The 144,179-nt window shown below is 38.9% G+C and overlaps 1 protein-coding gene, 1 long non-coding RNA gene and 1 pseudogene across 41 annotated transcripts; all 3 read left to right on the top strand.

Moving 5' to 3' along the window:
* Positions 1-15,507: 15,507 nt before the first annotated feature.
* Positions 15,508-79,203, top strand: LOC114265942 (uncharacterized). Of its 40 annotated transcripts, none has more exons than XR_014363574.1 (17): positions 15,508-15,763; positions 16,489-16,575; positions 19,009-19,071; positions 63,285-63,306; positions 69,507-69,579; positions 69,803-69,961; positions 70,433-70,630; positions 70,766-70,865; positions 70,972-71,081; positions 71,256-71,342; positions 72,232-72,277; positions 72,372-72,428; positions 72,704-72,908; positions 73,040-73,197; positions 75,921-76,036; positions 77,634-77,688; positions 78,841-79,203. XR_014363574.1 is itself a non-coding variant. In XM_082919303.1 (14 exons), exons 2-13 carry the CDS (start codon positions 16,554-16,556, stop codon positions 76,011-76,013), a joined length of 1,026 nt encoding a protein of 341 aa, XP_082775429.1. In that variant the 5' UTR covers positions 15,508-15,763; positions 16,489-16,553; the 3' UTR covers positions 76,014-76,036; positions 78,841-79,203. The 40 variants fall into 40 exon arrangements, 18 of the variants coding, with proteins under 18 accessions (XP_082775429.1, XP_082775431.1, XP_082775428.1 ...); XR_014363577.1 differs by having other exon boundaries at positions 72,704-72,874; XR_014363564.1 differs by having other exon boundaries at positions 72,372-72,424.
* Positions 58,455-60,028, top strand: LOC145822396 (uncharacterized). Its single transcript, XR_014363584.1, has 2 exons — positions 58,455-59,143; positions 59,222-60,028. It is a non-coding gene; the product is annotated as an uncharacterized LOC145822396 (long non-coding RNA).
* A 3,125-nt stretch (positions 79,204-82,328) lies between the features above and the next one.
* Positions 82,329-116,646, top strand: LOC114284133 (uncharacterized; annotated as a pseudogene).
* The last annotated feature ends 27,533 nt before the right edge of the window (positions 116,647-144,179 follow it).

A 144,179-nucleotide genomic window follows, 5' to 3' on the forward strand; every position in this document is an offset into this window, starting at 1 on the left:
GCAGCCACCCCCATACCCTTTTTGTGGAGGGTTATAAACTTTATATTTGGAAATATCAATTGAATCCCGAAGATCAACAGATGGGTTGATTTGATTGTTGCTTTATAATCTTACATTCACTACTAGAAAATGAACCCTCGGTTATTAAAAAATTAATCATTAAAACCTTTTTTTTGGTCATCGAAAGTCAATGGTGACTAAAATCTTTACTCGCCCAAGTAATCACCGAAGGCTTCTCGGTGATAATATTGGTGACAAGATTTATGTTGGTCGCTAATTCTCTCCTATTTGACTACTAAAACTAACTTAGTCCTTAATTGACACTTTTTGGGGACTAAAATCGTCGTTGCCGTGGAGGGTTATAAACTTTCTTCACATTTGGAAATATCAATTGAATCCTGAAGATCAACAGATGGGTTGATTTGATTGTTGCTTTATAATCTATCATTCACTATTAGAAAATGAACATTCGGTTATTAAAAAATTGGCTATTAAAACTTTTTTTTAGTCATCGAAAGTCAATGGTGACTAAAATCTTTAGTCGCCCAGGTAGTCACCGAAGGCTTCTCGGTGATAATATTGGTGACTAAATTTATGTTGGTCGCTAATTCTCTCATCTTTGACTATTAAAACTAACTTAGTCCTTAATTGACACTTTTGGGGGACTAAAATTGTAGTTGCCGAAAGTTCTCAAATAAAAATAACTAAAATGTTTAGTCGCTAATACATTTTTGTCATAAATACTCCTACATTTAGCGACCAAATATTTTAGTTGTCGTTTTATGTCACATTTAGCCATCAAATATTTTACTTCCCAAATAATAAATATTTTAGTAGAATTGTATTTTACAACAGAACATTTTAGTCGTTGAAGAATGCCATTTTTTTTCGTGACTAAAATATTTGGTCGGGAAAAGTTTTTTTCCTCATCTTGATTTGTTTTGGCTACTAACTATTTGGTCGGCAAAAGTCTTTTTTTCCCTACTAAATATATAGTCACGAAAAATCTTTGCTTGCTTTTTTGGTTGCCAAATATTTAGTCGCCAAAAACTTCTTTTTTTTTTGCTACTAAACGTTTAGTCGCCAAAAGCTTTATTTAGTGTTGTTTTAATTAATTTCTTAACAACCTATATTTATTCCATTATTAGTGCAACTTGTACGCAGTACATAAAAAAAAAATACATATACCGATTATATCATCAACCATTTCACAATGTGCACACATTTAACATTCAACCATCCAAAAAATTTATATTTGATGTTAAATTCCAAATGTAATAGAAATTTCATACAAACCAATTATGTTCTATATGAGAAATTATTTGGTGGTCTTTGTGTGTAGTGAGATGATACTAAGAACATTACGATTAGTGGAGGAAGTGAGACTTACCGAGAAGTTATTCTTTGGATTTAGATGAAAGCAGTGTGTTCCAGTCAATGGGAACAATACATAGAGGAAAAAAGCCACAACATATGTAATAATTTTAGGAATTTTGTTTATAATTATCACATTTTTTAAAATTTCATTGGTTAGGCACACCATATCAACATGATGAAGTAGTGTATCTAACCTATTAAATAATTTCTCAAGACTTACGATTTGGTAAGTATAATATTTAATAAGAGTATTGTCATATGATACTCTAAATTTTTCCTATTCTCTAGTTGTGTATGCATTTTTTTTTAAATATATGTGAATGGATGTATCAGTTGAAGCCCAAATATTTTTGGTTATCGAAAATTATTATTTTATTTATTGAGTGGTGTTAGGGCTATAAGCCTTCGTTTGGCAAAGTTGGTTGGAATTAAAAAATATATAAAAAGAAAAAATTAGATTAAATAAGTCAACAAGATAAAATATTACATCCAAATCATAATCATTTTATTTTTTCTCTCACAAAAGTCAAAAATGTTTTGTCAAACAAACTTTTTAGTCCCAAAGTCCCAACTTAAAAATGAAATAATTATAATTTAAATATAAAATTTTATCTTATTAATTTTTTAATTTATTTTATTTTTTAATGACTATTTTAACACCAACTGACTTGGCCAAACAATAGTGTGTTTGGTTTCAGTTTTTTAAATTCAGTTTTCTGAAAATTGAGTTTTTTGTTTTTCGTGTTTTTTTGTTTTTAATGAATATTTTTTAAATTTTAAGTAATTTTTTTACTTTTTTAGATGCAACTTACGTAGACGTATCTAAATAGTAAAATATTTGTGAAAAAATATTTTAAAAATTTAATAAATACTCAAAAATATTTTTTAAAAAAATACTGAATTTTTATATTTTTGGTATTTAGTGAATTTTTTAAAGATTTTTTTCACAAATATTATACTTTTTAAGTGTATTTATGTCAAGTGTGTTTAAAAATTAAAAAAATTACTTAAAATATTAAAAAAATTCAGTGAAAACATAAAAATATGAAAAATGAAGAAGTAAAATTTTTTAAGAAGTAAATTCTAAAAACTAAAACCAAACAAATGAATAATGTTTGTTTGGAAGAAACTCACAATGTGATGAAATCACCTAAAAGAGTAGTGATGGTCAGACGAATTTATAGTAGTGATGGTCAGATGGCTAGCCATGTGATAGGAGTAATTTAGGTTTTTTATAATAAATAAATAAATAAATAAAAAGTAAAACTAATCATGATTTGAAAATTAATTTTTTTAACTTTTTATAATAAAATTTATAAAAATATAAAGAGATTGATTTCACAAATTGTAAAAACTTTTTACCTAAAAATTATTATTTCCAAACAACACTTTAGAATTTGAAATAAATGTTTGAGATTTAATCAATACTTACCTCTACAATACAAAATTTACATCATTGATAAAAAACAATCATGGTAATTTTCTTGTTCCATAAACTTTTACGTTCTATAATGTATATTATCTTGGAGTGTGACTAATAAACACTATTTGACATAAATTAAATAAATACATTTATTTAGATAAGTGTACTTATTTAGGTCACATCGCCTTTATGTCAAATAGTACATTTTGACTTATTAACTTATTTGAGTATTATTTTTTTTAGTTTTTGCACGTTGTTTTGTAATAAATAAAAAAATTAATTTTTTTTCGCACTTCCCAAAACAACTCTTATTAAATTTTAATCTACAGACCAATTGATGTGTCAAATTCTATCATTCAACAGTCAACGCGAATCTTTCTACCTGTGTGTGGGTTTCATTCCTTGTGTATTAATTGTAATTTTCTCTCTCACTTTGAGAATTTTTTTCTAAAAAAATTATATTATATTTGATTTTTATTAATATAATTGTAATATATTAAATTTTATTATAATATCTTTTATAAATCAAATTTTAAACAAAAAAAATCCATCATTCAACCCGCTCACCTTTTTAGACCTTACTAATTGAATTGGGTCGGTTTTGGTTGATGAAACTGATAGTTTTTTTAATTTTTTTTTTCACACCTCTATACATAAGTTTATCAAGTATCAATTTGTTCAAATTTTATTTGGAAATTTAACAAGCTTTTAACCATGTTTAAATTTGACTTGCGAATAAATTTTTAATGAGACATGTTTAAGCAATTTGATTCATTTTACATTACGATATTTAAAAACAATGAGACCCATTATTATGACTGCAACCGATCTTGAATTTTTAAAGATCCTAAGCAAAATCTTAACATGGGGCCATTTATATACACAAAAATAAATACTAATATTATATAGAAAATCATAGCATGGGTTCATATGACAAGTAAATATTGAGATTTTTTTGACAATAGATTCAAATAGTTACAAATTAAAAATTTGTTATAAAAAATAATTATTTATTCTATTTTTATACACGTCTTTTTATAAAAAATAAAAAAATAACTAAAAAAGCTAATTTTTAAAATAATCCTGAATATAACAGTGATATCACATAGAGATATCAGTATTCAATGAGCAATAATTTTGATTTGCGATAAGAATCACAACATTAGAGATAAAAATCGTTTACTTAATCTCTTTTATAACTTGTTTTTAACCGATAACACTCTGGTTTTATTACATATTTTTTACTGTGAAAAAAAAAACCATAAAAAATTAGACAAATAGAATAAGCATTCGTTTGGGAAGTGGGTTGGCTTTTTTGGCTATTTTAGCCTGGGGCTAAAAAGCCTCGTTTGAGAAGGGCTTTTGACTTTTTTTGGTTTTTTTGGCTTTTTGTGAGAAAAAGAATGTAATGATTATGAATTGGATGTGATGTTTTGTCTTATTGGGCTAAAAAGCCTATTTTATTTTTTGTGACTAAAACAACAAAAAAAGTCTACCTTTTGGCTTCCCAAACGAAGCCAAATGGTTGAGAATTCAGTGGAGGATAATTTAGAGGGAATCCACCGACCATGTAAGCATTAGCATTAAGGTCTCGTTTGAGAACATGTTTTGACAACATTACTTTTAAATTTAAAAGTTAAAAAGTCATTAAAAAAATTAAAAAATCAACAACTTATATAAAAAAGTCAAAGATTTTTTTTCTCTACTTTTACACATCTTTTCGTAAAAAATCAAAAAGTTATCACAAACATACTAATTTTTTTTACACCATATTTTAACCAAAAAACTAAAAAATTACTAAAAAAACTTATTTTCAAATGAGGCCTAAGTACTAAATAATCATCTTGGAACCTATTTATTACCCACAAAGCTCCTACTGAATTTCTCCATGAAAATGGTAGAAATCTCAAAATTCTACCAAAATTTATCAAAGGCCTCATATGGGTGTAGAACCCACACAATATAAGTCTCATACTCATATAAGATAATTAATTAAAAATTTAGGATCTCTATCATTAGTCTTCCCCTATTCCTCATTCCTTCAAATCCCCCCCTTCTCTGCTTTTTTTTCCTTTTCACTACAACTTAATTTTATTTCATCTCTCACGTCTCTCTCTCTCTCTCTCAATTTGTGAATTATAGAGGAAATGGGTATCTTCTCATTGATGATAGGAATAGCATGGCCGAGCCAGTTTGGATCAACCTCAACTGCTGAACAAGTTACCTAAGGGATTAATGCTACCATTCTCCCCGCCATTGTTACTGGTTAGACTTTCTCAGAACATATGCATATCTATAAAAATATATATGTCTATATCATTTGCATTATAATGTTTCTTTCATACCTTATTTAGGGTTATTTAGTTTTTGAGTTGAGCTAAAAAATCACAAAAGGACAAAAAAAAGTAAAAAAATCACAAAAAGTCCAAAATCACAAAAGGACAAAAAAAAAAATCCACCATTCTAAAGCTAAAAAGCCAATCAAGAATACCAAAAGAACAAAAAAGTCTTAGGCTAAAAAAGTCAACAAAGTCAATTAAAAAAGTCATTGCCAAACGAATGCTTTGTTTGGTGAGTTTTGGTTTTTGTTTTTCGTGGTAATTATCAAAAATAAAAAATTAAAAGTTAAAAACCTATCATTTTTATGTCTTTTAAGTTGCGCTTGTTTCAAAATGAAATGTTTTATACAGAAAAATTATTTTTGTTTTTATTTTTGACGTTTGGTTGGCACTTAAAACAAAAATATTTTATTGTTTAAAAGAGAAATTTTGATTCAATAAAGTGTCATTTAAGACTTTTTAGTGAGTTAAGATATTTTATTTGAAAATGTAGTGAGTGAAAATTAATTTTATAAAAATTAATGGTAAATCATTTTTTAAAAAATTATATAAAAATATTTTCCATGAAAAAGTTTTACTTATTTTTTGTTCAATCAAACAATCAAAAATAAATAAAATATTTTTAATAAAAATATTTTATTTCAAAACAAACAAAACCTTAATGAAAATAGTTTTCAAAAATTCAATAAACAATTTAAAAATATCTCCTAAACGGAAAAATAATTTGTCAAATAAGTTTTTTTAGAATCAAGTGATTTTTTTTTATCTTTGTTTTTTTTTTTTTTTTTTTTGGTCAAATATTCTAGTTACATATCTGACAGACGGTTAGCCGGTCAAATTGTCCTTAGGCAATTGACTAGATATGAAGAAAAAAAATTAGGATTAAAAATATATATATATATATATATATATATATATTCTAGTTACATATCTAACAGACATTTGGCCGGCCAAACTGTCGTTAGGCAATTGATTGGACATGAAGAAAAAAAAAATTAGGGATCATTACACTGACAATCAGTGAAACTTATTTACCAAAAGATGAGAAATATTAATAATAAATAATATTTTTTTTATTAATTTATAAATAAATTACACTGACACCAATGTAGGTAATTGTTCCAAAAAATTATTTTTTTTATCTGATGATCAATCTCTCCACATAATCACGTGGTGAAGAGAGACTTGGAAGAAAGAAAGATTTGAAGCCCGTTTGATTGTCATGATTAGATATAAAGATTTGAGAAGAATATGTAGTACTTAAGGATAAAAATGAAATATAATATGTTGGAGGATATGAGATGAATTATATATACTGTGGGGTCACTTATATTATATTTGGTTAAGATAAGATATAAGATGAGATAAGAGGAAAGTAATTATTTTTGATCTTTGGATGAAAGATTTCCTATATTCGATGGTAAGGGATATACAATACCATGGGGGTTGATATTGCATATCCCTTTTTGAGGGATATACTATCCGGACTCCCTATATCCGGAGTAACCAAACATAGGATATAGGAAAACAAGAAAACATGTAAACCCACCTCATATTATATTGGGTCCCCTCATATCCGGCCCATATATATACCCAAACAAACAGGGGAAATCTCTTACCTAGTTGATGTTATTGTTAGTCGATCACATTGTGAATAAATTAATAGTAATTTTAGAATGGCCATTTTTTATTTTTTTAATATTAAATTCAGATTTAATTATTTAAAATTATCATTTATGTTCAGATTTATTTTACATATAGACCATAGATCATATAAATTAATCTCCATTACATGACGACTTACCCAAATTTTTTTTGGATGAATAGGTCTTCGTTTCCAGATTTATTCTTTATTTTTATTATTACATGTGTCATTCAATATAATCATAACACATGAAATTGTAAACAAAATAAGTGAATAATATTTACACATGAATTATATTAATAATTTAATATCAAAATGACGTGTCTATAACATTATTGTAATTATAAGTCATATTAAAAGTATGCATTTTAACTTTTAATAAATAGATAGATATAAATGAGACGCATTATTTTGCATTACTTGACGCCATAGATTTGTGGCTATACATTACTCGATGCCATAGTTTGGATAGAAGATTTTCCTAGGGTTCGTTTGGGAAGTGAGTTGGTTTTTTGGCTTTTTGGCTATTTTAGCCCAGGGCTAAAAACCTCGTTTGAAAGGACTTTTTAACTTTTTTGGCTTTTGTGAGAGAAAAAATATAATGATTATGGGTTGAATGTGATATTTTATCTTATTGGGCTAAAAAGCTTATTTTATCTTTTTGTGATTAAAATAACCCTAAAGCCAATCCAACCATTCTTCCCAAATGAAGCCTATCTCTCTTCGCCCGTTGGTGCTGCAAGATGATGCTAGTATATTGTAATCTTACCTTTTGGGCTTTCCCCATCTAAAAATAAAATAAAATTACCCTATAAAATTTGATAAATAAATGTGATAATTCTATTATTCACTAGGTTTGGTTTTTAATTTTCAAAAATAATTTTTTATTTTTCATGTTTTGTTATCTTTAGTGAGTTTTTTTTTTTCATATTTTAGTTATTTTTAAAATATACATAATCTAAATATACTTAACAAAGTAAATATTTGTAAAAATAATTTTCTTATTTTTTGTATTTGACAAGTTTTATAAATTTTTTTCACAATATTTTTACATTTTAAGTGCATTAATAAACCAAACCAAACGAAGCCTTAAGTCCCATCAAATGGGGTCGGCTACATGAATCCTTCTTCTCCACGCGGCCCTATCAAAGGCCATTTCATTAGTCAAATTAAGTAGATTCATATCTCTATTTATAACGCTAGTCAACGTTAATCTAGGCCTACCCCGTCCCCTAACACTTCCATCTACCGTTACAGCATCGCATCTCTTCACTACTGCCTCTGTTGGTCTCCGTTGAATAAAAAATTAAAATATTAAAAAATTAAAAATAATAATTAAAAATTCAAAAACTATTCTTGAAAATTATAAAATCGAAGAGAGGAATTGTAAAAATGAGAAGAGAACTTAATGATGGGAGAGAGTGGTTGCAGGAGGAGCAAGTGGGATTGGGTTAGAGACAGCAAGAGTGTTAGCTCTGAGGAATGTCCATGTCATCATTGCAGCGAGGAACAGGGAAGCTGCTAATGAAGCCAAACACCTCATCCTTAAAGACTATGAAACCGCTCGTGTGGATGTCCTAAAACTTGACGTCTCCTCAATCAACTCAATTAAAGCCTTTGTTAATCACTTCAACTCTCTCAATCTTCCCCTCAACATCTTAATGTACTCTCTCTCTCTCTCTCTCTCTCTTTGAAAATAAACAAAAAAATTGCAAGTTTTGAATAATCTATATTTGTTTCAAAAACAATGCTGGTGTTATGTTTTGCCCATACCAGCTATCTGAAGATGGAATTGAGATGCAATTTGCAACAAATCATCTTGGTATGTACTACTCTCACTATGCATATATGCCTTAATTATTGTGGTGTGTTACAAACTTGTCTTATATTATTTCGCTAAGCCCCAAAACTTTTCGTTTATGTCTCGTTTGCCAACTATATATTTTAGTCAAAATGTCACTATAAGTTGTCACATCGCTCTCTCTACTTTTTTGCACATCCTTTCGTAAAAAGTCAAAAAGTTACTAAAATATATTTTAGGAAATTACACGTTTGGTGACCAAATTTTTTAGTTGCCAAAGGTTATTTTTTTGTCACCGAAAGTCAATGGCGACTAAAGTTCTTCGTCACCCCATTAGTCACCAAAGCCTTGCCGGCAATAGTCAATCACGACTAAATTGGCGTTGGTCACTAATTATCTCAGCTACTAAAATTTAGTCACCAAACATAACTTTTTGGCGACGAAATATTTAGTCACCAAAAGTAGTCAAAACAAAATGAAATTCTCTTCTAGCGACTAAAATATTTAGTCGCTACAACATTTTAGTCGCTAATAATAATACATTTACCGACTAAAAATTTTAGTCGTTAATAATAATACATTTAGCAACTAAATAGTTTAGTTATTGTTAGTTTTCACTACTAAACAGTTTAGTCACCAAAAGAGTGGATATTTTCATTTCCTTCTATTTTACGACGAAATAGTTTAGTCGCCGAAGGATGCCGTGGTCTTGGGTGACTAAAATATTTAGTTGGCAATAGTTTCTTCCCTCATTCTGATTTGTTTTGGCTACTAACTATTTGGTCTCCAAAAGTCTTTTGTTTTTTTTTTTACTACTAAATATATAGACACCAAAAACTTTTGCTTGCATTTTTGGCTACCAAAATATTTAGTCGCTAAAAACGTTATAATTTGTTTTTTTTTTTTTAAATTAATTTCTCAACCACCTGTATTTATTCTATTATTAGTGCAACATGTACCCTGTATATAAACAAAATAATCCTAGAATACTAATTATATTAACAACTATTTCACAACGTGCACACATTTCACTTTCAACCATCCAAAAATTTCATATTTACCGTCAAACTCTAAACGTAATACAAACGAAGACAAGTTAAAACAGTTCTTGCCAAACAAAGGCAAAGAATTAGGTCCTCAAGCTATGCATCCTCTATCCCCAAACCCGATAAAGTGCATGAATGGATGCTCTGAATCCATGGGGGCACAAATGAAAGCAGTAGGCAATTCATGTACATGTGAGATCCAGCCCTTAACATGAATACAATATTACAAACATCCAGCAGCATCATTAACCATGTAGACATGTAAAAAATCTACATTGCCACATCAGGGTCACAAAAAAACTTTTACACGCTGCAGTAGCCAGAGCAATAATAATTTGGGCTCATTGATCTTGAGACACAAGCACTTTTGTTCAGAGCTCACCGACGCTCATACAAACAAGGCTTCAACTCAGGCCATTCAATTTCCCTCTTGGAATTTTGCTTCTCTTGTATAGCAAAGAATGAAGTTATTTTAATGGGCACTTGAACAGGTATTGTCAACAAAGCAAATGGGCATATATACTCTTGTAAGAAAAATGGGGATAAAGCTACTAACCTTTTTCTTGAAGTATAATAATATAAACATTTTGTTGGAAAAATCTTGCACATAATACTTATAAATTAGAGAGAATAAATGGGAAAATTAGATTGTTATGAACAATGAGAGAACATGAATAATCTCAATATACATTTGCCGAACATGAATAATCTTGCACATATTGCTATGAGAGAACATGAATACTTAACCCACCCATATATATATATATTGTAGATAATCTCAATACCTATATTTTCATTACTCTCCCCTCTCTTATTATAATTTTCTTCCCTAGACCACATGTGCATTGAGATACTAAATAGAAAAATCCAAGTACAATGAATCATTAATCGAGGAAGCCAATTACCAAAGTAATTTTACCTTGGGTAACTTGAAGATTTTCGGTGTAGACTTTAATAGGATGAAGTATCAATAAATCTTAAAATGTGATCTTGTAAATTGTTTAATCTTTCATTTTTTCTTATGAACCCAAATATCTCATTAAAGTGAAAATTACATAAGAGAGTAATCACTTATATGTTTGGGTTTAATTTTTTAGGGATAAAAGTGGGTTTCTCTAAATGTAAAATTACATATTTAGGCAATCCGTGCTATAGAGATTTTGATTTTTTCCTCATTTTGGAACAAATCTCACATTACGCACAATAATGTAACACTCTAATATAACACTTCAATAACGTAATAATTCAATGTAATACACTAAAAAATTTCTTTGTGTACTTTTCTCAAACGTAATAACATAACACTCCAAAAAAACCCCATAGTGTATTTTTCTCAAACGTAACACTCCAATGTAACACACCGAAATGTAACACTCCAATCAATGTAATCTCAAACGTAATACTCCAATGTAACACACACAAAAAAAAAACTAAAAAACTAAAAAACTCTTAATGTACTTTTTTCAATTGTAACACTCACAGTTTGAAATTATACATTTGCCCAAAGGTTACTACAGAATTTTTGTACTCCTTTTGGAATGGTTTAAAGAGTCCCACATCATTATTTTTGGAATGTTACATTTGAGAAAAGTATACTAAGAAATTTTGTTATGTATTACATTGGAGTGTTACACTAACGTTGTGTTTGGTTGGGGGATTTGGGAAACGATTTGAAAAGGAAAATGGAAAAGGTGTGTGAAACTAAAATGAATGCATATTTTATTCACATTTCACCTAACTTTTCCTTTTTCATTTTCAAATCTCTTCCTAAATCCCCCAACCGAACATAATGAGTTTTTTGTAGTATTATATCGGAGTGTTACGTTTGAGAAAAGTGCACTAAGAATTTTTTTCTGGAGTGTTACGTTTGAGTGTTACATTGGAGTGTTTCAGTTTGAAATTATACATTTGCCCAAAACTTACTAAGGAGTTTTTATACTCTTTTTAAAATGTTTGAAGAATCGCACATTGTTTTGGAATGTTTAAAAATTTTCATATTTCAAGTCATTTTTGTACTCCTTTTGAAATGTTTTCCAAATAAAAAAAAAATCACATATAAAAATCATCCCAAATTTGATTCTCATATATTATGTACCTTACCTTTCTATCACAAAAGAAAAAGAAAGAAAGAAAGAAACATAATAGAAATAAGGGTATAACCATAAATCTAATTTTTAAATAATATATTAAATCTACCTTTCCAAAATCAATGGGACTAATTGATCTATAAAAAAATCTTTAGGGTTAAATAAATCACCATTACTCAAGATGAAATTTATAAGTAAATTTTTCATTTTAATATTTATTTATAACCAAACCAAATCAAATGGAATTAAACTTTGCATATCAATCAATTGGGTCAACTAATTCGTATATGTTTTTTAATATTTATTTATATTCTAAAAAAAAACAAGAAGATAAAATGAAAAATTTAGTCAGAATTTGTTAACAAAAAATAAAATCTAAAAACATCCCACTTTATTAAATAATATAATTAAAAAAATAAAAAAATCTCACCATTTCCTAGGACATACTTTTTAAGTTTATTATAATGAGATTCACATATTCCTTCTCTATAATTCTTGTCATCCAAACATAATCAAATAGAAAGAATTGGTCCATGAAAGAGATATCAGATCAATTCTTGAACTTATTTTTATCCATTCAATGCTATACAATTCAATTTAAGAAAATTCCTAAAATTCAAGTCTCTTCATCTCTTTAACCACTGAAAAAAAAAAACCTTAATTTCTACTTCTATCTCTTCATCTCCTCTCATTTGTGTCATACTAAAGAGAAAAAAAATAAAGAAAATATAAAAAAGAAAAGAGAGCAAAAGTTATATATAATTATGTGAAAGAATTTATCATTCACTGGGAGTCAAAATTGTTAGTCTCAGCTAATTCCAGACTCTATTTGGGAAAGTCTCATGGACCTTGACTTCAATTCCACACTAGTGGTTCATCATCGTCTACTGCACACTTTGCACAAAAACAAACCAACCATTTAATATACTATTTATAAGATTCATACATAATATTTCATTTTCATTGTATTTAGATTATAAATTTAAATACTGATTTAAATTTTTTTTTTTAAAAAAAAACTTATATTTCATTCATATTATTTAAGGAAAATTGGTTTAACATCCTTCTCAAACTTTTAGTAATAGGAGAGGTACACAATAAATTTTTTTGTAGTCTAAGTTCCCTCACCCATACCCATGTATAACACCCACTCTTTCATTCTCTCTCCTCTCTCTTCTTGCACCAAACAACTCCTCTTTCTCTCTCCTCTTTGTCCACATCATTGTTTAAAGCTTCATTGGCATTGACAACGACGGAGGAATTCGCACTAGCAAGATTTATAAAGCTTTGCCAATAGAGATCGTCGATTTATATAAAGATTCCTGATAGTGCTTTATTCAACAAGACTTATATGAAGCAAAGCACTAGTCCTCATTGTTGTTCCTCCGATCACTAGTCATCTGATGAAGATTCCTCCGTCAACAAATATCACTACCCTCAAAGGACAAATATCAAGAAGCAAAGCATTAGTAAGATTTATAAAGCATTATAGCAGATATGAAAGCAGAAACAAAATGCATCAGTTACATATCCACAAGCACAACTTGAAAATATTCATCATTGTTTCTCTTACTTTTTTCTTGTTTCTTCTTCATTGTCTTTATTGTTGATCTCAATAAACTAAATCTTAAAATCTTCATACAACATTTAATGAGGAAATCTACATAAAAAGATGTATTCAAGAGCTAGGGACATGGATTCAGCAAAGAAGGTATTTGATGAAATGCCAATGAGGGAATGTCTAAGGTCTCTCAAATCAATCCAGAGAAATTTCAATCCAAACCAGAGAATTTCTCTGGACCAACCCAAAGAAAATTCAGTTCAAACCAAAGAATTTCTCTAGTCCAAACCAGAGAAATTCAATCTAATACACGAAGCAGAAGCAGCAATCGTTATGCACAAAAGTGAAAGACAATCCCACCAAGAAAACACAACATCTACCTAGTCAAGATGTGCATCTATAGGTATGAACAAAGCCAAAAAAAATTGTGAACAAAGTTGGGACCATGAATTCGTTTAGTAACTTGCTACTATGGATCTTGGGCGGGGCTTCATCTACAGGGTTCAACTCATTTCTTTCGATGTTTAGAGACGTGCGAGATCAAGGTGGCCAAGTTAATCCAGATCTAGCTAGGTAGGAAAATCATACAATACAAAATGCTCACTAAGGATTGGAATATTGGTTGGTCCTTGTATTTTTTGAATGTTTAATTCTAATGTCATTGTAAAGGGTTTTGTAGAAATATTAGTTTATACATAAATGGTTACATAAACTGGATATGGAGTAATGGTCAACAACAACAGTATTATTAATAAACAGAAGTTGAAATAAGAAAAGGAAAGGAAAAAAATTTCTCTAGAAATTTCTCTAGTTTGAACTCGGAGAAATTTCAATTTTCTCTGGTTTGAAACCAGAGAAATTTGGTATTGGTGATGTATAAAATTTTCTCTGTGATGTGTCTAGAGAAATTTGGTATTGGAGATGTGTAAAATTTTTCTGTGATGTGTCCAGAGAAATTTCGTGTGAGTGATGTGTAAAATTTGTTCTGTGATGTGTCTAGAGAAATTTGGTGTCGGTGATGTATAAAATTTTCTTTTTGATGTGTCCAGAGAAATTTGGAATTGGAATTGGAATTTTCTCTGTGATATGCCCAGAGAACTTTGGAATTTTCTTAGTGATTTGTTCAGAGAAATTCTCTAAATCGAATTTTCTCTAGATCGATGTTGAGGGACCTTAGGTATTATGAAAATATTGAGTGTCCTTTATGCTATAAAATCTTAATATCCTCATGATATTTTTTTTCATACATGATCTATAGTGAAGTATGAATTGAATTCAATCTACACCACATATATCCATTTGTGGATAAATTTGGGGTGCCAAATTATGAGACCTAGTTTTTTTTTGTAAAAAGAACAGTCTATTTGGTTTGTCTCCAAAAACATGTTTGGTTGAAAATTTTTAATTTTTTTTTTCAACTACACATTAATAATCACTTTTTCATTCTCTTCTCTTTTTCTCAATCACTTTTTCTCTTACACCCATTTAATCAACTACAAAAAAAAAAATATTAAATCATCCCAACCTCCAACATTTGAAAATTATTTTCGAAATATAAAATTAAACAAATTTTCAAAATTTTAAATTCTCTTCAAAAATTTATTTTTAAAATAATATGTCAAAACACAAACCCTATATTTGCTTCCTTTTCCTCCCTTCTCTCTCTCTCCTGGTACACCAAAGACGGACTTGGTTCTCCGGCATTGACTGGATTCCCAGGTAGACCACTTCGGCCACATGGCATAGTCGGAGATCGGTGAGCCCAGCTGCACCTGATAAATTTTCCTAATTTTCTTTATTTGGCATTTTTACTCAATTCATGCTTTTATATAGGTAGGTGATTGATTACATTTCTTGCAAAATCGCATGAGATTCTCTACAGATTTCGTGGGTTTAATTTTTCTGTTCGTTTCTATCTAAACCTGTTTATGATAAACATTAAAACCCATCAAATTTATTCAGATTTACCAATTTAACTTTCCTGATTTCTTTCTATTTGTTTCTATCTAAACTTGTTTATGATAAATATTTTTAAATTTTTTTAATAAAAAATGAGTTTTTTAAATAAAAATAATTTATTTTATGAATTTTAGGTTTAATTTATGAATTTTAGGTTTAATAAAAATAAAAATAAGGATGAAAAAAGAAAAAAGGAAAAAAAAAAGACGGGAAAAAAATAAAGGAGGAGAGAGAAATAGAAGAAAGAGAGAGGGGAGAGAAAGAGAGACGGGTGAATCAGCAAAAGGGGGAAAAAAAATAAAAAAAGAGAAACAAAAGAGGGGAAAGTGAAATGAGAGAGAGAGAGAGAGAGAGAGGGGGAGGGAGACGGTATCAAAAAAAAAAAAGAAAAAAAAAAAGGGGAAGACGAAGAAAAGGGAGGAGAAGGAGAAGGAGAAGAAGATGGAGACAGAAGACGAAGACGAGGAGGAGAAGAAGAAGAGAGCAGACGAAGAATACCTCAGCTTTTTCAATTGATCTGAACAGGTTAGGGCTCCTCTCCTCTCCTCCCTTCTCTTTCTCTCTTTGTCTCTTTCTCTCCAACCGTTAGGGCTTCGATCCACCTCGTGCGTGTCATTTGCCTTCGATTCGTAGATGTTGGGTTTGAGATCAAACTACTTTTATTCGAAATGCTACAATCTAGAGTTTCCGGTTCTCTTGGATTTAGGGCTTTGATTTGGTATTGACCTAGAGTTCTCTGTACTAATTTTTTCCTTTTCTTTCTTTCTTTCTTTTTCATTTTTTTAAAAAAAAATAGCTAAAGATTTGAAAACTGATGTTAAATTTTTTCGTATAATTCCAAAAACAGAGGATGGTTACGTAATTACCATCATGCCGTAGTTTTATACGCAAATGTTTTTGGGTTGATTTGTTAGCCTGCTTTTTATGAATCCATATTAAGAAATTAGACCAAGTTATGAGCTTTCTCTCTACATTGAATTGGCTTTTCCTTGAGCTTCTTATGGGCTCATGAATTTGGCAACGAAGTGATTATGATGGGTCAAACAGATTATTGTAATGATATAATATTGTTAGTTTAAACAGATTTATCTCATCTCATGCTTATGTTTCCTGTAGAGCCGATCTTATATTTGTCTTGTTTACTCTATTCTGGGGTGGTATGACCTCACTTTTCTTATAAAAATACAATGACATTCACCATATGTTGTTGGTCCTTATCGAACATCTCTTTAATATTGGATTCATTGCAGGGTAGAAATGTCGATGCCTTGATTTTGTATTGACAAGCTGTGCCCTCTGTGTCTCAGATCCAATTATGATTATCCTTTGCCCTGTAGGTATGTGTATGTATTGTTTCTATCGATTTTGCTGTCAATGCTACTTTCTGAATGTGTTTTGTTTGAGTGGAAGTGTTTTAGCTTTTCATTGAAGTGGATAGGTGAGGTTGTTCAACCATAATTTGATTCAATTTACACTTCTTCTATGCGTCTGCAACATAGTAAGACTTGATTCTTTTACTCTCTTTTTTGATTCAGATAGAAAACTTGAAGATCTAATGATAAATTTTTTGTGAAAATCCAATAAAATTTTAGCACATTTTGCAATAGAGTTTGAAGGCATTGATTTATTGTGCTCCCGTGGAACAACTTCAAGAAATTTGACTTATTTTGAATTGTTTCAAGTGTCTCTTCGACTAAAAAACTTATAGAAAACAGTAGGTTAAAATAGAATTCAGCATAACAGTAAAACAGAACACAACCTAGTTTGAGATTTATTTAAAATTCATTTATTGGAATTTTCTTCTATTACACAATATACTAGAATCATGGAGGGATTGTCTGTTAAAATTTCATGAAATTACGAGGAAGAGAACTATTTTTAAAAATTCATCAAAGTCAGGCCTCTGCACAATTTCAATTCTGCGCAATCTTGAAAACTCACCCCAAAAATAGCTATGCTTTTGCTTTACTAAATCCTCTTTTCATTCCATCTTGTAAACATGATTTAAACTACATAAAAGATCAACTATGAAGCACGGGTACTCCAAAAATAGTGCCGTACAAGTACCGGGTATTTACCGGGTGCGGGTACGCGAACCGGTACGGCGGTATGCGTACCGGGTACGGCAAAAGAGGGTCCGCTACGTTTGGCTCATTTGGGTATGCCATGGGTACGCTAGGACCAATTTTATTTTATTTTTCTGCCCTTGCAGATCAGCAATTATTGTTATTGTTTTTTTAATTTTTTTTTGTGCCGTTGTAAATCAGTAATTTTGATGTTTCTCTGCTGTCCTGTCTTCTGTCTGTATGAATTGTATAAGCATATCATCAAATCATTTTGATGTTTTTTAAAAGCAATTTGAACCAAAAAAAATAACAAGGCCTATAAAGGGTAGTTCTGTGTATGACTATGCATTATGCTTTTGCTTCAGATCCTCCTAGAATTTCTTTATAAAATCTTTAATCGTAACAAACTTTTAAAGTTTATGCACAAAACATTAAAAATTGGTACTGTATTAGTTGATTAGTAGTAGTTGGGAATGATGCAATTTTATGTATTATGCAAATTGCAATTGACAACCTGCCCCAATTGAGAGTTTTTTTTCCTTTACTGTTGGCAATTAACTTTAAATTTTTCTATGGTCTCCTGTTATTTCTTTGGTCTTACCCTATAAAAATAGCAAATTGATGAGCAAAAAGAAAGATTTTAAAAATAAATTATGATCACAAATTCACAGTGCATAACATGTCAAAGTGAGAGATTTCACAAATATTATTTTTAACGCTTAATGGTTTTAAATTATAGGAAAATGAGTAGTATTTTTTTTAGTTTTGATATTTAATTTTAATTTGTAGGTTGGATCCTTTAACCATAATTATATTAAAAAAAAAATAAAAATATCGGCGTACCGTAGCCATACCCCTATCGTACTTTTTTTGAGTTTTGCCGAATCGGCGTACCCGCACTCGTACCCGTACCATACTCGTACCCGCACCCATGCTTCCTTGAAGATCAATAAATTCGTGCTTGAAACAATTTAACAACAAATTAAAAATTGAATTGGAAAATTTACAGACCAAGAACTTTTTGTCAAGCTCTCTAGAAATTGAGTGAAGTTCTGCTTAAGGACTTGTACCTCACACCTCATCGTGTTTCGAATTTTTTTGTAGGGAATGTGGTATTGAGAAACAACCTTTTTATTTATTTATTTATTTTTTGGGGAGGGGGATTGCACTAATTGAGACTAGGTGAGGCACAATTTTTAAGGTCACAATTTTCTGGATAAGGAAAATTGCTTCTACGAATCATCTTCTTCCTTTTCTTGGTGCTTTTGCTCTTTCCAAATATCTAGTTAATCATGAATAGTAGAGTCGAGTCCAATTATATCCTTTGTTCTTGTATAGTATTTTGGTTCTTAACTCTCAAATCTTTGAAGCCCTTTTAACTGTCTCTTTGTGATGCTAGCTGTTTAGACATAATTGATAGTTACCTAAATCATTTTGAACCGAAATGATGCGGAAGTGGCTTCGGCAGAGTTAGTACTAGTTGTGGAGAAACATGTGTTAGAATCTGCTTCTCTTGATTTTGTTGTTAAAGCCATATTTTTCTTGTTACCAGATACATTCTTGGTGTTATATGGAAAATTCCATTTTGTGGGGTGTCCAATAATTATCCACTTTATTTTATTTATTTATGCATTTATATATTTTTTGGGGGACTTTTAACCTCTTTTCCCTTTTCCTACTTAACAAAAATTCCTCTGTTCCAAGGTATTCTGGAGCCGCATCCTGGAGCTATCGACAGCAGCCCAAGCAAGTCACACCTAGAAATGGGTATGTTGGTATTGGTGAACAATACCTTATAGTATATAGTCTGTAATATTATACCACAATGTATTTTCCAAATAGATGATTTGTGCTGCTAATCTCATATAATTTAGTCAAGACGTTCCAAATTTTTTTCACGATACACGAGGCAGTGATGAACACTGAAGACACAATGTGATTGAAAAAATCCTTCAATCTGCTTTAAAATTGTAGTATAGGATCCACCAGCCCTTTTTGATGAATCGATAGTGAAAGCAATGGAAGCTTCAACACGAGCTAACCTTGTGTGCAAATTGATGATTAGTAGAGCTTACCTTGATTCCATATTTAATAATATTTTAGTGTTAAACTAAGCATGATTAGAGTTAAACTTGGTCATTTAAGATAATGAAACAATTAGTGGCCTAAGCTAATTATTTCATACAACAAAAGAGAGAAGGATGGAGAAAGTTAGAGAAACTTTTTTCTTGAGAGGTAGAAGAGAAAAGAAAGAGAAATAAGAAGAAAATTAAAGTGTATTAAAATTCATCCATTTGGACTTGAGAATTGAATACTTAGGTGATTTAAAAAACTTTAAGTGCAGTGTTTAAGTTAAACTAAGATCATTAAGTTATAATTAGTCAGTAAATTCTCTATCTTAGAGAATAAGCATGATTAGTTTGAGTTAAACTTGGTCACTTAAGAAAATGAAGTTGATTATATATAAATTTTGGTTTAAATTCACTTAAATGAGTAGCAAAAGCAACCCTACCAATGAAAATCTTTCCCCACATACAAACAGACTACCTGATGAAATACATGTTATAGGAAACTCTCTTATCAACGGTTCATTAGATGTTTCACCGTTATACAAAATGGTAAGGTTTATGCATGATTACAAGTCTCTGGTTCGAGATGACTTACTTTGCCTTGTCTGGAGGAACATCTCTCAACCACTCAAGGTCAATGCTTCCATGTTTTCTAACCATTCGGTTTTAGGAAATCCTGCGTAATTATGTAATCATTATTAAATTTTTTTTTTTTTAATTCGTTTATGCATTTAGCTTGTTATTACACACGGCTAGGGCCATTTGAAGGTGATTTTGACAAATTTGAAACTTTTAAAATATGATTTGTACTTGTACCTTGATTTACTCTGCTAGCAAGTTGTTCATTCCTAGTTCTCTAATAGAATTAGAAAAATCTCATTGACATCTGCACATTGTATAGCTTCATAGTCCAGGGAGTCCATAGTAATAACTGATGTACCTTTTTGTGACCAAACTTACCTTTTGCATATAGAGGGCATTAGCACCTTCCAAACTAGGGCAGGATGCCCTTCTTTCGAGGATTGTGTTATTGCCTCTTTGAATGATTTAGTGAATCCTAGATCTCATTTCTAAATTGGGACAGGGCAACGCTACCCCCAAATAGGCATGAATGCAAATTATCTGCGTATGTGATATTTTGGAAATGATTTGAATTGATTCAAGGGATCAACAATGAGAAACACAGTGATTTCATTTCCAAAATCTGGGGAGTCTGATATGGCAATGATTTGATTCAAAGATTTGGGGGTTCAATTTATGCAGTGATTCATATTTTGATAATGATTTGAGTAATCAGTAGTAAATTAAGGGGGTGGTTTTCCAATTATAAAGAATTTGAGTTTGAATTTGGGTTTTTACCAGTGTTACAAATAAAAAAAAAAAAAAAAGGAAGAAGAAATTTTGCCTTTTTAAAATTTAAATCTCCAAAAAAACATGTGATTAAAGAATAAGTTGTAAGAAAAAGAAACTTTCCAACTTAAGTAGAGGCTTGGAGGTTATGGAAGGTGTTTGATTGAATAAGAATCTTTAAATCATTGACATTAGGGGGAATTTCAACTTTTATGAAAAATGGTAGATAAGGAAGTGGTGACCAAATCTTCAATTTTGAATAAAATTCCAAATCCCCCAAAAGATAATTGACTAAGGAGACAATTGTTTGATTAGATACTTGGAATAAAATCTGGAGCTCCTTGGGAGGAAACAATTTTGAAAGAAAATCCGAGTAAAATTTTAGAAATTATGAAAAGCTTTTGATCAGACAGAAATCTTTAGGTTTTTTAAACTATAGAGGGAATTTGATTTTATAGGAAAGTGTTAGATGAGGAGGTAATGACCGAGTCTTTCACTTTGAAATGAAATTTTGAATTTTCTTAGAAGACATTGTTGATTTCTTCGAATAAGATCTTAAATTTCTTGGAAATTTTTTGAAAATAAAATTTTAATAGAGTTTGGAAATTATGGAAAGTTCTTTTCATCGAGTAAAAATCCTTGGGCCACTGACTTTGAGGGAACCATAATTTTATGGAGAAATATTAGACAAGGGAGTGATGACCAAGTCCTTCATTTTGAATAAAATTTTGGTTTTTGTATAAGATATTTGGCTAAAGGATGATTGTTTGATTGATTCCTTGGAATAAAATCCGAACTCCTCAAAACATTTGAAAAAAAAGAGGAAAGAAAACTTCTAAAATTTAAATAAAAAAAGGCACTTTATTTTGAAAAAAATCTGCAGTTGAAATTTGATTGCGCACTTTTGAAGGTAAATTGGGGCACATTTTGGGAAACAATAAATAATGGAAAGACAATTGATTGGATTGATCGCTCTGGTAGGAATCATTAAAGTTCCTCAAAATTGCCTTGGTTGGGCAACTATCACCCAATGGGTGATGATGATGACTTCGAGATGTGACGGTAAGTGTTAAACAAAATTGACTGGGTCCACTCACCTATCCTCAGGTGTGGTGCATAATATCCAAGACACTGTTTGTGGCTTATGTTATGCCAACAAGGCAAGCATCAGATTGTGCTGCTAGTACTGTTTGATCATTCCCTTGTGGAAGGAGTGGTATATTGATAGTAATAGTTGATGTACCTTTTTGTGACCAAGCTTACCTTATGCATGTAGAGAGCATTAGCGCCTTCCAAACTAGGGCATGATACCCTCCTTTCTAGGATCGTATTATTGCCTCTTTGAATGATTTAGTGAATCGTAGATCGCATTTCTAAATTGGGCAACCCTACCCCCGATAGGCATGAATGCAAATTGTGTGCTTATGTGATATTTTGAATCTGATCTGATTTAATTCTAGAGATTAACATTCAGAAAGACTGTGATTTATTTCCCAAAATCTGGGGAGTCTGATATGGAAGTGATTTGATTTTGTTGCAGTTCGAGTTATTTGGGGCAATGATCCAATTACAAAGATTTGAGGATTCAACTTAGGCTGTGATTTGTATTTTGATAATGATTTGAGTAATCAGTAGTAATCTTTTTTTTTTTTTTTTGGGGCGGGGGGGGGGTTGTTTCCCAATTTTAAAGAATGTGAGTTTGAATTTGGGTTCTTTCCTTAGTGATCAAAAAAAGATGATTTTTTGCCTTTTTAAAAATGAAATCCCCAATAAAACATGTGATTAAGGAATAACTTCTAAGAAAAAGAAGCTTTCCGACTTAAGTAGAGCCTTAGAGGTTATGGAAGGTGTTGGATTGAATAAGAATCTTCAGGTCATTAACTTTAGGGGGAATTTCAACTTTTATGAAAAATGCTAGATAAGGAAGTGGTGATCAAATCTTCCATTTTGAATAAAACTCCAAATCCCCGAAAAGACAATTGACTAAGGAGACAATTGTTTGATTTGATACTTGCAATAAAATCCAAAGCTCCTTGGGAGGAAAGAATTTTGAAAGAAAACTCGAGTAGAATTTTAGAAATTACAAAAAATTTTTGATCAGACAGAAATCTTTAGGTTTTTTGACATTAGAGGGAATTTGATTTTATGGAAAAGTGTTAGATGAGGAGGTAATGACCAAGTCTTTCAATTTGAAATGAAATTTTGAATTTCCTTAGAAGACATTTGACTATAAGGTAATTGTTTGATTGATTTCTTGGAATAAGATCTTAAATTCCTTTGAAATTTTTTGAAAATAAAATTTGAGCAGAGTTCGGAAATTATGGAAAGTTCTTTTCATATAGCAAAAATGCCTGGGCCACTGACTTTGAGGGAACCTTAATTTTATGGAGAAATGTTAGACAAGGAAGTGATGACCAAGTCCCTCATTTTGAATAAAATTGTGGTTCTTGTATAAGATATTTGGCTAAAGGATGATTGTTTGATTGATTCCTTGGAATAAAATCCGAACTCCTCAAAATATTTGAAAAAAAAGAGGAAAGGAAAACTTTGAAAATTTAAATTAAAAAAGGCACTTTTTTTTGAAAAAGGATTTTGAAAAAATATTGAAGTTGAAATTTGATCACGCACTTTTGAAAGTAATTTGGGGCACATTTCAGGAAACAGTAAATAATGGAAAGACAATTGTTTGGATTGATCACTCTGGTAGGAATCATTAAAATTCTTCAAAATTGCCTTGGTTGGGCAACTATCACCCAATGGGTGATGATGATGACTTCGAGATCTGACGGTAATTGTTAAACCAAATTGACTGGGTCCACTGTCCTCAGGCTTGCTGCATAATATCCAGGACACTATTCGTGGGTTATGTTATGCAAACAAGGCAAGCATCGGATTGTGCTGCTAGTACTGTTTGATCATTCCCTTGTGGAAGGAGTGGTATATTGATAGTAATAGCTGATGTACCTTTTTGTGACTAAACTTACCTTTTGCATGTAGAGAGCATTAGCACTTTCCAAACTGGGGCGAGATACCCTCCTTCCTAGAATCGTATCATTGCCTCTTTGAATGATTTAGTGAATCGTAAATCTCATTTCTAAATTAGGACAGGGCAACCCTATCCCTCGATAGGCATGAATGCAAATTATGTGCTTATGTGATATTTTGAAACTGATCTGATTTGTTTCCAGAGATCAACAATCATAAAGACAGTGATTTCTTTACCAAATTTGGGGAGTCTGATGTGGCAGTGATTTGATTCTGTTGCAGTTTGAGTTATTTGGGGCACTGATCCTATAACATAGAATTGGGGGTTCAAGTTAGGCTGTGATTCATATTTTGATAATGATTTGAGTAATCAGTAGTAAATTAGGCGCCCCCGGGGGGGGGGGGGGGTGTTGTTTTCCAATTTTAAAGAATGTGAGTTTGAATTTGGGTTCTTACCTTTGTGATCAAAAAAGAAGAATTTTTGCCTTTTTAAAATTGAAATCCCTAATAAAACATGTGATTAAGGAATAACTTCTAAGAAAAAGAAGCTTTCCCACTTAAGTAGAGCCTTGGAGGTTATGAAAGGTGTTTGATTGAATAAGAATCTTCAGGTCATTAACTTTAGGGGGAATTTCAACTTTTATAAAAAATGGTAGATAAGGAAGTGGTGACCAAATCTTCCATTTTGAATAAAACTCCAAATCCCCGAAAAGACAATTGGCTAAGGAGACAATTGTTTGATTAGATACTTGGAATAAAATCCGAATCTTCTTGGGAGGAAAGAATTTTTAAAGAAAACCAGAGTAGAATTTTAGAAATTATGAAAAGTTTTTGATCAGACAGACGTCTTTAGGTTTTTTGACTTTAAAGGGAATTTGATTTTATGGAAAAGTGTTAGATTATGAGGTAATGACCGAGTCTTTCACTTTGAAATGAAATTTTGAATTTCCTTAGAAGACATTTGACTATAAGATAACTGTTTGATTGATTTCTTGGACTAAGATCTTAAATTCCTTTGAAATTTTTTAAAAATAAATATTGAGTTGAGTTCGAAAATTATGGAAAGTTCTTTTCATCGAGCAAAAATGCTTGGGCCACTGACTTTGAGGGAATCTTAATTTTATGGAGAAATGTTAGGCAAGGAAGTGATGACCAAGTCCCTCATTTTGAATAAAATTGTGGTTCTTGTATAAGATATTTGGCTAAAGGATGATTGTTTGGTTCATTCCTTGGAATAAAATCCGAACTCAAAACATTTGAAAAAAAAGAGGAAAGGAAAACTTTGAAAATTTAAATTAAATAAGGCACTTTTTTTTGAAAAAGGATTTTGAAAAAAAATTGAAGTTGAAATTTGATCATCCACTTTTGAAAGTAATTTGGGGCACATTTCAGGAAACAGTAAATAATGGAAAGACAATTGTTTGGATTGATCACTCTGGTAGGAATCATTAAAATTCCTCAAAATTGCCTTGGTTGGGCAACTATCACCCAATGGGTGATGACGATGACTTCGAGATCCGACGGTAATTGTTAAACCAAATTGACTGGGTCCACTGTCCTCAGGCTTGCTGCATAATGTCCAGGACACTGTTCGTGGGTTATGTTATGCCAACAAGGCAAGCATCGGATTGTGCTGCTAGTACTGTTTGATCATTCCCTTGTGGAAGGAGTGGTATATTGATAGTAATAGCTGATGTACCTTTTTGTGACTAAACTTACCTTTGCATGTAGAGAGCATTAGCACTTTCCAAACTGGGGCGAGATACCCTCCTTTCTAGAATCGTATCATTGTGTCTTTGAATGATCTAGTGAATCGTAAATCTCATTTCTAAATTAGGACACGGCAACCCTATCCCCCGATAAGCATGCATCCAAATTATGTGCTTATGTGATATTTTGAAACTGATCTGATTTGTTTCCAGGGATCAACTATCTGAAAGACAGTGATTTCTTTACCAAATCTGGGGAGTCTGATGTGGCAGTGATTTGATTCTGTTGCAGTCTGAGTTATTTGGGGCACTGATCCAATAACATAGATTTGGGGGTTCAAGTTAGGCTGTGATTCGTATTTTGATAATGATTTGAGTAATCAGTAGTAAATTAGACGCTCGGGGGGAGGGGGGGTTGTTTCCCAATTTTAAAGAATTTGAGTTTGAATTTGGGTCCTTACCTTAGTGATCAAAAAAGATGAATTTTCGCCTTTTTAAAATTGAAATCCCCAATAAAACATGTGATTACGGAATAACTTCTAAGAAAAAGAAACTTTCCGACTAAAGTAGAGCCGTGGAAGTTATGGAAGGTGTTTAATTGACTAAGAATCTTTTGGTCATTGACTTTAGGGGGAATTTCAACTTTTAGGAAAAATGGTAGATAAGGAAGTGGTGACCAAATCTTCTATTTTGAATAAAACTACAAATCCCCAAAAAGACAATTGACTAAGGAGACAATTGTATGATTAGATACTAGGAATAAAATCCGCAGCTCCTTGGGAGGAAACAATTTTGAAAGAAAACCTGAGTAGAATTTTAGAAATTACGAAATTTTTTTGATAAGACAGAAATCTTTATGTTTTTTGACTTTAGAGGGAATTTGATTTTATGGAAAACTGTTAGATGAGGAGGTAATGACCGAGTCTTTCACTTTGAAATGAAATTTTGAATTTTCTTAGATGACATTTGACTATAAGGTAACTGTTTGATTGATTTCTTCATATAAGATCTTAAATTGCTATGAAATTTTTTGAAAATAAAATTTGAGTAAAGTTCGGAAATTATGGAAAGTTCTTTTCATCGAGCAAAAATACTTGGGCCACTGACTTTGAGGGAACTTTAATTTTATGGAGAAATGTTAGACACGGAAGTGATGACCAAGTTACTCATTTTGAATAAAATTGTGGTTCCTGTATAAGATGTTTGGCGAAAGGATGATTGTTTGGTTGATTCCTTGGAATAAAATCCGAACTACTCAAAACATTTGAAAAAAAAAGAGGAATGGAAAACTTTGAAAATTCAAATAAAAAAAGGCACTTTTTTTTGAAAAAGGATTTTGAAAAAAAATTGAAGTTGAAATTTGATAGCTCACTTTTGAAAGTAAATTGGGGCACATTTCGTGAAACAGTAAATAATGGAAAGACAATTGTTTGGATTGATCACTCTGATAGGAATCATTAAAATTACTCAAAATTGCCTTGGTTGGGCAACTATCACCCAATGGGTGATGACGATGACTTCGAGATCCGACAGTAATTGTTAAACAAAATTGACGGGGTCCACTGTCCTCAGGCTTGCTGCATAATATCCCGGACACTGTTCGTGGGTTATGTTATGCCAACAAGGTAAGCATTAGATTGTGTTGCTAGTACTGTTTGATCATTCCCTTGTTGAAGGAGTGGTATGTTGATAGTAATAGCCGATGTACCTTTCTGTGACCAAACTTACCTTTTGCATGTAGAGAGCATTAGCACCTTCCAAACTAGGGCAGGATACCCTCCTTTCTAGGATCACATTATTGTCTCTTTCAATGATTTGGTGAATCGTAGATCGCATTTCTAAATTAGGACCGGGCAACCCTACCCCCCGATAGGCATGAATGCAAATAATGTGCTTATGTGATATTTTGAAACTGATCTGATTTGATTCTAGGGATCAACATTCAGAAAGACAGTGATTTCTTTCCCAAAATCTGGGAGTCTGAGATGGCAGTGATTTGATTCTGTTGCAGTCCGAGTTATTTGCGGCAATGATGCAATTTGAAAGATTTTGGGGTTCAATTTAGGCAGTGATTCGTATTTTGATAATGATTTGGGTAATCAGTAGTAAATTTGGGGGGGGGGGGGTTGTTTCCCAATTTTAAAGAATTTGAGTTTGAATTTGGGTTCTTACCTTTGTGATCGAAAAAGAAGAATTTTTGCCTTTTTAAAATTGAAATCCCCTATAAAACATGTGATTAATGAGCAACTTCTAAGAATTTTTTTTTTCTGACTTTAGTAGAGCCTTGGAGGCTATGGAAGGTGTTGGATTGAATAAGAATCTTCAGGTCATTGACTTTAGGGGGAATTTCAACTTTTATGAAAAATGGTAGATAAGGAAGTGGTGACCAAATCTTCCATTTTGAATAAAACTCCAAATCCCCGAAAAAACAATTGACTTAGGAGACAATTTTTTGATTAGATACTTGCAATAAAATCCGAAGCTCCTTGGAGGGAAGAATATTGAAAGAAAACACAAGTAGAATTTTAGAAATTATGAACAACTTTTGATCAGACAGAAATCTTTTGGTTTTTTGACTTTAGAGGGAATTTGATTTTATGGAAAAGTGTTAGATGCGGAGGTAATGACCGAGTCTTTCACTTTGAAATGAAATTTTGAATTTCCTTAGAAGACATTTGACTATAAGGTAACTGTTTGATTGTTTTCTTCGAATAAGATCTTAAATTCCTTGCAAATTTTTTGAAAATAAAATTTGTGTTGAGTTTGGAAATTATGGAATGTTCTTTTCATCGGGCAAAAATCCTTGGGCCACTGATTTTGAGGGAACCTTAATTTTATGGAGAAATGTTAGACACGGAAGTGATGACCAAGTCCCTATTTTGAATAAAATTGTGGTTCTTGTATAAGATATTTGGCTAAAGGATTATTGTATGATTGATTCCTTGGAATAAAATCCGTACTCCTCAAAACATTTTAAAAAAAAGAGGAAAGGAAAACTTTGAATATTTAAATAAAAAATGGCACTTTATTTTGAATAAAATCTAAAGTTCAAATTTGATCGCGCACTTTTGAAACTAAATTGGGGCACATTTTGGGAAATAATAAATAATGTAAAGACAATTGTTTGGATTGATCACGCTGGTAGGAATCATTAAAATTCCTCAAAATTGCCTTGGTTGGGTGGCTATTGCCCAATGGGTGATGATGATGACTTCGAGATGTGACGGAAGTGTTAAGCAAAATTGACTGGGTCCACTCACCTATTCTCAGATGTGCTGCATAATATCCGGGACATTATTTGTGGGCTATGTTATGCCGACAATGCAAGCATCTGATTGTGCTGTTGGTATTGTTTGATGATTCCCTTGTGGAAGGAGTGCTATATTGATAGTAATAGCTGATGTACCTTTTTGTGACCAAACTTACCTTTTGCATGTAGAGTGCATTAGCACCATCCAAACTAGGGCCGGATACCCTCCTTTCTGGGATCGTATTATTGCCTCTTTGAATGATTTAGTGAATCGTAGATCGCATTTCTAAATTAGAACAGGGCAACCCTACCCCCTGATCGGAGTGAATGCAAATTATATGTTTATGTGATATTTTTAAACTGATATGATTTGATTCCAGGGATCAACAATCAGAACGACAGTGATGTCGTTTCGAAAATCTGGGGAGTATGATATTGCAGTGATTTGATTCTGTTGCAGTCCGAGTTATGTTGGGCAATCATCGAATTACAGAGATTTGGGTGTTCAATTTAGGCAGTGATTCATATTTTGATAATGATTTGAGTAATCAGTAGTAAATTAGGGGGGTTGTTTCCCAATTTTAAAAAATTTGAGTTTGAATTTGGGTTTTTACCTTAGTGATCAGAAAAGAAGAATTTTTGCCTTTTTAAATTTGAAATTCCCAATTAAATATGTGATTAAGGAATAACTTCTAAGAAAAAGTAACTTTCCGACTAAAGTAGTGCCTTGGAAGTTATGGAAGGTGTTTGATTGACTAAGGATCTTCAGGTTATTGACTTTAGGGAGAATTTCAACTTTTATGAAAAATGGTAGATAAGGAAGTGGTAACCAAATCTTCAATTTTTAATAGAACTCCAAATCCCCGAAAAGACAATTGACTAAGGAGACAATTGTCTGATTAGATACTTGGAATAAAATCCGAATCTCCTTGGGAGGAAAGAATTTTGAAAGAAAACCCGTGTAGAATTTTCGAAATTACGGGAAATTTTTTATCAAACAAAAATCTTTAGGTTTTTTTACTTTAGGGGGAATTTGATTTTATTGAAAAGTTTTAGATGAGGAGGTAATGACCAAGTCTTTCACTTTGAAATGAAATTTTGAATTTGCTTAGAGGGCATTTGACTATATGGTAACTCTTTGATTGATTTCTTCGAATAAGATCTTAAATTCCTTGGAAATTTTCTAAAAATATAATTTGAGCAGAGTTCTAAAATTATGGAAAGTTCTTTTCATCGAGCAAAAATACTTGGGCCACTGACTTTGAGAGAACCTTAATTTTATGGAGAAATGTTAGACAAGGAAGTAATGACCAAATTCCTCATTTTGAATAAAATTTTGGTTCCTGTATAAGATATTTGGCTAAAGGATGATTGTTTGATTGATTTCTTGGAATAAAATCCAAAGTCCTCAAAACATTTGAAAAAAAAGAGGAAAGGAAAACTTAGAAAATTTAAATAAAAAAAGGTACTTTATTTTTAAAAAAAATCTGAAGTTGAAATTTGATCGCGCACTTTTGAAAGTAAATTGGGGCACATTTCGGGAAACAATAAATAATGGAAAGACAATTGTTTGGATTGATCACTCTGGTTGAAATCTTTGAAATTCCTCAAAATTGCCTTGGTTGGGCAACTATCACCCAATGGGTGACGATGATGACTTCGAGATGTGACGGTAAGTGTGAAACAAAATTGACTGGGTCCACTCACCTATCCTCAGGTGTGCTGCATAATATGCCGGACACTGTTCGTGGGCTATGTTATGCCAGCAAGGCAAGCATTAGATATTGCTGCTGGTACTTTTTGATCATTCCCTTGTGGAAGGAGTGGTATATTGATAGCAACAACTGATGTACCTTTTTGTGGCCAAGCTTACCTTTTGCATGTAGATAGCATTAGCACCTTCCAAACAAGGGCAGGATACCCTCCTTTCTAGGATCGTATTATTGCCTCTTTGAATGATCTAGTGAATGGTAGATCGCATTTTTAAATTATGCAGGGCAACCCTACCCCCTGATAGGCATGAATGCAAATTATCTGCTTATGTGATATTTTGAAACTGATCTGATTTAATTCCAAAGATCAACAATCTGAAAAATAGTTATTTCCTTCCCAAAATTTGGGGAGTCTGATATGGCAGTGATTTGAATCTGTTGTAGTCCGCTTTATTTGGGACAATGATCCAATTACAATGATTTGGGGGTTCAATTTATGCAGTGGTTCGTCTATTGATAATGATTTGAGTAATCCGTAGTAAATTATGGGGTCTTTTCTCAATTTTAAAGAATTTGAGTTCTTACCTTAGTGATCAAAAAAGAAGAATTTTTGCCTTTTTAAAGTTGAAATCCCCAATAAAACATGTGATTAAGGAATAACTTCTAAGAAAGAGTAACTTTCCGACTAAAGTAGTGCCTTGGAAGTTATGGAAGGTGTTTGATTAACTAACAATCTTCGGGCCATTGACTTCAGGGGGAATTTCAACTTTTATGAAAAATGGTACATAAGGAATTGGTGACCAAATCTTCCATTTTGAATAGAGCTCCAAATCCCTGATAAAACAATTGACTAAGGAGACAATTGTTTGACTAGATACTTGGAAAAAAATCCGAAGCTCCTTGGGAGGAAATAATTTTAAAAGAAAACCCAAGTAGAATTTTAGAAATTACCAAAAGTTTTTGATCAGACAGAAATCTTTAGGTTTTTTGACTTTAGAGGGAATTTGATTTTATGGAAAAGTGCTAGATGTGGAGGTAATGATCGAGTCTTTCACTTTGAAATGAAATTTTGAATTTCCTTAGAAGACATTTGACTATAAGGTAACTGTTTGATTGCTTTCTTGGAATAAGATATTAAATTCGTTTGAAATTTTTTGAAAATAAAATTTGAGTTGAGTTCGGAAATTATGGAAAGTTCTTTTCATCGAGGAAAAATCCTTGGGCCACTGATTTTTGGGGAACCTTTATTTTATGGACAAATGTTAGACAAGGAAGTGATGACCAAGTCCTTCATTTTGAATAAAATTTTGGTTCTTGTATAACATATTTGGCGAAATTATGATTGTTTGATTGATTTCTTGGAATAAAATCCGAACTCCTCAAAACATTTGAAAAAACAAGGGAAAGGAAAACTTTGAAAATTTAAATAAGAAAAGGCACTTGATTTTGAAAAAAATCTGAAGTCGAAATTTGATCGCGCACTTTTGAAAGTAAATTGGGGCACAATTCGGGAAACAATAAATAATGAAAAAACAATTGCTTGGATTGATCACTCTGGTCGGAATCTTTAAAATTGCTCAAAATTGCCTTGGTTGGGCAAGTATTACCCAATGGGTGATGAAGATGACTTCGAGATGCGACGGTAATTGTTAAACAAATTTGACTGGGTCGACTCACCTATCCTCAAGTGTGCGGCATAATATCCCGGACACTGTTCGTGGCTTATGTTATGCCAACAAGGCAAGCATCAGATTGTGCTGCTAGTACTGTTTGATCATTCCCTTGTGGTAGGAGTGTTATATTGATAGTAATAGTTGATGTACCTTTTTGTGACCAAACTTACCTGTTGCATGTAGAGAGCATTAGCACCTTCCAAACTAGGTCAGGATATCCTCCTTTCTAGGATTGTATTATTGCCTCTTTGAATGATTGAGTGAATCGTAGATCGCATTTCTAAATTAGGCCAGGGCAACCCTACCCCCCGGTAGGCATGAATGCATATTATGTACTTATTTGATATTTTGAAACTGATCTTATTTGATTCCAGAGATCAACAATCAGAAAGATAGTGAATTCCTTCCCAAAATCTGGGGATTCTAATATGGCAGTGATTTGATTCTGTTGCAGTCCGAGTTATTTGGGGCAATGAACCAATTACAAAGATTTGGGGGTTCAATTTAGGCAGTGATTCGTATTGCGATAATGATTTGAGAAATCAGTAGTAAATTAGGGTGGTTGTTTCCCAATTTTAAAGAATTTGAGTTTGAATTTGGGTTCTTACCTTAGTGAACAAAAAAGAAGAATTTTTGCCCTTTTAAAATTGAAATTCCCAATAAAACATGTGATTAAGGAATAACTTCTAAGAAAACGAAACTTTCCGACTAAAGTAGTGCCGTGGAGGTTATGGAAGGTGTCTGATTGACTAAGAATCTTCAGGTCATTGACTTTAGGGGGAATTTCAACTTTTATGAAAAATGGTAGATAAGGAAGTGGTGACCAAATCTTCCATTTTGAATAAAACTCCTAATCCCCAAAAAGACAATTGACTAAGGAGACAATTGTCTGATTAGATACTTGGAATAAAATCCGAAGCTCCTTAGAGGGAAAGAATTTTGAAAGAAAACCGAAGTAGAATTTTTGAAATTACGGAAATTTTTTGATAAGACAGAAATCTTTAGGTTTTTTGACTTTAGAGGGAATTTGATTTTATGGAAAAGTGTTAGATGAAGAGGTAATGACCGAGTCTTTCACTTTGAAATGAAATTTTGAATTTCCTTAGAAGACATTTGACTATAAGGTAACTGTTTGATTGTTTTCTTCGAATAAGATCTTAAATTCCTTGCAAATTTTTTGAAAATAAAATTTGTGTTGAGTTTGGAAATTATGGAATGTTCTTTTCATCGGGCAAAAATCCTTGGGCCACTGATTTTGATGGAACCTTAATTTTATGGAGAAATGTTAGACGAGGAAGTGATGACCAAGTCCCTCGTTTTGAATAAAATTGCGGTTCTTGTATGAGATATTAGTCTAAAGGATGATTGTTTGATTGATTCCTTGGAATAAAATCCGAACTCCTCAAAACATTTGAAAAAAAAGAGGAAAGGAAAACTTTGAAAATTTAAATATAGGAAGGAACTTTATTTTGAAAAAGGATTTTCAAAAAAAATTGAAGTTGAAATTTTATCGCGCACTTTGGAAAGTAAATTGGGGCACATTTCGGGAAACAATAAATAATGCAAAGACCATTGTTTGGATTGATCACTCTGGTAGGAATCATTAAAATTCGTCAAAATTGCCTTTGTTGGGCAACTATCACCCAATGGGTGATGACGATGACTTCGAGATCCGACAGTAAGTGTTAACCAAAATTGACTGGGTCCACTCACCTATCCTCAGGCTTCATGCATAATATCCCGGACACTGTTCGTGGGTTATGTTGTGCGAACATGGCAAGCATCAGATTGTACTGCTAGTACTGTTTGATCATTCCCTTGTGGAAGGTGTGGTATATTGATAGTAATAGCTGTTGTACCTTTTTCATGCAGAGAGCATCAGCACCTTCCAAATTAGGGCAGGATACCCTCATTTCTAGGATCGCGTTATTGCCTCTTTGAATAATTTATTGAATCGTAGATCGCATTTCTAAATTAGGACATGGCGATCCTATCCCCCGATAGGCAAGAATGCAAATTCTGTGCGTATGTGATATTTTGAAACTGATCTAATTTGATTCAAGAGATCAACAATCAGAAAGATAGTGATTTTCTTCCCAAATTTTGGGGAGTCTGATATGGCAGTGATTTGATTCTGTTGCAGTCCGAGTTATTTGGGGCAATGTTCCAATTACATATATTTGGGGGTTCAATTTAGGCAGTGATTCGTATTTCCATAATAATTTGAGTAATCAGTTGTAAATTAAGGGGGTTGTTTCCCAATTTTAAAGAATTTGAGTTTGAATTTTGGTCCTTACCTTAGTGAACAAAAAAGAAGATTTTTTGCCTTTTTAAAATTGAAATTCCCAATAAAACATGTGATTAAGAAATAACTTCTAAGAAAAAGAAACTTTCCGACTAAAGTATAGCCGTGGAAGTTATGGAAGGTTTTTAATTGACTAAGAATCTTCAGGTCATTGACTTTAGGGGTAATTTCAACTTTTATGAAAAATGGTAGATAAGGATGTGGTGACCAAATCATCCATTTTGAATAAAACTCCTAATCCCCAAAAAGACAATTGACTAAGGAGGCAACTGTCTGATTCGATACTTGGAATAAAATCTAAAGCTCCTTGGGGGGAAAGAATTTTGAAAGAAAACCCGAGTAGAATGTTAGAAATTTCGAAAACTTTTTGATAAGGTTTTTTGACTTTAGAGGGATTTGATTTTATGGAAAAGTGTTAGATGAGGAGGTAATGACCGAGTCTTTCACTCTGAAATGAAAGTTTGAAGTTCCTTAGAAGTCATATTACTATAAGGTAACTGTTTGATTGATTTCTTCGAATAAGATTTTAAATTCCTTTGAAATTTTTTGAAAATAAAATTTGAGTAGAGTTCGGAAATTATGGAAAGTTCTTTTCATCGAGCAAAAATACTTGGGCCACTGACTTTGGGGGAACCTTAATTTTATGGAGAAATGTTAGACAAGGAAGTGATGACCAAGTCCCTCATTTTGAATAAAATTGTGGTTCCTGTATAAGATATTTGTCTACAAGATGATTGTTTGATTGATTCCGTGGAATAAAATCTGAACTCTTCAAAACATTTGGCAAAAAAGAAAAAAGAGGAAAGGAAAACTTTGAAAATTTAAATAAATAATGGAATTTTATTTTGAAAAAGGATTTTGAAAAAAAATTGAAGTTGAAATTTGGTCGCGCACTTTTGAAAGTAAATTGGAGCATATTTCGGGAAAAAGTAAATTTTGGAAAGACAATTGTATGGATTGATCCCTCTTGTAGTAATCATTAAATTTCGTCAAAATTTCCTTGGTTGGGCAACTATCATCCAATTGGTGATGACGATGACGTTGAGATCCGACGGTATGTGTTCAACAAAATTGATTGGGTCCCCTCACCTATCCTCAGGCTTGCTGCATAATATCCCGGACACTATTCGTGGGCTATGTTGTGCAAACAAGGGAAGCATCAGATTGTGCTCCTAGTACTGTTTGATCATTCCCGTGTGTAAGGAGTGGTATATTGATAGTAAGAGCTGATGTACCTTTTTGTGGCCAAACTTGCCTTTCGCATGTAGAGATCATCAACACCTTCCAAACTAGGGTAGGATACCCTCCTTTCTAGGATCGCATTGTGGCGTCTTTTAATGATTTAGTGAATCGTAGATTGCATTTCTAAATTAGGACAGGGCATCCGTTCTCCCCGATAGGCATGAATGCAAATTATGTGCTTATGTGATATTTTAAAACTGATTTGATTTGATTCCAGAGATCAACAATCTGAAAGATAGTTGTTTGCTTCCCAAAATCTGGGTTGTCTGATATGACAGTGATTTGATTCTTTTTCAGTACGAGTTAGTTGGGGCAATGATCCAATTAGAAAGATTTGAATGTTCAATTTAGACAGTGATTCGTATTTTGATAATGATTTGAGTAATTAGTAGTAAATTTTTTTTTGGCGGGGTGGGGGGGGGCGGTGGTTGTTTCCCAATTTTAAGGAATTTGAGTTTTAATTTGGGTTCTTACCTTGGTGATCAAAAAACAAGAATTTTTGCCTTTTTAAAATTGAAATCCCCAATAAACATGTGATTAAGGAATAACTTCTAAGAAAAAGAAACTTTCCGACTAAAGTAGAGCCGTGGAAGTTATGGAAGGTGTTTGATTGACTAAGAATCTTCAGGTCATTGACTTTAAGGGGTATTTCAACTTTTATGAAAAATGGTAGATAAGGAAGTGGTGACCAAATCTTCCATTTTGAATAAAATTCCAAATCTCCAAAAAGACAATTGACTAAGGGGACAAATTTTTGATTAGTTACTAGGAATAATATCCGAAGCTCCTTGAGGCTAACGAATTTTGAAAGAGAACCCGAGTAGAATTTTAGAAATTACGAATAGTTTTTGATAAAACAGAAATCTTTAGGTTTTTTGACCTTAGAGGGAATTTGATTTTATGAAAAAGTGTTAGATGAGGAGGTAATGACCGAGTCTTTCACTTTGAAATGAAATTTTGAATTTCCTTAGAAGGCATTTGACTATAAGGTAACTGTTTGATTGATTTCTTCGAATAAGATTTTAAATTCCTTTGAAACTTTTGAATATAAAATTTGAGTAGAGTTCGGAAATTATAGAAAGTTCTTTTTATCGAGCAAAAATACTTGGGCGATTGACTTTGAGGGAGCCTTAATTTTATGGAGAAATGTTATATACGGAAGTGATGACCAAGTCCCTCATTTTGAATAAAATTTGTTCCTGTATAAAATATTTGGCTAAAGGATGATTGTTTTATTGATTCCTTGGAATAAACTCCAAACTCCTCAAAACACTTGAAAAAAAAGAGGAAGGGACAACTTTGAAAATTTAAATAAAAAAAGGAACTTCATTTTGAAAAAAGATTTTGAAAAAAAATTGTAGTTTAAATTTGATCGCTCACTTTTGAAAGTAAATTGGGGCTCATTTCGGGAAATATTAAATAATGGAAAAACAATTGTTTGGATTGATGACTCCGGTAGGAATTATTAAAATTCATCAAAATTGCCTAGGTTTGGCAGCTTTGACCCAATGGGTGATGTCGATGACCTCGAGATCTGTCGGTAAGTGTTAAAAAAATTGACTGGGTCCACTCACCTATTCTCAGGCTTGTTGCATTATATCCCGGACACTGTTCGTGGGTTATGTTGTGCGAACAAGGCAAGCATCAGATTGTGTTACTTGTACTGTTTGATCATTCCCTTGTAGGAGTGGTATAGTGATAGTAATAGCTGATGTACCTTTATCTGACAAAACTTACCTTTTGCATGCCGAGAGCATTAGCACTTTCAAATCTAGGGCAGGATACCCTCCTTTCTAGGATCGCATTGTTGCCTCTTTGAATGATTTAGTGAATCGTAGATCGCATTTCTAAATTCGGACAGGGCAAACCTACCCCCGGATAGGCATGAATGCAAATTATGTGCGTATGTGATATTTTGAAACTGATTTGATTTGATTAAGGAGATCAACAATCAGAAAGATAGTGATTTTCTTCCCAAAATCTGGGTAGTCTGATATGGCAGTTAATTGATTCTGTTGCAGTTCGAGTTATTTGGGGCAGTGATCCAATTACAAAGTTTGGGTGTTCAATTTAGGTAGTGATTCGTATTTTGATAATGATTTGAGTAATTAGTAGTAAATTAGGGGGTTTGGTTCGCAATTTTAAAGAATTCGAGTTTGAATTTGGGTTCTTACCTTGGTGATCAAAAAAGAAGAATTTTTGCCTTTTTAAAATTGAAATCCCCAATAAAACTTGTGATTAAGGAATAACTTCTAAGAAAAAGACACTTTCCGACTAAAGTATAGCCGTGCAAGTTATGGAAGGTTTTTGATTGACTAAGAATCTTCAGGTCATTGACTTTAGGGGGAATTTCAACTTTTATGAAAAATGGTAGATGAGGAAGTGTTGGCCGAATCTTCCATTTTGAATAAAACTCCGAATCTTCCCAAAGACAATGGACTAAAGAGACAATTGTTTCATTAGATATTTGGAATAAAATCTAAAGCTTCTTGGGTGGAAACAATTTTGAAAGAAACCCGAGTCAAATTTTAGAAATTACGAAAAGTTTTTGATAAGACAGAAATCTTTAGGTTTTATTGACTTTAGAGGGAATTTGATTTAATGGAAAAGTGTTAGATGCGGAGGTAATGACCGAGTCTTTCACTTTGAAATGAAATTTTGAATTTCCTTAGAAGACATTTGACTGTAAGGTAACTGTTTGATTGATTTCTTCGAATAATATCTTAAATTCCTTTGAAGTTTTTTGAAAATAAAATTTGAGTAGAGTTCTGAAATTATGGAATGTTCTTTTCATCGAGCAAAAATACTTGGGCCACTGACTTTGAAGGAACCTTAATTTTATGGAGAAATGTTTGACAAGGATGTGATGACCAAGTCCCTCATTTTGAATAAAATTTTTGTTCCTGTTTACGATATTTGGCTAACGGATGATTGTTTGATTTATTCTTTGGAATAAAATCCGAACTCCTCAAAACATTTGAAAAGAAAAGTGGAAAGGAGAACTTTGAAAATTTAAATAAAAAAAGGTACTTTATTTTGAAAAAGGATTTTTAAAAAAAGTTGATGTTGTAATTTGATTGCTCCCTTTTGAAAGTAAATTGGGGCACATTTCAGGAAACAGTAAATAATGGAAAGACAATTGTTTGGATTGATCAATCTGCTACGAATCATTAAAATTCGTCAAAATTGCCTTGGTTGAGCAACTATCATCCAATGTGTGATGACGATGACTTCGAGATCTGACGGTAAGTGTTAAACAAAATTGACTGGGTCCACTCACCTACGCTCTGGCTTGCTACATAATATCCCGGACAATGTTCTTGGGTTATGTTTTGCAAACAAGGCAAGCATCAGATTGTGCTGCTAGTACTGTTTGATCATTTCCTTGTTGAAGGAGTGGTATATTGATAGTAATAGCGGATGTACCTTTTTGTGACCAAACTTACCTTTTGAATGTAGAGAGTATCAATACCTTCCAAACTAGGGCAGGATACCCTCCTTTCTAGGATCGCATTATTGCCTCTTTGAATGATTTAGTGAATCGTATATCGCATTTCCAGATAAGGACAGGGCAACCCTACCCTTAGAAAGGGATGAATGCAAATTATGGGCTTATGTGATCTTTTGAAAGTGATATGATTTGATTCCCGATGTCAACAATCAGAAAGATAGTGATTTCCTTCCCAAAATATAGGGAGTTTGATATGGAAGTGATTTGATTCTGTTGCAGTCCGAGTTATTTGGGGCAATGATGCAATTACAAAGATTTTGGGGTTCAATTTAGGCAGTGATTCGTATTTTGATAATGATTTTGGTAATCAGTAGTAAATTAGGGGGGTTGTTTCTCAATTTTAAAGAATTTGAGTTTGAATTTGGGTTCATACCTTGGTGATCAAAAAAGAAGAATGTTTGCCTTTTTAAAATTGAAATCCCCAATAAAACATGTGATTAAGGAATAACTTCTAAGAAAAAGAAACTTTCCGACTAATGGAGAGCCTTGGAAGTTATGGAAGGTGTTTGATCGAATAAGAATCTTCTGGTCATGGACTTTAGGGGAATTTCAACTTTTATGAAAAATGGTAGATAAGGAAGTGGTGACCAAATCTTCGATTTTGAATAAAACTCCAAATCCCCCAAAAGACAATTGACTAAGGAGACAATTGTTTGATTAGATACTTGGAATAAAATCCGAAGGTCCTCGGGAGGAAATAATTTTGAAAGAGAACTCGAGTAGAATTTTAGAAATTACGAAAAGCTTTTGATCAGACGAAGTCTTTAGGTTTTGACTTTAGAGGGAATTTGATTTTGTGGAAAAGTGTTAGATGCAGAGGTGATGACCGAGTCTGTCACTTTGAAATGAAATTTTGAATTTCCTTAGAAGATAATTGGCTATAAGTTAACTGTTTGATTTCTTCGAATAAGATCTTAAATTCGTTTGAAATTTTTTGAAAATTAAATTTGAGTAGAGTTCGGAAATTATGGAAAGTTCTTTTCATCAAGCCAAAATGCTTGGGCCATTGACTTTGAGGGAACCATAATTTTATAGAGAAATGTTAGTTAAGGAAGTGACGACCAAGTCCCTCATTTTGAATTTAATTTTGGTTCCTGTATAAGATATTTGGCTCCTGTATAAGATATTTGGCTAAAGGATGATTGTTTGATTGATTCCTTGGAATAAATTCCGAACTACTCAAAACATTTGAAAAAAAAGAGGATTTGATTGATTCCTTGGAATAAATTCCGAACTACTCAAAACATTTGAAAAAAAAGAGGAAAGGGAAAATTAGAAAATATAAATAGAAAAAGGCACTTTATTTTTAAAAAGGATATTGAAAAAATTGAAGTTGAAATTTTATCCCGCAATGGGTGATGACGATGACTTCGAGATCCGACGGTTTGTGTGAAAGAAAATTGACTGGGTCCACTCACCTATTCTCAGGCTTGCTGCATAATATCCCGGGCACTGTTCGTGGGTTATGTTATGCCAACAAGGCAAACATCAGATTGTGCTGTTGGTACGGTTTGGTCATTCTCCTGTGGATGGAGTGGTATATTGATAGTAAGAGCTGATGTACCTTTTTGTGACCAAACTTGCCTTTTGCATGCAGAGAGCATTAGCACCTTCCAAACTAGGGCAGGATACCCTCCTTTCTAGGATCGCATTATAGCCTCTTTTAATGATTTAGTGAATCGTAGATCGCATTTCTAAATTAGGGCAGGGCAACTCTATCCCCCGATAGGCATGAATGCAAATTTTGTGCTTATGTGATATTTTGAAACTGATCTGATTTGATTCCAGAGATCAACAATCAGAAAGAGAGTGATTTCCTTCCCAAAATCTAGGGAGTTTGATATGACAGTGATTTGATTCTGTTGCAGTCCGAGTTATTTGGGACAATGATCCAATTACAAAGATTTGGGGGTTCAATTTACTCTGTGATTCGTATTTGTATAATGATTTGAGTAATCAATAGTAAATTAGGGGGGTATTTCCCAATTTTAAAGAATTTGAGTTTGAATTTGGGTTCTTACCTTGGTGATTAAAAAAGAAGAATTTTTGCCTTTTTAAAATTGAAATGCCCAATGAAACGTGTGATTAAGGAATAACTTCTAAGAAAAAGGAACTTTCCGACTAAAGTAGAGCCTTGGAGGTTATGGAAGCTGTTGGGTTGAATTTGAATATTTAGGTCATTGACCTTAGGGGGAATTTCTACTTTTATGAAAAATGGTAGATAAGGAAGTGGTGACCAAATCTTTCATTTTGAATAAAACTCCAATCCCCAAAAAAACGATTGACTAAGGAGACAATTGTTTGATTAGATACTTGGAGTAAAATCTGAAGCTCCTTGGGCGGAAATAATTTTGAAAGAGAACCCGAGTTGAATTTTAGAAATTACAAAAAGTCTTTGATTTGACTGAAATCTTTAGGTTTTTTGACTTTAGAGGGAATTTCATTTTATGGAAAAGTGTTAGAAGAGGAGGTAATGACCGAGTCTTTCACTTTGAAATGAAATTTTGAATTTTTTTAGAAGACATTTCACTATAAGTTAACTGTGTGATTGATTTCTTCGAATAAGATCTTAAAATCCTTTCAAATTTTTTTAAAATAAAATTTGATTAGAGTTTGGAACTTATGGAAAGTTCTTTTCATCGAGCAAAAATACTTGGGCCACTGACTTTGGGGGAACCTTAATTTTATGGAGAAATGTTAGACAAGGAAGTGTTGAACAAGTCCCTCATTTTGAATAAAATTTTGGTTCTTGTATATGATATTTGGCTAAAGGATGATTGTTTGATAGATTACTTGGAATAAAATCCGAACCCCTCAAAACATTTGAAAAAAAAGAGGAAAGGAAAATTTTAGAAATTTAAATAAAAATGGCACTTTATTTTGGAACAGGATTTTGAAAAAAAATAGAAGTTGAAATTTGATCGCACACTTTTGAAAATAAATTGGGGCACATTTCGGGAAATAGTAACGGAAAGACAATTGTCTGGATTGATCACTCTGGTAGGAATTATTAAAATTCGTCAAAAATACCTTGGTTGGCAACTATTACCCAATGATGACTTCGAGATCCGACAGTAAGTGTTAAACAAAACTGACTGGGTCCACTCACCTATCCTCAGGCTTGCTGAATAATATTCGGGACACTGTTCGTGGGTTATGTTATGCCAACAGGGCGAGCATCAGATTGTGCTGCTAGTATTGTTTGATCATTCCCTTGTAGAAGGAGTGGTATGTTGGTAGTAATAGCTGATGTACCTTTTTGTGACCACACTTACCTTTTGTATGCAGAGAGCATTAGCACCTCCTAAACTACTGCAGGATAACTTCCTTTCTAGTATCGCGTTATTGCCTCTTTGAATGATTTAGTGAATCGTAAATTGCATTTCTAAATTAGGACAGAGCAACCCTACCCGCCGATAGGCATGAATGCAAATTATGTGCTTATGTGATATTTTGAAACTGATCTGATTTGATTCCAGAGATCAACAATCAGAATGATAGTGAATTCCTTCCCAAAATCTGGGAGTCTGAAATGACAGTGATTTGATTCTTTTGCCGTCCGAGTTATTTGAGGCAATGATCCAATTACAAAGATTTGGAGGTTGAATTTAGGCATTGATTCGTATTTTGATAATGATTTGAGTAATCAGCAATAAATATGGGGGGTAGTTTCCCAATTATAAAGAATTTGAGTTTGAATTTGGGTTCTTACCTTGGTGATCGAAAAAGGGGAATTTTTGCCTTCCTAAAATTCAAATCCCCAATAAAACATGTGATTAAGAAATAACTTCTAAGAAAAAGAAACTTTCCGACTAAAGTAGAGCCTTAGAGGTGATGGAAGGTGTTCGGTTAAATAAGAATCTTCACGTCATTGACTTTAGGGGAAGTTCAACTTTTATGAAAAATGGTAGGTAAGGAAGTGGTCATGAAATCTTCCATTTTGAATAAATCTCCAATTCCCCCAAAAGACAATTGACTAAGGAGGAAAGTGTTTGATTTGATACTTGGAATAAAATCCAAAGCTACTTGGGAGGAAAGAATTTTGAAGGAGAACCCGATTAGAATTTTAGAAATTACGAAAAGTTTTTGATCAGACAAAAATCATTACGTTTTTTGACTATGGAGGGAATTTGATTTTATGGAAAAGTGTTAGATGAGAATGTAATGACCGAGTCTTTCACTTTGAAATGAAATTTTGAATTTCCTTAGAAGGCTTTTGACTATAACGTAACTATTTGATTGATTTCTTCGAATAAGATCTTAAATTCCTTTGAAATTTTTTGAAAATAAAATTTGAGTAGAGTTGGGAAATTATAGAAAGTTTTTCTTAATCGAGCTAAAATCCTGGGGCCATTGACTTTGAGGGAACCTTAATTTTATGGAGAAATGTTAGACAAGGAAGTGATGACAGATTTTGATTAAAATTTTGGTTCTTGTATAAGATATTTGGCTAAAGGATGACTGTTTGATTGATTCGTTGGAATATAATGTGAACTCTTCAAAACATTTGAAAAAAAAGAGGAAAGGAAAACTTTGAAAATTTAAATAAAAAAAGGCACTTTATTTTGAAAAAGGATTTTGAAAAAAATTTAAAGTTGAAATTTGATTCCGCACTTTTGAAAGTAAATTAGGGCACATTTCGGAAAACAATAAATAATGAAAAGACAATTGTTTAGATTGATCACTTTGGTAGGAATCATTAAAATTCGTTGTGTTAAACAAAATTGACTGGGTCCACTCACCTATCCTCAGGCTTGCTGCATAATATCCCGGACACTGTTCGTGGGTTATGTTATGCCAACAAGGCAAGCATCAGATTGTGCTGCTAGTACTGTTTGATCATTTCCTTGTGGATGGAGTGGTATATTGATAGTAATAGCTGATATACCTTTTTATGACCGAACTTACCTTTCGACCGTACAGAGCATTAGCACCTTCCAAACTAGGGCAGGATACCCTCCTTTCTAGGATCGTATTATTGCATCTTTGATTGATTTAGTGAATCGCAGATCTCATTTCTAAATTAGGGTAGTGCAACCCTACCCCCCGATAGGCATGGATGCAAATTATGTGCTTATGTGATATTTTGAAACTGATCTGATTTGATTCCAGAGATCAAAAATCAAAAAGGCAGTGATTTCTTTCCCAAAATCTGGGAGTCTGATATGGCAGTGATTTGATTTTGTTGCAGTCCGAGTTATTTGGGGAAATGATCCGATTACAAAGATTTGGGGGTTCAATTTAGGCAGTGATTCGTATTTTGGTAATGATTTTAGAAATCAACAGTAAATTAGGGAGGTTGTTTCCCAATTTTAAAAATTTGAGTTTGAATTTGGATTCCTACCTTAGGGATCAAAAAAGAAGAATTTTTGCATTTTCAAAATTGAAATCCCCAATAAAACATGTGATTATGGAATAACTTCTAAGAAAAAGAAACTTTCCGACTTAAGTAAAGCCTTGGAGGTTATGGAAGGTGTTGGATTGAATAAGAATTTTCATGTCATTGACTTTAGGGGAAATTTCAACTTTTAGGAAAAATTGTAGATAAGGACGTGGCGATCAAATCTTCCATTTTGAATAGATCTCCAAATCCCGCAAATGACAATTGACTAAGGAGACAAGTGTTTGATTAGATAGTTGGAATAAAATCCGATGCTCCTTGGGAGGAAACAATTTTGAAAGAGTGCCCGAGTAGAATTTTTGAAATTACGAAAAGTTTTTGATTAGATAGAAATCTTTAGGTTTTTTTACTTCAGAGGGAATTTGATTTTATGGAAAAGTGTTAGATGAGGAGGTAATGACCGAGTCTTTTACTTTGAAATGAAATTTTGAATTTCCTTAGAAGACATTTGACTATAAGATAACTGTTTGATTGATTTTTTCGAATAAGATCTTAAATTCCTTTGAAATGTTTTGAAAATAAAATTTGAGTAGAGTTCGGAAATTATGGATACTTCTTTTCATCGAGCAAAATTCCTTGGGCCACTGCCTTTTAGGGAACCTTAATTTTATAGAGAAATGTGAGACAAGGAAGTGATGACCAAGTCCCTCGTTTTGAATAAAATTGTGGTTCTTGTATGCGATATTAGTCTAAAGGATGATTGTTTGATTGATTCGTTGGAATAAAATCCAAACTGCTCAAAACATTTGAAAAAAAAAAGACTAAAGGAAAACTTTGAAAATTTAAATAAAAAAAGGCACTTTATTTTGAAAAAGGATTTTGGAAAAAAATTCAAGTTGAAATTTGATCGCGCAGTTTTGAAAATAAATTGGGGCACATTTCGGGAAACAATAAGTAATGTAAAGACAATTGTTTGGATTGATCACTCTGGTAAGAATCATTAAAATTCGTCAAAATTGCCTTGGTTGGGCAACTATAACCCAATGGGTGATGATGATGACTTTGAGATCCGACGGTAATTGTTAAACAAAACTGACTTGGTCCACTCGCCTATCCTCCCACTAGCTGCATAATATCCCAGACACTGTTCGTGGGTTATGTTATGCCAACATGACTAGCATCAGATTGTGCTGCTAGTACTGTTTGATCATTCCCTTGTGGAAGGAGTGGTATATCGATAGTAATAGCTGATGTACCTTGTTGTTACCAAACTTAACTTTTGCATGTAGAGAGCATTAGCACATTCCAAACTAAGGCAGGATACCCTCCTTTCTAGGATCGTATTATTGCCTCTTTGAATGATTTAGTGAATCATAGATCTCATTTCTAAGTTAGGGCAGGGCAACCCTACCCCCTGATAGGCATTGATTTAAATTATGTGTTTATGTGATATTTTGAAACTGATCTGATTTGATTCCAGAGATCAACAATCAGAAAGGCAGTGATTTCTTTCCCAAAATCTGGGGAGTCTGATATGGCAGTGATTTGATTCTGTTGCTGTCCGAGTTATTTGAGGCAATGATCCAATTACAAAGATTTGGGGGTTCAATTTAGGCAGTGATTTGTATTTTGATAATGATTTGAGTAATCAGCAGTAAATTAGGGGGGTTGTTTCCTAATTTAAAAAATTTGAGTTTGAATTTGGATTCTTTCCTAAGTGATCAAAAAAGAAGTATTTTTGCCTTTTTAAAATTGAAATCCCCAATAAAACATGTGATTAAGGAATAACTTCTAAGAAAAAGAAACTTTCCGACTTAAGTAGAGCCTTGGAGGTTATGGAAGGTGTTTGATTGAATAAGAATCTTTAAGGTATTGACTTTAGGGGGAATTTCAACTTTTATGAAAAATGGTAGAGAAGGAAGTGGTGTCCAAATCTTCAATTTTGAATAAAATTCCAATTCCCCCAAAAGATAATTGACTAAGTAGACAATTGTTTGATTAGAGACATGGAATAAATTCCGGAGCTCCTTGGGAGGAAAGAATTTTGAAAGAAAACCCAAGTAGAATTTTTTAAATTAAGAAAAGTTTTTGATTACGCCAAGGAAGTAATGACCGAATCTTTCGCTTTGAATTGAAATTTTGAATTTCCTTAGAAGACATTTGACTCTATGGTACCTTTTTGGTTGGTTTCTTCGAATAAGATTTTAAATTCCTTTGGGAATTTTTTGAAAATAAAATTTGAGTAGAGTTCGGAAATTATGGAAAAGCTCTTTTCATCAAGTAAAAATCACTGGATAATGACTTTGGGGGAACCTTAATTTTATGGACAAATGTTAGACAAGGAAGTGATGACCAAGTCTCTCATTTTTGAATAAAATTTTGGTTCCTCTATAAGATATTTGGCTAAAGGATGATTGTTTGCTTGATTCCTTAGAATAAAATCCTTACTCCTCTAAACTTCAAAAAAAATAAAATAAAAAAGAAAGGAATACTTTGAAAATTTAAATAAAAAAAAGGGAGTTTATTTTGAAAAAAATACCAGTTGAAATTTGCCCTATGGTCATGTTTGTTGCATAATATCCCGGATACTATTCGCAGGCTATGTTATGTCATTAAGGCAAGCATCAGATTATTGTTTTAGTACTGTTTGATCATTCCCTTGTGGAATGAGAGGTATATTGATTGTAATAACTGATATACCCTTTTGTGGCCAAACTTACTTTTTGCATATAGAGAGCATTAGCACCTTCCAAACTAGGGCAGGATACTCTCCTTTCTTGGATTGTATTATTGCCTCTTTGAATGATTTAGTGAAACTTTGATCCCATTTCTAAATTAGGACAGGGCAACCCTACCTTCCAATAGGCATGAATGCAAATTATGTGCTTATGTGATATTGTGAAAATGGTTTGATTTAATTTCTGGGATCAACAATCAGAAAAACAGTGATTTCATTCCCAAAATTTGGGTAGTCTGATATAGCAGTGATTTGATTTTGTGGATTCCGAGTTATTTGGGGCAGTGATCCAATTACAAAGATTTGGGGGTTCAATTTAGGCCGCGATTCATATTTTGATCATAATTTGGGTAATCAGTAGTAAATTAGGGGTGTGGTTCCCAATTTTAAAGAATTTGAGTTGAATTTGGGTTCTTACCTTAGTGATCAAAAAAAAAAAAAAAAAAAAAAAAGAAGAAGAATGATTGCCTTTCTAAAATTTAAATCCCCAAGAAAACATGTGATTAAAGAATCACTTCTAAAAAAAAGAAACTTTCCAACTTAAGTAGAGCCTTGGAGGTTATGGAAGGTGTTTGATTGAATGAAAATCTTTTAAGTCATTAACTTTAGGGGGAATTTTAACTTTTATGAAAAATGCTAGATGGGAAATTGGTGACCAAATCTTCAATTTTGAATAAAATTCCAAATCCACTAAAAGATATTTGGCTAAGTGGACAATTGTTTGATTAGATACTTGGAATAAAATCCAAAGCTCCTTGGTGGGGAAGAATTTTGAAAGAAAACCCGTGTAGAATTTTAGAAATTATGAAAAGTTTTTGATTAGATAGTAATCTTTAGGATTTTGACTTTCGTGGGAATTTGATTTAATGGAAAAATGTTAGATAAGGAGATAATGACCGAGTCTTTCACTTTGAAATTAAATTTTGAATTTCCTTAGAGGACATTTGACTATAAGGTAACTTTTTGTTTGATTTCTTGGAATATGATCTGAAATTCCAAAATCATTGCTTCAACTCAGGATGAAGTTTGAAACAACGAGCCTTAAGATGCCAAGATGCACCACAATGATGACAAGTCATAGAACCAGTTGAACCTCGAGAGCCAAAACTGTGAGAATATAATCGTATATGTTAGGCAAGGTTGCGATGACATTGTTGTATTTCCTTTTTTGGTCCCATTCTTGTATGTCCTTTTTGGTTAGTCGTTAGGGTTATATAAACTAGTCTTAATGTAATTGAGACACAAGTTGAATATACAGAACTTTCAGAATTACTTATATGGTATCAGCGCTTGGTGTGAAACCTTAGCTCAAAGTCCGATTCGCAATCGGCTCTCTTCGTTGCGATCCATCTGCTGCGAGTTGACCCAGAGCTCTCTTCGTCTGGTTCGTAGACTGCTCAAAGTCGACTATGAGCTCTCTGCCTCTCGCGCGTCGACCTAGAGCTCTCTTCGTCTAGTTCACAGACTGCTCAAAGTCGACCTCAAGCTCTCTGCCTCTCGGTTCAAGGGCGACTCCTTGTCGTGACCCATCTGCTGATAGTTGCGATCGATCATCGTGTCTTTCTTGGCTCTTGTCGTCTTCATCAGCATCGTCTGCCTAGTTCTTTCTCTTTCTGTCTCTCTTTATTCGTAACTATGACCCTCTGTGCCCTCACTACTTTTGTTTCGATCAAAAACTCTTATTTACAATTTGGCCCACTCAGTTGTTGTTCTTTATTATATTTCAACCTGTAAATCTTTGGTTTATTACAATGACGGACACCAAAACACAAGCCATTAGAAGGGGCCACTAGCCTCTGATGAGTGTACTTTTTGCCATTAGAAGGGCCATTGGAAGTACAACTTTCCCAAGAAGGGACGTCAGTCTCCTTTGCCGCCTCAGACACAGTTTCGCCCTCCTACTGCTTATACTGCATCTGCTACCCTTTTATGATCCTGACTTGGCTTCCTTGCATGCCCAGATGGCTCAACTTTAGCATCTTCTGTCCACCTCCGAACCATCCTCATCTGTCTCTGCTGTCACCTCTTCATTCAGGTTTGTTTGGGTCCTCTCTATTTATCTCCTCTTCTGTCTGGCTTTTGGACTCTCGTACCTCTCATCATATGACTCCTCACCTTTCCTTACTTCAAAATTGTATCCCCCCTCCCTCCACTATTATTGTTAATATTGCTAATGGGTCTGGTATGCCTGTTCTATCTGTTGGGTCTATCTTACCCTCTGCCATGTCTGTTGTTACTATTCCTTCTATTCTGTATGTTCCTCGACTATCTGTCAGTTTATTATCTATCAGTCAACTTGATACTTCTGGTTTTGATATTATCTTTTCCTTTTCTGTCTGTTGTGTGCAGGATCGGGTGTCCAAGAAGCAGATTGGGACCTACCGTAGAGTTAGAGATCTCTATGTGGTAGAAAGCTTGCATCTCCCCCTATCCACCTCTCTAGTTGCTTTTTCCTCATTTCAGTTAGATTCCCAGTCGAGTCAGTTTTACTTATGGCATTCTCACTTAGGTCATTTGTCTGTTGACTGCTTACAGGCTTTAGCTCAGTCAGGATTATTGGGTAAACTTTCTCTTAGTCAAATTGATGAATGTCGGGTTGTAAACTTCCCAAAATGTCAGTTTTACCTTTTAATAAAATTACTTCAGTTTCTATTTCTCCATTTTCTCTTGTGCATACTGATGTCTGGGGACCCTCTCCTGCTCTCACTAAAGGGGGTTGCGCATACTATGTGTCTTTTGTTGATGATTGCACCCGTTATATATGGATTTATCTTATGACTCATAAATCTGATTTCTACCAAATGTATTGTACATTTCAATTTATGATCACTACATAGTTTGGGGCGACCATTAAATTGTTACGATCTGACTTGGGTGGGGAATAGTTTAAAACTGAGTTCTGTGAGTATTTGGCCAATTTGGGAACCATTCACCAAACTTCTTGTACTGATACACTTGCCCAAAATGGTTGAGCCGTGCGTAAATACCGCCATCTCCTTGAGACAGCTAGGTCTCTTCTTCTCTTTGCCTCACTTCCAGCTTCGTTTTGGGGCGAGACAATTCTTACTGCTGTTTTGCTTCTTAACCGCATGTCTACTCCCTTTCTTTCTGGTCGGTCTCCTTATGAGGCTCTGTTCTCTCAACTCTCCAATTACTCCCTTCTTCGTGTGTTTAGGTCTGCTTGTTTTGTCCTTCTTCCCCGTAAAGATCAGACCAAACTTAGTCCCCGGTCTATCCTATGTGTCTTTTTAGGTTATAGTCTTACTCAAAAAGGCTATCGGTGTTATGACCCTATTTCTCATTGTTTTTACGTCTCCCATCATGTTTCTTTTCTCAAACGTCTGCCTTACTTTCAGCTTCCTCCTACCACTGCTCCAGTTTCCAAAAAGGATTTGGTTCATACTGATCCATTTCCTTCTAAGGTCCCTCCTTATGAGTACATCTCTACTGTTCTCCATGACCCTACTCCCTTTTCTCCTCCGTCTCCCCAGCCTGCTCTTTCTCCTCATTCTCCTCCTCCGTTGTTGGGTTATTTGCTCACCAAGCTCTCTCTCCACCGGTTGTCTCTGCTCCTACTGCCGATCCTCTTGCTTCTAACGCCTCTGATCCTGCTGCACACCGCTATCCTACTCGTGCATGTCATCCTCCAAACAGGTTGGGTTGGTTTAATACATGTTTTTCTGCTTCCTATCATACTTTTTTGTTTGTTCTGCATTCTTTTTCAGAACCTCAGTCTTACAAGGAGGCCTGTCAGGATTCCCATTGGATTCAAGCTATGGAGGATGAGTTGTCTACTTTACGGAAAACTAGTACTTGGGAGTTAGTTCCTTTTCTTGATGGTAAGAATCTGGTTGGTTGCAAATGGGTCTACAAAGTCAATACTCATTAGGTTCTATTAAGCGCTACAAAGCTCGTCTGGTTACAAAAGGTTTCTTACAGAAGTATGGTATTGATTATGAGGAGACTTTTGCTCTTTTTGCCAAGATGACTACTGTTCGTTCTTGGCCTCTTTATCAGATGGATGTTAAGAATGCTTTTCTAAATGGCTATCTCACCGAGGAGGTTTACATGCCTCCTCCCCCTGGCCTTCCCCATTCCTTTGGACAGGTTTGTCGCCTTTGGCGTGCTCTATATGGGCTAAAGCGGGTCCATTTGCAGCCTATTATAAATATTTTGTAGCAAAGCCTCCATCATTGAGTGTTGCTTGTTAGTGGAGTTGAGGTTGTTGTGGATCTTGATAAACAGGGGTGATGTTTTGCTTTGCTGCTTTGGTGGAGGTGGTGATGATGGAGTGGAGGTGAAGAAACTAGGGTTTGAAAGGTCTGGGTGTAAGGACAAGGGTGAATGGTAGGGATGAGGGTAGAAATAGTATTATAAAAATTGTAAAAAATTAAAATAAAATTTTAATTTTTTAAGGGTGTAAGGAGATAGTTTTGTGGTGTAAGTAGAATTGCTAAAAAAAAAATAAAAAAATAAAAATCTCGAGGCGAAGGGTCCAAAAGAATTTTGGTAGGTAGCAACACTATCTTGGAGCACATTGCATCCAGGCCATAAAGGTGGTGGTCCGCCCATCACAACAAACTGCAGTGCTCCGCTTGGCTTTGGCGGTGGACACTTGATGGCAGTGCGTACAGGGTTATGGTGCGCACCAAATGGGGGAAGGGCCACCTTCCTTTCGGTGTTTTCTGTAGAGATGGAAAAACCAGACAAGATGCTCTGCCCAACTATTTGGGCCACTTGCTGTGGCCTAAGATGCCCATTCTTTTTCTCACCTTTTTCATCCCAAAAAAGAGATTCTGTTCAAGAAAGACCTCTAGATAGCTGAAATAATAGCACATCTTTGGTATTTGATAGACACTCAAAAGATTGATTTGATCTCAAATTACTACATACACAATGGTACATTGTACTGACTAAATGATCCATTAGTACAAAACATTGGTCATTCCTTTCTCTTTTTCCCTCCACTCAACAATACCAGTATTTTTATGGAAGTTGCAGTACCGGTGACAAAGAGTCTAACACCGAGCTCAACTTTTGATCCGTAATGTCTTCATATATTTATGAGTTCAACTTGCCCAAATTTGCCGAGTACTATCTCACTTCATATAGTCGTGATTATGATAATGCTAGCACCTATGCAGAGCCCCCTCCCGCTTGCCTCAGTTTACTCGTTCCGGATCTTGTTTCTTTGCCTGATGAGGAAGGAGAGTTTTATCATACCAGAAGAGGCATCAATGAATATTTACTGACTGATCAGGCTTATGAGGGAGAAAAACTGCTTAATTATGGTGGCACCAGCAGCTGGCTGGGACCGTACGAGTCATTCTTTGATGGTTGTTGGGGAGAGAATCAATTCTTTCATGGCTACAGTATTGATGCTTTCGGCAATTCGTATGGCAGTGGGTTTGAGAAGGTAGAAGATCCTTACCTAGTTCAAGAACATCACGGTGGTTGTGACAGTTATGACAATGAAATGCTGCAGACTGGTTATGATTATAATCCTTGGTCTTGGGTTGAGGAAGATGGTCATGACTATGGCGCAGCTAGGGCCGAGACCACATATAGCTACAACTGGGATGAGATGAAGCTCTGTGAAAACATCTTTGGTCACTGGCCTTGCTTGTTGAAGGACAACCCAGAAACCTATGGTGAACAACAGGGACCTGCCTGAGATTCTCCGACTGCTATTCATCAGTGTCGTCGATTTCCAATTCAGTTTCTGTAATTGATGCCATCCCCTTCTGTCTGTAATAAAGGTATATTGCTTAGTGAAATTCACTTTCAACTATCATTCAACACCTCTATATGCGTAAATTACACACATCAGCACACAATCCGAGACTCGAGTTTTCTTTACATCTGGCAAAACAATCTTGTTCTCCCCTTTTACACTGAAAGTAAACTGTTGGTGCTGTTAGCCACTCTTTTGAAAATTTTGATGGAATGTAACACTGCTGATAATATGGATCCTGCAAAAAAGAACTAAATAATTAAAAATAGAAATAACAATAAACAAAAAGATTTCTACCAACTTGGACTTGGGGTAAGAAGTTCATATGACAACAATACAAGTCACAACTAATAAATGTAACTAGTGAAACACTTGTCCAAGACGAACTCAAGGAAGATGGATGCGGAAATAGAGTTGAAATACTCAAATAATTGGCCCTGTTGTCTTGGAGAGTGTTGAAGCTTGTTGCTTCTTTCGAGTTTTCTAGATCATCAATACGACCTGCCCTTAATAGAATTGATTTGATTGACAATTGAAATTTTGTGCTTCTGTTAGATCCTCCATGTCTACCCTGTGAATATTGTTTAGATAGCTTCTTATTCAGAAAATTGACACCGGCAGTTGACTCAAATGTTACTTTAGTTATTATTGTTTCAAATTGAACAATCACTACAACAAAATGCACTTTTGGCGACTTAAAAAAATCTAGTTGTCAAAACTTGTGGAATTGGTGACCAAAATTTTTTTTAGTCGGCAAAAGTACAATATTTAGCTACTAATTTTTTTAAGTCGGGAAATATTGATTATTGGCCACTAAAAAAAAATTTAGTCGCTAAAATGCCGCAATTGGTGACTAAAAAATGTATATTTTTGGCTACTAAAATTTTTTTAGTCGCCGAATGAAAAGCAAAAATTTACTTTCGGACATTTGACAACGAAAAGTTTGGTCGCCAAAAATTTATTTTCTGCGACAAAACAATGTTTTAGTCGCTATATAGCTAGTTTTGGCTGCTAATTTTTTTTTTGTTAATTTGATTTCTATACCTAACTCTAGTTTTAGTTTGGTTCTTTCATTTAAGTTGAAGATTAAAATTAATGATTTTTGGACACTTGTCAATCTCTTTAAATGTATATGTAGAAAAAATTAACTGAAATTTGAACAAAATTAAAACCAAATTTAAATTATAGGGACTAAATTGTTAAAACTAAAATAATATAGATCAAACTGAAATTGGGTTAAAATTATAGAAGCAGAAAGTGTAATATACTCAAGATAAAACTAAAACTTTTTTGTTTTTTTAAATGCAAAATGAAAATGTTCGGTTTACAAATTTAACTACACAGACACAAAAGAAAGAAAGAAAGAAAGGAAGGTGCTAGCATATCATATTTCTTAATAGTTATTCACATACACTCAGTTTTTTTATTTATTTTATTTTTATGTTGTTATTTTAATTTTCTTAAATTTGGGTTAGGAATTGTGGCGGTTGTTGGGTTTGGTGAAATTGTTTTGGCTTTTAATTGTTCTTAATGTAATATTTATCTCATTTATAATTACTCTCCTACTGACGGACAAAAAAAGATATATATATATATATATATATATTTCTTAATAAGCAATGTTTATTATAATTTTGTTTTATAAATTTATTTAATATGCTCCTTTCTTGTATGATTATTATGCTAATGCACCATCATTTCATTTTACAAAACTAACATAACAAAATATTATACTCTATTACCAATAGATCAATTTAAATGGTCATAATCTCACACCTTACAGGTTGAGTATTTGTGTTTTGTTAAATAGAACTCTTGGTTCTTTAAACAATCATCACTGATGTAATATATGATCTCTAAAAAGAGTGACACTTAACATGCTATATAACAATTTATGTCTGCATAATACAACACAATTTCACAAAATAATGCTACAGTGAAAAATTTTGAATATTAAAATTTAGATACAATTTAAATGTTACCAATTGATGGATAAAATATGTGTTTTGTGTAAATGATATATCACACTGATGTATACTGTACGAGTACGAAATAATCTTCTCGTATAATCCTGTTGATCAAGTTTGCACTCCTCCAAACGTTGTCGCTTTACTATCTGAAAACACAAACGTGAGCTAGCTAGCGAGTGTGTGTCGGAAACCTCTCTGATGTCTAAGTCAGCAAATAGACAATAGGCATAAAAGCTCTGTGTATTTGTGAGTAAGAATTGTCATACCTGTACATAGGTCATGTCATGAACTTTTATAGATTATACCCGGCACACCTACTCACTGCAAGCCAAGTGAGATGGCTTAAACCTCCTTACCTCGGTTTAGTAACAGCTCAACCGAGAGAGCACGGTCACGCCCTATGCCAGACTTAACCATGCTCACATAGCTCGGCACTACTGCAGGTTACTCTGCAAGTTTTTACTATTTAGATGACGTCTTGTAGAGCCATCTTATACCTCGGTCCTCCTTCCAACAATACCTCGGCTCAGGACGACCAGACCAGGCCACTAATAGCTTGCCTCTGACTGAACTGTGGGGCTAAAGGACCAAACTTCTTTACCTCAGCCCGTAATACAACACAACATCCAGGAAATTGCACCTAGCTCAGTCCTTTTCAATAGTTGTACTTAGCTCGGCCCAATTTTCACATAAATTACCCTCTCAATTGCCCCTTAATTCCATCTGCAAAGTATGTTTGGGATTATAAACTTCTAGCAGAGTTACCCAAGTCTTATCTCGTTGAAATAACGATTCTAGCCGAGATAAAACAATGATTTCCGCCGGACTGAAGTTTGTTCGGCTTCCTGAACTCGCGCCGGTCGCACGACCTGTCGTTTCAAAAAAGCCTATCAACACGTCCTTAACAGGACACGCGTCACACATTGATAGCTTCCTTGTACCGTGCCAGCCGCTTCACATTACTCAAAAAATTTGAAAAAGGCCTGCCGTTTTGTCTTTCACATATATACGATCCCTTCATTTCGAACAGTCACCATTCTACTATTCATCTTCGTTCTTCAGAGAATCTCTGCATTCTGAGCTCCATATCCACGCCTTCTAAGCTTCAACCCCTAACCAAGTAACTACTGTGTATGTTTTATTGGCCTTCTTGCTGGTTGGACTTTGTTTTCACGTCTTCACACTCGTAAGTTGCTAATGCTTTTTTCTGATGTTCCTTTTTTTTTTTATTTCTATACTTTCAGCACTTAAATCTCCATATATGCATGTTTATATGCATTAGAGTGTTGCGCAAATACCATAAACCCAAAACCTTATGCTCAAGCCTAAAGGCACACCAATTGGATTTTGAAAAATATGATATTTGATCCAAAATCGTGTTGTAACCGAACTAGGAACTTGTTTGCGACCTGTTTGATTGTACACAACCAAACTAGAAACGCGCTATAACCTTGCGCATTAATCACCAACCATATTACAGACCTTGAGTTGGCCCTTTTTCACGACCGAACTGAAAACTGCCTATAGCCCAGATGTAGCTGAGCTAGGTTTTTTTTTACTTCGTCTATTTACTTAGCCTGGTCCAGTTATCTGGGCATAACACTCTTTATTTCAATTTTGCAGACTTGACTAGGTTGGCCAGGCACACCTTTGCACTCTGCCCTTGGGCGGCTTTGCTCAACTTAGCCAACCAAAGCCTCAACCGCGCCGAGCTAGGCCACCGTGAACACATTAACACTTTTCTTCTTAAGTTAAATGGGAAAATACCGGTTTCTAGTGGACTCCCTTAGGGTGTGTTTGATTGGATGGACTGGAAAAGGGGGGATTAGAATCCATCGGACTTGAGTCCTGGGACTGTGAATCCCTCGGACTATTTGGTCGGATTGGATATGTATCCTGTGTTTGTTTTTTCATGGGATTAGATGTCTGGATAGGACTATTTTCAGTGAATCCAACGTTTGGTTGGACGGACTGGATAGGATAAATGAGCAAAAGACTATTTTATCCTTTTTCAATTGTTTACTAAGTAATAGCAATATTAAACATATCTTTAATATTTTAATTATTTTTAGTAAACATTAAACATACTAATGGTTAAATTTTGTTTAAAGATATTTAAACATACTAATATTGATAAAAAATTGACTGGTACAGATTATTTTTATTTAAACAAATAAAAATTTATTGTTGAAATTAAACATACTAATGGTTAAATGTTTAAATTTTTATTTAAACAATTAACACTGAAATTATTTTGATGTACAGATTATGTTTAAACAATTAACAATTAACAATTAAATAAATATTGATGTACAGATTATGTTTAAACAATTAACAAATGTTGATGTAATTAACAATTAACAAATGTAGATGTAATCAAATGTTGACGTATTAAAACATAATTTAATAGATGTTAAATAAATATACATGTTGATGTACAGATGTTGAAATAATTTAATAAACATGTTGATGTACAAATATTTAAATGTTTAAATAAAACATAATTTAAATAAATGAAATTATTTATTGTTGAAATTAAACATTTAATTGTTTAAATAAAACATCTATTAAATTTAAATAATGAAATTAAATAAAACATAAACAAAATTTTAAAATAAAACATCAATAAAATATCTATAAAAAATTATTTTAAAAAATTAAATAAATAAAACATTAATAAAAAGTTAAATAAAATTATTTTATTTTTAAATTGAGACATTTAAATTTTATTAAATTTTATTAAATATAATACATAATTAAATAGTAGAGGGTCAAAATTGTCATTTTCGCATCTAATCCAAACAGTGATTAGTCCCCCCAAAACAATCCCCCCCCCCAGGACAGGATAGTCCCCCATATGGGGGACATGGTGTCCGGCCGGACATGGAGTCCGCCGGACTAAAAAAAAATCAAACGACGGATAAGGAGGGAGGCCGGACATGGAGTCCAAATAGTGGATAGTCCCCCCCCCCCCCTTATCCCCCCAATCAAACACACCCTTAGAGCCATGGCTGAATTCCGAAGGGACTATCATATTCTTGATGACGTCCACCTCTGCTTAGCCGAGATAAAAACCACACCTCGGGGCAAATCGGGCTTCGTTCCTTTTACAGTGATATTGATCGTAGAAGCCGGCCTTCGGTTTCCTGTACAACCCCTCATATGCGAATTCCTTAGGCAAACAAGATTGTGCCCAACCTAACTCTCCATAAACACTTACAGGATAATAAATGGCATCGTCGAGCTAAACCACCAGCTCGGCCTCAACCTCGGATTGGCCGATCTATTTCATCAATATTTGCTCGGCCAAAATGACGATGGTTGGGTGTACTATCTCAGAGTAAGGAGAGAGGCTGAGAAAAAATAATAAAAAACACACCGGACAAAGACTTGAACGACGACGATTTCTTCTGGGTTTCTGGCAATTTTAAAGATTAGAAAGCCCAAATATCGGGCTATAACATAAACTGGAATAAGGGAGCAGCTGGTAAGGACATCTGGGTTCTTTTTTTTTAACTATTTCCAATAGCCACCGTACTAACCCCTGTGTTCGTTGATGCAGATTTAAATCAACTTAAATCGTATTACGCCTACGCCAATTAAGACGCCCTTCGCGCCGCCATCCGATACCGCCACCGAGATTGGGTCGAGCTGCTAAATTTTGAGCCGGCTAACCGGTACAGCGGAAAGAGGAAAACCAGAGTCACCGACTTCCTCCTAGAACCTTCACCCGTGCCAGACCCCACTCTTCCCCAAATCAACCTAATCCCTCTAACTGAAGAACAGGAGATGGCAAAGAAGCAAGCTATCCGCATCCTTATTACCGAGCAGACCACTGCTTCCTCAGTTGATGTCCAGACCGAGCTGTCCCCAACTGGTAACACTCATGAAGCCGTGGTCGCCCTTCTAACTGCAAGAACCTCGTCATCTCGGCCTAATACGAGACCACGTACCTCGGCTGGCCAAACACAACGTTTGGTAGATGAAGAAGAAACCGAGCAGCCTGAGACCGTACTCCCTGAAACAACCATAGGCAGACACCGAGCTACCCCATCTCCTCTTCCCACGTGGGCACCTGTTGTGTCCTTTAAGGGCCGAGCCGTGACTGCGTCTGATTTCGTTTGTGCCGAAAAGGACCATCTTCTGGCGTTTAACTTGGCAAAAAGTGTCTGCCTTCCAGCTGGCATGGAGCACCACGCCCATCTAACCGAGCTGAAGGCCGTACGATCGGCCAACAAATCGCTAATTCTGGTACATTGACTTCCATCTATGTTCTGAATTTGCCTCTTAACTTCTTGCGTGGTATGTCTAAATGTAAATGTTCTGCAGGCCGTGCAAAAGAATTAGATCGCACACGAGCGCGTGCTCGAATTAAAAAGAATAGCCAAGGCGGCTATTGCTGATGACAAGGCCAAAGAAGTCGAGCTTAAAGAATTACGAGCAAAGCTCGCCGAGCTGGAAGCTGACCCGGACCAATTGGCTGAGCAGGTTTCTATTGTTGAGGCAGATAAGAACAAAGCTCTGGCTGAAAAGAAGGATCGCTATCTTCGAGAACTGGCCAAACTCAAGAAGAAAAAGAATGCCGAAATAAAAGCACTGTGGAAGCAAATGGAGGATGCTAAAGATCGTGGCTTCAAGGAAGGCGAGGAGCTTTACGTCTAGCAATGTGAGGCTTTCAAAGACATATTTTTCAAGTGTGGGTGGAAAGCTACCGCTGCTAAGCTCGGTCAGGGGCCAGATTCTGCAGTTTTTCTCAACCCTGTCCCTTACTTTATACCGAGCTATATGACGGGCTACGTTGCTGTGGTTCAACAGAGGAGGAAGAAATCGCTGATCCAAATATTGCTCCATCGGCCAACACTGACCCCGGTCTTCAGCTAGCTTGGGTGGATCCTCTTAGCCAGCCTGTGCCATGCCCGGTTGAAAATGTGCCCTTGACCGACCTTCCCCAGGAAATAGCTACCGAAACCAGGCTACCCAGTAGGGAGGTCCGGGCTGACCTGGACACCGACCTTGACGATTTTTTTGCCTAAGTCTTGGTTCTGTATTTTACTTTTAACGAAAATGTAACCGGGCTACAAGCCGCTCCTTCTGTACTGGATTTCTAAAGAATAGAAGTATCTTTTGGTTTGAATTCTTTTGCCATCATTTTGTTCGGTCATAGCTTTTTCATGCTTCAGTATATCACTTACTGCTAGAATAGTAGGCCTAGCTAACTCGGCCTTATCCTTCCTTTCTTTTGGCCAAAATATTAATCTTGGCGGAAAAATAACTTGGAAAAAATGCAATACTATTGTAACAGAGATAACCACTTCCAATTATCTCGGTTGGAAGACGAACTGAGTGCTTAGTCAACCTGCCAACCTTTCTGAGCCTAGATCCTTATCTCGGCTATGGAAGAAATTTGTGTTGGTCAAACCTGTCAACCTTCTTGAGCCTAGATCCCTATTTTGGTTGAAGAAAAACTTGTTGGTCCAACTTGCCAACCTTCTTGAGGCTAGATCTTTATCTCGGCTGAAGAACAAAGTGTTGGTCAAACTTGCCAACTTTCTTGAGCCTAGATCTTTATCTCGGCTGAAGAACCAAGTGTTGGTCAAACCTGCCATTTGTTCTTGAGCCTAGATCCTTATTTGGCTGAAAAACAAAGTGTTGGTCAAACCTACCAACTTTCTTGAGCCTAGATCTTTATCTCGGCTGAGGAACAAAGTGTTGGTCAAACCTGCCAACCTTTTTGAGCCTAGATCCTTATCTCTGCTGAGGAACAAAGTGTTGGTCAAACCTGCTCCTGAGCCTAGATCCTTATCTCGGCTAAGAATGAAGAATTTTTGTTGGTCAAACCTGTCAACCTTCTTGAGCCTAGATTCTCATATCGGCTGAAGAACCAAGTGTCGGTCAATCCTGCCGACTTTAGTGATTGCCTCCAGTCAAAAATAAATATGAACGACTTTTACAAACAGAGGAAAGAATTTTACCAGGAAAAAGTCTACTTGCTTTATTAAAAAAGAAAAAATCACAAGTGTTTTAAGGAAAAGCTAGAAATAAAATACTTTGAGATTGGCCGTGTTCCGTGGCCTAGGAATTGCTTTGTTGTCCATATCTTCTAAGCAATATGCCCATTTTCCTACTAAACTAATCACTTTGTATGGTCCCTCCCAGTTAGGCCCTAACTTGCCATCTCCAGGTACCAAAGATTGCCCATTACTTTGCGTAGTACCCAATCTCCAATCTTGAATTGCCTTGGATGCACTGTTTTGTTGTATTTTCTAGACAACTCTTGTTAATAAGAAGCAATGTGCACCAATGCCCTTTCTCTTCTTTCTTCTGCAAGGTCGAGTTCTAGGGCTATTGCCTCACCATTCAAGTTGGGATAAAAAATTTCACTTCTAATTGTGGGGAGGCCTACTTCCAGTGGGATTACTGCCTCCATGCCATAGGCCAATGAAAAAAGTGTTTCGCCAGTGATGGGGAGAGCCAAAATCACTGTGAATCGGTTCAATGCTATTCTTTGTCTTTCGTCACTCTCACCCAAGAATGTTTGTCAGTAAATTCTAGTTGAACTCTGTTATTTGTTTGACTTAAAAAGATGAGTAGTGATATGCAAACCAAAATTTTGCATGTAAAATTAATATAGAATGATGTGGTAAGTCTTAATTTTATCATTTTAAACAAAAGACCCATCAAAGTGACATATTTTCCAAAATGCTACCACAAGATTCCTCTTGAAAATTTTGTAAGGATATCATTTTCCTCAAAAGATTGCAGGATTTATGTAATTAAATGCAAGAATGAGCATTCCTTTCTAATTTGCAAACAATCAATATATAGCAGAATTTTGATGGAAGCTTTAACCATGAGTTGTGCTTGATTTAATGGCTTCATGCAAGCCTTTTTGGTTAATGTCTTGGCATCTCAGATGGATGGATGGTTTTTCGTACAAATCTTGGGCATAGATTGTTGGGCTTTTATTGTCCAATAGATTGGTGATGTGCTAGGGGAGTGCAACAAAGAATGAGAAATTAGAAATAATAGAAAATATATATTGTTTGTAGCAAGCCAGAAAACTGGCACATTACTTCATGTGATGCCATTGAAGAGTTCATGGCTGTGGTTTGAAATCTTGCAGGTATGATTCTGCTGTTCTATCTAGCGTCACATTAATGCTCTTTGCGTGCGTTGTGTGGCTGAATTTGGTATCCTATGCACATACAAATTATGACATGAGAGCGCTTGCTGAGTCACTTGATAAGGTAAGAACCGGGATCTTTTTTTTTTTTCCTTCCCGAATACCTGCGCAAATCCATGATCCAAACAGGCTTAGTGATTCTGATGAATACAAATACTGGAACATATTTCTATTTCATTTGTTTCAATATAGGCGGTTCATTGGGAGCTTTTAATTGATTATTGTATTCAATCCACTTGCATAATACAACTACAAACTATGTAATTGTCCTTTCTGTATTAGACATTAATAGTCTTAAGTACCACTACAAGAAATTAAGGTTTTAATGACAAATTTTTAGGAACAAAAATAACTTGTTTGTAAAAGTTATACTTTTAGAGACAAAATGACAAAATTTTTTAAAAAAATAAAATTTAATCATATTATTATATTTTTAAGACAAAACTATTTGGTTGCAAAAGGTCAATGACTTTTTGCAACAATTTTGATTCGTCCCCAATAAACACAACTCATATATTATTTTATTTTAATTTCATTCTTTCAACTTCAATAGTCGGGATCTCATTTCCTTCTCCACACCACTGTCTCTCTCTCTCTCTCTCTCTCTCTCTCCATCGAAGCCCTAATTTCATTGTTCTCAGTGGTTTGTTGATTTCAATCCCTCTCTCTCGCGATCGAATCCCTAATTTCATTGTTCTCGGTGGTTTGTTGATTTCAATCCCTGATCTCAGAGACTCCTCGACAACGATTTCAGTATCCAGGTTTGATCGATTAATCGATTATTCATTTGAGCTAAAATGTGTACGAAACCGATGATGCTTTTATGTCTTCGATTCATTCGTTTTTAGTTTATTTCTTGTAAATTTATAGTTGTGAAGATCTGTTGTTGTTTGTTGTGATTCACATAGATCTATTGTAAATTTCAGATTCCTTTTTGTTTTCAGTTTGATACATAAATCTTTGAACTTGATTTTTTTTTATTATTTTTTGTTTGTTTAGGCATGACATTGATTCGAGAGATTGTGTTTCTTCAATTTCTTTGCTCGGAACTTGTATTCTTTGGTTTCAATTTATACTTGAATTTGGTTTTCTGAACATTAGGATCTATTATTGTAGTATTCAAAAGAAAATGAAGGCAAATTTGACATGGTTCTGTGGATATTCTTTTTCTAATTATTTTAGTTCTAAGTGACATGGTTCTGTTTTTAGATCAACTTCACTCCTTGGCAAGGTATCACACACTGGTAATGCGGAAGCCTTGTTGAAGATAAGCAAGTGTGTGTGGCGCTAGTTAACACTCTTCACTAGCCCGCCAAGAATGCTCGAAAGGTTTGCAAAGACAAGCAAACACAATATTAATCCAGTCGATGAGCCACAAGATTGGAGACAAGCCACAATATAGCAATCAACAAGCAAAAATTAAAGTGACAACAATTGAAAGGCTATGCACAATGTAAAGGCGAAATGAACTTTTCATTACTCAAAAGAAAGGCATTACAAAGTTGAACAATGCACAAAAGTGCTACAAGAGTTGTCTTACCATATACAAGGTTGGGGTACATTAAAGGCACAAGTGGTTTGGTTCAACACTTGGGTACCCCCTCCTTATAATAGCTTGTTAAGCGCTTTTCTATCTGGCACGAGGAAACATCCACTATGTTTGAGGAGTCATAATGGATATTTAAAAATAATACAAAAAATAGAAAAATTACAACTCTTGGACTCAAAACACCTTTACTACTAAGGTATTTACATAAAAATTTACAAGACAAAAAGATTACATTTGACCCTCTAAAAGTTGGCCTAAAGTTGCTACTTGGTGGCTAGCTTGCTTCATGGCATGTTTTGGACTTGCACCAACAACTTCTTAGGCATGTCTTTGGCTCTCCAAAGGGCACAAATATGTGTGGCATCAAGGTGTTGACCCTTTGATGGGCGCACCTTGACAGTCTCCCCCACTTGAACGGTCGACGCCCTCGACGACTTGGCCCAATAAGCATCAATCTCTTCTTGAAAGGCCGACAAGTCCGCCTTCCGTTCCCAGCTGATTTCTTCGTCTCCAAGGCCTTTCCATTTCACCAAGTATTGCCTTTGTTGCTTCTTGGAAACCATTTTCACCCGATCGGCCAAGATAGATTCAATAGACCTTTTCCCTGCTTTGGCTGTGATGGTTTGGCGTTTCTGCTCATTTCGGGTTGGATCTTCCTTGTCTGGATAGTAAGGCTTCAAATAACTCACATGGAAAACCGGATGCACTTTCAACCAAGATGGAGAATCTATCTTGTAAGCACACTTGCCAATTCTCTTCAGAATGCTTACCGGTCCCTCATACTTGCGCACTAGCCTTCTGTCTCTTCCCCTCATGAACTTGCATTGCTCAGGGTTGAGTTTGACAAGAACTTGATCCCCAGCTTTAAACTCAAGTGGTCTCCTCTTTTCATCAGTCCATTTCTTCATTTTACTTGCTGCTTTCTCAAGATAGGCACGAGTAATGTCATGGTGTCTCTTCCATTCTTGAGCAAATTGGTATGCCCTGGGAGACTTTCCTTCATAAGGTCCATCCACTGTGTGGGGCAACAGTGGCTGCTAGCCATTCACTATCTCAAAAGCACTCTTGCCCGTAGAGCTACTCTTTTGAGAGTTGAAGCATAACTGTGCTACATCAAGAAGTTGCACCCAATTCCGTTGATTAGCATTGACAAAGTGGCGCAAATACTCCTCGAGCATACAGTTGAAGCGTTCAGTTTGCCCATCCGTCTCCGGATGGTAGCTTGATGAAGTATTAAGTTGTGACCCAAGAAGCTTGAATAACTCCGTCCAGAAGTTGCCAACAAAACGCCTGTCTCGGTCACTAACAATACTTTTAGGCACACCCCAATATTTGACAATGTGCTTGAAGAAGAGTTGGGCAGTCTCCTCCGCTGAAACATACTTTGGGGCAGCAATGAAGGTAGCATATTTGGAGAATCGGTCCACAATAGTCAAGATAATCCCGATATCCCCCACTTTAGGCAATCCAGTGATGTAGTCAAGTGATACACTTTCCCACGGACGTTTAGGCACGGGCAAAGGTTCAAGCAAGCCTGCTTTCTTCTTATGCTCAGCCTTGTCTTGTTGGCAAGTGAGACAAGTGCGGACATATTCTTCAACATCATCACGCATTTGGGGCCAATAATATCCTTGTTTCACCAAGGCCAAAGTTTGCTCCCACCCCGGATGTCCTGCCCAAAGTGTATCATGGCACTCCCTAAGAAGTGTCTTCCTCAAGTCACCAACCCTGGGTACAAATATACGGTTGCCCGTTGTCATAAGAAGTCCATTTTGCACCCAAAATTGACGAGTCTTGCCCATTTTGACAAGGTTCATAAGATTCTCTGCCATAGCATCCTTGTCTAGATGAGCCTTGATTTTCTCCTTGAGGCTGGTTGAAATAGAAGTAAGTGAACATACATGATGGCACACGGCAAGCTCCGCCTTCCTGCTTAGTGCATCAGCAACATGGTTGGTGGCACCGACCTTGTATTCTAAGGCAAATCAAACTCTGCCAACTTCTCTTGCCACCGGGCTTGTCGTGCGCTTAGCTTGGGCTGGGTGAAGAAATGGCTAACTGCTGTGTTGTCAGTCTTCACAACAAACCGGGAGCCCAAAATGTATTGCCTCCAAGTCCTCAGACAATGCACTACTGCTAGCAACTCTTTCTCATGAGCTGCATATCTTCTCTCAGCATCGTTGAGCTTCCTACTCTCATAAGCAATTGGGTGACCATCCTGCAAAAGAACACCACCCAAAGCAAAATTAGATGCATCCGTTTGTATCTCAAAAGCTTTACCTAAGTTCGGTAGAGCAAGAACGTGATCTCTTGACATGGCTTCTTTTAACGCTTGAAAGGCTTGTTGGCACTCCTTTGTCCAAACATATGGCTTGCCCTTCTTTAGCAACTCTGTCAATGGGGAAGCTAGTCTTGAGTACCCTTCGACAAACTTGCGATAATAGTTAGCCAATCCAAGGAATGACCGCAACTCTGAGACATTTGCAGGTGGCTGCCACTCTTGAATAGCCTTGACCTTCTCTTGGTCCATTCTGATGCATCCGTGCTCCACAATGTGCCCTAGGAACTTAATCCTCTCTTGGGCAAAGGAACACTTCTCCAGCTTGACATAAAGCTTGTGTTCTCTCAGTTTGGTAAGGGCCTTCTGAAGATGCTCCACGTGCTCTTCCAAAGTGGAGCTATAGATTACAATGTCATCCAAATATACCACAATGAATTGATCCAAATACTCTTGGAAGACTTCATTCATCATGGTGCAGAATGTTGCTGGGGCATTAGTCAAGCCGAATGGCATGACAAGAAACTCATAAGAGCCATAACGTGTAACACAAGTAGTTTTAGGCTCGTCTCCCTCGGCAATCCTTACTTGATAGTACCCCGACCGAAGATCTAGCTTAGTGAAATACCTTGCTTTGCTCAATTGATCAAATGAATCTGCAATAAGAGGAAGGGGATACTTGTTCTTGATGGTCAGCTTGTTAAGTGCCCGATAATCCACACATAAGCGAAGACTACCATCATGCTTCTTTTGAAATAAGACAGGTGCACCGAATGGGGCCTTAGATGGCCTGATAAAGCCTGCTTCCAATAACTCTGTAAGCTGCTTCCTTAACTCATTCAACTCAGGAATAGCCATTCTATATGGTACACGAGCTGGTGGTTTTGCCCCTGGCACTAACTCGATAGCATGATCCACACCTCGTCGTGGAGGCAACTCCTTAGGCAACTGTTCAGGCATAACATCTGCAAATTGCCTTAAAACATTCTTGATTGCGGCTGGGATAGGAGTAGAATCAAGAGCTTCATTCAACTTCAATGTTGCAACCCAAGTTTGTTCCCCATGCCTAACACCCCTCTTGAGTTGCATAGCTGAGACAAACCGGTCACTGTTGTTGGTGGCCATAGCAGGAATGAGACATGGCTTATCCCCCATGACACACATACTATTAGAATAAGGCATGACTGCCGTCTTTGTGGTTCTCAAGAAATCCAACCCAAGGATGGCTTGGAAGTCATCCATGGGCACTGCGGTGAAATCTACTCTTCCTTCCCAAGTGCTGATCTTCAAATGAACAGATTTTGCAACCCCATAGATAGGCTGCGCTGCCGAGTTAACCGCCTTGATGCGGCTGCCATCCTTCTCTAAAGATAGCCCAAGTATTTCAACTTCAGTCCCCGCAACAAAGTTGTGGGTGGCCCCGGTGTCAATCAACGCACGAAGGGGCTTCCCATTGATTTTTACATCCACAAACATCAAACCTTTGTTGGATGACTTGCTCTTGTTCAACTTGCCTGATGATTCCCCACTATACATGGGTTTCTTCCCTCTGCCTTCATCTCCAGACTCCACAAGTTGTTTAGGATCTGAATGTTTGCCCACTTTGCCACTCTTGGCATTCTTCTTAGGCCTGCCTGTAGAAACCTTCTTTTCCATGGCATTCATCATATGAAAGGCTCCCACTCTGGAGCCAGCTGCCTTAGAACCCTTGTCACTTCGCTTAGACCGCACATCCTCTTCCTCGCTATCATACTCGCTTGGTTGAGAGACATGGTCAGACACAGTTGCTAGAGCATTCAAGGCACGCTTTTGTGGACATTCAGATAACCGGTGTGGCCCATTGCATAAGAAACAAGAGATAGGGCCTTTTGCTTTGCTTGTAGAGAATTGTTGAGGGGCTTTTGCCTTGTCACCATAGCTCTTCTGTTGCCACTGTCCTCCACCCGAATGGGTTTTGGATGTAGAAGTGTTGGCTCCCCCACTCTTGGGTTTGCCATAGCCTTGGGACTTTCCACCTCCCCTACTCTTGCGCGGGGAACTACTATCCCGTTGCTTAGGTTCGGTGTAGTCCGTAAGGCATTCAGCTGCTGCTTGTGCATGGGCTAAATCTTGCACTCTTTGCCTTTGAAGTTCAACTCTGGCCCATGGCTTCAATCCCTCAAGGAAAAAGAAGAGCTTGTCTTTCTCTGACATATCTCTGATGTCTAGCATAAGCCCAGAGAATTCTTTCACATAATCTCTTATAGTGCCGGTGTGCTTGAGATCCCGCAAAGCACGCCGGGCATTATACTCAACATTTTCAGGGAAGAATTGGAGTTTAAGTTCATGCTTCAGTTGCTCCCAAGTCTCAATTGTGCATAAGCCTCGTTGCATCTCATCATGTTTAGTCCGCCACCATAACTTGGCATCACCGGACAAATACATTGTGGCCATAGAAATCCTTGTCTCCTCGGCATCGGCTTTCACAGCTTTGAAATATTGCTCCATATCAAAAAGAAAGTTGTCTAACTCCTTGGCATCTCGGGCGCCACCGTAGGCACGGGGCTCGGGCACACGCGCCCTAGTGAATTCCATGCCACCACTAGGTGCATTGCCAAAGGCACGGGTAAGAACACCAACCCCGCCACTAAGGTCTTCAATCTCTAGCCTGAGTTCAGTGACAACATCCTCAAATTCTTGTCCATGAGTAGGGCCATGAGTTTGCTCAAGATCATAAACCTGTTGCTCAAGGGTGGCTAATGAAGTTGCCATGGCCTCCATATTGTCCATACGCTGCTCCAAGAGCTCAATTCTCTCCCTTTGCGATGGTTGACGGTTGCCAGCACCCTCCATTTAGAAAGCCAATAATAGAGAAAGCCAAATAGACTGGGCTCTGATACCCAACTATCACACACTGGCAATGCGGAAGCCTTGTTGAAGATAAGCAAGTGTGTGTGGCGCTAGTTAACACTCTTCACTAGCCCGCCAAGAATGCTCGAAAGGTTTGCAAAGACAAGCAAACACAATATTAGTCCAGTCGATGAGCCACAAGATTGGAGACAAGCCACAATATAGCAATCAACAAGCTAAAATTAAAGTGACAACAATTGAAAGGCTATGCACAATGTAAAGGCGAAATGAACTTTTCATTACTCAAAAGAAAGGCATTACAAAGTTGAACAATGCACAAAAGTGCTACAAGAGTTGTCTTACCATATACAAGGTTGGGGTACATTAAAGGCACAAGTGGTTTGGTTCAACACTTGGGTACCCCCTCCTTATAATAGCTTGTTAAGCGCTTTTCTATCTGGCACGAGGAAACATCCACTATGTTTAAGAAGTCATAATGGATATTTAAAAATAATACAAAAAATAGAAAAATTACAACTCTTGGACTCAAAACACCTTTACTACTAAGGTATTTACATAAAAATTTACAAGACAAAAAGATTACATTTGACCCTCTAAAAGTTGGCCTAAAGTTGCTACTTGGTGGCTAGCTTGCTTCATGGCATGTCTTGGACTTGCACCAATAACTTCTTAGGCATGTCTTTGGCTCTCCAAAGAGCACAAATGTTTGTGGCATCAAGGTGTTGACCCTTTGATGGGCGCACCTTGACACAAGGCCAAGGGATTATCTCCTGTTACCCACTGATGTGGTAATTGCCGACAAGTTTGCTCCTGATGCAAACAGCAAGGTTCGTTCCTTGAGCTCCAGTTGGAATTTCATTTTGCTCAAGTTTTATTACTTTTGGCATTCAAAATCTTTAGGTCCCTTCACTGGCAATGGAAAACCTATCATTTTGTTTGATTAAAACTGACAGTCTGGTAGTAACCATCATTCCACAAACTGGTGATCTCTATGATTTTGTTTTACTACATTAGTTGGTATGTAATAATATTTTACTTCGGTCATTGCAGATTGTGTCAGCAACTGGCATCCCTGATGGCTGGATGGGATTAGATATTGGACCGGACTCTATTAAGACATTTAATGATGCTTTGGACTCTACCAAAACTGTTATTTGGAATGGACCAATGGGAGTGTTTGAGTTTGAGAAGTTTGCTGCTGGGACAGAGGTGTGCAATAATTTTCTTGCTTGTTTCTTTGGTTTAATTTATCAAAAAATGGATGAATCATATTGTGCACATGTGCACGTAATGATACCTGTGAAAAAATTCATATGCCTTGGGGGGATGACAATGGGGTTGGGTCTGGGACGATATGGTGCCACTTTTTGCCTAACTTACCGAAGAAAGTCTTGGTTGGGAATTACTGAGAATTTGCTTTTATGTATGTTTGGTTTTATTCATCTTACCCTCAAATTGAATGCAGTAGATAAATTTTGCATTAAGCGAAGAAAACTTGATCATGCATTCAACCGAGTCCAGTTTTAACCTGTACAAATCGTTGGGCTATGTTATGAAAGAGCCCATCAGAAGAGGGAGAAATAGTAAAGATTACCTGATTTACCTGATCCCATTGCAATCCCTATATTTCTGCTTTTGAATCAATGAATGGTGAGTTAAAGTTTGTAACTGCTATTGCAGGCAATTGCAAAGAAGTTAGCTGAACTCAGTGGGAAGGGAGTGACAACCATAATTGGAGGTGGAGACTCTGTTGCAGCTGTAGAAAAAGTAGGAGTCGCTGATGTGATGAGCCACATATCAACAGGTGGTGGTGCCAGTTTGGAGTTGTTGGAAGGCAAAGAGCTCCCTGGTGTCCTTGCTCTTGATGAAGCCACACTAGTTACTGCATAAGACAAGTTTCATACGATTTTACCCCCCAACCCATCCACCCCCTTACATTTTGGTAGCTTTTACATTTTGTTCTTGTAACTGAAATTCAAGCAAATATTGATTTTGTATTCTAAAATCATGCAGAAGGCTCCAGTCATGCAGATAAAGGAAGGTTTAAATGTTAGGCCAAAATGTACGATGCTCGAAAAGGCCATTAGGGAGTTGGAGAAGATGGTTGCAGAATGTACGTTTTAGTATTTCTTTCTATTATAGTGTACAGTCGTAATTATTCATTGAATCATTACTATAAAGCACGTGATCAATTAATTGTGTCTCTTTGTAAATATCAGCAAGACCACCAACCATGGAAGGTCAGGATGCTGATATTTCATCTCAGGCAGTCAAGCGGAGGTTGCCACATGAAGTAAAGCAGAAGCTGGCCAAAGTTGCTAGACTAGCGGTACTAGAAAGTTAACATGACAATTATATGATCCTTGGTTTGTGGTCTAACGTAGTTCGTCTTGTACTCACATTTTCTTTTTGTTAACTTCTCATTGTGGCCTTTAAATAAATAAAAAAAATTGTCTTTTACTTGTTGGGTTAAATATAAACATTTATTATTTGGTTGCTGCAGCAAGCAAACCATGGAAAAATATCGATGGAGCTGGTCAATCGTCTTATGAGTATTGTTGGCCACATGGTACAATTGAGGACGTTAGAGGTATTTATTTTTTGAGGAGAATTAATGTTTGATTCTTTAATAAATGTTGCTTCATTTTCTTGTTGATGTTAACTCTCACCCAATGTCTACTTCACTTAACTGGGTATGGCTTGGGTGGTAATTGTGATTGTTAGAATGATTGAAAGTGGTAATGTGAATCTGAATAATGATTATTTGACAACTTGTTAGGATGATTCTGGACAAATCTCAAAAATAATTTTTGGGAACAGCTTGACATTTTTCGATCCTTTAGAAAATATTTGATGATGACACTGGTGATAATAAGTTTCGAAACTAAATTATTTGTTTTGATGGTTTGCTTGCATTAGAAGTGTTTTCATGACAGTAATTTCCTTATTTCTATGACTCTTTAGTCGATTTTTGCATTTTTGGATTTCGTTTATCAACATTGTTCTTCATTTTGTGTCAAAATTCGTTTGATATCATTTTTTTCTCCTGTGTTCATGTCAACGATTTCTCTGTGTTCATTTTTTTTTCCCGTGTCAACGATTTTATTTGTGCTTTTACTTAAATCAAATTTAGATGTATTTTTTGAATTAATTATAGCTAGATGATGGCCAAAATTTTGTCCAATATTTGATTGAATGATTTTTGTTTTGATAGGCAAATCTGATAAAATTTCAAAATGGTGATGTAAAGATTTAATAAACCTAAATCTTGAATTGTTCAGCCAACTATTTGGCTGGTCAACTGATATATGGATGTCTGTTTTGGCATTCCTTCTAACCATGTTGATCTGAACTTAGCCCATTACCTGTCCATTGCAACTTTTGTTCTTTGTAAATTCATAAAGAAACAAAATACTGCTTATTTGATTTTATTTTTCATGATATACATCTGAAATCCATTTTTACTTTCAAACTTGCAGATTGAGCAAGGAATTTTGGACTTGTTAGCACTCGACTCTATCTCAGGTATTATTCCAGATTTAACTTTTCTCTGGGAAAATTTTGTTGTATGTTGTTTCAGAAAACCATTTCAGTTATGTGTTCTGTTTCTGGCTCTTAGGTGGTGGTCACGCAAATGTAAACCTGTTTCCTAATGTTGATAGCTCTTGGAAAGTATGTAAGAGAACTCTTCTCTATGATTGTTCATGCTCTCATGCTAGTTTTGCCACTTTCTCCATTATCAGTTTCCATGTACTATATATTTTTGTAACAAATTGTGGAATGTTGCTGTTGTGATTCTGGTGATAGGCATTACATATTCATATATAGTTGTGATTCTGGTGATTGGCTAGAATGTTGCTGTTGTGATTCTGCTGGGAATTGGTAGATCTGTGACAAATATGTATACGTCTCTTTTCCTTAAATTTTGTATGTTAATATTAATATTGACAGGTATGCTTATCCACGGTGGAAAGACAAGGTTATAAACTCTACAAAGAAAAGAAAAGCAGGGCTGTGCCCTATGACTCCGGAGGAACCGGCTTTGACATAGCGAGCACTAGACATTGATCGAAACATCCAGATTTATATTGCTGCTGGAGATATATATGGAGGAAAGACGAGGTTGGCGAGCCTAGCTGTGGCTTTTCCAAATTTGGTTAGAAAATTTGAGTTCAAGCCTCAAGAATAGCTACCAGCTGTGTACAATCTATCTGACTTTTAATAGGGTTTGAGAGTTTTTGACATTAAAATTTGGGTAAATTTGGGTTTATGTGATGCGTGAAACAGGACAAGAAGGAAACATTACTTAAACCCTCAGAGCTATTGCCATTCCAGAACCATTCATCTCAAATGGCAGCATTGGATTATATTGTTTCAGTTGAGAGTGATATATTTGTCCCAACATATGGAGGCAACATGGCATTAGTTGTTGAAGGCCATAGAAGGTATCTACTACAGTGCAATGAAATTCTTCAATTTATTAATAAGAAAATGGCTTCTCTCCGCAGGCCTCTCAGGTTCAAAGCACTTGACACAGATATAGAAGCCTGACCTATTATAGTTATATACCTGCGTGTGGAGTACTTGAAAAGAGCAGTGATATATAAACAACAGAAAATCTATACAGAATGATTTGACTGGATTTTGAGCCTTTCATTTAAAACAAAGAAGCCGTTGAGATGTCTTTAATTACCAAAATAAAACTGTCACATCATTTCTGGTATAAAATTTTGTTCACGAATTTTGGTGGAATAGCATTTTCTATATGAAAATGATCTACCTGTTCCATCTTATATGGTATTGTGTAATGTATTGTATTGAATTGTCAGCTTCCTGGATTCAAGAAAACATTGTTATTTTATTTTTTATTCTATTCATATATATCCCACTCTCTGCTCCTCACAACATTCCAAATCCCTAGCTAGTTTTTGTATTTCCAATGAATTTTTTTTGCTTCCTTTAATTTGCGTCTTTGATTTACCCAAAAAATAGAGGTTGGAGCTTTGAACTTTGTCCCAGTTCAGTGATGTAAGGTGCAAATTTGAACTCATATAAATGAATCTGATTTATATCAAAAGAAAAACGGTGAGTTTGAAGGAGTGATGGGGTTTTTTGTGTTTTTGGTAAGAAGAGTGGTTAAATGATTAATTGTTAGTAATTGCTTTTTTGTGCCTAACACAGGGTTTGATTTTAGTTTAAGAGAAAAGAGTTGTAGCTCGAATGCCGTGGTTCGAAAATGGTCCGAACTTCTACATACACCCACATATCTTTGTACACCTTTATTCGTCTCTCTTTTAATACATTTCATTTCAAATAAAAAAAAAAGAAGATAAACAGAGTAGAGAGAGTGAAAAACCTCTGTTTATATCTAAAACAAAGGGGGGGCAAAAGTAGGGATGGCAATTTGAACCCGGCCCGACAGGGACCCGATCTCTCGACTCCGATTAGGATGGTTTTTCCCTGAAAAATACCCCCGTGGGGATGGGGATGGTATTCGAAATTAAATCCCCGTCCAGTTTCGGGCCGGGGACGGTGATCAGTGTTCAAGCCTCGGCCCGTCCCCGTCTCCGTTCCCGGTTCCGGCCCCGGTCTCGTCCTCGAATTTTCCCCGAAATGAAAATACTCTTTTACCCCTCATATATATATATAAACAACACCTATTTTCCCATTTCACTTCCTCTGTGTCTCTCTCTCTCTCTCTCACCGTGGCCCTCATCTCTCTCTCTCTCACTCACTGACTCAAATCTCAGTCTCATCTCTCTCTCTCTCTCTCTCCTCTTTTCTCTCCCTCTTCCCCTCTCCCTACGTCCGTGAAGCGTTCCGTCCGTCAGATCCCTCCGTCCGTGAAGCCTTCCGTCCGTCATCGTCAGATCTTGAAGCCCTTCGTCAGATCGTGAACCCTTCGTTTGAACAGATCTGAAGAAGAAGAAGCCCTCTGTCCGGGAAGCCCTTCGTCAGATCGTGATTCGTGAAGCCCTCCCTTTGTTCGTGAGCCCTCCCTCAGATCTGAAATTTTTTTTTGATGATTGTTGTGTGTATATATATATATCTGTATATATATCTATGATTAATTTTTTTTTGATGATTGTTATATATATATATGTTGTTGATGATTGTTGTTGTGTGGGTGTGTTGAATAGATTGTTCTGTCGTCCATTAGACAGATTTTTTTTTTTTTTTTTGATGTTCTTGATGTTGAGATGTTGATGTTGTTTTTTGGTTGGGGATTTTCGGGGTCTGGGAAACCCGATCCCCGTTAGGGGGCGGGGGTAGGGGCGGTAGTGGGTTCCCCGTCGGGGATGGGGACGGGGACGGGGGAAAGTTTTGCCATCGGGGATCGGGAACGGGGAGGGTGATCCCCGGCCCCGCCCCGTTGCCATTGCTAGGCAAAAGAGAGAGGGAGAAAGAGAGAGGAAGAGAGAAGAGAGAAGAGAGAAAAGAGAAGGTGACGGTAAGCAACGGTGATGGCGCCACTTTCAGACTCTATTTTCATTATTATTTATTTATTTATTTTCTCTAGTGGATCTGGTTCTGAAGATGAAGGGGAAGAAAAAAAAATTGTTGGCTGATGATGATGTGTTGATGATGATGATGTTGATGAAGATGTTATTGATGAGATGTGTTGAAGAGGTTGTTGTTGATGAGATGATGTGTTGATGAAGAGGAGGTTGTTGATGATGATGCTCTATTGTTGATGAGATGCTGTGTTGATGAAGAGGTTGTTGTTGATGATGATGTTCTGTTGTTGATGAGATACTGTCTTGATGAGATACTGTGTTGATGAATAGGTTGTTGTTGATGATGATGCTCTATTCACCAGCTTCTTCTCTCCTCTTCTTCTTCTTCTTCTTCTTCTTCTTCTTCTTCTTCTTCAGATCTTCAGAAAATGAGAAAAGAGAAAAAAAAAAAAAAATCAAAACGACGTCGTTTTGATTTTCGAGTCAATTGAGCCTCGCGGATTTCGAGCTACGTAGCGGGGTTGTTAGTTTAATCTTTGTTAACTCTTGAAGATTGATAGTGAATTTTGGGTGTCTTTGTGTACTAAGATTTATGTGTGATTGCTGCAGATACTACAATTGGCACATTAAATTGCAATCTATTAAATTAATCTGTCATTGGATAATTTTTCATTGGTAATCTATTTGAGAGTTTGGCCTATTCTATGCAGGTTCTGCAAGCTTGCATCGATTTGAAGCTTGGGAGCTCTTTGCTAGATTTTGACTGCCATTTCAATGAAGCCCTTGAAAAGAAGATGCGATGAGTTGAGTTGAGTTGTTTTGTTATGTAAGTAGATATAACTCCAATTACAATTTGTTCATTGAATAGTTGAATGCTACAAACAATGCTTATGGCACTAGCCTTATAAATTGGAAATGATACTTTTGAAATCTCTATCAATTTATGAATATATTACATACTAATGAATAAGAGCATGGTATTTATTTGTTATTGAAATATCTTTTGATTAAGCCTTTTTGAATGTGATGAGCATTTTATTTTATTTTTTTTGGTGTAATTGAATTTTAATTTGGAGATGAACAGATGGTCTGGTGATATATTTGATATTTTTTGTTTGGTTGTTGAGAAATTAAGAAAAGAATATAAGTTGATGTTCAAACTAGTATTTTTAGAAGAATTGTTACAAAATCAAAAAGACAAAAAAAAAATAAAAAAAAAAAAAAAATTTATCAAACTTTTAGAGACCAATTTTAGTTGTTTCAAAAAAATTATAGCCTTTAAACACCATTTTCATTTGTCCCAAAAGCTGAAACTTTTAGAGACCATTTTCATTTGTCCCCAAAACTAAAACTTTTAGAGACAAATTTTGGTTGTCTCAAAATCAGAACTTTTTGTAACCACATTTTTTTGTCTCTACAAGTTTATTTATAGTGACAAATGCAAAATTTTGTCTCTCAAAGTCATTTTTTGACCTTTCCAGAAGGGCCATTTGGGACAAACTTCGCGACGGAGAAAATTAGTTGGCTAAAGTTTTTTCCAACAAATATTACACTTTTAGGGACAGAATAAATTTGTCTCTAAAAAATTGATTTCTTATAGTGCACAAACAAATTTGCAGTTGTTTCTATATTGCACATCAAGCTGTTGAAAAACAACATCGCTGAACCATATTCTGCTAAAAAAAAAAGATAATTTTTTCAAGGAAAATGATATAGAATCACTTTCTAAACCCACTAATGTGTAAAAGAGATGATTGGATGATGATTAGAGAAAACAAGAGAGAGAGAGAGAGAGAGAGAGAGAGAGAGAGAGAGTTATCTTAAATATTTAATAGTTTGCCACATCTTTGGATTTGAGAAGTGACTAACTTTTAGGTTAGAGTAGCACTAGTTTTTCAATCATTTTGGGTATGGAATTTACTCACAGAGTTGGTATTGTATTTATGACATGAGAATTACTTGATTTTACAAGCTTTACACGTATTTCTCCTTATCACTATTCAATCTCTAATGTTTTCATCATGTCTGACCAATTTCCATTACGATGGCCAAAAGAGAGAAATGGAAAGGGAGAGTTGAATCATTAGAAGTATTATCTCTATCAATTGCAGAGAAGAAAACTTTTATAACAGAGACTCAAATTTTATATATCAACCACCAAACAAGACAGAGATATAGAGAGAAATATGAAGCCAATAACTTCTATAAAAAAAAAGACTCAAATTTTAGTCAGTCTTACCACTGCGGCAGCTTGACTTACAATTTTGAACAATTGTTGATAAGTTCAACAAAATAAGAATGTCCAGTGATCGATTATTATTTTGATGCTGACCGCATGTATTCATTCCATCAGAAAAGTTGTCCAGCCCAGTTGACAAATACAATATCTTATTAATTACAATACTTGCCCTTATTAAATATAGGTTCACCTTTCAAAGAAAAAGAAGAAGAAGAATAAGAAGGAAAAGAACTAACAAGGTAAAAGTACTAACATCACTAATTTTTAATTTCTCACTATTCTAAATTTATTAAGACATGATGTGATTTGGTGTTGAAAATTGATGGATAATTGTAGATTGTGTATTTGATGTGATTGTGATTTTGAGTTGATTTAGTACAAAGGTACTATGTGGTAGAGTTTTTATGATGTATACAAGCTAATTCCATTTGGGTTTTGCTTAATTTTACTGTATGAAAATTGAGGGTATGAAAACACACACTTTGAAATAGACATGTGTTGTACAGACATAGAGAATTTCTTCAAGTTGGAATGAGTTGGAATGCATGTGTTGTAGCCTTGAGTTAATGCTTTTGGATAGTTTGCTTTAGTTGGCAATAGTGGTTGGTTTCATCTGGTATTAATACAGACATATAGAATTTCTTCTCTATTCTCCATGTATAAGCTTTTATTACACATAATGATGTATTGCTCATGTGGACAAATGTGTTTTAGAACATTCTGATTATGTTCCAAGCCATGTAGGCGATTTTCATTGAGCTAGTCGTTGTTTTCGTGCAGAGAAACTTGTGTTATCTTAGGAACTAAATGCTTTGTGTCCGAAGTGGAAAACTTTCCATTTTAAGTAATTTGTGCATTAATTGAAGTAGAATATTTTATGTGTTATATTAGGAACTAAATGTTCCATGTCGAAGTGGAAAACTTTCCATTTTAAGTAATTTGTGCATTAATTGAAGTAGAATATTTTATGTATTTTTTTTGTACTAACGTTATATTGTAACTCCTAGGTAGTTCATATTAATATTTGGAAGAGTATTGTAATATTTTTTAGATTTGTATTTGCATTCATGTTAACATAGTAAATGCCTGTTTTAGTTGCTTTTGTTACTAATGGTGTGAGATGTGTGTAGCTACTTTTCTTTTTGTGCGTGCTTTGGCATTAATATTCTTAGTAATCTTGTGTAGCTTATTTTTCTTTTTTTAGAGAAACGATATGTTGAGTATGACATGGGATTATGTGCTTTCTAATAGTTTGAAATACCCAAGGTTAATTTGAACTAATGTGACTATTTAAAATAACATTCAGTAGCTTGAACTTCTCATTTATTTTTGTTATCTATTCACTGCACATCTTTTATTGGCTTTGTTTTTATTATTATTATGATTGGCAGAGACCGAGAGGATTGAAGGCCATGGAAAGCAGCATGGAGAGCGATTTAGAATGACGGTGAAGGATGGATAGGGCTTTCCTTTGAATTTTTATTTCTCTTCTTTTTTCTTTTTTTTCCTTTGATCTGATTGGGGAGTTGGGTGTTTTGGTTTACTTTCTTCTTATTTTTTTGTGTTAAATGGGGGAGTGGTGAGAGAGAAAAGGGGGTAATGTTATTTTGTGGCTTTGTATACAAGGTAGTAATTTTTTGATTGAGAATTGTGAATTCAATTTTTGGATATGTTATTTGTGGGTTATGGTGATTGAATATTAAATTGAATAATATTGTATTTGCTATTTGAATGAGAGTTATTATTTCATATTAGTGCTATTCAATTTTATTACAAGTGTTCTTTTAGTTCAATCACATAAAATTAGCACAATTTCAAAAAAGAAAAAAGAAAAAAAAAGAAGATAAGACGGTGTTTCTAAAAACGCAACTATCATACTAACAGTTGGAATTTTTAAAATTAAAAAAACCTATGACGATGTTTTAAAAACGTCACTAAAACCATAGTGACGTCACAGTATCAATATATAAAAATGAGATTCCAACCAACCTCCACCATTTTGCCAACATCTAACCACCCACAAATCTAAGGGCATTTTTGGTATTTAGACCGTGGGAATTGTTGACATTAATTTAAAAGTTAAAAAATTATTAAAAAAATTAACAAAATATATAAAAAAAAATTAAAAAAATTATTTTCTTTTTATTTTTTAGTGAAAATTGTTAAAAAATCTAAACTAAGAAGGATATAATGTATTAAGTTTAGTGTATATTTTTTATTAGTGAAATATTCACATTTTGTGAAATAGTTTGGTGAGAAATCATTTTGTTAGTTTAGGAGGATATTTTGTTTCTAATTTTATCCCTTAATTTATCTGTTAACTTTTTTTGATTATTTGTTCAAGTTTTTTTTCTATCTGTTCAACTTTTTGACTATTTGTTTAAATATTTTTTATCTGTTTAATTTTTTTGACTATCTGTTTAATTTTTCCCCGTTATTATTCAAATATCTATCCAAATTTTATTATCTTTTCAATTTTCCCCTCTTATCTATTCAGATATTTATCCAAATTTTATTATCTGTTCAATTTTTTCCTTAAATTCTATCTGTCAAATTTTTGTAAGCAAATTTGAGTTTTCTCTCTATCTCTCTCTACAACAACATTTATCTATTGAAATTTGGATTATGATAAGAGAAAGCTAGGGTTCATAATCAGACTCGTGAGAGGGCTCTCAGTCCTAAAGGGTATGTTGTTCCACTCGTAATCCCTGTTTGCCTTGCTCTTAATTTCTTAAATTTTTGATTTTTAGGGTTCGTACGTCTCTCAATTTTGCTTTATTTATTTATTTGTTTTTAATGCTTAATTTTTCTCTCTACATGTGTATATATCTATGTGTATATATATATATGCTTTGTGATGCTAAAATGTTGATTGTTTCTTCAGAATTTTAGGCTAGGTAATTTGAAATTGGGGTTTTAAAATCTTATTGAAAAAGGCTTGTAATTATTATTATTTTGAAGCAGAATTAGAGGTTGCAATCCAGAAAGTTGTAATCTTTTAGCTATTTGAACTGCTTTGCTGGTAAGAAATTGAGGTATTAGTCGGCTCAATTTTTCCTAGTACAGTCTCCCCAACCCTACCCTGAAAATCTTCTTTACACCCAAGTCAAGCAAAATAACTCACCCATTTCCATGAGTCCTCTAAAAGTTAAGACCTAATGAGTGCTTGGGTTTGCACTTTTGGCTATGAAGCACAGATACTTCAAATTTGAAACCGTATTCGTATTGGATACCATTACTTACGGGTACGTATTAGATACTTATTAAAAGTATTGTACACTTCTTAATTAATTTTTTATTAATTTTGAAGTATCAGATACTTAATTTTGAAGTATCGGATGCTCCAAGTCACATATTATTGGATACTTTTTAATTAATTTTGAAGTATCAAATGCTCCAAGTAACATATTACTCATTTTACGAAATTAGAATTGTATTATTTCTTGCATCAACAATGATTGAGACCATTTTTTTTGGAGACCCCCACAACACCCTTTGGATCTCAACCATTGATGGTGTAGGCCCCACACATACATAAGTAGGTCCCACACATACATCAGTGGTTGGGACATAAAGGGGGTTATGGGGTTCTCAAAAAAAAAAGGGTCTCAAGCATTCTTCTTCTTGCATAACATCACAATATAATATAATTGTGAGGATAAATAAAATATTTTTATAATACTTGGCTTTGTTTTTTTTTATAAAAATAACATAGTAAGCTAAAGTAATGGAATTCATCAAATTGACATATTTTCATTGTATCATGCATGTCCCCTATAATTACATAGAAGTAAGGATTAATAAGATAATATAACAATAGTAAAATTAAATATCAATAAATAAATAAGCAAATAAACTTGCGTAGAATATTTTTAACTAGTACAAAAGGAAAAAGCATAGGGTCAAGTTGTGGATTGTTTTCATATTATAATATCAACATATTAGACTTGATATTGAAATGGAATATTTACAAGACTTATTGAAAATTTAAAAACTAAACTAGCTACTGGCTTAAATTAATACCTAATTCTTAAATATTAGTATTTTGCATTATAAAGTTACTGTGGTTTCTCAACATTCTAGAGCTTATATGTAACTCACTGCTAATAATTTTTTTGTTTTTTATTTTTTACAAACGTATGCTAGCCGTACTCATATCCTACTTTTTTAGGTTTTGTTGTATCGCCGTATCCGTACCTCGTATCCGTATCTGTACTTTCTAGGTTGAGAGAAAGAGAGAATTGTGCCGTTGTGCAAAAAGGACGTAGCCATTCCACATGCCATCTCTCATCTATATCTGTATATAAGTGTTTTTTTTAGCACTTCCCGTTTTCATCACTCCTTGTCGATTTTGCACTTTTTGTTAATTGGGGCAAATGAGCAATCAGTGCATTTTGTAAGGATTATAAAAATAGAGAAAAAATATATTGCAATAAATGGAGATGTCTGTGCTAAAGAGTGATTTTAATTTTGAGGCGAAACAAGAATATTAATTAATTTGTTTGCAAGGGTTATCTGAGAACAAATTGGACCTAGAACTGTTGATTGGATAAATTGAATTTGTATAGCCAACACAAAGGTTGTTGGGAAGTTGGAATATTATAAGATCTTGTTGTGTTGAGTAGATGATTTGTAAATCTACAGGATTGGGAATTACTCCTTTTGAGACTTTGACTTGAGCTGTCCTAGATTCATATTTTTTTCCCTCTTTTTAACTATATGTTAAGCTGTTGGCCTTTGTCTGATTTTGTTTGAAAAAATTGTTCTACCCCCATCTACTGATGTTTTATGGTGAACTTAATTTTGATGTCATTTTAAAGTCACTTCATTGGTGTTCAATGTAACTGCTAACTAGGTTTCTTATTACTGCAGTTTGAAAATGCCTCGTTATGATAATCGATACAGTAATACCCATCTTTATGTTGGTCGCTTGTTTACAAGGACACGTTTCCGTGATTTGGAGGGCCTCTTCAACAGATATGGGAGGTAAGCAAATAGATTGCCCTTCAACTTAATGGTGTTATGTGAAATTGTGCATCGTTGCCTTCTCTGTGAATAGTGCATATGTATTTTTACTCCTTTGAAACCTGTTGGTAATGTTGTTGTACATTTATCTTACTTTTTGGCTCATTCTGGTTAATTCTGTAACTACTTTTTAGCCAAGTCAAAGTTGCATCTTTTACAATATAGACCATAGTATTGCTTGTCATAAAAATAAAAAAAAAATAAAAATGCGCCATAATATTGAAACCCTTTATCCTTTCCTTCTAGCTTTTGGGAACTATGTTTACTCATTATTTGAGAATAATATTTGAAGCAATAAATGCGCGCACGCAAAAAGTTTGGTGGAACACTATAAGGTGGTGTACAGATCTTTTTGCAGATCATGTTATATTTATTTTTGTAACCTTTTAATCTAAAACTGCAACATAGTTTCTGGATTAAGCGTTCAATCAGTGTATGGTGTGAGTTTTGTCCCCTACAACATGTAGGAGACATTTAGTCATTTTCCAAGCCTAGTCAGTGTTTGTGCTTGGATTATGTTAACTGTTCATCATGTTATATCTGAAGGAACATTGCACCCCCAGGTGTCTGTTTTTTTAACTTGAATGGTCTTGTTGAAGGTTTATGGGCTTTTGCCTAACCTGGAGGTCAATGGTGAGAGGGTGGCCTTGGTGGAGTTTGATGCCGAGTGTTTAGGAGACTCTGGCGATTGTTTCTGTAATGTTATTGCATGTTTTTATGGAATTGCCAACAATCTCAAACTGGTGTTTAGTTCGTCTTGAGGGGCGAAGTATCATACACTTCAGTACTTAAGTAATGGTGGCTTACTGTTTCTGGCAACCATTTCCGCAGAGTACGAGATATGGATATGAAGCACGACTATGCCTTTGTTGTATGTATCAACCCTCAACTTGTCTCTAATTCTTGCTTATGATTGTACTTAAGTACTTATCATTTTTTTTTATTTTATATAAAAAGGTAGCTTATAGGTGGGATTATGGAATTTGGATTTCCCTTGTTTTGTTTTTGCCTCTCTACTTCTATTCACAGGAATTTAGTGACCCCCGAGATACTGATGATGCAAGATATGGCTTAAATGGAAGAGAATTTGATGGAAGTCGAATCATTGTTGAATTTGCGAAGGGAGTAAGTGTTGTAAACTACATGCTTTGCCTTTTCCTGTTGAATTCCTCTACACGTTCCATTCTAGATTGGAGGAAGGTTGTTTTTGATTCCTGTGGTTTTCTTTGGAGACCTCATTCACATAAGAAGTGATGCCTATGAAGAGTTCTCACTACATACTATCGTCTGTGTTTTCATGCTCACAATGTTCATTTCATTGTTTCTATCCCATGGCCTCTTGTTCTCATGATCATTGGGGTAACTTACTTGGCTTACTTAAGATGTCTTGCGTGAGGCAGAAAGTGTAAGATTCCTGAAAGCTTTTATGTATATTCAATTGTATCAAAGATTACAATTAGACCTTAGATTATATAGTCCTAAATCCTAAACCAAAAAAGAAAATACAAATACAATTATAATTATGTCTCTAACAGGACTCTAACACAATCATGCCTCTATTAGGACTCTAATTTGTACAAAACACACAATGATATATTCTATATTCTCACACCCCCGCTCAAACTCAAGGTGTTTTAGCAGAAAACACTGAGAGTTTGCTAAGAAGAAACTGAAACCGAGCTGTAGTGTGAGTCTTGGTGAAGAAGTCCGCAAGTTGCAAAGTCGAAGGGATGAAAGGAAGCGAGATAAAGGCAGACTGCAGATGCTGGCGAACAAAATGACAATCAATCTCAATATGTTTCGTCTGTTCATGAAAGACAGTATTGTGGACAATCTGAACAGCACTACGGTTGTCCCAATAGAGAGATATTAGAGAAGACTGAGAGACACCCAAATCAGGCAAGAGATAACGAAGCCAAACAATCTCAGCAGTGGCATGAGCCATAGCACGATACTCAGCTTCGGCAGTAGAGCGAGCAACGACTGATTGTTTCTTACTTTTCCAAGAGATCAAGGAATCTCCAAGAAATATACAGAAACCAGACGTAGACTTACGATTAGTAACATCACTGGCCCAATCAGAGTCAGCATAAACCACCAAGTCCAAAGAGAAAGTAAAGGACAACAATAAGCCCTAAAAGATGGTACCCTTGAGATAGCGAAGAACGCGAACCAAAGCAGCCTAATGGGTAGAGCGAGGAACAGAAACGAACTGACTAACCACATAAACAGCATAAGCAAGATCAGGGCGAGTGACAGTCAAATAAACTAAACAACCAACAAGCTCGCGATATAAAGTGGGATCATCCAGAGGGACACCATCAATAGAGTTCAGCTTCACATTAAGCTCCATAGGCGTATCAGAAATCTTAGTATCAGTAAGACCAGCACGATGAATGACTTCATTATCATACTTGGCCTGAGACAGAAAATAGCCTTTGGGAGAAGAAGCAACTTCAATACCAAGAAAATACCGTAATGGATCCAGATCCTTCATTTCGAAGGTGCGGAAGAGATACTGTTTGACCTCAGAGATAATAGAAGGGTCCAAGCCAGTGATGATCATATCATCCATATAGAGTAAGAAAGCAACAAAACCAGCCGAGGTATGTCATAAAAATAAAGCAGAGTCGGAAGCAGAAGGATGAAACCCGAGCTCGGTAACAGATATCTGAAATCGATCACACTAAGCATGAAGAAACTGCTTTAGACCATGCAGAGCACACCGAAGACGACAAACCTGACTAGAGGGATAGTGAAGGCCAGAGGAAGGACGTATGTAAACCTCCTCAGTGAGATGGCCATTAAGAAAAGCATTCTTAACATCCATCTGATAAAGAGGCCAAGAACGAACAGTAGCAACAGAGATCAAAGTACGGACAGTAGTCATTTTGGCAACAGGAGCAAATGTCTCCTCATAATCAATACCATACTCTTAAGAGAAACCTTTAGCAACCAGATAAGCTTTGCAACGCTTAAGAGAACCATGAGAATGAGGCTTGACTTTGTAGACCCATTTGTAACCAACCAGGTTCTTATCAACAGGCAAAGGAACCAACTCCCAAGTACTAGTTTTCTGTAAAGCAGACAACTCATCATCCATAACTTGAACCCAATGAGGATCCTGACAGGCCTCCTTGTAAGACTGAGGTTCTACAAAAGAGTGAATAGTAGACAAAAAGGTACAATAGAAAGCAGAAAAACAAGTATTAGACCAACCCAACCTGTTTGGAGGATAACGTGCTCGAGAAGGATATCGGTGTGTAGTAGAATCAGAGTTGTCAGAAGTAGAGGGAGCAGCAGCAGGTGCAGAGACAACCGGTAGAGGAAGAGCCTTGCGACGAGAATAAACTAACAACGAAGGAGGAGAAGAAGCCGAAGAAGGAGAAGCAGCTAGAGGTATAGGAGGAGAAGATGGAACAAGCTCAGGGGGAACAGCGGAGATGTACTTATCAGACGAGACCTCAGAAGGAAATGGGTCAATGTGAACCAAATCCTCTTTGGAAACTAGAGCAGTGAGAGGGCAAAGCTGGAAGTAAGATAGATGTTCAAGAAAGGCAACATGACGGGAGACATAAAGACGACGGGAAACAAGGTCGTAACACCGATAACCTTTCTGAGTAGGACTACAATCCAAAAAGACACAGAGGACAGACCGAGCACTAAGTTTGGTCCTATCTTTGTGGAGAAGAAGAACAAAACAGGCAGACCCAAACACACGAAGAAGGGAGTAGTTAGGAATTTGGGAGAACAAAGCCTCATAAGGAGACCGACCAAAAATAAGAGGAGTAGGCATGCGGTTGAGAAGAAAAGCAGCAGTAAGAACTGCCTCCTCCCAGAATGGAGCCGGAACTGAGGCAGAGAGAAGAAGAGACTGAGCGGTCTCAAGAAGATGGCGATGTTTATGCTCGGCTCGACCATTTTGGGCAGGTGTATCTGTACAGGAAGTTTGGTGAATGGTACCCAAATTGGCCAAATACTCACAGAACTCATTTTTAAAATATTCCCCACCCAAGTCAGACCATAACACTTTAATTGTAGACCCAAACTGAGTAGTAATCAAAGACTAAAAGGTACGGTATATCTGATAGAAATCGGACTTATGAGTCGTAAGATAAACCTAAGTGTAACGGGTGCAGTCATCAAAAAATGACACATAGTATGCAGAACCCCCTTTGGTGAGAACAAGAGAAGGGCCCCAAACATCAGTATGAACTAAAGAAAACGGTGTATTAGATATAGAAGTACTTTTACAAAAAGGTAAGGCTGTCATTTTGGCAAGTTTACACCCTCGACATTCAGTAAGTTCACTAAGAGAAACTCTACCCAAAATACCTGACTGAGCTAAAGATCGTAAGCGGTTAGCAGACAAATGCCCTAATTGAGAATGCCATAAGTAGAAAGGACTAGACAGAGAATCTAACTGAAAAGAGGAAAAGGCAGTCAAAGAGGTTGCTATAGGCAGATGCAAGCTCTCCACCACATAGAGGTCTCCAATTCTACGGTCGGTCCCAATCTGCTACTTAGACATTCGATCCTGTACAAAACAAATAGCAGAAGAAAAGATAACATCAAAACAGCAGCATCAAGCTGACCGATAGATAATAAACTGACAGATAACTGAAGAACATAAAGGACAGATGGAATAGAGACAACAGACATAGCAGACGGTAGGACATACCCAACAGATACAACAGATATACCAGATCCATTAGCAGCATTGACAGTAATAGGAAAGGGAGGAGGAGTACAATTGTGAAGTAAGGAGAGATGGGGAGTCATATAATGAGAGGCACCAGAGTCAAAAAGCCAGACAGACGAAGAGATACCTGAAGAAGACCTAAGCAAACCTGAATGAAGAGATGAAACAACGGAAGCAGATGGAGATGGTTGGGAGGTAGACAATATATGTTGAAGTTGACTAATCTGAGTAGTTAAGGAGGCCAAGTCAAGATCAGGAGTCGGAGCAGATGCAACGTACGCAGTGGGAGGAGCACGGAAGTGGTTCTGATATTGCTGAAAAAATGAGGCAGGCTGACGTCGCTTCTTGGGACAGTGGTACTTCTAATGGCCCTTCTGATGATAGAAGGCACACTCATCAAAAGCCAGAGACATCGTAATAACTAGAAAATTGAGGGGTTAAAGTGTAATAAACCCTATATTCAAAAAATAGCCAAAACATAGGTCGAAGGGTAATACGCAGAAATCTGATGGGGGTAAGGCCAATAAATCCAAAACCATAGTGTAATAATCAGAAGAATGTTAGGTTTGAATGTAAAATATAAAAACTAACTTTTTATTTTTATTTTTTTTACCTTGACCCACAAATATTAACTAGAGTTTTGAAGTCGAAAGAACCAGTCTGAAGCTGAGAGAACCAAATCAGAGAAGAGAGAGAGAGAGATTAAAGCCGAAGTCAAGGAAGAGGGAGATTACGAAGCCGAAGTCAAGGAAGAGGGAGATTACGACTCTAATCGCTCTCCTCACGACGAAGAAGAAGACGATTACGACGTGGTTGGTGGTGCCCGCTAGGGTTTTGTAGCGTCAATGGCTCCGACGCGTAAACGTGGAGCGAGAGCAGCGAAGGGGAAGAGTGAGTTGCGTCTCGGTGATCTGGTTCTCGCCAAGGTCAAGGGAACTTCGATCGATCAAATGAGAAGATTTGAGAACCAAATTTGATCAAGGGAGAAGATGACCCATAACTCACACAGAGACTGAAGAGGAAGACAATTTCTAAGGTTCTGGTGGTGGCTCTGATACCATGTAAGATTCCTGAAAGCTTTTCTGTATATTCAATTGTATCAAAGATTACAATCAGACCTTAGATTATATAGCCCTAAATCCTAAACCAAAAAAGAAAATACAAATACAATTATAATTATGTCTCCAACAGGACTCTAACACAATCATGCCTCTAATAGGTCTTTAATTTTGTACAAAACACACAATGATATATTCTATATTCTCACAGAAAGATCAACTGAAATTGTTTTTCACATTAGTATCATTTCATTATCTTTTGCTTTGTTGGCTTTTTGATTTTTTTGGCTGTACCATATTTACTTTCCTTTCAATTTTTGGTTTCTTGGGCTTTGAGATTGATCTTAATGGATGAATGTATCCCCTTTACGGTTTAACTAATTGTCAGTTTGAGAATTGTCATATGGTTTTGTGAGGAAAACGATGATCTGGCCATATCATTATTTTATGAGTTATAAATGTTAGTGTTATTCCATCTGCACGTTTACAGATTTTCATTTATATTAAAACAATGTGCACTTTGATGATGCTTTATATGTAAACGCCACGCGATTCAAGAGAATATCTGGGTAGAGGTCCTCCTTCTGGATCTGGAAGGTGTTTCAATTACGGCCTTGATGGTCATTGGGCTCGAGATTGCAAAGGTGGAAACTGGAAGAACAAATGTTATCATTGTGGTGAAAGAGGTCATATAGAGAGAAATTGCCAGAATATTCCCAAGAAGCTCAAGTATTGGAGATTTTTTGATTTTTTTCCTCTAATTTTACATTTTGTGACGTGGGTAGGCCTATAAAGGACATAACCCACTATGAACAACCCAAGCCTACCACTTAGGGCCTAGTACATAGCCCAACTAATAAGGCCCAGCACAGTTGGAAGTCAACATGACATGAAGGACCAATGATATTCAGACACGTGGCAGGCAAAGGGCAAGCCACATCAGCAGACAAAGATCTACAAAGTTATTGCCACTGCACATCGCCATTAATGCAGCCCCTCACAGCATTCATTACGACAACACCTTTCCGTCGGGACAGAACCCCCTTACCCTGAACAAGGTGAGCTACAGCATAGACTTTTGGCCAAGGTGACAGGTTGGAAGGGACAACAAAATGATTACCAAAGGATATAAGCAGACGTTGAAGACAAGAAGAAGGTTAAGCTTTTCTATCTCTATTTCATTTCTACACTCCACTTCTCTCTCTAACTTGCTCGTCGGAGGGTTCGCTGGGGGACTCCCCGTTCCCTGTTGAACTCTTATGCAGGTCTTCAGGTGGGCTTGGTCATTCGGACATAGGCTTAAGGAGCGTGGATCAGTCTGACCCGTCCAACCATCATGAACCGTATCATCAGTTGGCGCCGTCTGTGGGAACGGCTTTGCTCCGCGCGCCAGTTGTGCTCATTGTCGCCGGAGACCCTGTTCCAATAACCCTTTCCTACTACCCATCAAAGTGTATGGTCATGACTAAATCCATGGCTTCTCACCAAAATGCTGCCGACCACCAAGTCGACCCCCCCAATCCAAACAACCCACCATAGTATTTCATCGAACTTACCAAGAGCATTAACCGAATGGCCGAGCAAAATCAAGCCCTGATAAATGCCCTACTCCAAAGAAACCTTCCTATGCCTCCTCCACCACCTCCAGATATTCCGCCCAACCAGGAACGAGCCCCGAGCCATACTATCTTGTAGCCCCATCCACCCAACTTGGAAGGCTTGCAACCTCCTCATCCTAATATAAATCCACCACCCCGACCCCCGCATCCATCGGTCCTAGTACCAGCCCCTGAAGGGGAAGCCAGTAGCGTCCAACCCCTGCTGCCTTTCGGTGGTGATAACATCCCTCTCTAGGATGCAGAACTCCGAGCCATGAAGCTCAAACTCCAAGGGGTCATGCAGAACATCCAGCATAAACCCTCTACCACAGCAAACTCACCATTTGTTGCCTCCATTCGGGACAAACCTCTATCCCCCAAGTTCAAAATGTCCACCATCGACTCTTTTGATGGTACGACGAACCCAGTCGACCATCTGGAGACCTACAGAACCCTCATGATCCTCCATGCATTCCCTGACGAGATCATGTGTTGAGCTTTCCCCGTGACACTGAAGGGGTCAGCTCGGCTGTGGTTTAGCCAGTTACTAGCAGACTCCGTCTCCACTTTCCAACATCTCAGTGACTCTTTTCTTAGCCATTTTATTGGAGCCCAGCGCCAACGCCGCCCGGCAACCCAACTCCTCAACATCCGCCAGACCGAGAGGGAGTCCCTGCGCAGTTTCGTTACCCGCTTCAACACCGAAGCCTTGCAGGTGGCGAAAAACGATGATAAGGTCATCCTTACGGCTTTCATGGCTGGACTACGGTCGTCTGATTTCCTTTTCTCCCTCTCTAAAAACCCCTCCACCTCCATGGTAGCCCTACTCTCCAAAGCCCAAAAATACATGAACGCAGAAGATTCCCTAGCCGCTCGCCAAGACCCTACAGCAAAAAACCCGACCCCCCGAGAAAAGCGAAAAGACTCAGAAGCCAGAAACACCCAGTACAATAACCAAACACCGCATTATGCCGACCGACCCCCCCGAGCCGACCGGTCGGCACTAGTCCGACCTCTCGATCGGTTCGAGCGGTACACACCCCTTAATTGCCCCATGGAACAAGTTCTCAATCAGATCCAGCGAGACCCTAAAATGGCCCCAACCATCACGGACTCCTTCCAATCAGAAAGACCAGTCCAAATATTGCCGTTTTCACCAGGATCACGACCATAATACTGAAGAGTGTATTAACCTCAAAGATCAGGTCGAGGGCCTGATTCGCCAAGGACGCCTCAGCCGATTCACGGATACTCGTCCTACGCAGAGGCAAATGACTGAGCCCATCAGAAACAACCGCCGGCGCACTCCTCCCCGGCAGCCAAACCAACCTAACCAAGGCTATGATCGCCCTCCACAGCAACCTCGGGCACAAGGTAATCCCGCCCCACATGTTGGAGAAATCAGAGTTATTTCCAGTGGGCTTGCCTATGGAGGACCATCCCACTCGGCTCAACGGGCAGAACTCAAAAAAATAAGGCAAGGCTCGGACAAAGAAGTTGCCATATTGGATCGACCTTCCAAATAGCCCAAACAGTGGACAAAGCCTATCACCTTTACGGACGCTGACTGCACCGGCATCCATTACCCTCGTGACGACCCTCTCGTCATCTCTACCCTCCTCTCCAACTACAAGGTCAGACGGGTTCTCGTTGACAATGGTAATTCCTCCGACATCATCTTCCTCAACTGCTTTTGCCAGCTCAAGATTAGGGAGGAAAGTCTGTCTCCTTTCCAAACCCCTTTGGTCGGTTTCACTGGTGACTGGGTGACCTCCGTCGGCTCCATCGATCTTTCTATCACAATCGGCGAGTACCCGCGGCAGACTACAAAATTGATCACCTTCCTTGTTGTCGACTGCCCCTCCGCCTACAACATCATCCTTGGCCGCACCACTCCAAATGCTTTTCAAGCTATCACATCAACTTACTACCTTGCCATTAAGTTCCCCACCGATCTGGGGGTCGGGACAATGAAGGTAGAGTAGACAGTTGCCAGGGAATGTTATGTCGCCTCACTCAAAGAAGACAAGCTGAAGGAGGCAATGATCATTGAAGGGCTTGACGTCCGAGATGAGGACGAGCTGGTTAGAGGGGAGCCTGTAGAGGAACTCGTTGAGGTTCCCATCGACCCCTCCAACCCGACGAAAATTGCCAAAATTGGTAGCCAACTATCCCCCCAAGCAAAGACCGACCTTACTGCCCTCCTGATCGAGCACAACAATGTATTCGCCTGGACCCACTCAGACATGCCGGGTATTGACCCCTTATTCATTACCCACCGCCTCAGCATTGAACCACATTTCCGACCTTACCGCCAGAAGCAGCGCATCTTTCATCCGGAGCGCAACACTCTCATTGCCGCAGAGGTCGACAAGCTCCTTGAGGCACAATTCATCAAAAACGTGAATTACCCTAGATGGTTGTCAAACGTCATCCTGGTCCATAAGAACAATGGTAAATGGCGACTCTGTGTCGACTACTCCGACCTCAACCGAGCTTGCCCCAAAGACAGCTATCCTCTCCCTCGTATAGATCTGCTAGTTGATGCCACGGCCGATCATCAATTGCTCAGCTTCATGGATGCCTTCTCTGGGTACAACCAAATTCTGATGCACCCATCTGATCGAGAATACACCTCCTTCATTACCGACCGAGGTACCTACCATTACCGTGTGTTGCCATTTGGACTAAAAAATGCTGGGGCCACCTACCAACGGTTGGTCAATGCTGTCTTCCATCATCAGATAGGTCAGAATATGGAAGTATATGTCGACGACATGTTAGTCAAGAGCAAACTCTCCGCTGATCATCTGACCAACCTGCGAGAGACCTTCGCCACCCTACGAAAGTACCAAATGAAGCTCAACCTGGAGAAGTGCGCCTTCGGCGTAGGATCCGGGAAGTTTTTGGATTTCATGGTCAGTCAGCGGGGCATTGAAGCCAACCCTGAAAAGATCAAGGCCTTGATTGAAATGCAGTCACCCAGAACGGTTAAAGAGGTTCAAAGACTCACTAGCCGAGTTGCCGCCCTCAACCGCTTCATTTTCTGCGCAACGGATAAGTGCCTCCCCTTCTTCAAAGTTCTTTGGCAAACTTTTGAATAGACGACCGAATCCGAAGAGGCTTTTCAGCAGTTGAAACAATGCATGGCCAACTCCCCCTCATTTCACAGGCAATCACGGGTGAACCCCTCTTTCTCTATTTAGCCGTATCAAGCACTGCAGTTAGTGCAGCTCTTATCAGGGAAGACGGCTCTATCCAACGGCCAGTCTACTACATCAGTTGGGCTCTCAGGGGAGCGAAACAGAATTACCCACTGTTAGAAAAATTGTCCTTGGCCTTGGTCACCGCCTCCAGACGACTCCGTCCTTACTTCCAAGCGCATTCCATAGTAGTCCTCACCGACCAACCCTTGAAAAAGGTACTGTAGCAACCAGAACTCTCCGGTACACTCATGCAGTGGTCAGTGGAACTCAGCCAATTTGACATCTCCTACCAGCCTCGAACAGCGATTAAGGGGCAGGCTATCACCGATTTCATCCTGGAATTCACTAATCCTACCCCAACCACGGCCCCTCTACCCCCACCAACCCCTACCGACCCAGAAGACCTTCACTCTTGGACTCTCAACATCGACAGATCATCCCGTAGGGAAGATAGTGGGGCTGGTCTCATCCTCATCGACCCTGAGGGGGGTTGTTTCAAATGTGCTCTCCGTTTCTTGTTCGAGGCCAGTAACAATGAGGCCGAATATGAGGCATTGATAGCAGGTCTCCGTCTAGCCAGGGACATTGGTGTCAGCCACATTCGAGTGTTCAGTGACTGTCGGACAAATTACAGGGGAATTCGATGCCAAGGAGGACACAATGCGGGCTTACAGGGATATAGCACTCCCCCTTGTTCGCCTCTTCAATACCTTCCACATCAAGAACGTCCCTCGGGTGGAAAACTCTAAGGCAGATGAGATGGCTCAATTGGCTTCTACAGACCAGTCCGACCTCAGCCATGGTGTTCGCCTCGACTACCTAGCCCACCCTGCCATTTCCCTCAACCAGCAAGAAGTTCAGTTCCTCCAAAATGAACCCATCCCTTGGGCGGCAGACATCTTCCTGTATTTAATAACAAGGGGACTTCCAAACGACAGACAACAGGCCACCAAAGTCAGGGCCCGATCGGCTAATTACACTATTGTCAGCGGACTCTTGTACAAAAGGGGCTTCTCACACCCATACCTGAGATGCCTCAATCCTGCTCAGGCAACCTACGTAATAAGAGAAGTCCATGAGGGTGTATGTGGTAATTATTCGGGCGGCAGGTCCCTAGCCCACAACATACTCCGCACTTGTTACTTCTGGCCTACTCTCAATCAAGATGCGACAGACTTTGTGCTCAAATGTGACAAGTGCCAGCGTTTTGCCAACATCCCCCACGCCCCTCCTACAGAATTGATCACACTCTGCAGTCCTTACCCCTTCTCCAAATAGGGGATCGACTTGGTTGGCCCACTGTCCACTGGCCGATGCCAAACCAAATTCGCCATTGTCGTTATCGATCACTTCACCAAATGGGTTGAAACAGAACCCCTTGCCACCATTACCGAGCGGAACATAACCAGATTCATCTGGCAGTCGATCGTCTGCAGATTTGGCATCCCTCAAGCCATCATCTCTGACAACGGCAAACAATTTGACAATGCAAAATTCAGGAAATTCTGTGAAGAGCTCCAAATCCAGCCATGTTTCTCCTCCCCAGGCCATCCCTAAGCCAATGGCCAAGTTGAGGTCACCAACCATTCTCTTCTCAAGATTATCAAAACTAAGCTGGAAGCTGCTAAAGGACTCTGGGCTGAGGAATTACCGAATGTACTCTGGGCTTATCGCACTACCGCTCGAACTCCCATTGGGGAGACCCTTTTTCGCTTAACATACGGCACTGAGGCGGTCATCCCAGTGGAGATCGGTTTTCTTACCTCAAGGGTTCTACATCTGAATCCAGAATTAACTGAAGAGCTGCGTCGGGCAGACCTAGACCTGATTGAAGAGCTCCGAGAAACAACTGCAGTCAGACAGGCCTCATACCAACAGAAAATGAGAACACATTACAACCGCAGAGTCCGACCAAGGGAGCTCGCCGTGGGGGACCTTGTTTTGCGCGAAGTAACCCTCGCCACCAAGAACCCGGCTGAGGGGAAGCTGGCGGCCAAATGGGAAGGACCTTACGTTGTTAACACCAGACCTCGTCCAGGCATGTACCGACTTCAGGACATGGAAGGCCACGATCTCCCCCACCCATGGAACGCCGAGCATTTGAAGCGCTATTTTCAATAAAAGTTTAGTTCTTGTATCGATCTTTTACTGTATTTCATTTTGACAATTTGCACACTTCATTGCTCTCATTTTTCTCTCCTGTAATGTAAATTTCTGGTCAAATGGGCCATACTTTAATGACGACAAGCTTATATTCCAAACATATGTGTGATCTTTCAAATGACACTTTGATCGCAGCCTCGGCCAGACTGAGCATAAAAGCCCCTGAGGGGGATTATTTCAAATGTACTCTCCGTTTCTTGTTCGAGGCCAGTAACAATGAGGCTGAATATAAGGCATTGATAGCAGGTCTCCGCCTAGCCAGGGATATTGGTGTCAGCCACATCCGGGTGTTCAGTGACTCCCAGCTCATTGTCGGAAAAATTACGGGAGAATTCGATGCCAAGGAGGACACAATGCAGGCTTACAGGGATATAACACTCCCCCTTGTTTGTCTCTTCAATAACTTCCACATCAAGCACATCCTTCGGGCGGAAAACTCTAAGGTGGATGAGATGGCTCAATTGGCTTCTGCAGACCAGTCCGACCTCAGCCATGGTGTTCACCTCGACTACCTAGCCCACCCTGCCATTTTCCCCAACCAGCAAGAAGTCCAGTTCCTCCAAAATGAACCCATTCCTTGGGCGGCAGACATCTTCCTGTATCTAACAACAGGGCGACTACCAGACGACAAACAACAGTCCGCCAAAGTCAGGGCCCGGTCGGCTAATTACACTATTGTCAGCGGACTCTTGTACAAAAGAGGCTTCTCATGCCCATACCTGAGATGCCTCAATCCTGCTTAGGCAACCTACGTAATGAGAGAAGTCCATGAGGGTATATGTGGCAATCATTCGGGCGGCAGGTGTAGTACGTCCGCGAGGGACCTCGCTACAGATCGGACTCGATTTGTGTCACGGTTCTTAATCTGAACCAAAGAGTCCAAATCCGGCAAATCGTTTTGAGAAACAGATTTTTGAAAAGAAGTGCCAAACATGGACTGCTTTGCCAGATACAAAGTCGCCACCTAAATATTTTATTTTGGGGAATTTAGGAAACCCTGACTCGGTGCCAAAGGCCACGTGTCTGTCATCACCAAAGTTGTCTCGGCCCGGGAACTTGGGTACGATTGGAGAAGGTCAGCTATGAGCACCCTCTCTCGCCCGATCCGAAGATCGGCCTCTACTAACTATGATATCCGTTTTTGAAAACGTTATGTGTTCTTATTCCGGTTATTAGCCTAGAATTACTATGTTATGCGCACAGCAAACAAGTATAGACTAGATTGCCTAATTTGGGAATAAGCATTGCATATCCGACTTGTTTTGGCAAAATGTTTTGGAATTTGCTACTCGTAAGTAGGCTAAAACACGGATTTCAATGTGCTATTCCAACTCAGACAATCCAACCTTCACCCACAAGCATTTAAGCAGTTATATCACATAAGCAGCTAGCCTCATGGTAATCATGCTATCATGGCAACACTCACACGCATGCAAGGATGCTAAAGCATAAATACTTACATCGTACTCCATGCCAAAACAAAGAACTCGTTAGCAATCAATGTATGATCCAAGTCCATGTTCAAATGCCTAATGCAACGCATACGGAATGTCACTAGAGTAGGCTCGGCTAGTCTATGAATGACATGTGAAAATGCACAAGTAGCATGTATTCAAGTTAGATTTGAAATACTAGTGCCGTTAGCATGATGCGCCGAGCCCGGTGCATGCAATACTGATGAATGATGCACGCATGCATGGCATAAGATATGATAAATTAAACATGACCTATTACTAACCATCAAAGCAGGTAAGTAAAAGGGAGAAAGAAGTGGGGGTTGGAAGACATGCACACACGCACCCACACTTAATACAAGTTCGCCCTCGCTCGGAGGGACTGAAAGAATAATACAAATCAACTAACTCGCAAGCTAATTAATTATTACAAATTACCTAATTAATTAACAAATTAACTAAGCATAAGAAAAGCAATAAAAGGGGCCTCGGGAAGAGGGTTCGATGCGCACGTGCTCGGGTCTTGCTCGGAAGTGCACTGTCGTGCATAGGCTGCCTCTGTTTTCCCTGCTCTGCCTCTTTGAAGACTACCAAAGTCTCAGAATTGCTTTCCTGGACATTAGGAGACACCACCGGCTGAGTAGAATGGCCACCGGCAGTAGTATGTGATCATCGGCTGTTGGTGAAGCTATCGGCCACCAATGGATTGCCGGTCGGCACTGAACACTGCCGGTCGGCGAAGAATGTCTGCAGAATCTGTAATTGACAGCAGAGGAGGGCAAGGCATAGCATGGCAATGCAATTCAAGCAATGTATGCACCAATCCTATCCCTTATCATGTGTATGACTCAAAGGGACATGGTCCTTGGTTCTCGGACCATCAATCGCGCATTTCAATGCGTGATGGCCCAAGAGATCAAGTTGCGCATTTTCATGTCAAATGAAATGCAAACCAAATGAGCACATAAAGGCCCAACCTCTATCACTTGACTTCAAGAGGCAAGGCGTGCATGTTCAATGCGATACAACCTAAGCATGTTAGCTAATATGCAACATGGCATAAAAGAGAGCATACAAACATGCAATGCACATTAGGTACACAAACTAAGCAACAAAGCAAACAAGCATGCCATAATTATGCAAACCACTAGAGCATGCAAGATGTAATCCAATCACGCAACATGCTAGCAACTTGACCAATGGAATGCAAGGCGAATGCAAGCCTTAACCTTGGGAATCAAGCGAATGCAAGGCGAATTCAGGATGAAGTTGCCTACGTATCCCAAACATGGGAATCAAGCCTTACGTAGTTCCGGTTAAGGTACACTCGGGTATTTTAACCTTCACTTTTCAGGCTCTAACTTTTGCCAAGGTGTCTGATGCCGGTTTTCGACCTTGCGAGCTTCTTTTCATTTTCTTCTTTTCTTGATTTTTTTTTTTGTATCTTTTCGTTCTCTTTTTTTTTTTTCTCTTCTTTGATTTTATTTCTTCTCTTTTTTTTTTTTTTTGCATTTTTTGTATTTTTCTCTTGCTCTAACTTTGGCCTGGGTCGCCCTTCCGGGTTTTCGGCCCAGCGAGCCTCTCAAAAGGGTAAAAGTGTAACAAGTCCATGCCAAATGGTTTTTGAAGTTGAAGCCTCTCTGTATCTAGGAGAACGGCTGTTGCAATGATTTGCAGAAGAATCCATCATGGCTGCTCCACGAGCTTCTTCTGGTGAGATCTAATCTTTTTTATTCGACTTTGGTGCCTTTTGTTCGAGGGCTGCTTCTAAACTGGCCACATGGGCCTCCTCTGACAGTTGTCCGTTGAACGTTCCGAATGAGTTCAAGGTTCAAAACAAACAGGTCAAATCTTGAGGCTGAGAGCGATCCTAGGCTGCACAATCTCAAGAGCGATTCCACACAGGTCTTCACAGGGCCGTGCAAAACTTTTGTTTTTGAAAGTTTTTAAGAAAGCGACAAATCGCTCCTGCCGAAGATAGTGTGGAACCAATCTGGATCAAGCCAGGGTCCTTCTCAGTACTCACGCTAACAAGCATGGTTTCATTTATTAAAGGCTTAGCATGCCCCTCTTTTTCTCAAATTGATCAAAGTTTTGCAAAAATTGAGGAATTCCTTCCTCTTTGTTTTCAACGCAGTGTTAAAGAGGTTTTGAAAAACATAGGTCAATGCAATGATTTTCAGGGCACAAGAGAACAGGTGGAATGCACGACCGTCTGATTCAAATTCTCTGGCACAACTAGCCCAAAACAAACAATAAGCACGGAAACATGATAGCCGTAGCTGTTTCATTCAAGTTTCTCGGATGTAACTGGCTCCACGGCAGAGACAGACTCAAAAAGAAAGCAAAAAGGTTAAATACAAAAACGGTGTTCGAGGCAACAACCCCGGAATCACTCGACATCCTATACAATGGGACCGACTCGGTACCACAAGACAGACCCAAAAACAAAAAGACTGACTCAAAGCAAAGAGGCAGACTAAAAAACAAAACAGAGAACTGACCCAAAACCCAAGCCAGAAGCTACAAAACTGCATTTACAAATGCTCAAAAAGTGTGTGCCAGATGCCACATCTGAAATACACCGAGCGCCGCCCGTAGGTGGTCCAACCCCTGATCACATACTCGCAGTATCCTCAAAATCCAACAGCTCGGTGGTAACAGACTTCGCTGAGGTAGGTGGAAGAATGACCTCATTATCGATCAGATCCTGCACTTCATGGCGAAGGCGGAAACAGTTGTCGGTGGCGTGACCGGTCTGTTGGTGGTACGCGCAGTACAAAGCAGCATCATGTGTGAGAGGGAGATTCTTCGGGAGAGGCCGAGGTTCAAGGGGTTTGAGGTGCCCCCTTTCGGCAAGAATCTGAAGTGCCTTAGACAGAGGCATGTAGAGAGCATGAAAGACCCTGCGCCCTCGGGGCAGGTACTTTGAAGTCTGAGTATTCTTACTAGACGCACTAGCAAAAGGGTCGGCAGGCACTGCCTTGGTTTTCTGATCCTTCCCAGGTTCAGGAGCGGGAATAGGAGGAACTGTTCTGGCATGACGGGGCCTATCCCGATTTTCTGACTGACTTGAACTACCCTCAGGTGGAGTGGGGAAAACATCCTCCACAGTGTTTGCCACAACTGCGGATATCTGTTGCTTGTTCATCCCCCCCGGCTTTCAAAGCCTCGACTGCCCGCAGCAGTTGTTCAAGGGGATCGGCATCTGCCTTCATTTTGTTCTTGCCTCTGGCCTCAGCATGATCGGGGGTTTGGGTTACTACATCAGAGCGAAGCCCGGTTGTTGCTGACACGTCGTTGCTGTAGCTGGAGGCAACCTCTGGTTGACTGAGCTCTATCACAATCCGCCCCAGTAGCGGGGGCTCCTGTGGTATGAAATTCCCGGCATACGGTGCCGCTGGTGGCGAAGCCGACATTCCGTAGGCGAGATCCACCACAGACCTCTGGAGGTCACCAATCATTCCCATCAGCTCGAATGTAGTGGGCTCGCGAGCCTGATACAACTAGGGGTTCCAGATCGGGTGTGCGACAGGCGACCTGGGCGGATGCGATACATCAACATTGGTTTCATCCTGCAGGGTAATCCCTTGATCTAGCGTAGCTGTCATAACCACAATCTCTTCTGAATTCTGCGCCATCATAAGTTCGCTGTACTGAACGGTGATTGATGGATCAGATATCTGTCTTGCCTCAGCAAGGGGGAACACTAGCTATTCTGTATCAACTCTCAGAACACTCTGAACTGAAAGGAAAAACAAACAGCACTTCAGCCCAAACAGATCAAACGTAGGTGTAGCCAAACAACTGCACTCTACTACTAATCACTGTTCCCCAGAATCACTGTCCCCAAAACTGAACTTGATACCTGCAGATAACTGATTCTCATAAACTGACACTGATGCCCTCATGTCTGATACTCAAACTTGCAAACTGATATGTACGTTCCTGTAGAGATACATTCTAAAAGCACATAGCAAGTAAAGAGCCAAAACACCCCTATGGAGGGGTAGGGTTTCCCTGTCCTATTTTGTCAGGAGCTAGGGTTTCACTATGCACGCAACAGTTTTCAAACAACCTAACATCGGGTAAGTAACCTGTCCTAGCTTGGAATGGTCACTATGGATCCGAATATGCACTAGGTCGAATGGTCGAAAAGGGTGCCCCGGTAAAACCGGGGTTTGTGTTCCCATACTGTCAGAGCCCATAACTGGTCAGCCTTATGGTCATGTCTTGACAAGACAAGCCTCTGGCAAACTGTTCAAGAATGGCAGATGGCAAACACGGTGTCCTAGGCGCACCAAATGCACATGCAATGCAAAGAAGCACATAAATGAAATCAAAACAGGATATCACGAGTTCGAGGCAAGCTCTCTAAAATCCCCAGCAGAGTCGCCAGAAACTGTAGCACGTCCGCGAGGGACCCCGCTACAGTTCGGACTCGATTTGTCTCACGGTTCATAATCTGAACCAAAGAGTCCAAATCCGGCAAATCGTTTTGAGAAGTAGATTTTTGAAAAGAAGTGCCAAACATGGACTGCTTTGCCAGATACAGAGTCGCCACCTAAATATTTTATTTTGGAGAATTTAGGAAACCCTGGCTCGGTGCCAAAGGCCACGTGTCCGTCATCACCAAAGTTGCCTCGGCTCGGGAACTTAGGTACGATTGAGGAAGGTCAGCTATGAGCACCCCCTCTCGCCCGATCCGAAGATCGGCCTCTACTAACCATGATATCCGTTTTTGAAAACGTTATATGTTCTTATTCCGGTTATTAGCCTAGAATTACTATGTTATGTGCACAACAAATAAGTATAGACTAGATTGCCTAATTTGGGAATAAGCATTGCATATCCGATTTGTTTTGGCAAAATGTTTTGGAATTTGCTACTCACAAGTAGGTTAAAACACGGATTTCAATGAGCTATTCCAACTCAAACAATCCAACCTTCACCCACAAGCATTTAAGCAGTTATATCACATAAGCAGCTAGCCTCATGGTAATCATGCTATCATGGCAACACTCACACGCATGCAAGGATGCTAAAGCATAAATACTTACATCGTACTCCATGCCAAAACGAAGAACTCGTTAGCAATCAATGTATGATCCAAGTCCATGTTCAAATGCCTAATGCAACGCATACGGAATGTCACTAGAGTAGGCTCGGCTAGTCTATGAATGACATGTGAAAATGCACAAGTAGCATGTATTCAAGTTAGATTTGAAATACTAGTGCCATTAGCATGATGCGCCGAGCCCGGTGTATGCAATACTGATGAATGATGCACGCATGCATGGCATAAGATATGCTAAATTAAACATGACCTATTACTAACCATCAAAGCAGGTAAGTAAAAGGGAGAAAGAAGTGGGGGTTGGAAGACATGCACACACGCACCCACACTTAATACAAGTTCGCCCTCGCTCGGAGGGACCGAAAGAATAATACAAATCAACTACCTCGCAAGCTAATTAATTATTACAAATTACCTAATTAATTAACAAATTAACTAAGTATAAGAAAAGCAATAAAAGGGGCCTCGGGAAGAGGGTTCGATACGCGCGTGCTCGGGTCTTGCTCGGAAGTGCACTGCCATGCATAGGCTGCCTCTGTTTTCCCTGCTCTGCCTCTTTGAAGACTGCCAAAGTCTCAGAATTGCTTCCCTGGACATTAGGAGACACCACCGGCTGAGTAGAATGGCCACCGGCAGTAGTATGTGATCATCGGCTGTTGGTGAAGCTATCGGCCACCAATGGATTGTCGGTCGGCACTGAACACTGCCGGTCGGCGAAGAATGTCTGCAGAATCTGCAATTGCAGCAGCGGAGGGCAAGGTATAGCATGGCAATGCAATTCAAGCAATGTATGCACCAATCCTATCCCTTATCACGTGTATGACTCAAAGGGACATGGTCCTTGGTTCTTGGATCATCAATCGCGCATTTCAATGCGTGATGGCCCAAGAGATCAAGTTGCGCATTTTCATGTCAAATGAAATGCAAACCAAATGAGCACATAAAGGCCCAACCTATCACTTGACTTCAAGAGGCAAGGCATGCATGTTCAATGCGATACAACCTAAGCATGTTAGCTAATATGCAACATGGCATAAAAGAGAGCATACAAACATGTAATGCACATTAGGTACACAAAGTAAGCAACAAAGCAAACAAGCATGCCATAATTATGCAAACCACTAGAGCATGCAAGATGTAATCCAATCACGCAACATGCTAGCAACTTGACCAATGGAATGCAAGGCGAATGCAAGTGATTTCAAGCATGTAACATGTGCAACCAAAGCATGAAAACATGGGATGATGTAACAACACTTGAATGGCATGCAAGGGATGGACTTACACTAATTGGACAGCTCTAAGTTAGGTCCAAAACAGTGGCCAAAAGCTTAAGAAAATGGGACCAAACACACATACACACATGCACATGTTAAGGCCTAACGCTTAAGCATCAAAGGACAACTTTTAAGCACACTTAAAAGGGAATAATCATGGACATATGGCATGCATTATAAGCCTTGAAAATCATGCTATAAGAGGTGCCAAACCAACTTAAACAAGACGAACATTAGCATGCAAATGGTCCAAACATTTAAAGCAAGTCAAAGGGGACTTAAACCATGGCTAAGCCAACCAAGCCTCACAAGGCCAAGAAGGCTTAAAACAGGTCCAAGGCAGACCTAGACCATGCAAAGGGACCTCCTAGATGGCATCTAAGTGGCTCAAATTCAAAAGCATGCAAAAAGGCCAAAACATAGAGCATACAACATAAGCTTTCAAAGCATTAAAGAGGTGTCCAAGGCAAGCATACAAGCACATCAAAGGGACTGAAATAACATGAAAAATGATCCCAACCCACTAAATCGATGCAAGTGATGCATGCAACACACTCATACACTTAAGGCCAACAAACCAAAAATGCAAAGGGGCTATATAATGCATGCCATGGTCGACCAAAATGGCTAAGGACAGACCTTAAACATGGTGAAATAAGCATGAAAGCTTCACAAAGCTAAGCCTAAAGCATGCTAGAACAATGGTTTACAACCCAAGGCATGTTAAGGCAACAAAATGGCATTACAAGTCATGTATGCAAAGCAAGCATGATGTACCAAAACCAACTAAAAACAGAGGCATATTATGACCTAATAAGCACAAAAATCAGCTAAGGCATGGTCAACATACACTTAGGCTAGGTTATCCCTTAAGAGGCAAAAATGGCCCTTTTCAAGGACAACAAGGAGAGGGGGTGGCCCTCTCCTTCTTGGGACTTCAAGGCACCATCCTTACCACTAAAATCTCTCAAGATTTCAGTGGTGAGGAGGCCCAAACACCAAAGTCCCGGAGCTCACTCAAAATAGCACAAAATGAGGCCTCTTAAGGCCTAAGAGGGGTCAAACGACCTCAAATCACAAAACACTCTAAACAAACTTTTTAGAGGGCCTAAAAACAGAACTTTTTATGTTATACACTAAACACAAAAACAGTTGTAAGGTAGGAAAAAATACAATGCAAGAAAGGGGTAAAGAGGAGCAAGTTTCTTACCCTTGAAGACCCTCTTCAACAATGGAGCTCCAGCAGCTTCTTTAGGTTGAAACCAGCTCCAAAACTCCAAGAACACTCCTTTGACCCTCAATAACCAAGAGAAGGTGTAATGGTGGGTGCTTGTGAGCAAAAGTAAGACAAAACACACACACTAAGCTCAAGAGAGAGAGAGAGATATAGGATAGATATAAATTCTTAACCCTAATATCAAAGCTCTCTAAAAATGTTCTCTAACCCTAAATCCAAGAGAGGAGACTCTCTCTTATAGAACTCTCTCTTGTAAAGCGTGTCAAATAAGCTTGTCAAGAGAAAAATCCCTCCATACACGTGTATGGAGGAGAACAGAGCACAAAATATCTACCAAAAGTAGATGAACAGTGATCGGCCATTCAAAATGGCCATTTTGACAAAATAAATGGCCGACCGGCAACAAAGAGTGCCGACCGGCAATATACATTACCGATGGCACAAAATCACTGGCTGGTGGCCTCAAGCCATGGCCGGTGATGTGTGGGGATGCCTCACAAGGCATGCCCTGCCCCTTCAAGGAAAAACACAAGTGTTTGGTGCAAAACCAGACACAACACGGTCGAGTCGAGAAATCCTGAGGCAAGGCGCGCAACCGAGACCTCCGGGAACTCAAGACGAACACAAACAAAGGTAATCACCAAGTGTTCCAATGGTGACGTCCAAGTCTTGAGGACGGTCAAAAATGGGGTGTCTATAGCAGGTCCCTAGCCCACAAAATACTCCGCACTGGTTACTTCTGGCCGACTCTCAATCAAGATACGACAGAGTTTGTGCTCAAATGTGACAAGTGCCAACGTTTTGCCAACATCCCCCACGCCCCTCTTACAGAATTGATCACACTCTGCAGTCCTTACCCCTTCTCCAAATAGGGGATCGACCTGGTTAGCCCACTGTCCACTAGCCGATGCCAAACCAAATTCGCCATTGTTGCTATCGATTACTTTGCCAAATGGGTTGAAACAGAACCCCTTGCCACCATTACCGAGCGGAACACAACCAGATTCATCTGGCAGTCGATCGTCTGCAGATTTGGCATCCCTCAAGCCATCATCTCCGACAACGGCAAACAATTTGACAATGCAAAATTCAGGAAATTCTATGAAGAGCTCCAAATCCAGCCATGTTTCTCCTCCCCAGGCCATCCCCAAGCCAGTGGCCAAGTTGAGGTCACCAACCGCTCTCTTCTCAAGATTATCAAAACTAAGCTGGAAGTTGCTAAAGGACTCTGGGTTGAGGAATTACCGAATGTACTCTGGGCTTATCGCACTACCGCTAGAACTCCCACTGGGGAGACCCGTTTTCGCTTAACATACGGCACTAAGGCGGTCATCCCAGTGGAGATCGGTCTTCTTACCCCAAGGGTTCTACATCCGAATCCAGAATTAACTGAAGAGCTGCGTCGGGCAGACCTAGACCTGATTAAAGAGCTCCGACAAACAACTGCAGTTAGACGGGCCTCATACCAACAGAAAATGAGAACACATTACAACCGCAGAGTCCGACCAAGGGAGTTCGCCGTGGGGGACCTTGTTTTGCGCGAAGTAACCCTCGCCACCAAGAACTCGGCTGAGGGGAAGCTAGCGGCCAAATGGGAAGGACCTTACATTGTTAACGCCAGACCTCGTCCAGGCACGTACCGACTTCAGGACATGGAAGGCCGGGATCTCCCCCACCCATGGAACGCCGTGCATTTGAAGCGCTATTTTCAATAAAAGTTCAGTTCTTGTATCAATCTTTCGCTATATTTCCTTTTGACAATTTGCACACTTCATTGCTCTCATTCTTCTCTCCTGTAATTTAAATTTCTGGTCAAATGGGCCACACTTTAATGACGACAAGCTTATATTCCAAACATATGTGTGATCTTTCAAATGACGCTTTGATCGCAGCCTCGGCCAGACTGAGCATAAAAGCCTTGGCCAAACTGAGCATGCAAAGCCTCAGCCAGACTGAGCATAAAAGCCTCGGCCAGACCGAGCATGCAAAGCCTCAGCCAGACTGAGCATATATAGCGATCCCGGGTTTACCCTTGTTGTACAGTGATCCGGACATGTGTCCGTGGATGTTGGAAGTTGTTTATTATCTTGTTTGCATCCTTTTTACATTGCATATTGAGTTGTAGGATGTGTTGGGCAGGTTTGTTACAGGTTGGTTGTGTTTGGGAGCCTAGTGCTGCTGTCCAGATTTTTGGACCTTCGCTCGAGCGAGGAGTTGGTCGCTCGAGCGAGAGTTGAGTTCGTGTCTGGTGGGTCGAGCCAGAGTGGCATCGCTCGAGCGAGCGCTTGAGTCTGGTTCTAGACCTGAGAGTTGCCTTTCTTGGCTCGAGCGAGCATTCCTTCGCTCGAGTGGTCTGGCTTGTTATTCGCTCGAGCGAGAAGTCTGTCGCTCGAGCGTGCTGGTTGCAGACCTGAGGGTTTGAGTTGTTGGCTCGAACGAGTATTCTTTCGCTCGAGCGCACTTCTGAGTTTTTGGCTCGAGCAAGAATTTCTTGGCTCGAGCGAGAGTTTTCTGTATCTGGTCGCTCGAGCGACAAAGTCTTCGCTCGAGCGAGCGTGTTTTATATCAGCGGACAGTAGCGTTTTTGAACATTACTTTTTCACCTTTTTTTTCTTCCAAACGCTTGATTCGAGACTCTCTCTCTCTAAACTTACATTCTCTCTAAGATTTGATCTCCCTAGAGTGTGAATCTAGCCTAGGGCCTTTGTTAAAAAGATAGAGGGTGTTGAGAGCTTCGGTTTAATCTGAAAAAGTTTGGATTTGGAGCACGTTGATCTTCGAGTCTTCATCTCCTTTTTGGCTCAAACTTCAAGGTAGGGATACCTTACTCCTCTCTATGGGTTTTGTCTTTAAATTTTAGTATTTTGAGATGTTGGGGTTGGTTTGGTAATTTTGTGAAAGTTTGGGGCTTTTGTGTAATTTTACAAAAGTTGGGATTTTATTCATAATAAACCTAGATGCATGTTTGGCATAGAGAAATGGAATAAATGTTGAATCATTGATGAAAATGGGACCTAAGGGTTGTAATGTTAATTATGGGAATTGACCTAATTACATTGTTTGATTAATTGGGATAATTAATTGGGAGAAATGAGGAAATGAAATGTTGATTGAATATCCATTTGTGCATTTATCTTCTGTTTAGAAATAACTGCTTTGGGCTATCGGTGGAGGATAGTCGTGATTGTTGTAGACAATGCATGATGATTAGGCAAACGAAAACTAATCAATAGGAATGTGTCATGGAATTTGACGGTTGATAGAATACATTAACTGTATGTATTGAATGATTGTATATAGAACCAATGTGTTTGTATACGTTATGTGTAGAGGAGGAGATGGGGGATGTACTCCGCGGTTTAGGGGAAGATGGGGGATGTACCTCTAAACCGGATAGTGTTGGGAGAAGATAGGGGATGAACTCCGTAGATACAGCTCATATGCTTGTCTAGAGAAGTAAAGATAGAGCTCATATGCTTATCTGTGAATGTGGGATATTGTTGTTATACATATCTGTTGTGAATGTGGATACAGCTTATATGCTTATCTGTGAATGTGGGATATTGTTGTTATACATATCTGTTGAATGATGATAGAGCTAACATGCTTATCTGTTGAAAAAGGGAAAATGAAAAGTAACTTGGACTCATAAGTCGTATGACATAAATATGTGATTTATGTGAATGTATCAGTGTTGGCCATCTATCAATTGCTAATCTTTTAGTCATTGTTCATGGTTGGTTTAGTGTATTTCTACTGGGCTGTGGCTCACCCTATATGGGAATATCATTTTCAGGTACAGGTAGCATGCCACCTCCAAGGACATAGCTTGGGAGGCTAGAGGCGGACATACGTTTGTCGTTTTACTTTTTGATGTATTACATGTAAATTCAAGCCAAGGGCTTAATGTGTAAACGAGTTAGTACTCTTTTGTTGTAACCAAGTGTTAACTTGGAAAGCTGTAAGCCCATAAGGCATTTACTTTTGTTGTTAACATGTAATACTTTTGTAATGGAATTCTGAATAATGGAAGAGTGTGGAACTTTTACATATCAATGCATGTCTTATTTAATGGGTTTAATGTTATTATTTTGAGGGTGTTACAGCATAAAAGCCTCGGCCAAACCAAGCATCAAAGCCTCAGCCAGACCGAGCATATAAAGCCTTAGCCAGACTGATCATACAAGCCTCGGCCAGACCAAGCATACAAAGCCTCGGCCAGACCGAGCATGCAAAGCCTCAACCAGACTGAGCATAAAAGCCTCGGCTAAACCAAGCATCAAAGCCTCAGCTAGATCGAGCATATAAAGCCTCAGCCAGACTGAGCATAAAAGCCCTGGCCAAACCAAGCATCAAAGCCTCAGCTAGATCGAGCATATAAAGCCTCAGCCAGACCAAGCATAAAAGTCTCGGCCAGATCGAGCATATAAAGCCTCAGCCAGACTGAGCATAAAAGCCTCGTCCAGACCAAGCACACAAAGCCTCGGCCAAACCAAGCATGCAAAGCCTCAGCCAGACTGAACATAAAAGCCTCGACCAAACCAAGCATCAAAGCCTCAGCCAGACTGAGCATAAAAGCCTCGGCCAGACCGAGCATACAAAGCCTCAGTCAGACTGAGCATAAAAGCCTCGGCCAAACCAAGCATCAAAGCCTCAGCCAGACCAAGCATGACAAGCCTCAACCAAACTGAGCACGACCAGCCTCAGCCAGCCTGAGCGTGAAAGCATCGGCCAGACCGAGCCTACACAGCCTCAGCCAGACTGAGTTACTTCAAGCTACTGAATTACTTGCAAAGTCAGTTCATCATAGCTTAACCCCAACTGAGCACGCATGTAGAGCTCGGTCAAGGCCATTCATGCAAACTTCATGCTTGTGGCATTAGTAGACACACTTAGTCAAAATTTCAGGTCCATGTTTTTACACCACTCTTCACTTAGTCAAATTCCAAACTCATCTTTTACTTACCAACACTCTTGCAACATGATTTACAACTCCATTTTTGGGCATAGTTTGAAACTTCACATCTTTGACATTTTTACATGTTTCCTTCACAAGTTAGATTATTTTATTACTTATCAACTTTTGCAAAATAAAGACAGTAGTGTGGCAAACACAAACTTATAATTTTATTATATTTTCAACTTCACTCTGCATGGAGTTTTTATTACAAGTCCAACTTCACTTTACATTGAGTCCTTCTCAACTTTACTCTACATTCAGTTTTTCTTACATTCCAACCTTGGCTTTGCATTGAGTTTCCCTTACACAAGCCTCATACACAAGTCACCATTCTTATTTATTCCAGATGCACAAGCAAAAACAATGGAATGAAAACACAACTCAAATTTTATTTATTCACAAACTTGTACATAAATTCATTACAACAATTCAAAAAAAAAAAAACTTGTACAACCCAAAGCACAATAAATACCCAAAACCCTAAGTACAGGTTTTGTTCACACCAGTCACTCTTCCTCACTTGAAACAAGGTCTTCTTCTTCAACGCCCTCATCTAGGGGGGTCTGGGCCATGTCGTCTTCATCAATCCTTACACCGCTAAGGTCCAAGTTTGGGAACAGTTCTTCTGCCTTCTGCTTGAACATCTTCCATCCACTATCCCAGAACTCAACCATTTCGTGTTTGTAGAAGTCCGACCGCTGGAAGCTCTCAATAACTTCTGCTTCAGTCCTGCCCCCAGCGGTCGTTCTCGATGGGCCCGCCCCCCCAGACACCTCCCTTGCCAAGTTGCTGGCGACCGTGGCATCGACTGCCATCTGAAAGTCAACAAACCTCTTGAATTGCTCCACTGCTACGACATGCAGGTCGGGGTATGCTGCCTTTTTAGAGGCTGTCTTGGTTTTTTCTTCCTCCAACTCTTTTTCCAACTCCTCCATCACCTTCGCACGCTTATCTTCCAGTTCCTTCTACAGCCTAGCGATCTTCAGATCTGCCTCTTCCTTTTCTTTGATTTGTTGGGCACGCAGTTCTTCATTGCTAGTCATAGCCTTTTCAAACCGCTCGGTGGCGACCGTGCAGGCATTTTGAGCATCCCCCAGCTTTTTCTGCTCGCCAGCCAGCTGGAACTCGAGCAACACTACATTGCGGCGATTGTCCTCTAGCTCCAACTTGACCGCAAGTAGCTTAGCATGGGCTCGAGCGGCAACATTGCACTGCACGATCGCCATTACTTCCATCTTCTTCGCTTTCTGCGCCTCCTCCAACCCCCTGGCACACACGCTTCACGCAGCCCTCCTCCAAGCGACGCTCTCTCTCTTGAAATTTTCAAGTTGGGCCTCCACTTCCCCCAACTTCTCCCTCTCCCTCCTCCATTCGCCTTTTGCCACCGCCGTCTTATTTAACGGGGCTCCTGCTAAGGCAGCCGCCTCTATCTGGGCTGAGCACAACCCCTTTATCAGCTCAGCCTCAGTATAACAAGCCACCGAGCGAATGGTTGCGTCTTCCACCACCCCCAAGAGGCGGTCTGCAGCCATCTTGGCCTCTCTCCCTTCCCCTTCCACTTGCCCAGACACCGCAGGGACGTGGTAGAGGGCGGTCTTCAACACAGGTCTTTCTCACTGTCCTTGGGGTGCTAGACCCTCCTACGGTTATGGCTCTACCCTTGGCTCAACGCCAACCCCACCACTCTGCATTTGCTCTCCAAGGCTAGTCGCTCCACCCTCTCCCTCTTTGATCTCTCCCTCTAACCCCATTTTAAGGGTCCCCCTGCCTCTCCCGCCAAGGGAATCTACTCCGTCGTTGCCTCCTTCCTCCTCTTCAAGGCAGGCTCCCCTTCACTCCTCCTCAACCTCCTCTTCTTTTTACCACACCCTCCATCTCTTCGAAGGCTCTCTTCTTCAAAGGATCGATTGGGGGCGGTTGTGGCTCAAATCCACCTAAGTCCTTTCTCTCCAGGAGTTTGGGGCGCGGTCGGATCCTCTCCCTCGCGATCGGCTTCGGCGGTCGGTCTGCCTAGGACTCTTTGAACTTATTGGCTTTGGCGAGGATGGTCATATCCTCAGCCTCTTGCGTTTTTCTTCTGGCCTCTAACTCCGTCGGTCCCAGGTCTCCACCGATCGGCTGAGGGCCTAACCCTGCCGCAAACAAGGCTGACGGCTGAACAAGTTCATCCTATCAGGCGCCCTCTTTCTCCCTCTATTCTTTCACCCTCTTCACTCTTGCCTCTGCTGCTGCCCCCAGTTTTGGCTCCACAGACTTGGTGGGCACTTTCCAAACTGCGTGCACTCTAACCCTTCCGTTGGCAAAAACATAAAACCACCGCGGCCTCCACCCCTTTATCGACGACGACAACCCCGCTACCAACCCCTTCCCTGCCGCCGCCTGCAAAGTGACCCAAGTCTCTTGCTACCCCAATGCCTTGTAGCACGCAAAAAACTCATCCACTGATATGGCCGCCCCCTCATTCGCCTTTGGCCATGCGCTCGCGCAGGCTAGTACAATCTTTCACGCGTTGGGCATCAATTGACCAGGTGTCACTTCCAACCGGTTTAGGACACTAACTACTACCTCCGGAATTGGCAACCTCAGCCCTCCCTTTAATGCCTCCTCATAGAGGGTAAACTCCCCCGGTCGGGCATCGGATGGCCTCTCCTTCATGGATGACATTTTCAACACTATCTCGGCGGGAATCTAGTATTTCTCCCGCATACCATTCAGCTCCTTCGCGGTGATAATCGACTTATCGGCCTTTGTATGCCAGTGATCTGGCTCCACCTGACTGATTGGCGTCGGCGCCACCATCATTGTGGACGAACGAGGTCGCCCCGACAGCTCCCCCCCACTCCCCACTCGCCTCTCAGTCTTATAGTGCTCTGCCAAATCCACCGCGTCATCGTCCCCCAATGGATCAACCCTGGCGTTTGTAGTTCCTTCTTGGGCCATTTCTATGGTGTGCCTACGAATAGCTTCGAATGCGGGCGCAAGAAAATTAAAAAAATGTTGTAAGGGTGCATCACTTGCAACAAAGAAGTCTATACTTAGAATGTTTTGATTTTTCGAAAAAAGGTAGGTAAAACGTATAATCCCAAAAGCCCAAGGCTTGCTTGTATTCCAGGGGTCATAATTAATTTTCGCCAGTTTGAAAAATTTTCAACCATCTGCCAAAACTGTCTTTTTAACACCCATTATGACCTATCGTTTCACTTCTGGCCCAACGCCTAACCTCCCCCACCATGAGATGCTGCCACGTGTACGACCACAATTCACTGCCCCATTCCCCTCACTGTCTTTTCCACTTCAAATCATCACATGACCCACTGCCTCTCGAGCCCCGCACCCCACCACCTCACCCTTCGCGGTCGGTCCTCCTCATGGTCGGTCCCTCCACTCGGCTACCCTTCGTGGTCGGCCCTCCTCCTGGTCGGTCTCTCCACTCGGTTACCCTTCGCGGTCGACCCTCCTCATGGTCGGTCCCTCCACTCGGTTACCTTCAGCTCCCATCTTCCTCATTATTCCCTTCGTTGGGCTAAAACTGCAGTTGGGAATAGGGGACTATTGACGTGGGTAGGCCCATAAAGGACATAACCCACTATGAACAACCCAAGCCTACCACTTAGGGCCCAGTGCATAACCCAACTGATAAGGCCCAGCACAGCTGGAAGTCAACATGACATGAAAGACCAATGATATTCAGACACGTGGCAGGCAAAGGGCAAGCCACATCAACAGACAAAGATCTGCAAAGTTATTGCCACTGCACATCACCATTAATGCAACCCCTCACAGCATTCATTACGACAACACCTCTCCGTCGGGACAGCACCCCTCATCCTGAACAAGGTGAGCTATAGCATAGACTTTTGGCCAAGGTGACAGGTCGGAAGGGACAACGAAATGATTACCAAAGGATATAAGCAGACGTTGAAGACAAGAAGAAGGTTAAGCGTTTCTATCTCTATTTCATCTCTACACTCCACTTCTCTCTCTAACTTGCTCGTCGGAGGGTTCGCTGGAGGACTCCCCGTTCCCCATTGAACTCTTGTTCAGGTCTTCAGGTGGGCTTGGTCATTCGGACATAGGCTTAAGGAGCGCAAATCAGTCCGACCCGTCCAACCATCACGAACCGTATCATCATTTTGTTTTAGCATGACCTTACCATTTCGTTCTATTGTTAATCGTACAATTTGTTTGCAATGCAGACGTGGGCGAAGTTATTCCTGATCACCAGTGAGATCACACTCTCCTCGCCATGGCAGAAGCCGAAGCTACAGGTTGGGTTTTTTTTCTTTTTTTGTGTTTCTTGGATACATTGAATATGATAGTTTTATTCTGTAATTTGCACTGCAATATTTATTGTATGTAGCTAAGTCTGGCGCTGAATGGTTTATCATTGGCAATGATATATCTGTAGAAGAAAATGAGAGATCACTGGTTTTTTATGACATCAAATAGGAATCAAAATAAAATTAAAAATAAAAAGATTTTTTTTTTTTTTTAAAGATTGATGGAAAAAAATGACTATATAGTTCATGAAGGGGAGGGAGCTGTTCTTGTGAATGCAATTGCAGTTGCAGGTGCTCTCACACAATTATTTAAATCAATTACCTTCTTTTGTTAGCCGGTCAAGATCTCCTCCAAGAAGAGAGCGAATTGTTGAGCGTGAAGAGAAGCGAGCCAGGAGCTACAGTAGACGTCCCGTGCTAAAGAGGGCTACTACACCTCCCTCCAAAACAAGGAAGCAGAGCCCAACACCTGAGGAGGAAGAGGAGGAGGACATCGTCCGAGAGAGGGATAATAGCCCTTCTCCTAAGAGAGGGAGACCGGAAACTGAGCAGGACAGGTCAGCTTACAGTGAGAGCCCCAGAGAAAATAGCAAGAGCCCTGTAAGGGAAACTCCTGCTGCTGAGAGGTATCAGAGTCGTTCAGACGCTAATGGCCATAGCCGCAGCCGCAGCCGCAGCCGTAGCCATACCGCTAGTCCTCGCGATGATAGAAACCCTGTTGATGATGATGATAATCATCAATCCCCAAGAGTGAGTGAGTAGCCTTAATTTTCCAAAAAAAAAAAAGAGAATGGTGTTGGAAGGAAAATAGGTATCATGCCCTCTCTTTTCTATTTACATTGCAGTAGGACAAAATAGATCTTGGGGAACTATGACTAAAACTAATACATTTGAAGGCATTTGTGCCTTTAAATTATTGAATAATGGTTTTTAAATATTACTTCACGTTTCTGTTCTCCATCATGGTGTGAAGGTATTGTGTATTTAGCTTATCTGAGATATGCTCAGATTTGTTGGACTTTAGAGTACTTATGTTTTGAGTTTAGAATGCAATTGAAATGTGCCTTTTTTTGGTACCCCATTTCAATGTCAATGACTTAAAAAACTCAACATGGCAGACATTAATGATTGTATTTTCTCAAAATTAACATCTAGGGACCTCACCAAACTCCGACCCAGATTCTTTCTCCAAATCCATTACATACACCTATTGGAGGACGGTTAATAACTATTCATTGTAAAATTTTATTCCATTGTAAAATTTTAATTTTTGTCTCATCCCTAACCTCCTTAATCCTAACCCCACCACCACCACCACCGCCACCACAAGCTTCAGCCATTTTCTCTGACCACCACTAGCTTCGTCTGTTCTCCGGCCACCCTCCGTGCCCATTCCCTGCTTAGGTCACCCTCCCCAGCTTCACCCTACCTCCAGCATAACATACCCCACCCCCTCGTCACCTTTTAACCCCTCCCCACCCACTCCTACCACCCTCCAAACCCATACTCACCCATCCTGTCCCTTGCTAACCTTACTCTTACCCACCTTACGCTTCCTCTCTTTTCTTGATGGCCTTCACCCCCCTTCCCTCTCCATTTTGTGACTCATATCCAGCAGCCACATCCCCTACCCTCCTCTATATTGGTCTTTGGCTTTGCCTCTGTCTCTACTTCAACCGCTCCATCCATCTTGACAGAGAGAGAATTGTGATGTTGCATAGGTGGTTCGGGGCTGGTTGAGAAGGGGTTGAGGGGAGGTGGGGGCTAGGATTAGGGTTTTAAATGTTAGAGATAAGGGTAATTCTACTTGTTAGTTCCAACCCCATGCATGCAAAGGTGAGAGTCAAAGCAAAGATGGTGTGAGAAGAATTCCACCTCCAGAGAAGGAGGTCTGAGCTGGGCATCTGGAAGATCAGCTCTCCCTTCCCTTCTCTTCACGTTGTTGTTCCTTGTTGATTTTCACCATTTACTATTAAAGAGGGTAGAATTTTTTTTTGGTGAGTTGGTTTGTCTCATCTCTCTCTCACTCTCTTTGTGTATAAATAGAGACGAGAGAGAGAGAGAGAGTGATTTGTACTAGAAATTTGAGAGAGAGAGCTGTGAGTTGAGTGAGAGGTTTTATCTCCTCCTCTATTTTGTATTTTGCTCCATTTTAGTGAAAATTCTCATTTCTGTCCGTGGATGTAGGCATTGGGCCGAACCACGTAAATATTGTGTTCTCTGTGTGTGTGGGATTATTTTCTGGGTGTGTTTGATCCTAACAAAGTGGTATCAGAGCTGGTTGAATCTTTTTCAAAAAAACAGAGTGCATTTTTCAGAAATGCCCAGAAATCAAAGTGGTCGAAATCTACTTTTGATCACATCAGCTTGAAGCCCTCAACGAGACGAGCACACAAGAAAAAACCGCGTAAAAAATGGAGGTCGGAGTAGGCCACACGCTCTCCATGCTCCTCTGACGTCGTTCCCACGTGCCGGCGACTGGATTCACGCGCTCCACGCACGAACCCAGGGAAGAAGACGACCTTTCTGGTTTATGTAATTAATACTTATTGGTGAAGCTACATAACACAAGTGTTACATTGGCATTGTGGTTAAAGCCCAGGCCTTAGAGGTCAAGAGTTCAAAACTCCTTGGCAATTTTTTTAAAATCCACTGGAGTTGAGTCGCCCAAGCCGAACCTCCAAGCCGCGCTGGAGCCGAACCAGAGCCGTTGACCGAGCTGATTTGACCAGCTATTGACCAAGCTTAGCCGCCAAGCCAAGCCGATGACGTCAGCCTGACGCCAGTCTATTCGGAGAAATTATCTGGTGCTTCTCAGCCGCACCAGATTCTGCCAATCTGAATCGTCCAACCTGTTTTGACTTGATCTGAGCCATTCTGGGTCTGTTTTTGATAATCCAATAATGCTTTCCAACTATTTGGAATATTCTGGACACATCTGTATGGTCAGATTTTGCAAATCAATTTTCAAAAATTTGCAGTTTTTAGTTTGGCAATCCGAAGTGCTTTTCCAGCTAATTTGATCAGTTTGGACTCAACGGCGAAGTCTGATGGAGGAATCAACGTCGACTTCAGGTTCTATGATAAAGCTGAATGCTTCCAATTATGCCATTTGGAAGCCCAAAATGGAGGATGTCCTATATTGCTGAGATTTGTTTGAACCCATTGAGCTTAATGGAGTTAAACCAACAACGAAAAAAGATGAAGACTGGAAAAGGAAGAACCAAAAGACCATTGGCCAGATTAGACAATGGATCGATCACAATGTCTTTCACCATGTCGCCTAGGAGACTGATGCCTATGCTCTCTGGACAAAGTTAGAAGGCATGTACCAGTCAAAGACTGCTCGGAACAAAGCCCTCCTGATAAGAAGACTTGTAAATTTGAAGCTAAAAGGTGGTATCTCTATTGCTGAACACACCAATGAGCTTCAAAATCTGGTGAACCAACTGGCAACTGTCAAAATGGAGTTGGATGATGAGATGCAGGCCCTATTGCTGCTCAGTTCTTTACCAGACAATTGGGAGACGTTGGTGGTGTCCCTCAGCAACTCTGCCCTAGAAAGGAAACTGACCATGAGCATGGTTACAGATGCTTTATTTAGTGGAGAGGCAAGAAAGATAGACATGAGTGGAGATCAGTCCCATTCCCTTATCACAAAAAATAAAGGTCAAGGCAAAGGAAGAAACAAAAGCAGAGGGCGCAACAGAGGAAGATCTCAAGACAGAGGGAAATCCAGAGAAGATACGAGCCAACCAAGGTTCAAGTGTTACCATTGTGGCCAGGAGGGTCACATAAAGAAGTATTGCTATGCCTTGAAGAGAGAACAAAAACAAGGCAATAGACAGCCAAAGACCGAAGATGGGAACACTGCAGTTACTGTCTCAGAGGATATTGCATTATTCTCTGTTGAAGAAGAAGAATGTCTCCATATGTCAAACAACGACACCGAGCGGATGGTAGATACAATAGCTTCCTACCACGCTACATCCCAAAAGGAGTTCTTTAGTATGTACCAAGCTGGAGATTTTGGTACAATGAAGATGGGTAACTCCAGTTTTTCGAAGATTGTGGGAATCGGTGATGTTTGTATCCAAACCAAAGTTAGGTGCACGATGGTGTTGAAAGATGTTAGGCATGTTCCCGATTTACGCCTGAATCTTATCTCAGGGATAGCCTTAGATTGACAAGGCTATGAGAACTACTTCGGCAAAGGCATATGGAAGTTGAAAAAGGGATCTTTGGTGATAGCCAGAGGACAAGTAATTGGCACACTGTACAAGACTCATGTGGAGGTGAATTCAGATAGCCTCAACGCAGCAGAAGATGAGGTATTACCAAATTTGTGGCACAAAAGGCTGGGTCACATGAGTGAGAAAGGGTTGCAGATTTTGGCAAAGAAGTCACTTATTCCCTTTGCCAAAGTTGCAAAATTGAACCCTTGTGACAACTGCTTGTTTGGAAAGCATCATAAAGTCGCTTTCCACTCATCATCCATAAGATAATTAGAGTTGTTGAGCAGAGTATACTCTGATGTTTGCTGTCCCATAGAAGTGGAATCTTTGGGTGGCAGAAAATACTTCCTGACGTTTCTTGATGATGCATCATGGAAGGTATGGGTTTATGTCCTAAAGACCAAAGCTGAGGTGTTCCAGCATTTTTAGACATTCCATGCTATGGTAGAAAGAGAGACCGAAAAGAAGCTAAAGTGTCTCCGAACAGACAATGGAGGCGAGTACACGTCAAAGGAATTTGAAGCCTACTGTGCTACTCGCGGCATCCGGCATGAGAAGACTGTTCCTGGAACCCCACAACACAATGGTGTAGCCGAGAGAATGAACCGAACCATTGTGGAGAAGGTCAAATGTATGCTCAAAATGCCAAAGTTGCCAAAGCCATTTTGAGGAGAAGCTGTTCGTGTTGCTTGCTATTTGATTAACAGATCGCCATCAGTTCCACTAAATTTTCAGATTCCAAAAGAAGTATGGTCTGGAAGGGAGATCTCTTACTCTCACTTGAGAGTGTTTGGGTGCAAAGCATTTGCACATGTATCCAAGGAGCCCAGGCAGAAGCTGGATGGCAAAGCCACTCCATGCATCTTTATTGGCTATGGAGATGAAGAATTTGGATACAGATTATGGGATTCGAAAAACAAAAGGTCATTCGAAGCCGAGATGTGGTGTTTCAAGAAGCCCAGACTTTAGAAGGCTTTAGGCAACCAACCAAACCCAAAGTTGGTGATGTTTCAGAAATTACCCTGCACTATCACAGCATGCCATTGATGAAGAAGAGTTACCGCAGCACGCAGCCAATGATATAGAGTTGTAGGATGGATTTCCAGAAGAAGAAGATCCAGAAGCAAAGGGTATTGAGCTAGGAAAGCCATAACCCCCTCTGCCAGAGACGGTTGTTCCACAGTTACGAAGATCAACAAGAGAGCCTAAGCCGTCGTCAAAATACTCTGCTTTTGAGTATATTATGCTTATTGATGAGGGGGAGCCAGAAAGTTTTCAAGAAGCTCAAAATCATAAGGAAAAGAGTAGCTGGCAGCAAGCTATGCAAGAAGAGATGCAATCCTTGCAGAAGAATCAGACTTATGATTTGGTGAAACTTCCCCAGGATCGAAAAGCATTGCAGAACAAATGGGTGTTCAAGTTGAAGAAGGATGGCAGCGGAAAGCTAGTCAAGTATAAGGCTCGATTGGTTGTCAAAGGTTTTGGGCAGAAGCAAGGTATTGATTTTGATGAAATCTTCTCGCCAGTGATGAAAATGACATCCATTCGAGTAGTTTTGGGACTAGTGGCCAGTTTGAATTTGGAACTTGAGCAGATGGATGTGAAGACGACATTTCTCTATGGTGATCTGAAAGAAGAAATTTACATGGAGCAACCAGAAGGTTTTGAAGTCAAAGAGAAAGAAAACTTAGTCTGCAGATTGAAGAAGAGTCTCTACGACCTCAAACAAGTGCCAAGACATGGTACAAGAAGTTTGACTCATTCATGGTGGGTCATGAGTACAAGAGAACTGCTGCAGACCAGTGTGTTTATGTTAGGAAATTTCCCGGTGGAAACTTCATCATACTTCTGCTTTATGTTAATGACATGCTGATCGTTGGACAGGATGCCACAGCAATCAGATTACTGAAGAAGGAGTTATCATAGTCCTTTGACATGAAGGGCCTAGGCCCTGCACAACAAATTTTGGGCATGGAAATTATGTGTGACAGGAAAGCCAAGAAGTTGTAGCTGTCACAGGAGAAGTACGTTGAACGGGTAATTGAGAAGTTCAACATGAAAGATGCCAAGCCAGTCAGTACTCCGTTGGCTAATCATTTCAAGCTGAGCAAGAGTTCTTGTCCCTCCTCTACAAAAGAAAGAGAACAGATGGAGGCTATTCCCTACTCATCCGTAGTAGGGAGTTTGATGTATGCAATGGTGTCCACCCGTCAACATATTGCTCATGCTGTTGGAGTAGTAAGCAGATTCCTTTCCAATCCAGAGAAAGAGCATTGGGAAGCAGTCAAGTGGATTCTGAGATACCTCGAGGGTACGGCAAAAATGTGTTTGTTCTTTGGAGATGCTAAACCAGTCTTGGAAGGCTATACTGATTCAGATATGGCAAGCGATCTTGATGGTAGGAAATCTACATCAGGATTTCTGTTCACTTTCGCAGAGGGAGCTGTGTCTTGGCAGTCCAAGCTGTAGAAGTGTGTTGCTTTGTCCACAACCGAGGCAGAGTATATTGCCACAGCGGAAACTGGGAAAGAGATGTTGTGGTTGAAGCGTTTTCTACAAGAGTTGGGATTAAAACAAGAAAAGTTTACGGTACATTATGATAGCTAGAGTGCCATAGACCTGAGCAAGAATTCAATGTACCATTCTCGCGCAAAGCACATTGATGTTCGGTATCATTGGATACGTGAAGTGATGGAAAAATAGTTATTGGAACTGATCAAGATCCACACAGATAAGAATCTAGCTGACATGCTTACAAAGGTGGTCTTGAGAGACAAACTTGAAATCTGCAGAGACATTGCAAGGATGGACTTCAAATGAGAAGTCAGTTATACATGTGGGTATGGAGGGGGAGAATTGTTAGTTCCAACCCCATGCATGCAAAGGAGAGAGTCAAAGCAAAGATGGCGTGAGAAGACTTCCACCTCCAGAGAATGAGGTCTGAGCTGGGCATCTGGAAGATCAGCTCTCCCTTCCCTTCTCTTCACGTTGTTGTTCCTTGTTGATTTTCACCATTTACCATTAAAGAGGGTAGAATTTTTTTTTGGTGAGTTGGTTTGTCTCCTCTCTCTCTCACTCTCTTTGTGTATAAATAGAGACAGAGGGACAAAGTGATTTGTATCAGAAATTTGAGAGAGAGAGTTGTGAGTTGAGTGAGAGATTTTATCCCCTCCTCTATTTTGTATTTTGCTCCATTTTAATGAAAATTCTCATTTCTGTCCGTGGATGTAGGCATTGGGCTGAACCACGTAAATATTGTGTTCTTTGTGTGTGTGAGATTATTTTCTGGCTGTGTTTGATCCTAACACTACTTGAACCACAAAATTATCTCCTTGCACCCTTAAGATTTAAAATTTTTATTTTATTTTCTTACAATTTTCATAATACCATTCTTATCATCATCCCTACCCTTCACTCTTCTCCTTACACCAAAACCATTCAAACCCTAGTTTCTTCACCTCCAACTGATATAGCACTGCTATCATTTGCAACTGCTGCCACCGTAGCTGACCACTATGTAAGCCCTCATTGTCGCTGCTGCCGTCTGCAACTGTAAAACAGAAAAATGACTCTATGTGTTGGATGGTGGATCCCTTGGGTGGTTTTTTAGTCCACTCTCTTTATTTTCTATCAGAATCAGGATATGGAAGTGTTTCTCCCTCTCTGAAGATGATTTGGAGTTCAGCTGCTCCTCCAAAAGTCCAATGCTTTGGTTGGTTAGCATGGCTTGGCAGAGTAAAAATCTTAGAATTGCTTCTAAGGATTGGTGCTTTTTCAGATCAGGACACTGGTCTTTGTGTTTTCTGTCGTGATAATCTTGATTCGTATGATCATCTCTTTCTTGAATGTTACAATGTCTGGAAAGTCTGGGCATCTATCTTAGTCTTCGTTTGGGAAGCCTTGATTTGAGCTTTTTTGCTATTTTAGCCACAAAAAACAAAATAGACTTTTTAACCTAATAAGACAAAACATCACATCCAACTTATAATCATTACATTTTTTTTCTCACAAAAAATCTAAAAAAGTCAAAAAAGCCAAAAGTCTTTCCCAAACTAAGTTTTTTAGCCCCAGGCTAAAATAACTAAAAAAATTAAAAAGTCAAAAAATCAACCCATTTCCCAAACGGAGGCTTAAGATGGTAGGGCATGTCTTGGGTTGCTCCACTCTTGATCAAATCATTGATAGATTGGTGGAGGGGTTGGAAATTTAGAAAAACGAGAAAGGTCGTGTGGGAAATCATCCCATTTGTGATTATGTGGAGTGATTGGCTTACAAAGAATCAGGTTATTTTCAAAGGCTCAAATCCTATCTGAGAAGAGATTGTGGCAAAGATCGAGTTCAGAATTATTTCCTGGGCAAAATGGAAGGAGATTTGTAAATCAATCAATGTTAACGACTTTGTGCTTCATTTGCAGCCTATTATAAATTATTTGTAGCAAAGCCTCCATCATTGACTGTTGCTTGCTAGTGGAGTTGAGGTTGTGTATCTTGATAAACAGGGGTGATGTTTTGCGTTGCTGCTTTGGTGGAGGTGGTGGTGATGGGGTGGAGGTGAAGAAACTAGGGTTTGAAAGGTTTGGGTGTAAGAAGAGTGAATGGTAGGGATGAGGGTAGAAATGGTATTATAAAAATTATAAAAAAATAAAATAAAATATTAATTTTTTAACGGCGTAAGGAGATAGTTTTGTAGTGTAAGTAGAATTACTATAAAAAAAATTAAAAAATTAAAATCTGGAGGCAAAGGGTCCAAAAGAATTTTGGTAAGTAGCAACACTGTCTTGGAGCACATTGCATCCAGGCCATAAAGGTGGTGGTCCGCCCATCACAACAAACTGCAGTGCTCCGCTCGGCTTTGGCGGTGGACACTTGATGGCAGTGCGTACAGGGTTATGGTGCGCACCAAATGGGGGAAGCGCCACCTTCCTTTCGGTGTTGTATGTAGAGATGGAAAAACCAGATAAGATGCTCTGCCCAACTATTTGGGCCACTTGCTGTGGCCTAAGATGCCCATTCTTTTTCTCATCTACTTTTTCATCCCAAAAAAGAGATTCTGTTCAAGAAAGGCCTCTAGATAGCTGAAGTAATAGCACATCTTTGGCATTTGATAGACACTCCAAAGATTGATTTGATCTCAAATTACTACATAGACAATGGTACATTCTACTGACTACATGATCCATTAGTACAAAACATTGGCCATCCCTTTCTCCTTTTCCCTCCACTCAACAATACCAGTATTTTTATGGAAGTTGCAGTACCGGTGACAAAGAGTCTAACACCGAGCTCAACTTTTGATCCGTAATGTCTTCATATATTTCTGAGTTCAACTTGCCCAAATTTGCCGAGTACTATCTCACTTCATATGGTGGTGATTATGGTAATGCTGGCACCTATGCAGAGCCCCCTCCCGCTTGCCTCGGTTTACTCTTTCCGGATCTTGTTTCTTTGCCTGATGAGGAAGGAGAGTTTTATCATACCAGAAGAGGCATCAATGAGTATTTACTGACTGATCAGGCTTATGAGGGAGAAAAACAGCTTAATTGTGGTGGCACCAGCAGCTGGCTGGGACCGTACGAGTCATTCTTTGATGGTTGTTGGGGAGAGAATCAATTCTTTCATGGCTACGGTGTTGATGCTTTTGACAATTCGTATGACAGTGGGTTTGAGAAGGTAGAAGATCCTTACCTAGTTCAAGAACATCACGGTGGTTATGACAGTTATGACAATGGAATGCTGCAGACTGGTTATGATTATAATCCTTGGTCTTGGGTCGAGGAAGATCGTCATGACTATGGCGCAGCAAGGGCCGATACCACATATAGCTACAACTGGGATGGGATGAAGCTCTGTGAAAGCATCTTTGGTCACTGGCCTGCTTGTTGAAGGACAACCCAGAAACCTATGGTGAACAACAGGGACCTGCCTGAGATGCTCCAACTGCTATTCGTCAATGTCGTCGATTTCCAATTCAGTTTCTGTAATTGATGCCATCCCCTTCTGTCTGTAATAAAGGTATATTGCTTAGTGAAACTCGCTTTCAACTATCATTCAAGACCTCTATATGCGTAAATTACACACATCAGCACACAATCCGAGACTCGAGTTTTCTTCACATCTGGAAAAACAATCTTGTTCTCCCCTTTTACACTGAAAGTAAACTGTTGGTGCTGTTAGCCACTCTTTGTGTTTTGAAAATTTTGATGGAACGTAACAACTGCTGATAATATGGATCCTGCAAAGAAGAACTAAATAATTAAAAATAGAAATAACAATAAACAAAAAGATTTCTTCCAACTTGGACTTGGGGTAAGAAGTTCATATGACGACAATACAAGTCACAACTAATAAATGTAACTAGTGAAACACTTGTCCAAGACGAACTCAAGGAAGATGGATGCGGAAATAGAGTTGAAATACTCAAATAAATGGCCCTGTTGTCTTGGAGACTGTTGAAGCTTGTTTCTTCTTTAGAGTTTTCTGGATCATCAATACGACCTGCCCTTAATCAAATCGATTTGATTGACAATTGAAAATTTGTACTTCTGTTAGATCCTCCATGTCTACCCAGTGAATATAGTTTAGATAGCTTCTTATTCAGAAAATTGACACCTGCAGTTGACTCAAATGTTACTTTAGTTATTATTGTTTCAAATAGAACAGTAACTACAACAAAGTGTACTTTTGGCAACTAAAAAAAAATTAGTCGCCAAAACTTGTGGAATTGGTGACCAAATTTTTTTTTTGTCGGCAAAAGTACAATATTTAGCTACTAATTTTTTTTAGTCAAGAAATATTGATTATTGGCGACTAAAAAAAATTTAGTCGCTAAAAATGCCACAATTGGCAACTAAAAAATGTTTTGGTCGCTGTATGAATAGTTTTAGCTACTAAAAATTTTTTAGTCGCTAAAAATGCCACAATTGGCAACTAAAAAATGTTTTGGTCGCTGTATGAATAGTTTTAGCTACTAAAATTTTTTTAGTCGCTAAATGAAAAATAAAAATTTACTTTCAGACTTTTGGCAACCAAAAGTTTGGTCGCCAAAAATTTATTTTCAGCAACAAAACAATGTTTTAGTTGCTATATAGCTAGTTTTTGCTGCTAAAATTTTTGTTTTTAATTTGATTTCTATACCTAACTCTAGTTTTAGTTTGGTTCTTTTATTTAAGTTAAAGGTTAAAATTAATGATTTTTAGACACTTGTCAATCTCTTTAAATGTATATGTAGAAAAAATTAACTGAAATTTGAACAAAATTAAAACCAGATTTAAATTATAGGGACTAAATTGTTAAAATTAAAATAATAAAGATTAAACTGAAATTGGATTAAAATTATAGAAGCAAAAAGTGTAATATACTCGAGATAAAACTAGAACTTTTTTTTTTAATGCAAAATGAAAATGTTGGGTTTACAAATTTGACTTCACAAACACAAAAGAAATAACGAAAGAAAGAAAGAAAAGTGCTAGCATATCTAGGGCTGCAAACGAGCCGAGCCGAGCTAAGCTAAGCTTTAGTAAGTTTGGGCTTGTTTATTAAGATTTTAATGAGCTCAAGCTCGAGCTCGAACTGAATAAAAATTTAACGAACCAAGCTCGAGCCGAGTTGGCTTAGGTTCGACTCGAGCTGGAGTCTGTTCACGAGCCTTAACGAGCCAAAAAATTTGTAAATTCATACTTGCATATGAGACTAAAGTTACAATTAAAACTCTGATTATACAATTATATATGCAATACATATAATGTGGAGAAGTGGTTTGGAAATACTCTTCAGATCCTGGGAGACGCTAGTGATCCTCAGCTAGTCACCTAAAAAGATACAAACACTCCGGTCGGGGCTGCCGGAATTAGCACTCCGACGGAAAAGTCAGTTCAGACACTCAGGATAGCTTGTTTACTAAGTTAAGCAAAAAGTGATTGTTACATACCTTTCTAAATCTGTGATTTTTGTATTTATACTTACTTTTGGACCTCAGGGCCTGAGCCTACTTTTATCTCATTCCCCTTTTATTTATTTGGAGCTACTGATTTCCGACTATTCGGCCTTCCTAACGTATTCGGCATCCTAGTCATACAATATGGAGCCGAATAATATCTGATTTCTGGGGTACGCACCTTCCGACTCTTCTATTTATTTGGCTCCGACAATTGCCCCCCAAGCACTTTACCAACGACAATTTGGCTGGAGTGCTTGGTTCCGAATTTCGAAAAGTCAGAGCCAAAATTCGGCAGTTGGTCTCATCCTCATGCGGATATCTTAGCGCACCCCTTTCGGTTGTCATGTCGACTTCCTGCCCCCTCGTACATGTCTATTTATTACGATTTAAAATTTTGGCGTCCTTTCGAGTATGTATTTTATGACGCTCGTCGCTGGATTGCCTTTTGAATTGTCCCTGCAACTCTCTTCTCCGATATCCTCTTCGTTCTTTGTAAGTTCTCTCATTCCTTGCTTCAAAGACTCTTTCTGGTTTATTTCTTCATTGGCATACTCTTATAAACTGTAGGGTATGGCGAAACATTTAAAAGACCTTCTCTCGTCAGATCGAATTGCTGGCTTTAAACGCCATTTCTCCATTCCTGATGATGTCCGTCTGTCGTTTGTGGCAGACGGCACTCTTGATATGGAAAGGGAGGACAAAACCATAATTGTCTTTCCTCTTTTGTCAATCACAGAGGGTGGAGTCCGTTTTCCCTTTCACCCGTTTCTTAGGGATGTGCTTCGCCATTGGGGTTTAATCCATTCCCAATTCAATGTGAATTTCTTTAGAATTATAATGGGGGTTATAGCGCTCAACTGTTGCCTTAGAATTAACCTTGGCATTCCAGCCATCCGGCATTGCTACGCCTTAGCTAAGTCTTCTGGTCGGCACGGGCGTTTCTTCTTTAGTGCCAAGGATATCGACCATCAGCTAATTACTATGCTTTCCAGTTCTGGGAAACGAGTTGATGATGTTATGGTCGTTGTCCAGAGTAATTGGGAATTTGGCGAAGGAGAGGATCACGTCATCCCTATTCCTAGACGGAGGGGCGAGCCAGGTGGCCGGTTGCCTTCTCGCTTTTATTATTTGTTCATTTTTGTTGTAAAGCCTCTTCTTTAAAATGTTACGGCTTGGCTTGTGCAGGGAACGATTTGAAAAAAGTCCTGTCTTCGACTGACGACGCTGTTCTTTCGGATATCAAAGTCGCGCTCACGTATTTCGACCGTCGAAGGCTTCAGAAACAAGGGAGGGCGGCCCACATTCTGCTTCGTTGCGAGCCGACATATACAACCTTCTCGACGGCGGAAAATATCCCGATTCTGGAGGGTGAAGATTCTCTTATCGCTCTTATTTTGTCCAACTTCAAAAACTTGAGGCAGGTTGGTTTTGAAGGGTCTGATTCGAAGCGGGATGTAGCTAATGTTACCAAATCAGATCAGTACGAAACCGAGTCTGACGAGGTATTGAATTCGATCGATCCTCCATCCACTTCAGGCCGGGGGGATCTTTCACTTGGCGGCGTTTTTCACGGCTTAGAGGATCTTCCCGCCGCAGGCCCCGAAGACATGGCCGGGTTAAGCCTGACAAAACTTGCCAGGAAGGCGAATGCGGAAAGGTTGGCCGCACGGCGAAGAGCGGAGGCCCTTCCGTCTGAAGTACCACCCGCCACTGAATCTCAACTCTCCCTGCCTGTTAGCGAATCAGAGTCCTTGTGCGTTATTGAGGTGGAGACGACAAAAAATCGGAATGTCGAATCTACTTTGATCGTACAAGCCGGCCAAGAAGTTGAGGAAGAGGCAGAGAAACGCTCTGCCGAGTTTGAGGCCGGCTTAGAAGAACAAGGCGGCAAACGTCCTCGATTAGAGGGATCGAATGTGATTGTTCCTTTTGTCATTCAGCCGATGATAAAAAACATGCCAGTTTCTTCTGACGCTTCGGCGCTTAAAGATCCAGAAGTCGCATTCAGCTTGGCTACGTTCGTGTCGTTGCCGTCTGACAGGGAGGCTTTCCGGATGGAACTAGATCTGAATGCGACAACATTAGCTGCCCAATCGGCACTTTTGGTATATATTCGGACTTTGCTTCACTTAATCCAAATACTGTTGAAGTTATGGTTTTAAATTCTTGTTTTGCAGACCGTCGGAAGGATAGTCGATATGGGCCATCGCCATCGCGACTTCGTCAAATAGATTGGTCGTTTACGAAAGAAAGTTGAGGGCCAGAGGAGAAGGGCCGAGGTCGAAGCTTTGAGGGTGAACGAGGAAGCCTCAAGGGCCGACGCCGAGGTGGAGAGGGCTCGTAGCGTGGATCAATTGAGATCGGATGCCTAGAAACAGACGGACGCGAGCGAAGATGCGCTCAAATTGGCCTAGAAGGCGGTCTCCAAACTGGAGGCTGAGTTGGCTGAAATGAAGGCGGTGAAGGAAACAACCGACTCGGAGGCTTCCAAAGTATTCGAGGCCGAGAAAAATGCTGGACTCGCCGAGTATTTGGACCAAGTCCCCAAGTTTGAAAATCGGGGATTCAAACATGGTTGGCACAAAGCCCTTGCTGCTGCTAAAGTTTCATTGATTATGCCAATACCGTATGAGCAAGTGGATGTTGAGCCATTGGAGTCTGATTCTGATGACTGATCTGGGCAACTGACATAGTTTTTAGGATTTCGAATGTATTTTTACAGTTTTGAATTTGGTATTTTTCATGTGTTGCTACAGTCATAGCTTTTTTTTTTTTTTTTTTTGCTAGGCATTTTCATGCGGGCTTGTAACATTTTGTTTAGTAATTTGCGTATATAAAATTTCATGAGTTGTGCTCAACTTGCTAAGGAAAATGTTGTTGATGAATGATATTGCTTTCGGTTATGGTTAGATTGGCTACTTAGCTTAGGTATTTGGCCGACCAGATTAGCAAATCTGCCCTTGCCTTAGCCAGGGCGCGAGCTTGCAAAGCTGAATGGGCCTAACTCATGGGTTGGCTGAGGCACAGATTGATTGGCGCTTGCGCTTGAAAACATGGCCGACCAGATTAGTAAATCTGCCCTTGCCTTAGCTGAGGAACAGATTGATCGACGCTTGCGCTTGAAAACATGGCCGACCAGATTAGTAAATCTGCCCTTGCCTTAGCCAAGGCGCGAGCTTGGGAAGCCGAATGGGCCTAACTCGTGGGCTGGCTGAGGCACAGATTGATCGGCGCTTGCGCTTGAAAACATGGCTGACCAGATTAGTAAATCTGCCCTTGCCTTAGCCAGGGCGCGAGCTTGGGAGGCCGAATAGGCCTAACTCGTGGGCTGGCTGAGGCACAGATTGATCGGTGCTTGCGCTTGAAAACATGGTCGACCAGATTAGTAAATCTGCCCTTGCCTTAGCCAGGGCACGAGCTTGGGAAGCCGAATAGGCCTAACTCGTGGGCTGGCTGAGGCACAGATTGATTGGCGCTTGCGCTTGAAAACATGGCCGACCAGATTAGTAAATCTGCCCTTGCCTTAGCCAGGGCGCTAGCTTGGGAAGCCAAATGGGCCTAACTCGTGGGCTGGCTGAGGAACAGATTGATCGGCGCTTGCGCTTGAAAACATGGCCGACTAGAAGCACGGCTGGATTAAGGCCCTTCAAACTGAGAAAGCTCTCGAAGCCGTAGGCATTGATTCGGCTTCGCCCCTGTATCATCGTCACTACTTACCCTATTTTGATTTCGAAATTGAGAAGAACGACGATGAGGGTGCCGAATAAATAGACTTTGGAACGCGAGAATAGACTTCGCGCCGAACAAATAGAATTTCTTTTATTTTCAACGTTCATATTTGGTCTTGAAATGTTATGCGCTTAATTAAACGTATTATTTCAACTTACTGACAAGTTTTGTGTTGCATGGTGCAAATGTTTAAACATGCATTGATCGACTCGAATTAAGAACAATTCTCAGTGAATATTTATTCGGCCAGTGAAGTGGTCCAAATGCATCTCTCACAAAGGCTCCGAATCCAGAGACTATTTTGGCCAATCGTGATATTCATGAAGGGTGCTCCGAATTCGGAGTCTTAATCGGCCTTAAGAGGCTTAATCGGCCCTAAGATGTTATGCACCAAAAGGGGCTCTGAATCCGGAGACTTTATTTTGGCCAATTGTGATATCCATGAAGGGCGCTCCAAATTCGGAGTCTTAATCAGCCTTAAGAGGCTTAATTGGCCCTAAGATGTTATGCACCAAAAGGGGCTCCGAATCCGGAGCCTTTATTTTGGCCAATCGTGATATCCACGAAGGGCGCTCCGAATTCAGAGTCTTAATCGGCCTTAAGAGGCTTAATCGGCCTTAAGAGGCTTAATCGGCCCTAAGATGTTATACGCCAAAAGGGGCTCCGAATCCGGAGATTGTATTTTGGCCAATCGTGATATCCACGAAGGGCGCTCCAAATCCGGAGACTTAATCGGCCCTAAGGTGTCATGCACCAAAAAGGGCTCCAAATCCGGAGACTTTAATTTGGCCAATCATGATATCCACGAAGGGCGCTCCGAATCCGGAGACTTAATCGGCCCTAAGGTGTCATACACCAAAAGGGGCTCCGAATCCGGAGACTTTATTTTGGCCAATCGTGATATCCACAAAGGGCGCTCCGAATCTAGAGACTTAATCGGCCCTAAGGTGTCATGCACCAAAAAGGGGCTCCGAATCTGGAGACTTTAATTTGGCCAATCGTGATATCCATGAAGGGCGCTCCGAATATGGAGTCTTTATCGGCCATAAGGTGTCATGCACCAAAAGGGGCTCCGAATCCGGAGACTTTAATTTGGCCAATTGTGATATCCACGAAGGGCGCTCCGAATTCAGAGACTTTATTTTGGCCAATCGTGATATCCACGAAGGGCGCTCCGAATCCGGAGTCTTAATCGGCCCTAAGGTGTCATGCACCAAAAGGGGGCTCCGAATCCGGAGACTTTATTTTGGCCAATCGTGATATCTACGAAAGGCGCTCCGAATCCGGAGACTTAATCGGCCCTAAGGTGTCATGCACCAAAAGGGGCTCCGAATCCGGAGAATTTAATTTGGCCACTCGTGATATCCACGAAGGGCGCTCCGAATCCGGAGACTTAATCGGTCCTAAGGTGTCATGCACCAAAAAGGGCTCCGAATCCGGAGACTTTATTTTGGCCTTAGAAGGCTTAATCGGCCCTTAAAGGCTTGGGAGCGAGCTTGAGAAAATGAGAAGCTTTGTATTGCAACGGTGGAATATGTACAAGTATCAAGCCCACAAGTCGGGTCAATGATAGAATTTACGTAAATGTGTTGAATTCCAAGGCCGTGGCAGGCTTCTTCTTGACATGTCTGAGAGCAGGTATGCCCCTGTTCCTACGATGGATTCTATCTGATAGGGGCCGTCCCAGTTTGGACCCAATTTTCCATCGGCCGGTCTCCGGTCGGCTGGAAGTACCTTCTTTAGGACCAACTCTCCTAGCGTGTATCGGCGCAACTGAATTCGCTGATTATATGACTTGGCGAGCTGCTGTTGATACTGTGTCATGGATGCCAAGGCGCGATCTCTTCGTTCTTCGATTAGAATCAGATCCAGGGCAAGCATCATGTCGTTTCGGCCCGTATAAAAAACTTGCGATTTCAGAGTTGGGAGGCCGATTTCCAGGGGTAAGATTGCCTTGGTTCTAAAGCATAGAGCAAACGGCGTTTCTCCAATGGATCTCCTCGGTGTAGTACGATGAGCCCACAATACACTCGCCAATTTTTTGACCCATTTGCCTTTTGCTTTTTCTAGCCTCTTTTTGATGCCGTACAAGATGGATTTGTTAGAGGCTTCAGCTTGACCATTGCTTTAGGGGTAGGCCGGTGTAGAGAAGTAAGGCCAAATGCCATATTTGCTGCATAACTCTCGATATACGCGACAATCGAACTGGGTGCCATTGTTTGAGATGAGAGCTCTCGGAATGTCGAATCGTGTTATGATGCTTTCCATACAAAGCGTTTAATGTCGGCATCTTGTATATGTGTTAAAGCCTCTGCTTCGACCTATTTTGTGAAGTAATCTGTCGCGACGATTAAGAATCGCTTGTTCCCTGGGGCCCTCGACAATGGTCCTATGATATCAAGTCCCCACTGAGCAAACGGCCAAGGGCTGGTGATAAAGTTTAAGCCTTCGGTAGGCAGATGGGTTAATGGGGAGAACTTTTGGCACTGTTCGTTTTTTTTTACATAACTCTCCGCGTCAACTCTCATTGTCCGCCAATAATACCCCTGTGTTATAGCTCGATGGGCCAGGGAGCGTCCGCCAGAATGGGCACCACAACTGTCCTCATGTATCTCTGTCAGAAGTTCCTCCACTTTGTCGGGGTGCACGCATTCCAAATATGGACCAGAGAGGGACTTTTTATAAAGCCCTCCTTGCGGATCCAGATAATATCGCAGGGCTTTGTTTCGCAGCTTGTATGCTTCTTTTTTGTCCTCTGGGAGTTGTTCAGAAGAGAGGAATACAGCAATGGGGTTCATCTAGCTTGGTGTGGATTCTATAAGTTGACATGGATTTCCTCCGAAAGGCCAATACTTGGCTCTGGGATGAAACCTACTTCGATGGTCCGTTTGATCTCAGAATTAATGGCGGGGGCTAGGCACGCGAAGGCATCCGCGTGTGTGTTCTGGTCGCGTGTTATTTGGTTCAGTTCGTGATGGTCAAATTTTGCCAGCAAGGAATTGGTCGTTTTCATGTAGGCTGCCACACGGTCGTTTCTTGCCTCGTACTCTCCCTTTAGCTGACTGATTACCAATTTTGAATCACAAAACACAAGTAGACGCCGAGCGTCGAGAAGGTGCGCATTCCGCAAACCGGCTAGAAGGGCTTCATATTCGGCTTCATTAGTTGATGCTTCGAAGCCAAGCTTGACGGCCTGCTCAATTACTGTGCCGTCTGGAGACATGATTACAACTTCAGCGCCACTACCCCTTTGGTTAGACGATCCATCACAGTATAATTGCCAAATATCCCCGACATAAATTCTCCAGTTCAGCTTTGGTCGAACTTCAGCCTTTGGTCGAACTTCGTCAGGTTTGAGGTTGGCAAGCTCGCCGGTGAATTCGGCAACAAAGTCAGCCAACACCTGCCCCTTGATTGCGGTTTTAGGTAAAAACTGAATGTCGTATTGGCCGAGTTTAAGAGCCCATTTTGAAACACATCCTGATGCTTCTGCACTCCGTAGTACTGATCGGAGGGGATAATCTATTAGCACCCCAATGCTATGTCCCTGGAAGTAATGCATCAGTTTTCTTGCCGCCATGACTAGGGCTAAGATGAGTTTTTTCAGCGGAAGGTAGCGTGTTTCGGCGTCAACTATTGCCTTGCTCACATAATACACTGGCCGTTGCTCCCCCTCCTCCTCTTTTAGCAGTACGACGTTGACGGCCCTATCGAAAACTGCCAGATATAGAATAAGCGGGTCACCAGCGGCAGGTGTTGTCAAGAGAGGTACTGAGCGGAGGTAGGTCTTGAGTCCGTTGAAAGCTGTTTCGCATTCGACGGACCATTCAAAAGCCTTACCTTGCCGTAGTGTCTGAAAGAATTGTCAGCAGCGATCTGTAGACCGGCTGATGAACCTATTGAGTGCGGCGGCCATCCCCATCAACTTTTGGACTTCTTTTACTGAATAGGGGGAGCCGAGTTCCAAGATTGCTGTGACTTGCCTCGATTTGGCTTCGATTCCTCAGTGATTGATGATGTAACCCAGGAATTTGCCAGAGCCGATTCCGAACGCACACTTGAAAGCGTTCAGTTTCATTCTGTATTTGAGTAAGATGCTGAATGTCTTTTCTAGATCAACTATATGATTCTGTTCTTCTTTGGACTTGACCACCATGTCGTCAATGTATACTTCCATAGTGTGGCCGAGTTACTCTTTAAAGATGGCGGTGACCAGTCTTTGGTAAGTTGCCCCTGCATTCTTCAGTCCAAAAGGCATAACTTTGTAGCAGTAGGTTCCTCTTGGGGTGAGGAATGCGGTTTTGTGCAGGTTATCTGGATGCATGGCGATTTGATGGTAGCCTCTGTAAGCATCAAGGAAGCTCATGCGTTAATGGCGTGCCGTCGCATCGACAAGCTGGTCGATTCTGGGTAGAGGAAAACAGTCTTTGGGGCAAGCTTTGTTCAGATCCGTGAAATCGACGCACACTCGCCAAGTCCCATTTTTCTTCTTCACCACCACTGTATTGGAGAGCCACGTAGGGTAAGTGACTTCTCTAATTGGGCCGTCGTCAAGCAGTCTGTCTACCTCCTCAACAACGGCGGCAGTGTGCTCCGCGGCTAACCGCCGGCCTTTCTGAATGATCGACTTACATTTGGGATCAACATTCAGATGGTGCTGTGAAACTGACAGGTCTATTCCCGACATTTCGTATGGAGTCCACTCAAAGACGTCGAGGTTATGGAGCAAGAAAGAGATCAGCTGCTGCCTGTCGGCCTGATTCAGAGAAGTGCCGATCATGAAGAACTTTTCTGGGCTTTCATCGATGTCAACTCGGTCTAAACCTTCCGTGGCCTTCTCGTTTGGATGCCACCCAATGTCATCAAGGATCTCCCGATTCGGCACCTCAATGGAGTTTACTTGCAGTTCCTTTGGCGTTTTGGCGGCAAGGAGATAACATGCTTGTGCCGATTTTTAGGAGCCGCTGATTTGCTCAATGCCGTGTTTTGTTGGGAAACGTAGCAGTTGATGATAGGTGCTTGGGACGACCTGCAAGGTATGCAACCATGATCGCCCCATGATGAGATTGTACGGTGATGGCAGCCTGACGACCAAGAATTCCACATCCACCATTCTGGAACCTACTCGAACGGGTAAGCTAATATTTTCCAATGGGTACTCTGGATTGGCATTGAAGCTGAATAGTGGATAAGGAGCCGGAGTCAGATCTGACTCGTTAAATCCGAGTTTGATGAAGGTTTTATAATACATAACCTCCGAAGTACTACCCTGGTCGATAAGAACGCGTTCGACGGGGAACCGATTTACGCGTAGCTCAATAACCAATGGATCGATGTGAAAGAGTGTTAAGCCGATCAAATCAGAGTCGTCAAAGGTGATACTTGGCGTTTCTCGGATCTGCTTTGCTGGCATGAGTTGCTGAATAGTGGATAAGGGGCCGGAGTCAGATCTGACTCGTTAAATCCGAGTTTGATGAAGGTTTTATAATACATAACCTCCGAAGTACTACCCTGGTCGATAAGAACGCGTTCGACGGGGAACCGATTTACGCGTAGCTCAATAACCAATGGATCGATGTGAAAGAGTGTTAAGCCGATCAAATTAGAGTCGTCAAAGGTGATACTTGGCGTTTCTCGGATCTGCTTTGCTGGCATGAGTTGCTGTTGGGAGCCTGGATGTGATTGGATCGCATGCACGGCCGGGGCTGCTGGCAGGCTGTATATCATGTGGACGGTGTCAAGCGGAAATACATCCTTCGGAAGGGCAGGTGTTTTGGTTGCACTCCTCCGGACGCATTGTTGGAGACATTCGTCCTTTACCAACTCCTCAAGATGATCTGTTGAGGCATAGCGGCCGTCAGTTTCTTGTTGTCGAGCTCGAGATCATCGATCATCTACCTTCGGGGGTCGCTCAGAAGCCTGGCGCACTGTTTGTTTGGATTTTGCTATTTCCGAGATCGCGACGAAGGCGTTTGTTCTCAGCAATGATGTTGTCCAACCTCTGTTTGGTTTGCCTAGCTTGTGCAATGGTCGCTTGTATTGTCTTTTGCGTTGGGTTTGAAGATGAGCAGAGGTCCAAGGCAAGTCTTGCTGCGATGGTTTTTGGTCCAAGCGAGTTTGCTGGAGTGAGGTCATCTCTCTGTGTGGTCTCGTCAGTGGCTATCGGAGGATCTTCAGTGACGCCTGCCATGGATGTATTTGAGTATTCCCACAGGCGGCGCCAATTGTGGAGAAGTGGTTTGGAAATACTCTTTAGATCCTGGGAGACGCTAGTGATCCTCAGCTAGTCACCTGAAAAGATACAAATACTCCGGTCAGGGGTGCCGGAATTAGCACTTCGACGGACAAGTCAATTCAGACACTCAGGATAGCTTGTTTACTAAGTTAAGCAAAAAGTGATTGTTACATACCTTTCTAAATCTGTGGTTCTTGTATTTATACTTGCTTTTTGGGCCTCGGGTCCTGAGCCTACTTTTATCCCATTTCCCTTTTATTTATTCGGAGCTACTGATTTCCGACTATTCGGCCTTCCTAACGTATTCGGCATCCTAGTCACGCAATATGAAGCCGAATAATATATGATTTCTGGGGTACACACCTTTTGACTCTTCTATTTATTCGGCTCCCACATATAAACATACTAAAAAAAAGTCCATATTTTACTAAAATAATAATATCTACTACCACTATTATATAAATGTACTATCTATAATTAGCTATTATTTACATTTACATTTTTTTAATATATAAATAGCATATTTCTCTTATTTTTTATACATATTTTTATATTATTTAATAAATAAATAATAACTATTAAACGAGCCACCTAATGAGCCGAGCTTACGAGTCGAGCTTTAGAATGTTTGGATTTTTTTATTAAAAATTTAACGAGCTTGAGCTCAAACGCAAAAAAAAAAAAAAAAATTAACGTACCGAGTTCGAACGAGCTCTTACCGAGCCAAGCTCGAGCCTATTTACGAACAGTTCTGTTCATTTGCAGCCCTAAGCATATCATATTTCTTAATAGTTATTCACATACACTCAGTTTTTTTATTTATTTTATTTTATGTTGTTATTTTAATTTTCTTAAATTTGGGTTAGGAATTGTGGCGGTTGGTGGGTTTGGTGAAATTGTTTTGGCTTTTAATTGTTCTTAATGTAATGTTTATCACATTTATAATTATTCTCCTACCGACTGACAAAAAAGATATATATACATATATATATTTCTTAATAATCAATGTTTAGTATAATTTTTGTTTATAAATCTATTTAATTGGCTCATTTCTTGTATGATTATTATGCTAATGTACCATCATTTCATTTTACAAAATGAACATAACAAAATATTATACTCTATTACCAATAGATTAATTTAAATGGTCATAATCTCACACCTTACTGGTTAAGTATTTGTGTTTTGTTAAATAGAACTCTTGGTTCTTTAAACAATCATCACTAATGTAATATATGATCTCTACAAAGAGTAACACTTAACATGCTATATAACGATTTATGTCTGCATAATACAATACAATTTCACAAAATAATGCTACAGTGAAAAATTTTGAATATTAAAATTTAGATACAATTTAAATGTTACCAATTGGTGGATAAAATATGTGTTTTGTGTAAATGATATGTCGCACTGATATATACTGTACGAGCACGAAATAATCTTCTCGTATAACTCTATTGATCAAGTTTGTACTCTTCCAAACGTCGTCGCTTTACTATCTGAAAACACAAACGTGAGCTAGCCAACGGGTGTGTGCCGGAAATCTCTCTGATGCCTAAGTCAGCAAATAGACAATAGGCACAAGAGTTTTGTGTATTTGTGAGTAAGAATTGTCATATCTATACATAGGTCATGGCATGAGCTTTTATAGATTTTGCCCGACACAATCCTAGTAGGACTCTAACTCTCCTTATAAGAGTCCTTCTAGGAATCACACTCCCAAGGATAATGCCCATCCTGATAACACCCTACTCACTACAAGCCAAGTGAGATGGCTTAAACCTCCTTACCTCAGTTTAGTAATAGCTCAACCGAGCTAGCATGGTCGCGCCCTATGCCAGACCTAACCATGCTCACATAGCTCGGCGCTACTGCAGGTTACTCTGTAAGTTTTTCCTATTTAGATGACGTCCTGTAGAGTCATCATATACCTCGGTCCTCTTTCCAACAATACCTCGGCTCAGGGTGGCCAGACCAGGCCATTAATAGCTTGCCTCTGACCAAACTGTCGGGCTAAAGGACCGAACTTCTTTACCTCGGCCTGTAGTACAGCACAACATCCAGGAAATTGCACCTAGCTCGGTCCTTTTCAATAGTTGTACTTAGCTCGACCCAATTTTCACATAAATTACCCTCTCAATTGCCCCTTAATTCCATCTGCAAAGCATGTTTGGGATTATAAACTTCTAGTCGAGTTACCCAAGTCTCATCTCGTTGAAATAACAATTCCAGCCAAGATAAAACAATGATTTCTGTCGGATTGAAGTCTGTTTGGCTTCCTGAACTTGCGCCAGTCGCACGGCCTGTCCTTTTAAAAAAGCTTGTCAACACGTCCTTAACAAGACACGTGTCACACATTGATAGCTTCCTTGTACCATGCCAGCCGCTTCACATTACTAAAAAAATTTGAAAAAGGCCCGCAGTTTTGTCTTTCACATAAATATGATCCCTTCATTTCGAACAGTCACCATTCTACTGTTCATCTTCATTCTTCAGAGAATCTCTACATTCTGAGCTCCATATCTACGCCTCCTGAGCTTCAACCCCTGACCAAGTAACTACTGTGTACGTTTCGTTGGCCTTCTTGCTGGTTGGACTTTGTTTTCATGCCTTCACACTCATAAGTTGCTAATGCTTCTTTCTGATGTTCCTTTTTATTTATTTCTATACTTTCAGCACTTAAATCTCTATATATGCGTGTTTATATGCACTAGAGTGTTAAGTAAATACCATAAACCCAAAACCTTATGCTCAAGCCTAAAGGCACACCATCTGGATTTTGAAAAATATAATATTTGATCCAAAATCGTGTTGTAACCGAGCTAGGAACTTGTTTGCAACCTTTGGATTATACACGACCAAACTAGAAACGCACTATAACCTTGCGCATTAATCACCAACTGTACTATAGACCTTGAGTTGGCCCTTTTTCACAACCGAACTGAAAACTGCCTATAGCCCAGATGTAACCGAGCTAGGTTTTTTTTATTTCGCCTATTTACTTAGCCCGGTCCAGTTATCTGGGCATAATACTCTTTATTTCCACTTTACAGACTTGACTAGGTTGGCAGACACACCTTTGCACCCTGCCCCTGGACGGCTTTGCTCAACCGAGCCAACCAAATCCTCAACCGCGCCGAGCTAGGCCACCGTGAACACATTAACACTTTTCTTCTTAAGTTAAATGAGAAAATACCGATTTCTAGTGGACTCCCCTAGAGCCACGGTTGAATTTCGAAGGGACTATCATATTCCTAATGACGTCCACCTTTCCTTAGCCGAGCTAAAAACCATACCTCGGGGAAAATCGGGCTTCGTTCCTTTTACAGTGATATTGATCATAGAAGTCGGCCTTCGGTTTCTTGTACGACCCCTCATATGCGAATTCCTTAGGCAAACAAGATTGTGCCCAACCCAACTCTCCACAAACACTTACAGGATAATAAATGGCATCGCTGAGCTAAATCGCCGGCTCGGCTTCAACCTCGGATTGGCTGAGCTATTTCAACAATATTCGCTCGACCAAAATGACGACGGTTGGGTGTACTATCTCAGAGTAAGGAGAGGCTGAGAAAAAATAATAAAAAACACACCGGACAAAGACTTAAACGACGACGATTTCTTCTGGGTTTCTGGTAATTTTTGAAGATTAGGAAGCCCAGATACCAGGCTATAACATAAACTGGAATAAGGGAACAGCTGGTAAGGACATCTGGATTCCATCTTTTTTTACTTTTCCAATAGCCACCGTACTAAACCTTGTGTTCGTTGATGCAGATTTAAATCAACTTAAATCACATTACGCCTACACCAATCAAGACGCCCTTAGCGTCGCCCTTCGATATCGCCATCGAGATTGGGCCGAGCTGCTAAATTTCAAGCCGATCTACCAATACAGCAGAAAGAGGAAAACCAGAGTCATCGACTTCCTCCTAGAACCTTCACCCAAGCCAGACCCTACTATTTCCCAAATCAACCTAATCCTTCTAACTAAAGAATAAGAGATGACAAAGAAGCGAGCTATCTGCGTCCTTATTACCGAGCAGACCGCTGTTTCCTCAGTTGATGTCCAGACCAAGATGCCCCCAGCCGGTAGCACTCGTGAAGCCATGGTCGCCCTTCTAACCGCAAGAACCTCGTCATCCCGGCCTAATAAGAGATCGCGTACCTCGACTGGCCAAACACAGTGTTTGGTAGATGAAGAAGAAACCAAGCAATCTAAGACCGTACTCCCTGAGACAACCATAGGCAGATACTGAACTACCCCATCTCCTCCTCCTGTGTGGGCACCGGTTATGTCCTTTAAGGGCTGAGATGTGACTGCGTCCGATTCTGGTTGTGCCGAAAAGGACTATCTTTTGGCGTTTAACTTGGCAAAAAGTGTTTGCCTTCCAGCCAACATGGAGCACCATGCCTATCTAATCAAGCTGAAGGCTATATGATCGGCCAACAAATCGCTAATTCTAGTACACTGATTTCCACCTTTGTTCTGAATTTGCCTCTAACTTCTTGCTCGGTTTGTCTAACTATAGATGTTTTACAGGCCATGTAAAAGAATTAGATCGCACACGAGCACGTGCTTGAATTAAGAAGAATAGCCAAGGCGGCTATTACTGATGGCAAGGCCAAAGAAGCTGATCTTAAAGAACTACGAGCAAAGTTCGTCAAGCTGGAAGCCGACCAAGACCAATTGGCAGAGCAGGTTTCTGCTGCTGAGGCAGATAAAAACAAAGCTCTGGCTAAAAAGAAGGATCGCTATCTTCGAGAACTGGCCAAACTCGAGAAGAAAAAGGATGCCGAAATAAAAACACTGCGAAAGCAAATGGAGGATGCTAAAGAACGTGGCTTCAAGGAAGGCGAGGAGCTTTACGTCCAGCAATGTAAAGCGTCCAAAGACATATTTTTCAAGAGTGAAAAGTTGCCGCTGCTAAGCTCGGTCAAAGGCCAGATTCTGAAGTCTTTCTCAACCCTCCCCTTCACTTTATACCGAGCTATATGACGGGCTACGCTGCCGTGGTTCAATAGAAGTTCCTTGAGGTGGAAGAGGAGGAAAAAACCGCTGATCAAAATATTGCTCCGCCGGCCAACACTGACCCCGGTCTTCAGCCAACTCGGGTGGATCCGCTCAGCCAGCCTGTGCCAAGTTCAGTTGGAGATGTGTCCTTGGCCGACCTTTCCCAGGAAACAGCTACTGAAACCGGGCTACCCAGTGGTGAGGTTCGGGCTGACCTGGACACCGACCTTGACGATCTTTTTGCCTAAGGCTTGTTTCTGTATTTTACTTTTAACGAAAATGTAATAGGGCTACGAGCCCCTCCTTCTGTACTGGATTTCTAAGGAATAGAAGTATCTTTTGGTTTGAATTCTTTTGCCATCATTTTGTTCGGTCATAGTTTTTTCCTGCTTCAGTAAATCACTTACTGCTAGAATAGTTGGCCTATCTAGCTCGGCCTTATCCTTCCCTTCTTTCGGCCAAAATATTAATCTTGGCGAAAGAATAACTTGGAAAAAATGCAATACTATTGTAACAGAGATAACCACTTCCATTTATCTCGGTTGGAAGACGAACTAAGTGCTTGGTCAACCTGCCAACCTTCCTGAGCCTAGATCCTTATCTCGGCTACGGAAGAAATTTGTGTTGGTCAAACCTGCCAACCTTCTTGAGCCTAGATCCTTATCTCGGCTGAAGAAAAAATTGTTAGTCAAACCTACCAACCTTCTTAAGCCTAGATCCTTTTCTCGGCTGAAGAACAAAGTGTTAGTCAAACCTGCCAACTTTCTTGAGCCTAGATCTTTATCTCGGTTGAAGAACCAAGTGTTGGTTAAACCTACCATTTGTTCTTGAGCCTAGATCCTTATCTCAGCTGAAAAACAAAGTGTTTATCAAACCTGCCAACTTTCTTGAGCCTAGATCTTTATCTCGGCTGAAGAACAAAGTGTTGGTCAAACCTACCAGCCTTCCTGAGCCTAGATCCTTATCTTAGTTAAGAAAGAAGAATTTGAGTTGGTCAAACTTACCAACCTTCTTGAGCCTAGATCCTTATCTCGGCTAAGGAAGAAGAATTTGTCTTAGTCAAACCTGCCAACCTTCTTGAGCCTAGATCCTCATCTCGGCTGAAGAACAAAGTGTCGGTCAATCCTGTCAACTTTAGTGATTGCCCCCAGTCAAAAATAAATATGAACAACTTTTACAAACAGAGGAAAGAATTTTACCTGGAAAAAGTCTACTTGCTTTATTAAAAAAGAAAAAATTACAAGTGTTTTAAGAAAAAGCTAGAAATAAAATACTTTGAGATTGGCCGTGTTCCATAACCTGAGGATTGCTTTGCTGTTCATATCTTCTAAGCGATATGCCCCTTTTTCCTGCTAAACCAATCACTTTGTATGGTCCCTACCAGTTAGGCCCTAACTTGCCATCTCCAGATACTAAAGTGTTGGCCATTACTTTGCATAGTACCCAATCTCCAATCTTGAATTGCCTTGGGTGCACTGTTTTGTTATATTTTCTGGACAACTCTTGTTGATAAGAAGCAATGTGCACCAATGCTCTTTCTCTTCTTTCTTCTGCAAGGTCGAGTTCTAGAGCTATTGTCTCACCGTTCAAGTTGGGATCAAAATTTTCACTTCTAATTGTGGGGAGGCCTACTTTCAGTGGGATTACTGCCTTCATGTCATAGGGCAATGAAAAGGGTGTTTCGCTAGTTGACCGCTGAGGTGTGGTACGGCAGGCCCATAAAACATGGGGAAGCTCCTCAGCCCACTTGCCTTTTGCTTTCTCCAGCCTCTTCTTCAGACCGTCTACGACAACTTTATTGGAAGCCTCAGCCTGGCCATTAGCTTAGGGGTACGTCGGTATAGAGTTGTAGCATTCTATCTTCTATTCTTCGCAAAAGCCCCTAAAGATTTTGCCATCAAACTGAGTCCCGTTGTCAGATATCAAAGCCTTGGGTATGTCGAACTGAGTTATGATTTTTTGTCAGACGAATTTCTTAATGTCTTTTTCTTTTATGGATGCGAGTGTTTCTGCCTCGACCCACTTTGTGAAGTAGTCCGTTGCTGCGAGAAAGAAGTTTCTATTGCTTAGTGCAGTTGGATGTGGTCCCACTATATCGAGGCCTCACATTGCAAAGGGCCACGGGCTGGTCAAGGGTAGGAGCTCTCTGGTCAGTTAATGTATTTGGTGTGCGAACTTTTGGCATTTCTTGCACTTCTTGACATATTTCTCTGAATTTGCTTGCATGTAGGGCCACCAATACCCCTGTGAAATTGCTCGGTAAGCCAGCGATCTTCCCTCTTGGTGGCTTCCGCAAACGCCTTCATGTATTTCAAACAAAAATGCTTCAACCTTGCTGGGATGGACACACTTCAAGTAAGGTCCTGTGAAAGATTTCTTGTACAATGCTAGTGATGGGGATAGCCAAAATTACTGTGATTTTGCTCGAATTTTGTTGGTTTCTTTCTTTTCTTTAGGTAAGGAGCTATCTTTTAAAAACACTATGATGAGATCCATCCAAGAAGGGCCTAGCTTGGCATAAAATGCTTCAGCTGCTTCAGGCTCTTCTATACTTGGTCTAGGTAGAAAGTCAATCAACAATGGGTGTGGAATAGATATATTTTTCATTGACGCGAATCCGGCCAGCTCATTTGCTTTACTATTTTCCTCTCGACCGATTTGCTCTATCTGAACTACTTCAAATTTCATGATCTTCTTTCTCACCAACTCTTGGTACTTTGTCATTTTCTCATCCTTTGCTTTGTAATCGCCCAAGATCTAGTTGACTACCAGTTAGGAGTCGTTGTACACCATTAGCTCGGTGGCATTCATGCGAAGTGTTGATTTCAAACCTGCTAACAATGCTTCATACTCCGCTTCGTTATTGGATGCTGGGAAGCCAAGGTAGACTGCTTGTTCAATTATTAGGCCATCCAGTGAGATGAGGACTATGCCTAGTCCTGCACCGTACCTGTTGGATGCTCCGTCTACGAAGAGTTTCCACATCTCTTCGATGAAAAGCTTTCAGCAAGTGGCAGGATCTGATGATGTCTTAGGATCAGGGGCGTTGCTGATGCCTTCTTCCAGGTCAATGCTTGCCGTTGGGCTTTGATCTTTGCTCAAGACTTTACTTTTGGGTGAGTCCTTGCTGGCAGTGCTGCGGTCTGTTCCTTCTTCCCTTTCTTCAGGACTGAATGGCTTGTTATGCAGTTAAGCATCCTACTTTGGGGGCTAAGCTGTTCTTGCGGCACTTTCCCCCTTCTTTCGGTCTTGGTTGCTTCGATCAAGTCGACCGAGTAAACATGATGGTTTCCCGGTGCAAATTCGACCACGTAGTCTGCCAAAGCTTGGGCCTTTATTGCTGTTCTTGGTTGAAACTTAATGTCAAATTGTGCCAACTCTACAGCCCACTTTAGAATTCGTCTAGAAAAATCCGCCCTCTCAAATAAGGCTTTTAAGGGCAAGGCCGTTAAGATAATCACAGTGTGGGCATGGAAGTAGTGCAACAATTTTATTGAAGCCATCATCAAAGCTAAGGCGAGCTTCTCCAATGGAAGGTACC

The sequence above is a fragment of the Camellia sinensis genome, chromosome 3, assembly GCF_055761805.1.
Source record: "Camellia sinensis isolate YWXY chromosome 3, ASM5576180v1, whole genome shotgun sequence".
NCBI lineage: Eukaryota > Viridiplantae > Streptophyta > Magnoliopsida > Ericales > Theaceae > Camellia > Camellia sinensis.

Excerpts from the sequence above, each read along its gene's own strand:
- LOC114265942 (XM_082919298.1), top strand. The coding sequence starts at position 16,554 with ATGATTATCCTTTGCCCTGTAG. Across the intron at positions 63,307-69,506 it reads CAACTTCACTCCTTGGCAAG|GCCAAGGGATTATCTCCTGT; the intron begins GTATCACACACT and ends CCTTGACACAAG. Across the intron at positions 70,631-70,765 it reads CTCTTGATGAAGCCACACTA|AAGGCTCCAGTCATGCAGAT; the intron begins GTTACTGCATAA and ends AAAATCATGCAG.